At 44.7% G+C, this 139,744-nt stretch overlaps 12 protein-coding genes and 1 long non-coding RNA gene across 34 annotated transcripts; 6 read left to right on the forward strand and 7 right to left on the reverse strand.

Moving 5' to 3' along the window:
• Positions 1–14,254: 14,254 nt before the first annotated feature.
• LOC4326735 (mitochondrial arginine transporter BAC2) lies at positions 14,255–16,909 on the reverse strand. Its single transcript, XM_015774683.3, has 2 exons — positions 16,307–16,909; positions 14,255–15,211 (listed from the first exon to the last, which is right to left on the reverse strand). Exons 1-2 carry the CDS (start codon positions 16,577–16,579, stop codon positions 14,516–14,518), a joined length of 969 nt encoding a protein of 322 aa, XP_015630169.1. The 5' UTR covers positions 16,580–16,909; the 3' UTR covers positions 14,255–14,515.
• Positions 16,910–23,969: 7,060 nt separating this feature from the next.
• LOC4326736 (SMR domain-containing protein At5g58720) lies at positions 23,970–31,003 on the forward strand. The gene is made up of 11 exons (XM_015765954.3): positions 23,970–24,839; positions 26,110–26,135; positions 27,291–27,455; positions 28,027–28,106; positions 28,613–28,833; positions 29,258–29,328; positions 29,420–29,476; positions 29,715–29,782; positions 29,850–29,956; positions 30,087–30,154; positions 30,497–31,003. The coding sequence occupies exons 1-11, from the start codon at positions 24,071–24,073 to the stop codon at positions 30,617–30,619; spliced, it is 1,755 nt and encodes a 584-aa protein (XP_015621440.1). The 5' UTR covers positions 23,970–24,070; the 3' UTR covers positions 30,620–31,003.
• Positions 31,004–32,141: 1,138 nt separating this feature from the next.
• LOC9266550 (uncharacterized) lies at positions 32,142–38,805 on the forward strand. The gene is made up of 9 exons (XM_015773427.3): positions 32,142–32,313; positions 32,398–32,617; positions 33,162–33,386; positions 33,489–33,745; positions 34,208–34,437; positions 34,734–34,859; positions 35,807–35,986; positions 36,691–36,828; positions 38,021–38,805. Exons 1-9 carry the CDS (start codon positions 32,199–32,201, stop codon positions 38,333–38,335), a joined length of 1,806 nt encoding a protein of 601 aa, XP_015628913.1. The 5' UTR covers positions 32,142–32,198; the 3' UTR covers positions 38,336–38,805.
• A 260-nt stretch (positions 38,806–39,065) lies between these two features.
• Positions 39,066–44,158, forward strand: LOC4326738 (uncharacterized). 2 transcript variants are annotated; one of them, XM_015765915.3, is made up of 9 exons: positions 39,066–39,544; positions 40,543–40,634; positions 41,213–41,292; positions 41,497–41,538; positions 41,613–41,740; positions 42,142–42,322; positions 42,413–42,591; positions 43,081–43,329; positions 43,562–44,158. In XM_015765915.3, exons 1-9 carry the CDS (start codon positions 39,147–39,149, stop codon positions 43,803–43,805), a joined length of 1,593 nt encoding a protein of 530 aa, XP_015621401.1. In that variant the 5' UTR covers positions 39,066–39,146; the 3' UTR covers positions 43,806–44,158. The 2 variants fall into 2 exon arrangements, with proteins under 2 accessions (XP_015621401.1, XP_015621409.1); XM_015765923.3 differs by having other exon boundaries at positions 43,102–43,329.
• A 146-nt stretch (positions 44,159–44,304) lies between these two features.
• On the reverse strand, positions 44,305–46,742 carry LOC4326739 (3-methyl-2-oxobutanoate hydroxymethyltransferase 1, mitochondrial-like). Its single transcript, NM_001398291.1, has 5 exons — positions 46,276–46,742; positions 45,448–45,654; positions 45,200–45,346; positions 44,910–44,963; positions 44,305–44,802 (listed from the first exon to the last, which is right to left on the reverse strand). Exons 1-5 carry the CDS (start codon positions 46,708–46,710, stop codon positions 44,551–44,553), a joined length of 1,095 nt encoding a protein of 364 aa, NP_001385220.1. The 5' UTR covers positions 46,711–46,742; the 3' UTR covers positions 44,305–44,550.
• A 598-nt stretch (positions 46,743–47,340) lies between these two features.
• LOC107275880 (3-methyl-2-oxobutanoate hydroxymethyltransferase 2, mitochondrial) lies at positions 47,341–49,769 on the reverse strand. Its single transcript, XM_015790329.3, has 5 exons — positions 49,136–49,769; positions 48,832–49,038; positions 48,591–48,737; positions 48,046–48,096; positions 47,341–47,931 (listed from the first exon to the last, which is right to left on the reverse strand). Exons 1-5 carry the CDS (start codon positions 49,661–49,663, stop codon positions 47,665–47,667), a joined length of 1,200 nt encoding a protein of 399 aa, XP_015645815.1. The 5' UTR covers positions 49,664–49,769; the 3' UTR covers positions 47,341–47,664.
• A 7,032-nt stretch (positions 49,770–56,801) lies between these two features.
• Positions 56,802–58,360, reverse strand: LOC4326740 (late embryogenesis abundant protein Lea14-A). Its single transcript, XM_015769594.3, has one exon. The coding sequence runs from the start codon at positions 57,349–57,351 to the stop codon at positions 56,896–56,898; it is 456 nt and encodes a 151-aa protein (XP_015625080.1). The 5' UTR covers positions 57,352–58,360; the 3' UTR covers positions 56,802–56,895.
• Positions 58,361–60,431: 2,071 nt separating this feature from the next.
• Positions 60,432–75,688, reverse strand: LOC136354937 (uncharacterized). The gene is made up of 3 exons (XR_010738833.1): positions 75,276–75,688; positions 74,628–74,690; positions 60,432–60,663 (listed from the first exon to the last, which is right to left on the reverse strand). It is a non-coding gene; the product is annotated as an uncharacterized lncRNA (long non-coding RNA).
• Positions 75,689–91,661: 15,973 nt separating this feature from the next.
• On the reverse strand, positions 91,662–93,411 carry LOC4326741 (probable membrane-associated kinase regulator 2). Of its 2 annotated transcripts, none has more exons than XM_026024051.2 (2): positions 92,180–93,411; positions 91,662–92,097 (listed from the first exon to the last, which is right to left on the reverse strand). In XM_026024051.2, exons 1-2 carry the CDS (start codon positions 93,315–93,317, stop codon positions 92,003–92,005), a joined length of 1,233 nt encoding a protein of 410 aa, XP_025879836.1. In that variant the 5' UTR covers positions 93,318–93,411; the 3' UTR covers positions 91,662–92,002. The 2 variants fall into 2 exon arrangements, with proteins under 2 accessions (XP_025879836.1, XP_025879832.1); XM_026024047.2 differs by having other exon boundaries at positions 91,662–92,100.
• Positions 93,412–102,287: 8,876 nt separating this feature from the next.
• On the forward strand, positions 102,288–104,750 carry LOC4326742 (reticulon-like protein B1). Its single transcript, XM_015760730.3, has 5 exons — positions 102,288–102,645; positions 103,596–103,776; positions 103,890–104,031; positions 104,114–104,183; positions 104,283–104,750. The coding sequence occupies exons 1-5, from the start codon at positions 102,366–102,368 to the stop codon at positions 104,447–104,449; spliced, it is 840 nt and encodes a 279-aa protein (XP_015616216.1). The 5' UTR covers positions 102,288–102,365; the 3' UTR covers positions 104,450–104,750.
• A 776-nt stretch (positions 104,751–105,526) lies between these two features.
• LOC4326743 (uncharacterized) lies at positions 105,527–111,376 on the reverse strand. Its single transcript, XM_015772039.3, has 15 exons — positions 110,972–111,376; positions 110,126–110,247; positions 109,942–110,030; positions 109,826–109,864; positions 109,511–109,604; positions 108,779–108,821; positions 108,590–108,690; positions 107,926–108,484; positions 107,763–107,850; positions 107,465–107,632; positions 106,630–107,198; positions 106,377–106,515; positions 106,233–106,301; positions 106,023–106,139; positions 105,527–105,891 (listed from the first exon to the last, which is right to left on the reverse strand). The coding sequence occupies exons 1-15, from the start codon at positions 111,181–111,183 to the stop codon at positions 105,778–105,780; spliced, it is 2,523 nt and encodes an 840-aa protein (XP_015627525.1). The 5' UTR covers positions 111,184–111,376; the 3' UTR covers positions 105,527–105,777.
• Positions 111,377–114,281: 2,905 nt separating this feature from the next.
• On the forward strand, positions 114,282–120,396 carry LOC4326744 (U11/U12 small nuclear ribonucleoprotein 59 kDa protein). 9 transcript variants are annotated; one of them, XR_010738130.1, is made up of 10 exons: positions 114,282–114,440; positions 114,515–114,728; positions 114,858–115,233; positions 115,326–115,409; positions 115,513–115,578; positions 116,078–116,150; positions 117,008–117,393; positions 117,789–117,829; positions 118,336–118,491; positions 119,822–120,396. XR_010738130.1 is itself a non-coding variant. In XM_015771334.3 (9 exons), exons 2-9 carry the CDS (start codon positions 114,544–114,546, stop codon positions 118,430–118,432), a joined length of 1,308 nt encoding a protein of 435 aa, XP_015626820.1. In that variant the 5' UTR covers positions 114,282–114,440; positions 114,515–114,543; the 3' UTR covers positions 118,433–118,621. The 9 variants fall into 9 exon arrangements, 3 of the variants coding, with proteins under 3 accessions (XP_015626820.1, XP_015626754.1, XP_066162060.1); XR_010738129.1 differs by having other exon boundaries at positions 120,070–120,396; XR_003241355.2 differs by having other exon boundaries at positions 120,073–120,396.
• A 2,173-nt stretch (positions 120,397–122,569) lies between these two features.
• On the forward strand, positions 122,570–128,356 carry LOC4326745 (S-type anion channel SLAH2). Of its 12 annotated transcripts, none has more exons than XM_066306138.1 (5): positions 122,570–122,703; positions 125,813–125,919; positions 125,999–126,643; positions 126,767–127,546; positions 127,645–128,356. In XM_066306138.1, the coding sequence occupies exons 2-5, from the start codon at positions 125,827–125,829 to the stop codon at positions 128,104–128,106; spliced, it is 1,980 nt and encodes a 659-aa protein (XP_066162235.1). In that variant the 5' UTR covers positions 122,570–122,703; positions 125,813–125,826; the 3' UTR covers positions 128,107–128,356. The 12 variants fall into 12 exon arrangements, with proteins under 12 accessions (XP_066162235.1, XP_066162238.1, XP_015630265.1 ...); XM_066306141.1 differs by having other exon boundaries at positions 126,767–127,537; XM_015774795.3 differs by lacking the exon at positions 122,570–122,703 and adding an exon at positions 123,701–123,880 and having other exon boundaries at positions 126,767–127,537.
• Positions 128,357–139,744: the final 11,388 nt, after the last annotated feature.

Below are 139,744 nucleotides of genomic sequence, written 5' to 3' on the forward strand. Positions count from 1 at the left end.
ATCTGGAGCATCATCAAGATCTTATACATTCTCCAACACAGAGCGCATTTTATGCCGGAGCACTTTTCTCTAGCGAGCAATAATAGTGCAAGTAGTATAAAAAGTTGGGAAACTATTTTAAGCCATCAAGGATGTTTCTTGTATTCAGTATAAATAATTAATAAAAAAACATAAAAAATAATTACTGTAGATAAATCGATAAGTGTGTTAAATGTTCTACACAAACCTGAACTATCAAATTTTATCTACAAATAAAAGGAAAAAACATCACATTTGATTATGAAAAGTAGAGTCTTATTTGCAGTTGCATTTATTATTAGGTTTCTATATGTATTAATTATTAAAAGAATTTTCATAACTATCTAGTGGTTACAGTGGATAGGGGAATGCCATCAGGGGATATGAAGCAGGAGCAACGGCGACGGAGGGGAGAGACACCCAAAATAGGGTGGTTGGTGGATGAGGAAATATAGGTAATCGGTAAAGAAGTGACATAGTTGGAGGACGCAACACCAAATAGATAAACAAAGAGGAACTCTTTCGAGAACAATGTAGCTAGATACTCCTAAACTGTGTTTGGAGGTGGAGGTTAGGAGCTCCACTTCCCTGCACACAAAACAGGGTGATCTGTTAGTGCATGATTAATTGAGTGTTAGTTAAAATAAAATTAAAAAATAGATATAATATGACTTTTTAAAATAAGTTGCTATAGAAACTCTTTTGCAAAAAAAGAGTGTCATTTAGCAGTTCAGTAAATGTGCGCAAGAAAAATAAGGGGGTAGAGGTTGGACAAATAGGAAAATAAAGTGTCGAACACAACCGTAATGTTATTGGAAAACCAGGCAATTAATTAAGCAACATGGGAAAAAATAACCTATACATATAAGACAAGTATGTTTACAAAGAAAAAATCCCACAAAAGTTCAATTACTTATGCCTGTTGGGATACGCGTAGGCTATGATAGCATAAATCAAAATTTTCTATCGCGTAAACCAGGAACCATGCAAGTATTAGATCATAAATCGTTACCACTCGACGCACTGCGCAGTGGAAGAAGACGCTGAGAAGTCGAAGGAACTCTCGCGAAGTAGCGCGCGTCGATGTAGAAGTAGTCGATCGCACCGGCTCGACCTTCTCCTCCTCGTGCGTTCTCCTCGCCGTACTCCCACGCTGATCAGCACCGCAAACCAGCGGCGCCTCTACCGGTATCCACACGTACAGGGACGGAACGCCACGCGCAGATTTGCTAGTGCCCGCGCGCGGCTAGGGTTTTGCTCGGGGAGGGAAGTGACGGCTAGGGTTTCTCACGTGATGTAATGCCTCCGCCGGTCACACCCCTCACGAATATATATGATCCATCACTCGGGCCTCCAAGTCCCGTAGGACTCCTATTCAGATCCCTATCCGAAGTAAGCTCATATTAGATCTCCATCCAATCCCCTTATTTCGGCCCATTAAGCGTGCGACCCTATAGGTTCATGTATACTCGGCTGTAACCCGAAAACTCTTTTTCAGTCCACGCGTCAACAGCGGCTCCTAGCAGAACGTATTGACCCACCGGGCATACATAAATATCATATCGGCTGAACCTCTAGTGTATACTTGTATGAACCCCTTTGCCTCATGATATCGATTAAGCTCAAGGCTAGATATGTGCCATCCTCTAATAGCTCAATCTTCACTCGAACCTGTTGATAGATTATATAACTTGTGATTGACTCCTCAATCACCCTTGGCATGGCCATGCACTTCTATAATCTACAACATCGAGGGACCCAGAGATATCTCTCCATAGAAGGGGCAAATCTCATCTTGATTATTCATATCTCACTACATGTTTCATAACATACCTGAAAACTACTTTTATAACTACCCAATTACGGAGTAGTATTTAGCAGTCCCTAAGTAAGCTACTACACATGTTGAGAACCATAATAATCTCAGGTCTAAGGATTCAACACCAACACTCAATGAGATCACTGATGACACAACACATATGGCTCTTGCAGTGTCTCATGTTGGGTCTATCCAACAACATGTTTACCAACATGTATCCACATTATTAATTTGGTATCACTATACCATGATCCATGAGACATGATCATCAATTAATACATGTGCTGATCATATAAACATATTTGTTCCACATATGATATTTGATCAGGGATCCTTTAGAAATAGTAACAAACAACATAAAGAGTCTCATGAAAGAATCACATATTCATTAACCAATAAGGAGTTATCTATTTCAAGGAACAATGTCGGATAAATATGTAAACATAGTATGTGATACAATCCTCTAGGGTACATCACTAACAGTTTCTAACAACGTAAGCACAGGAAATTGTTACTCCATGATTTTGTCAACAACCATGATAACTACCTATCAACTAAAATCGATGAATTTTGAATAATGTTTACCAAAAAAATAAATTCTAGTATGAAACTTTTTTAACCTGTTCAAAATATCAAAATGTTTTTAAATATGGTGTCCTCTGATATCAACTGTTATGGCGATAACCAAGCGGCTATCCTCGATATTGTAAACCATGAGTAAGTAGCACCAAAAACAATTGCTCTGTTCTGTTCCACGGAAGATCAGAAAACCAGAGTGCAACTAATTTGTCCTACCAATCCAACTACACCCGGAAAAAATATCAAGCCAGCCTTTGAACCGTCGTGGGCGAACTACACACACGCCGTTGCCACTGTACACCAATCGAGCACGTATGCTGCATGATTTACTACCTATGTATCTATCCATTCGCCACCTGCTATGCCTTTTCAGCAAAGAACCCCCGGCTCTCAGATCGGTCTTCATCTTTTCGTTTATGTTTATATTTTTCAGTTAAATTTTAAATTTTTAATCTTAAATTTAAAACTGATTTTGAGTTTTTTTCTCATAAAAGTTTATTTTTTTAGCCTTTACTTTTATATTGTTAAGAACACGTATATAAAAGTTTTATTTATAAATTATTTCTCATTTATAAATATGTGTTTCGCATATTCGCTTTCACTTATTCTGTGAATAAGCGAATCGATGGCTCCGCTAACTTTATCTACCCGATTGAGATCGGCACTACTGACGCCCAAATGGCTTGTAGCTCGCGACTACGAACGGACGCACGCACATTTGCGTGAGAGATCGATTGGTCGACAAGTCCGTCGATTCTGAAGTGACAGCGAGCTGCATATATATCAACCGAATCGAGCGAACTACTACTGCTGCTGCATGTCATACTCATGGTCACTACTGTCAGTAATTCGTGGATAGGCCAGCGATTGCCATTTGCGTGCCAAAGCGATAAGCTGACCTGGTCACTACCACCTGAACATCGCCTTCGCCGCCGCCGGTACTAGCTCGGTCGTCGCAGTCGCGCGGCATGCAGTCACATGCGCTGCGTACATCTGGAGTGGCGGAATCTCTTTGGCCAGAAACGATTGGTTTTGGGAGAGATCGGAAAGCTTAGCTTGCGGGGGTATCGAGCATTCGATCGAGCGTACGTGGTTCCGTTCCGCGCGCGGGCGCGGCAAGTTGGCGCGCGACGGGGGGAAGTGGCGGTCCCCGAGCGTTGCGGGACAAACGCTGACACGCATGAACAGTGGCCGGGAGAGGAGCGAAGAGGCGAAACGGAACTCGCCGCGCCGGGGGTGCGCGCGCGTGCGTGACTGTGCTAGGTAAAGTATTATCGCGACAGCGTGAAGCCGGGAGGTTTAAGACCTTGTTCGGTTAATCACTCGGTTCTTCTTATGAAATAATTGACGAGATTTACAGCGTGTTTATTTAGAGAATGTCTGGACAACGGGGTTCCGTTTCAAAGAGATAAGTGCTGACATCGTCTCCCCCGCGTCTAGCGCTCCGTCGCTCCCAGCTACCATTTCCGAACCCAAGTCGCATATGCCGCTCCACGCCAAACGTGCGATGTTCCGTGTTCCCACTAGTACAAATGTACCAACTTGACCGATCTAAGCATGTGCATATTAATTGGGTCTCAATGACAGGTCTCGAGAGAGCTACTTAGTTGGACACTTTGAGTTGTGGTAAATTAATTGAGCTTGGGCAGGCATGGCCGAATGTCTTAGCAAGGAAATATATATGCCTCCCGAGCCATGGAGCGAGGCTGTGAAAAATAAAAAGACTATTTTAGTCTTGATAATCTTTGATGATACACTATTATGTCTGGTACTAAGATTGACTAGTGCACGTTGGGCTCCTACGATGTCTGATTTATATATGCCTCGCAAGTACCAGGTACCATATAAGTACATGTCTGTATCATACGTGATAGTACTCAGGTATCAGATTGTATCACACATGATACCCAAATACTAGGTAGTAATACATATGAGTACCATGTCAGATATCTATAGATATCAGGTTTGATACTCAGGTACCGGATCTGATATCTATAGGTATCAGTTCTCATACGCAGATACTAGATCTGACATCTATAGGTATCAGCTTTGATACTCAGGTATCGAGTCTGATACTCACGTATCGAATTTGATGCATGTAGGTATCGGGTTAAAAGGGGGGAAATATAATATGTGTTACACACGTATTATTATGCTAATGTAATTTTCTTGGTCAAAATAAACTAAGCTAATCAATGTATATTCACAGTCAAATTTGTTTTTTTCGTTGCGAGACGTAGAAGTTGAATTTGAACTTGCATGTTTGTGGGGTGATATATCACATGTTAATACATCTTCTCAAAAAAATTTCATAACCATTTGAGTGACATGCAAACAACAAAAGGACATCTTCTCGAGGAATCAAAATAGTTTCCCTGCAGCTCCTAGGGTTATTTTGGATCATTAGTTTTGCAGTAAGCATGATTCATAAAAGTAAGGTTAGTAAGTAACATATTCAAGGAATACATTGTCACGTCGCCGTAACAAAATTATGGATAACTAAAATGGGAGCATTAAAGGCAGAGATAAAGCTGCGATTGCTCTTGCTCGACTCTTCATGGCACGGTTGGCCGGGAATGAGAACAAACGCCTGGCAGAAATGTGTGTCCCTATCTAGTGACATCGTTGAGAGGGAGGCAGTGTTCAGCTTCTCACGGGGATAGAAAAGGAGATTGCGTACTCCTTCTAAGACATGAACTCGGAAAAGAGATTGAATGGCAAGTGAACTAATTCCTGAAAGATCGAGTTTCAAGTAGACTGACAAACGTATCTTACTCGTTCCCTCAACTGCTCGACCCAGAAACTTCTAGTTATTCTCCAGTAGGAAAGGTTCTACTGATATTTCTGCTATTGCTAGAAGTCCAATTTCATTTTGGCTGGGAATTCTCTGTCGGCTAGTGGGAGTCCCGCTATTCTCATTGTAGGCGTAGTCGCTTCTTTTATCCAGCCCAGCACGCCATATAATCCCTTTTCCATGCCCGTGCTTTGACTTACGCCTAAGTTCATGTCGATCCAAAGGAAGCCATTTAGATCTGAGTTAAGGAAGGAAGTTAATTTAAGCAAGAGAGTGATAGGATAGATATAAAGCTTAGACCAATTGGCATCTTAGGAAAGCCGATTTGTTTTTAGGGAAAAAAGTATATTAGTATACTACCTAGTGGTTCACAACCTTAAAACCTTGTACTTTTACTGAGAAGAAATAGTGGTTAACCATTACTTCTAATACCATAAAAAATAAGATATTTTTAGGTATTGTGTTCAGATATAGGCATAAGTGTAATAGTGAAATATATCAAGCATAATCTCATTAACAACATTTTGAAGAAAAAAATACTCGAGAGTCCGCCTAAAATTTTGAACTATTAGGTATTGAGCCTTTGAACATGCTAATTGGTCCACATAACCCCTGAATCATACTCCTTCCATCCACAAAAGTTACACCTATTTCACATTTGAGTTTTTCCAAATAAATTGTTTCTATTTGTAGTCTTTATACATTTAAGACTTAAATGAAGAGATAAATTAAATATTTGATTAGAATCCAAGAAGTCTCATGTATTCTCATTGATTGCTTTCACTCTTTGGTTTTGTAACATTCAAGATGATTTAATTTCTTCTTGGTCTTGTGATAAAAGTAATAAATGTAACTTTTGTGGATGGAGGGAGTATAAATTATTGGATGGTTTTTTCCTATGTGGCTCACGAACTCATTAATGGTCCTACTACCATGTTGGCATGTGCACATGATGATTCTACCATGATGTTTTCACCACTAACAGAACAAGAAAAATATATATGAACAATTTTATTACTCTATGTACGTACATGGAGTACTGGTTTATTTTATTACTCCATGTACTGGTTTGACTAGTGTGTTGACATGGTGAAAAAAAAAACGTTGAGTCAGCATGCCCTGCAAGCAAAAGGACAGCTCACAAAAACGCTTAGGGTTATTTACTTCAAACAACAAAGCCTAAGGGGCTAAACCAATACCCAACTTAATAGGCTTTTATATATTTAAGGGGGTAATTAATTGGACCTCCTTTTTCAAATTATCTCTGTAGCTAAACTAGCCGGCACAATGAGCTCATCATCACTTAATCACATCATGGTGTTTTGCCGACGTTGATGGGGATCAGTGCCCGCAGAATGATCGATCGATCGATGGAAAAGGGCACGCGTCAGGCATCGCCCGGACCTACACAGATCGAGGTACTCCTACATCTGGCCGATCGATGGATCCATGTCATGTCGTGTCGTGTGTGCGAAGGGGAGAGCCGACGGGGGCCAACGGGATGCTCTTCTTCGTCGTCATTCCTACACTACTTTTGCTCGGCATTTGGCATATCCAGATAATCATGAGGCCACATATTGGGGGGGTTCCGTCGACTTTAATTATAATTCCTTTTCCTTTCGCTTTGGTTGTTGTTTTTTAGGCCCTGGAAAACGATCTCCATTATTAGGATTAGGACCGAGGTATACTTGTGTAGCTGCTTCCATTCCGTGCCACATGATGCACCCTGACGTGACACATGTATATGCGCGCGACGGCACGGTGTGGGCCGGACCGCAACCTGCAGAGATCGATCCGTCGATGCATCATATGCATCAATGCATGTGTGTAGGGGTGCTTCAGGTTAGTATATGGAATAGTAGTATTTGGCAGCTTTACACATGTATGTTGTTCTGGGGAATTTTCAACCCTGCTTTGCCCTTTTGCGGCTTCTAGAATTAATAATGCAGCTTTTATTCTCTGACTTGTTGCATGTACATCCACTCATGATCTGCTGGGAACAGAGTTATGGAATTTACTCGGATAAACTATGTGGAAACACATTTAGATTTAGTATGGAGTAAAAGGATAGTAGATTCAAAAGTTTTGCCATCCACGATTACCCACAAGTAGGGATGAAAACGGTCACGGAAATTCCTAATCGGCCGCCCACCGTTTCCGTATAAGGGATATCGTTTCCGACCGTACTGTTTTTTTTTTTGCTATTTTTAAATTTTGTTTTTTTTCTAATTTCTTTCTGCATCGTATTAATATTAACACTGAATAGTTTAAATGATAAATATGGTTAATTACCGGCCGATTGAGAATCGTTTCCGAAGAAATGCTACCGATTCTGATCGTTTCCGACCGTTTTTCACCCTGGCCACATGGCAACAACTGGGTGCATTTTGAACAAATTTAGTGTCCATCCCTTCTTGCGTTACAAGGACACACTTAAGATATGTGCAAGAGTGCTGAGCGAGTTCGTTTGACCAATCAGAGCATGTATAGGAGTAGTAATGAATATGGAGAAGCCATACTAGTCCACTACATGTGTATATCCACCGAAATAGTACTCGTACATACTGTAACACAACAAGGACAGTGGTACCAATAATGATGCTGCAGCAACAGGGGCTTTGTCCTAACACACCCATTAACACTCAGATTCCGGCCGGCACGGAAAGATTCCACCCCTTTGTCGAGCCTGAGATCTGTACAGATCCAGCCATGCAGGGGCTCTCTCTACTCTAGTGGCCGGCCGGCTTGCAGCCACCGCGCGCGCGCGAGCGCCGGGGCCGTGGTAACGTAGCCGCCGCGCGCATTGGTCCCGTGTGACCCACACGCCCACACATGTCGGCCCGTTCGGTGTGCCCTGCCCGTGCGCCAACGCACAGGTTTGGTTTGGTTGGATGTTGATGTGGATTGCGCCATCGCAAACCTGAAATGATGGGAAAAGCGAGCCCCCGAAGAGAGACCCTTTTTCTGCTTCCCGGATCGTACGTTTTTCCTCGATCGTGCCCTGCCGTTTTTAGGTTGTTGCCGTGGTGGACGACTGTACGTGTGAATGTGTGTGGGGGGAAGGAGCGGAACGCTAGAGTTTTCGACTCTGAGCTCTCTTCTGTCTTAGTGGTTCTGGAGTCCATTTACTCGAAGGGTCGTATGTGTTTGTTAGCTGGCGTTGCCATTTCTAGGGACTTGTTAGGAGTGTAACGTGGCTCAGCTCCTTCCCGCTATTTGGAGTTTTATTTTAGCCACCGTAGTTTTTTCTAAGCTTTAGTTTTTTATTTTGCTTTTCTCTCTTCCCTTAGCATAAGCCGGTCTGGCTGATTGCGTGGTGTTATTATATTTTTTTAATATATTAACGTGTAATTCTTTACGTGTTCGTGAAAAAAAATTCCATTTCCGGTGCGGGGTCCCGCGCACTGTCGCGTTTTCGCGACCGGCGGCGGCTGCGTCGAGCGCTGTGACAGGGGTGCTCGCGATCAGCCGCCCGTCGTTTCGTTTCAGTCGTTGAAGAACGAGAGATGGATGGACGAAAGGGGCATCTCACATCGTCAGATCACGCGGGGTAGTGGTGGACGACTGTACGTGCGCGTGTGTGTGTGGTGGCGTGTTGGTGGGCAGCGTGTGCTCCAAATATTGTTGCCGCGGTCCCATTCTGTGTCGATCGCCTAGAGTTTATCCGGCAATCCCGGCCAAGAACAAGAGGACAGTGTACAGTAACTTTTTTTTCCTTCCTAAACACGTGAGCTTAAGCGTCACACTCATCCTTTATGAATAAGCATATGCATATCATATTTATATGAGCATTTTTTACACTGGATCTGTATATACAAATGTCTCACTTTCGATATCTACGACGGAAAGAAAATCAACTGTAAACATGAGTCATCGTGTTAAGAATAGGACTTTGAACATAAATGGATAAGTTCCAGCACAGGAAATCAAATTAGATGAGCTCAGTTCATGTGTACAGTACTGTTCTTTTTTTTTAGGGGGGGGAGAGAAATATATTACTCAACCAGCATCCTGGCTTACAAAACGCGAGATAAAGGTACAGCTTTTACAGTTCTGTACTTTAAGCTAGGCAGGAACTTAAAATTCATATATTACAGCTTGTCTGGATGTGCCCAAAAAGTCGATTCGTACCGTGGATCAGGAATTATACTAAAATTATGAATTTGCTAAATGGTACTAGGTATTTCACTTAAAAATCAGCGCAAACCTTACAAAATCATGACCGTCAGGTCAGCTACACGATTTGTGCACCGCGACATCCTTCCCTAGCCGTGGCGAACTTCGGCAGAGCTCCGACGATTTAGCGTCCCATGATGAGCTTTTTTTCCTTCCTAAACACGTGAGCTTAAGCGTCGCACTCACCCTTATGAATAAGCATATGCATATCATATTTCTATAAGCATCTTCGAACACTGGATCGGTGTATACAAATGTCTCGCTTTCGATATCTACGACGGAAAGAAAATCAACTGTAAACGTGAGTGGTCGTGTCAAGAATAGGACTTAGAACATAAATGGATAAGTTTCAGCACAAGAAATCAAATTAGATGAGCTCAGTTCATGTGTACACAGTACGGTTCTTTAAGCTAACCAGGAACTTAAAATCCATATTACAGCTTGTCTAGATGTGCCCAATAGTCGATTGAGGCACATCAATATAATGTGATTGTGATTGTGATTGTGATTGAGGCCTATAATCAACACTTGTTGGGTGTGCAAGATTGCCCTGCATGGATCTAGATCATGTCATGTGCCCGTAATGCATGCTAACTCATCATATTGGCCCCTCTTTTTAGATTATCCACCGATTATTGCTCGAGATTTCTTACTCTACTCTTCTTAAAAACACTATTTCTAAAAAAATCTATTGCGTCTATTATATCGGTTGTTCTATTGTTATGTTCACAACTTATAATATACTTAGTCCTCCACATAATATATACATTCTATACAGTTGTGTTGGAACACAACTCACGAATGCTAAGCAAGTGTTTCTGTGTATGGTTCAATCCCCCTCTTCTGAGCTCTTCTGAGGGTAGCATTTACATATTTATACCCGATAGCATATAAAGGAAGTTACAAAATTGTCCCTATCATCCTAGCTATCCCGAGTTGGCTGACGGGTGGGCCAGCCAACAGGTTGGGGGTCAAATCCACCCGAACGCACGCCGGCTGCGCCCATTAAGAAGGCGGTATGGTGCCATCATGATGCTAGCTTTTACCCGGGTAATAGCGAGCTCCACGTAATAGCTAGCATTGGCCTTCACATCGCCTTCCGTGCCGTGACGTCAGTGGTGGTTGGAGGGTGAGCAATGCCCATGCCCACTTCTGGAGGCCATCCTAGGCTCCGACTCCGGGGTCTCTGGGTCCCTTGACTGGGCTTCGAGACCCTCGGAGCCCTTCAGTTGGTTCCGAGGCCTCCGGAGCCAACTGCCCTCTACGGGCTTGCCAACTTCGCAGGGCTCCATCAAGAGCCCGCCTTGCGGGACTCCGCAAGGCATCGGTGGCGGCCCTGGGAGTGGAGACCCTAGCCTCCTCAGGACCCGGGGGGAGGGGGGCGCTGACGAAAGGGTCACAATCCTTCCCCCAACAGTTGTAACCTACTGAAGTTAAAACTCAACATGCAAACATGCCACCTCATCATGTACCCACTAAGTCTAAAACTTAACATGCAAACATATCACCTCATCATCTACTAGCAATAATTACATACCAAAACTCATGCAAGCATGCAACATCATCTAAAATTTAATGAATTTTACAAATCAATATGCATCACCCCTCACATTATTTTTACAATATTTCAGCATATCTATTTATCATTCTTATAATACTTAATATATATTTATCCATCAAAGAATGGTATATCATTTAGTTTATTTATTGATTATTACTAATAAACTCAGACTTTCTTCATTTTTTTTCCTTATCTCTGCTTGATGCAAATTTCAGCTAGCAATTTAATATTTCATCTGCAATCTCATACAAAGTCTATGAAATGTATTTCTCTTCAAACATGGTTTCATAAATCGGTTTTATTTGTTGTTAATAACTAATATTCTTTTTACTCATAGCTCAATTGTCGACAAAAGAAAACATATAAAAGACTACTTAGTAATTCCCGCAACAACACACAAGAAATCACCTAGTTAAGTAGATAATCCGTGGGCTTTCATCCAGAAACAATCCATTCAGAATGCTCGAGTACGATTCAAGAGTCCATCTATATATACAGTGTTACTTGCAAATGTACATGTGTCGTGTATATTGATTGAGTATTTGACCTTGCGATGCGGTAAGTTCACCATATTTTTCCTTGAAATTATTCCCTTCAAATAGTTCTAGTTTTGTCCCTATATATGACGTTGCATATAGCATTGGAAGCACACATTTTTGCCATGTGTTACATGCTATCCAGCTATGTGCATTCATATTTTATTCTGATAGATTTTTCCTACTACTAACCTGGAAAACTTTGTGTTAATTCTCGGTACTAGCCAAGCCCCTAGAAAAAATAATTTGCTTATTTTGAACTTTGGAAATGTATTCTCCACATGGGCTGTGTGGACCTCTGGTAGCCCAGTTAGAGCAAGATAGGGACCCAGAATAGCTATTTGGGCCACGCTGTATGCACTATGTTGTCTACGGTTTTTTTTTTCTCGTTTTCAACCCTTTTACTATCACACTGGATTTTCTTTTCAAGACTGTCCCTTGTAGTGTTTGTCTACATTCTAAAACATCGCTAGAGAACAAATCCGTTAAATCCTGGAAAAATTCGCTCCCATAGGGAGTCGAACCCAGGACCCAAGGTGCTACTGAGACTTTTGTAACTACTAGGCTACAGGCCCTTTCGCCCTTTGGTGTTTTTTTAACGTGGTTAGCTTATTTTTAACTAACTTGTAAAATCAAAGTGTGTTTGATTGCTATTTTGTGACGAACAATTGGCATATGAGATTATTAGTTTTGATTTTTGTAGATTATTGGCAAGGTGGTTTTAGAGATATTAGTTTTTCAGGTGATGAACAGGGATTATTGCTGACATATTAGGTCTGGTCAGACCGGGTTGTGATAGCCGTTCTGACCAGCCGACGATGTGTCGGTTTCGTTTTCGGATTGCTTATTTGGATACCTATGGATAAATCATGTTTATGATTTCTAGGTGGATATTATGGCGTATGTAATACTTTTGTGTGCTAACAATGAGTCAAATTGGTGAGAACATGTGCTCAGATATGGTTTCTTGATTGATGCATGTGTATGTGAGTCTTGACGCCGGATCGGGAGTCAACTTGGGAGAAGATGATGGCCGGACGATCAAGATATCATGCAGGATGCTTAGGCTAAAGATCCATGCACGTGGTTGGTAAAGATTTCATATGACATACGATCTCGAAACCCTAACTTTTCTCTAAACTTAACTCTCTCAATATCGATAACGGGATGCCACACCCTCCCTTTCTATTTATACCCGAGGTAAGCAGTCTAAAGCTAAGAACCAACCTTTTACAAGAAGTCCTACTCCCCTAGGAAACCTTCTCGTGCAAGAAAAAGAACTTTACAAACTCAATTGTACCAAATTTGGACTCCCTCCAAATTCGACTCCACATCCCACATACACACAATGGGTAGTCGAGATTTTTGTGAGGAGTGTTGTTGCACTTTGTAAACACAGAGAGAAATAATAAAGTTTCAATCTACTTTGAGGTATCTTCAATTTGTGTTTGTTCGGGTGCGGTGGTCCAACCAGCAGGACACCGACGGTCAGACCGGTGGCATCGCTTCGGTCAGACCGGCGACCGCGACAGAAGGCAACGACGCTTCAGGACGGTCAGACCGGGAGATCAACTCCGGTCAGATCACGCTGTTAGAACGGCAGACCTACTTCGGTCAGACCGACATCCGTCGATTACTAAAAGTTTTGGTTTTGGGTATTACAACCATTCAACCTCCCCCCCTCCCCCGCGCGCACGCAAGGGTTGGCTTAGTTATTGTTGTTCGATCCTAGTAACTGACGTTGTATAAAAAGGGATGGAGGTAATTACATAATGTCTTCCCAAGATTATCTCATATGGAGTGTGCTTTACAGACTATGCTGATGTTCGATACACCACTTATTTGTGACATCATACAAGGATATGAGATTTCACAAAGATTATATGATCTAACAACCTCATCTTTTGGCTTATGCTTATGCTTATAAGTCAAAATTTGAATTTTCAACCTTAAATATGGAGTTGATTTTGGAGTTTTTTCATCGTAGTTTATTTTTCAGCTTTTGCTTTTAGATCATTAAGAACACGTATATAAAATTTTTATTTACAAATTATTTTTTCTTTTGCAAATATGCCTCGATGGAGTCCTAAGTCTTGAGAATATGATATAGAATATGATCTTGTCTGATTCTGCGAATCTTCAGAAATAGGTGAATCCATGTTGAAGATATGGACAAGGACAAAATTCCATGACAATTGGCAAAGCAATCAGTTAGCACGGCTGTATCTTTCTCACTTGGCTTAGCTTTCTCCAGGGATCTGGGACCTCAAATCAAATCAAACCAACTGGATTCCTTTTGGAATCAGGATCTAGACCTGGTTGGGTGGAGTAAGATAGCCTGCAATTTCGCCAATCGTAAGCAGAAAAAGATTACACATAAATGGTAATTTCATATCCACGAGTGCTCCCAAGAAAAGAGTCTACCTTTTGCCTTCCTCTTGTTCATTGAGGTAGCTGCTGAAAGCAACCTTTTTCTTGTCTTGATTGAAAACACCTCACAAAGTCACAAGACCATTGTTTTGTATTGGGATTCTCCTCCTTTTCCTGTAGAAGTAAAAAAATCAAACGGGAAACTGAAAATAATGTGCATCTTTGAGCTTTTGGAGATCCACAGAGGATAAAAAAGAAGCATATTTCTAAGGGTTTAGAAATGTGAATTAGCAAAAGGGTATTTGTTTATTTGTCTGAACTGAGAAAAAAAAACTACACAACAGAGTAAACTTTTTTTTTTAGGAAAAACAACAGAGTAAACATGGAATCCCAGCAAGACAAGAAGATTAATTTTAGTCTTTACTGTCTCAAACAATGTTATTATATCTGTAATAGCAGTACACCAGAAAAAGTTTTCCCTAGACAATTGGGGATTGATCATCATCATCATTTGGCAAACCTATAATGCCAATCTACACGAACTCTGCAGCAACGATGCTTTCTCTGAAAATCTCATCTTCTTGCGACGCTACGAGCCTCGGAAATGCTGCCAATGAATACTAGTCTATGTACAACCCCTGCAGTCTCGCCGTCTCGGTGATTCAGTTCTCCTCCATGACCAGCCTCTGGTCGTTGCTGCTGCTAGCCAAGAACCGGAGTGCCAGCTCGTAGGCAGAGAAGATGGCGCCGTTGACGACGAACGCCCGCGCGACGGCGGTGCCGAGGCCGCGCCACAGCACGGGGAGCCCTTCCTCCCTGACGCTCCGCCGGAAGCAGTCGGCGATGCCACGGTACCTCGGCGGGTAGCCCTGCGCCTGCAGCCGCGACTTCACCACGTCGAGCGGGTAGCAGCAGACCCAGCTGGCGACGCCGGCGAGGCCGCCGGAGACGAGCATGGTGGCGAGGCTCTCCTGCTCCCCGCCGTGGCCGCGGCACCCCGGGTGCAGCCGCTCCCGCGCGTACTCGTACGTCCAGAAGTACACGCCGTGCGCCGGCGCGTCCCGGAGCGCGGTCACCGCGAGGCCGCGGTATATGCCGCGGACGCCCTCCTTCCGCAGGATGTCGCGCGCCATGTCCACGGGCCCGTGGTGGTCGCCGGGCCGGCGGTGCTTCTGCCCGGCCGCCTCCAGCTGCAGCCTGATCTTGACGAGCTCGACGGGGGACAGGATCAGCGTCTGCAGCGCCCCGGTGCCGACGCCGGCGAGCGCCACGCTGGTGTACGACGGTGGCTCCGACATGGAGCTCGGTTGATCGATCGACCGCGACAGGATCGCGAAGACTTGGAAGACCATTGCATTCTGCAACAGAAAAATAAAAAGAATTGAGGACATCCTTGAACAACAAAAAACCATCAGGTCAACAAGATTCTCGCTTCACAAAATTTTGGAAAAAAAAATCATAAAAAAGGACTTTGGCCTAATGTTTGGCAACATCAAGAGACACGAAACGTAAGCATTGTCAGCGTACGTTGCTGCCTTTATTGGCTACGCACAGCTGCATAATGCAGAGGCCACACCATGTGAGCAGCCTGAAATGAGGAGGTGGCAACTGGCAAGAGTACTACACAGAACTACTGAAGCAAACATGTGAATATGTTTCTCTCTCCAAAAAAGAAAAAAAAACACGTGAATGATACTTCCTCCGTTTCACAATGTAAATCATTCTAGCATTTTCCACATTCATATTGATATTAACGAATCTAGATAGATATATATGTCTAAATTCATTAAAATCAATATGAATATGGAAAATGCTAGAATGACTTATACTGTGAAACGGAGGGAGTATGTGAGAGGCAGGCCCATCATCTTTTTGCTCAGCTAAGTATCCAGCCAGAAATTAATTCTCTTGGATCTATCTACCCTGATTACACAAATGGGCTGAGCGATCAGTGCAAGCAATCTCACCAAAGCTACCCCTACAAAACTTGCAAGAATTGTGCGTATCCAGCAGAGAAGCTTCTAGTAGTTACATGTTTGATTACTGTGTGTGGTTGTGTTTTGCCATTACTATCCTACAAGAACAGGAGGTGGCAAAAATTGCAACCAGTTTCCGAACGCGACAAGCAAGGGAAATGGCTATGAGGCTATCTAGTCATTTCACCGTCAATGTAGAGCCGTAATTAAATGGCTAGCTCATCAGCTAGTCACAGTTTTTGTCATTGATGGTGATGTCAAGCGTTTGTTTGAACAAAATTTCTCTTCATAAAAGGACTTTTTTATAGTAAAAAAAAGGATAGTAGATTGGAACAGCTGTAGGTAGAAATGTCAGGTTCAAAGAAAGCAAGAAGAAAAGGAGGAAGACGTATCAAAATACTCCTGGGATTCATAACTCCGAACAGGTCGCGTGCGAGCTCATCACGGGGGGTGGGGGGAAAGCGATCTGCTGCTCACCTGGAACGCGACGGAGGCGAGCGGCGCGCCCATGCCACGGTAGAGCGCGGAGGGGCCCTCGGCGCGGAGGATGCCGCGGAGCAGCGAGGCGGCGGACGCGGGGCGCCCCGGCGCGGCGGTGATCCCGGGGCTGGCGGGCGGCGGCGGCTGCTGCAGGCGGATGCGGAGCGTGTCGAGCGGGTGTCCCGCCAGCACCCCGGCCATGCCCCCGACTCCCCCCGCCACGAACTCCTTCCCCCAGCTGCTCGCCAAGAACTCCGGCCAGAACTCCATCGACACCAACCGAAACCAACAACGACCATCCAAGAACGGGAGACCCGCCGCCTTGCCTCTGCACGGGGATATCGAACGGAACAAGAAGAAGAAGAAGGCGTTCTTGACTCGTTTCAACGCCAAAGAAAACCGCGCGCGGGGGATGGGAGGGAGGAGAAGGCGGCGGTGGCACGGACGGCGAGGAGGGGGATCGCCGGATCGGGGGGGGGGGGGGGGGTGGGGGGGGGGGAGGGGCGCGGTATTTGTGGGCGCGCGCGGTGGGATTGGCGCGAAGGAAACGGCCAAGCGCTCTTTTCCCGAGAGCGGCGTGGGGCCCGCGTGGACAGTGCTAGACTGCTGGTAATACGTGAGTACTCCTGCTCCTCCTCCAATCTGTTACGGCTTGCGTAGGATGGAGCTGCTTGTGCTAGCTGTTCGGCAGCAAATTCGGTGACGATGGTCGCATCTCGCATAGTCGCACGTAGTAGCAGGTACTCCCTCCGTAAAAAAACGAAAAAACGCCAACCTTAGTTATGTTCAGATTATTTGTTTTAGAAAATGTCCTATTTATACTAAGGTTAGTTTTTTGACGGAGGAAGTAAGTATTTACGCTCTTGCCAAATCAAGTTTATTGGGGGAGGGGAGATTTTGTTTGCATTGTCAGTACTTCAGTTTATTATCAAACCAACTCGAGCAAATCTGATCAGGTTTACATCATCTATCATAATATGGTACTATTACACACTGGTATATGAGTTAGGCCTGGTTTATATCTTAATTTTTTCTTCAAACTTTTAATTTTTCCATCGCATCAAAACTTTTCTACACACAAACTTCCAACTTATCCGTCACATCGTTCTAATTTCAATCAAACTTACATTTTTGACGTGAACTAAACACACCCATAATGATATTATAATAGAAGATTCTCAGTTCCTCACCCTATCCGATCTCGCGTGATTACTCTAGTAAGGCCATGTTTAGATCCTCCAAAATTTTGTAGCACTTTTTGTCATTTTAGATCTAAACACTTGTAGCAAAAGTTGGCAATTTGGCATTTGGCATTTGCTAGTCCATAGTAGCAAATTGTGCCAAAAAGTGCTTTGGGACCACTCCCTCTCTCTTTCTCTCTCTCACTTTAGTGCTAGAATGGCAAAACTTTAACATGCATCTAAACACCAACTAGTACTTTTGCAATGCTAAAACTTTTGCCACTAAAACTTTTGCCATTTGTCATTTGCCATTCCAAATGGATCTAAACAGGCCCTAACTAACCTTGGCTTCTTCAGGTGCATGATATGCAGGGTTAGAATTTAGTGAGCATTAATGTGGTGTACACGAATTTATAGTGAGCATTAATGGAGTAGCAGATTTACTCCAAACAAATAAACGAGTCGATCATCGGTGCTTTGATCAGCAGAGAGTATATCATCGATCGGCTCTTCGCCCCGGGATTGGGTAGGAAACCGGGCGGCAAAATCACGTGCCAGTTTCGCTACGTCCACGTCTCACGGAGGCACGTGTATCCCGCGGGCCTAACCAACCATCTAATCTACTCCTACACACGCCACAGGTCGTTTCACCGCCACACCCACGACCGCGTGTGGTGCGTGCGAGTTGCGACGCTCCACCGATCGAACGGACGAGAGGGGCAACAAAAGAACGTCGCCGGTTGGTCGTCGTCTCGTCGCGGCCGCGGCCGCGGCCCTCGGCCGGTCTCTCTCGTGGTCTCGTGGAGAACGAACACGATGGAGAAATGTCGTGGAGGGAGGACGTACGGTTCATGGGTACACGTACTGCTCTCTCTGTATGTTTCGTACTTCCGCAAGGACTAGACCGCGAGTGACTTGGCGAGTTGGGCCTCGATCGACATGAAAAGGTCTATGAGGAAGCGGGAACTGCACATGTATTGGCCGGCTAGGTGATGGTGACGCCGCGCGTAGACGGCGTTTTCCGGACGGAGCCATGTTCGATCGATCACGCAAGGGATGTTGAGAGCATGGTTGTGTTTGATCGCCCATGATTGGGGCCCGGTTTCGTGTAGCGTTTGGCCAACCCATCATGTGTTTGCCACGCGTATGCTCCCTCGGGTCGGAAAGAAAGACGTAAATTGTTTTGGATCTCTCGGTATCAACATTATATATCAAGGGCGGAACTGCCCATTGGGCAGCATGGGGGCGGTCGGCCAGCTACGGCCCGCGTCGCCCCAACCCCCCACACCCCCTTGGGCCATATCTATTCACAAATTGCCAAATTGGCCCATAAGTAGAAAGCCCATCAGTGTCCAATTCACCTTCTGTCTCGCTACCCCACGCGCGACGTTTAGTTTCTCCACGCATCGCCCGCTCGCCGAGAGAGACAGAAGCCGAGACGTCGACTTACTCCGTCTCCGCGCCAGGCGCCACGCGCAGCGACACCTGCAGGCCGCCACCGCCGGCCGCCGCACACGGCGCGCACCGCAGAGGACGAGACGACGACGCCTAGCTGCCGCCGCCCGCCGTCCGGCGCCCTAGCGAGCAGCGATGGCCGATGGCCGACGGCCGGCCGCCCGGCCCGATGCCGCTCGCAGCCGGCCAGGCCACCGCCCGCCAGCGCCAAGGTCCACCAGCGCCAAGGCCTCCTCTAGTCCTCCTGACCTCCCCGCGAGTCACGACCTGCCGTCTGCTGACCTCGCCTCCTGCTCGGGCAGCTCGACGCCAGCCGCTGGCGCTAGCGAATCAGGCAAGCAATGTCTCAGGCTCTCACTCCTCTCAGTGAATCAACAAACAAATCACTAAATCAATGTCTCACTCTCACTGTCTCAGCCGGTAGGGGGAGCACAGAGTAGCAAAAGCCATGGGTGACCGGCGAATAGAGTTGCCTAAGCCTTCTAGATAGAAGGGCTTAGTGTTTTATTGCCGGTATGTCTTCTCATATATTTATCTTTTTTAAATATATCTATCAACAATGCTTTATGAGTCTTTTGGTGTATGATGAATATTATTGCTTTGTTTTAAAATTGTTTTGTTTGCCTTAATTATAGTATATAGGTATATAGGTATATAGGATATGGTATTAGTTGCGTTTAGTGTCCTTATGAAACGAATATCTCCGCCCCATCATGCTTTTAATCCTGCGTCCGCCACTGTTATATATACCATTTCATGATATTTGTCATTTTGCGTTCGCGAAAAAAATATGATATTAGTCATTTGACATTTCGGAATTGTAAAACCGAATGAATTATCCTCCGAAAATTTCAAAGACAATATCGATCATATGTGACGCACGCGTGATGATGTTTTAGCCATGTGTTAATCTAGTCATCAAGCTAAGGAGATAATGCTTTTAAAAAGTATAATTGGGCCCACATGTTATCCACTACTTCATCTTTTTCCTCGCCTCTCTTTCGCACGCACGCACTCCGCCTAGAGCTACACCCCTCTTCGCCACGGTTGCGACAACGACAAAGACGGTGGTAAGGCGGCTGCAACAACGAGAGAAGCCCCCCTCTCTCTATGCCGGCACCAAGGAGGCTACATTTGACCGACACAAGCCAGACGTCACTAGACCCTAGGGCAAAGCTGTCAGAGTAGGGAGATGAGGAGGCTCGATAGCCGATGAGGAGGCCTCCATTGGTGATAGGGGGTCGAACTCGCCGCCACCAAGTATGCTAGGAAGGCAAGATTGAAGGAGGCCATGCATGAGCTGGGATCACGAGGGCGGACTGAATGGACGAGGTAGTGGGTCAAACGTACACTAACATGAATATTGTATTCAGTGGTAGAGCCAGAAATTATACAAGACTAGGACTTACTATAGATATAACTCAACTAATGGAGTGTTAGTTTTCTAAAAAAAATACATGGTGAAATAAGAAATTTTAAGCAAGTTTTTGGAGGCAGGCCTAGGGCTCCACCCCTGATAGCATCTGCATATGATGGATTGAGATGGTTCCACTCTTATAAGACAAAAAAAGATATAACTTTCCAATAAAATTATACCTACTACCATAGTTATATGGATGTACAGCTAACGTTATATTCCATCGGTTCTAAAATATAAGCATTTTTCATGAATATAAACAATTAATGCTTAATCCCTCAAGATTAATTGACAAAAATGTTTATATGTCTAGATTATATCAATAATTACTTATATTTTGAAATAGGTATAGTATTAAACTACAGTGTTGATAAAAGATACTCATTTAGAATGCAGGATTCTAAAGACACATGGATAGAAAAAATACAGGATTGAAATGTCATAGTTTAAGGAATCCTCTAGATATATAAAATACACGAATAATTCAAACATGTCATTTGGTTGCTTCAAAGAAAAAGTGCATAGGAATTTCGAGAGAGGTAGACACAACAGATTCCCATAAGGTTGGATTTCATGTTAGAAATTCTTTGAATTTCCTATAAATTGAAAAAATCCATATAAATTTCAAAGAAATTTGGTGGTTCAATATCAATGGAGCGTATAGGAAAAGTCTCGCACATTTAAAATTCATCCAAATATCCTAGTTCCAAATGAGCCCTTATAATTTAAATTTTACTGTAAACAAGTGCCAAGCCCATTATAAAGCCATATATAGATCTCAAAGACCAAATAATTAAATTTTACAGTAATCTTGATCTTAATTAGTCTTGGTGTTTGAAATTAATTAAGATGAAGATTAAGTGGGTGTTTGGTTCATGCCCACATTTTGCCACGCCAAATTTTTGGCTATCATAGTTTTTAGGCATGTGTTTGATTCACTATAACACTTGTGGCTTGCCACAGTTTTTCAATAGCATGTCCCACACGTCGTATACTCAAATTTCTTGTCAACTTTGACACATTTTGTGACTACCACAAGTAGCCTAACCTTAGTTGTGGTGGTAAAGTGTGGCCAACAACCATACACACCATAAGTTGGGTCACGTAAAATGAGAAAACCATTAGCATATGATTAATTAAGATTTAATTATTACAAACTTGACTAATGAATATGTTTGATATTTTAAAGCAATATTTATATAGAAAATTTTCGCACGAAACATACTATTTAATAATTTGAAAAACGCACTAACGGAAACCAAGGTAAAATATGATTCTTAATAAGAAAATAATAGGGGCAGGTGGAACCTGTCTACCTGATTTTAAATCTTACATTTGGTACATGTGCTCGTATTTACGGTTAATTATTTATTCACTGGCAGACGACTTCTCCATTGACAACGAGATATCCATAATGACTTTGTTAATATCAATATATGCTGATTCGATGGCCAAGGTGTATATTTGTGTGTCCATAGGATGATAGGAGTGAGAGAGCGAAATGTTTGAGAGCGTTCGGTTTATATGTTTTTTCTTAAAAAAAAGTCACAAACATTACTTATACCTGCTATACTCTCTCAGATCCCAATCGATCATCACATTACATGAGTACATAAAAAACAAGCAAAACCAACCTGTACAACATGTGCTATGGTAACAATCTCAATACATGCACAATTATCACTATTTTCTAACCAATAACAAGCAAAGATATTACATGTTGGTTTATTACTGGTTGTATGTATGGATGCATGTCCCAATGTCCTTTTACTTTCCATTTCCATATACAGATAATATATGGATTTAGAGAATGTATACTAATATGATAATTATTTGAAAATAAACTTAAAGAAACTATAGGATGATTAATTGAAAATGGATGGACTATGTACTTACCCCCTCCGTTTTATATTATAAGTTGTTTTAACTTTGGTCAAAGTCAAACTACTTCAAATTTAACTAAGTTGACAAATATAGCAATATTTACAACACCAAATTAGTTTTATTAAAAAGTAAATTGCATCCACGGTACAAACAACTTGGCGGGTGGATGCGATATAGTGCAAGATATTGAGAATTGAACGTTCGAGTGCAACAACATAACATATGGGTGTGTTCTAGTACAATAACTTGACAATTTAGTATTTTGGTGCATAAACTTAGCTAAGCATATGCTAGATGAGTTTTTTTTACGATGTCAATATGCCATTACATAGCAATCCTACGGATATTACCTTATAATATTGAATTTAATCTTTAAGAATTATACTGCACATCCAATTACCTTTAAGAATTTTTGTTTTCTTCACCTTCCTAAATCTCAACCGAAATATAATAATTTATATATCCAATTTAATTGACTTTCAATTATTAGTTATTAGGATAAAAATATAAATATGCTTATATAAAAATCCATGCTAGTATACTGTCAAAATAAGTACTTAAAAGTTGAATATGTATAAAAAAGTGCTCCAACTAATTAAGTTGTTGCATAACTTCTTAACTTATTGTATCAAAATCGTACATATCTTGCAAGTTGTTGCATTTATGCAATCACTTATAAAGTTCCTGTACCAAATTACACTTAGGAGTAGTTGTCAAGTTGTTGCATTAGCATACTCATTTCTCAAGTTCTTGCATCAAATTGCACCCACATGCCAAGTTGATATATAGTGGGTGCAAATTACTCTTTATTAAATCTATAATTCAAATTGGTTTAAATTTGACCAAAGTCAAAACAACCTATAATCTGAAACGGAGGGAGTATACTGCATAAGCATATAGGAGCACGAAAATACCAAACTTGTTTAGGGATCCTTTGAATCACAAGAATGACAAAAACGGAGAAATATGAAAAACATATGATTCTGACAGGAATGTAAGTGTAAAACAGAGGATTGCAAAATACAGGAAAAACATATGTATGACCGTTTGATTGAACCACAGGAAAAACACAGGAATTTAAGGAGAGATAAAAACTCCAAGGATTTCTTCCATGAGTTTCTACCTCTTGTTAAAATTCCTCCAAAACTTATATGGAAAGAGGCATTCCATAGGAATTTCATAGGATTCTATAGAGTTCATTCCTTTAATTTAAAGAGCTTTATAGAAAAAATTCCTATAGAAATAAAATCCTCTAAAATTTCTATAGATTTTCTTTGGATCAAACGAGGCTTAGAAACGATCGAGGATCACCTTTTCATTTCCTGAGAGTGAAAAATACCTTCCCCGTGTTTCTAGTGGCCCCCAGGACAGGAAGCCAGGAATCGATATCCACAACCTCCGATTCTTTCGCGGACTTGGCAGGTGGGCCACGATCCCCTCGACGACCCCCACGCCACGATCTCCTCGACCCCACCCGCCAGTCTAATTGGGTAGACCCAGTCCAAAATAGTGTATCCCCCAACCGTCGCCACTCTAGACTCTACCCATTCCCATTACCCACGCCGCTTTAACCAATGACAGGTGGGCCCCACCTCACCTGGAGCCCACCTGCCATTGACTCCGCCGCGCCCGTCTCCGAGTCCCCCTCTACCTCGTGGCCTCGCCTCGCCTCGTCTTCTCTTCTCCCTCTTCTCCTTTGCGGCTTTGCCTCGTCGCCTCCTCTGCAAAAAAATTCCAAAAAAAAAGAGAAAAAAATCGAAAAACCCCTCGAAAAACGGCGAAACGGGTGGAGAGAGTGGAGGAGAGAAAGAGGGAGCTCAAAAGATGAGGCCTTCGAAGAAGAAATCGAAGAAGAAGAAGCCCTCGCCGGCGGCGGCGGCCGGCGCGGCGGCGCCGACGACCCCTCCGGCGGCGGCGGATGGGGGAGCGGGGGGCGAGTCGTGCTCGCCGCGGTCGGAAACCCTAACCCTAGCTGCTGCGGCGGCGGCGGCGGCGGTGGCGTCGGAGACGGAGTCGAGCAGCAGCTGCGAGGCGTCCACGTGCTCGTCGTCGTCGTCGGCTTTCAACCCCGGGTCGTCGGGGGCGGCCTCGACCTCCTCCCTCTCCGCCTTCTCGTCGTCGGCCTCCACCGCGTCGTCGTCGGCCGCCGGCGACGAGCGGCGCGACATGGCGTGGCTGCTGGACGCCTTCGGCACCGCCACGATCGACCAGGTGGACTCCGCCTACCGCGAGGCCGGCGGCGACGCCTTCCTCGCGGCCGGCATCCTTGGCTCCTCGCCCGAAACGCAGCCCTCCCCGCCACCCCGGCCCCCGGATCTCTCGCCGCGGGCCGGATCTGGTGGCAGGAAGGCCAGCAGGAGGCCGAAGAAGGTAGCCGTGGCTGCGACCGGGATGGTTGCGGACGTGATCGGTAAGGCGTACACGCGACCTGCCACTTCGCCCGTAAACAAAACGAACGCGTGGAAGGGCAACGCTTGGAAGGACGGAAGTGGTGGCGACCGCAAGTATAGTGTTGAAGAGGCCGAGCAGTTCCTGTGCTCTATGCTGGGGGATAATTCGGAGCTTGGCATGGGTGTGGTCAGAGACGTGCTCGGTAAGCTGCTTTTGCCTAACAAGCGTACCTGTAAAAAAATGCATTTTTTTTACCGTTGTAAGAGCCCAGCAGAGTTATAATACATCAAAGAATGAAATAAAGATAGAAACACTTACTACACACAACAGGAGAGCATCTACGATTCAAAAGATATATTTTTTCCCCCAAGGAATGGTTGGTTCTTGTTTACAAAAAGAGAATCCAAATGCCATCCATAACATTGCACAGTTCATAAGCCAATCTAGTGAAAGGAGCAAATATATTGTTTGATTGAACTAGAAAATATGATGATTAGTTTTTAGTTTTCTTATTCTGGGTGCGAATCTTGTGTTAACTTCCTGATCTGCTAATATTCTATATGAATTGTTATTATTACTCCCTCCAGTCAATAATATTTGACGTTAGTGCTACTACTACTACTACTAATCTTAGCTATCCCAACACAAAATGTTATTGATTAGTTGGGGTATTATTATTATTTCAAAATGCTTGAAATGAAAGGGCAATAGGCTGTCTATCTCGTTCTCAAATCTGTGGCAATTAGGTTTGACTATGCCTCTTCCAGCACAGATGTGTCTGAGGCTGTGATGGTGGATTTGGGATGAAGTCCTATAGGAAGGTTATTCAGAGGATTGATTTTTTGTTTGAAACATTGTAGAAGCCCTGAATAAATAGAGCAAGATTCTTGTATGATCAGTCACTTGGACTTGTGTTATGCCAACATACATTGTGGTGCACCGTTGTTCTCTTAGGCCAAGCATTGGGATGTGAAGGAGATTGTTGCCTACGGTGATTGTTTTATGCTAAGTTCTTGCATGAACTAAGAATGGAAGCATACTGATTTCCATCATAGATCAACGTTCTACCTTTCAATGTCATGGACATTGGCTGGTTTTCTTACATACATGGGTAGCGTTCTGCAGGTTAAAATCATCTATACATTTAGTTGAATAGCTGCATGTTTGTAAATGTTATTTATATGCGGAACTGCTGCATAATTTACTCACACAACTGCTGAAGTTATGTTTTCGTCATGAAACTAGTCATTGGATGAAATTTGGTGTTTGTGTTTGTGTTGAAAGTTGATCCATTTTTATGGTTTCATTGAATGTAATACCAAATCTTTCACTTTTATGCTTACTAAAACTAGTGGAGGGCAAAAGATTTCTTTTACCTTAACATTTTATTATTTGTGATTGGCCAGTCAGTTGGAAGTGGAAATGAATCTTAGTGGAATGAGTTTCTGATGTTACTTCCCTCTATTGTTCAGGTCAATATGGATGCGATGTTGAGAAGGTAAAGGATTTATCTTATTGGGTCCATTTCTCAGTGACTTCCAGCTATGTTTTTACGTCCTGAATAGAAAAAGTTTGCCTTTTGGTTGGAGTAGAATTTTACTTTTCTTCGCGGGAACTATTTTCAACTTGATTCTTTTCCCAAACTCAAAACAAGCAACTATGCATTTGTGCAAGTTAGCGCACTATTCCGGGAATTTCCACTCATTAATCATGCACATTTGCAAAAATAAGTTGTCATTTTTTTGCACATGAAAACAGCCATGCAAGTAAATGAAATATTTTTATGGTACATGATGTCATGTTGAACACATGCACACATGAAAAATACCTTTGGTAATCATTTGTTACCAATATCCATCATGACTTATGACATTGCGCAGACGATACCAATTTCTTGAATAGCGTTCCAGTTGGTCTACTGTGGCTGCGAAAGAGTGCCTTTCTGCTAGACACAAGATGTGGACAGTAGGAAACACATGCCGTAGTACATGTGGAACATGTCTAGCCTTTGCAGATTGCAGTGTCTTGTGTCTATTGACAAAAAAACAATCGATGGACATCAAATACCATCAACAGTTGCGGTCACTTGTGACATTGATGAGTAAGGTGGTGATGGTACAGCTGTGTTGCACAGTTCTTGTATACTGGATCTAACCTGGCATAATCCTTTTTTAATATTATCACCTTATTCTTATAAGAAAATCTCTCCATCTAATCATATTTGTAGTAGCCAGTGTAGGTAGGTCTTGATATTCTAAACCAGATTGGCTTGTTCTCATGATAAGTTGGTCACATCGATATAAAGTTTTGTCATATCTAGGTAGGGATGCACGTGGGTCAGCCCACAGTTACCCACTGATCCACACCATTTTATTTGATTTCAATTGTCTACCTGATACATACTAGGAAATGGGAGAGATGTTCACTTTCAAGTGATTGGTGTGGGTCAATGAGCACCCATCAGTGGGCAAACTTGATGGTTTGTACCGAATTTTCACATATTAAACCAAAAGGAAGGTTGTAAAGCAAGGATTGTTATCTAGGTTGCATGAAATCTAATCAACTAGCATTTCCTCTTGTTTCCCTGAAAGAATTGCATGCCGTAAGTTTTCAGCTATTTGTTCAGAAGTTTAACAAATTGAAATGCTTTCAGGCTCTGGATGCATTACTTGATATCTCGGGTATGTCTTCCCTTCAAAACATGGAAAGGTGTTTCCCGAATGCTCAAATAAATGGCATGAGCTCTCCAAACATCTTCCTAGGAAATGGACTGTCTGAGGAAGTGTCAACTGCAGGCATTGAAAAAAGTTCATACCAGGTGTTTACTTAGCACTATCTACAATCATATGCAGATATGCCGTACTGAAAATTTAGACTATTCTTAGTTCACTCATGCATATATTAGTGGTTATTATTGAGGTCACAGTAGTTATCTTTTTTACAAATTATATTAGTGTGGGACCTGGATAGACTACCTTATAATTTTGTAGTTATTAGTGCAGGTATTATTGTATCTTCTTGCTTGCTAACATATATGTGTTACAGCCTTCTAAGATAAGAAGGTATCTTTCAAGACACCACTTACTACCACTTGTTTTTAGGAGCTGCTGAGTTGTGGTTTTAGTGCTAACAAGACAAACAAGAATGATATAAATTGTGTTGGTTTTCTTGTTCACTTTTGACACTGATAATGATCCTTGCACAGAGTGTGATATCAAGCATTTGGAATTCAACTTTCTATTTCCTATTGATTGACATGATACATACAGTCTGATAAGCATGCTTGTGATTCCTTCTTGTTCCTTAGTACCTTCTAGATACTTATATTATTTCAACTAGGTTCTTTAAACCCCTGTAAAACTATTATCTAACATTATAGTTTTATTCAGTTTACAGATGAAATGCGAAACATGTCATATAATCGTTCCGATAATGAGCACGGATTCTTTTGGGGCGAGCTTCAGAGAAGGTGGGTAATAATTTGCCAATATATAAGCTGATTTTTGCTAGCTCATGCGTCAAATTGATAATATACGGATATACCTATGCATTATTCTTGCACCCCATCCTGTATAAATATTTTATTTGGATATATGTGTTTGCGAGAAGCACAATAGAAAATCTTTGATCATGGGACATATTCTCAGTCGATCGGATAGAAACTTAAGTTGTCTAGATACATCAGATTGCATGGTGTTAATTACTAAAGTTGCAACTTTCCTAGGAATTCTAAAATATGGTCTTTATAATGGACAAACAAATTATGTGAGCTTATTTTTTGCAGTCAAGGCTTGTATCTCTTGCAATGTTTTGACCTTACCAGTTTAACCTGTAAATTTTATGCTAAGTGTAGGTGCATATACTTTGTTTATTTACTTCAATTGCGCAGATTGTATAACTAGTTAGTTGCTATCTGTAAGTTCAACTCTATTTTTGCACTTATGTGACTGTTTCTATGTTATCCTTGCTCAACAGCTACTTGAAGGTTGCATGTGAGGAGCCCCACTCAACAACATCATCTACAAGATCAACAAGCTCGATATCTAAGACACCACAACAAGTGCTCGATTCACTGTTCAAAATACCTGAACAACGCACATATGAACCAAGTTCCATGGACTGGAAGAAGGTAGTTAAGAGGCTGCAGTCATTCAATTCTCCCATCACATCGAACAATCAAGAAAAACCAAAAAATGGTATGTTGTTTTAGCCACTGTTATTTGTGTCGTTATTTGTTAAGATCATTAATTTCTTTTTGCATCACATTGAACTTTTTTCCTTTACTTCCTTTATTTCTGGCAATTTTTTCTGTATCCATCTTCTAAATCTGTAGCATGTTTTCACATTCTTATTCAATGGCTTCCAAATATCACTTTAGAATGAATTCTGGGAAGTGTAGCTGTTTGAGCTACCATATAATAAGATCAATAATTGTATGACCTTCATTTAAGACTAGTTTATTTATGGACTTGATAATACCTTTAGTTTTGAGCACATGCCTCACCCTATTAATACAGTAAAATTGTTTTCCCCTTCTTGTTTCAACTGTCACTTGTTGTGCTTTGTTATTGTTACATTTGATACTTCTGAAAAGATATAACACCTACTTCTCTCATTAAGGGAATGGGTATCAAGAATTTCGTACTGTCGCTGGAAGGCATTATGATACAATGAAAACATATTATCAGAAAGTAAGAGGGATTTTTTAATCTGAACTACTATTATCATATACCCTCTATCTTTTGTATTTCTTATTGCCTCCTGTCATTTCTTCCTATGCAGGCTGCCATGGCATATTCCAAAGGAGAAAAATCTTATGCCTCCTATCTCGCAGAGGAGGTCTGATATCCCATTTTAATTTGTTAATTCTGAGATGACTATGATGATTCAATAAAAGAAAGAAGGCGGGGTGATAGCAGATAGGTTGTAGGGATTTCTGATGTAGTGCAGCATACAGTTCTTTAGGAACATTTCTTATGCCAATAGACTGCAATTTTCTCAAAGTTTAAAACTTTGCATAGGCTGTTAAATCTCAGTAACTTCCTTATGCCTCAGTATCAAAATTCTGTCTTTTTAGGGGAAGCATTACCGTGAATTAGCTCGCATGGAAGATGAGAGAGCTAGCAGGGAAATATTTGAAGCCAGGTAATTTGCATAACTTTCCCAGCTATTACTTTTAAATCACATCTGCGTGCTAATCTTCTGTTTGCAGAAATAAGCATATAACGAATACAGTGACTATTGACCTGCATGGGCAACATGTTAAACAAGCCATGAGGCTTCTCAAGGTTCACATGATGATTTGTGTGTGCATGCCAAGTGAGTATTCTAGTATGACCCGATTGGGTGCTACACTGATTATCAGTGTTAATATTTTTTATTCAACTTTGATTTGGTCTAATGCTTCATGGTCCTACTGTTGTCTCCTTTCTTGTGCTCTTATAAACAGCCACCTTTCTTAGAGTAATTACTGGTTGTGGTGTAGAAGGCACAGGGAAGGGAAAAATAAAGCGCGCGGTAAGTATTTGCTTAGACAAGCTGGGACCTCACATGTGTGCCTGCTTGTTGTCATGCTTCGTTTCTTCATTAAATTTATAGTATTATCAGCATGTTCTTGAAACTGAGCTGCCCTCATGAAATGTTTGGTTGAATACCTTGATACCTTCCTGTGTTATATTACTTTCTATCTCGTGGTGGCTATATGGCCCCACTATAATAGAATGCTTTTAGCATGCAGCTCTTGACAGTGTCTGTGTTGCTGATCTTTACTCTTTCAATCTGTAGACTAGTACTCTTAATTGGTCAATCTCATTACCTAATGTACCATGCTTTTGAATTCTGTAAAAATGGCTGTGGTAGGTTGCCGAGCTTGTGGAGAAGGAAGGCGTTGAGTGGCATGAGGAAAATGCCGGGACCATAGTACTAAGGCTTGGTGGCCCAAGGGAGTATCGTTTCCTTGAGCATGACAGTGACTCTGATTGAGCCTTGGGTGTCTGTTTTGAGGAGACTTTACATAGATTAACGGCCGTTCTAATCTATGTATCTCCTGTATCTATCTGTATTTACATGTGTTGTAATTATGGATAGGTGACCTAGGTCGTCCTCTGATGTAGGGCTGTAGTTTCTGACATACAGGCTCTGGAATAGCAAGGAGTAGAGAACAGGTGCTGTCTGATGTAATGATCGTTGTAGGCTCTGATGTAATGATCATTGTAGGCTGCTAACCTTGTAATGAACTCTAGCTATGTACCTGTCTAATTGTTTTGATGTGATGCTCAAGATAACTTATGTCTTGAATGTCAACATTGCAACATTCAGACAATTGATCTACTAAAGGAACTATCAGAAACAAAATTAGCTGTGAAATTTAGCATCTGTTGTAACGCATACGCAAGAGCACGATCTTACTTTACAGTTTTCGAGTTTATATGATGGATGCATTTGCCTACAAGCGGATGAATGTGCACCATGTTCGTGATCGTTTGACCAGCCGTAGTCATCTCGTCTCTGAACAGAAATACAATCTGTCAAGATTAAAACATGATTAAAATCAATTGTTCCATTCGGAAATTCTTATCTCCAATCAGAAAAACGAACTGTCAAAACTAAATCACCATCTAAACATGTTTCTTAGACAAGTACTCAACTATATTATTGTTTTCACCATCTAAACATGTTTCTTAGACAAGTACCCAACTATATAATAACAATACTATCTTCATTTTAGAAAATTTAATTTCTAGGTTTAAACTTGGATATATCTTGTGTTCATATTCGTAGCCATAAGTCTTTTTCTATTCTAGGGACAATTGCTTATTTAACTATGTTTCAAACCAAACTACCAACAGAGGTATTATATAATAACAGCATAATATAAGAAAAACAATACAGATGAAGGCGTATGTTGTTTAGGCCTCTATTCGTATATGCACTTCCATTCCAAAATATAATAACTTTTAGCTATCTTTTACTTCTTCATTTCAAAATATAAGAACCGAAAATTAGATGGGACACATCCTATTAGTACAAACTTAAGTTTAGTAGTAGTTGGATGCGTCCCATTTAGTCCTAGGATTCATAGTTTGACAAAGTGAGTATAGCTTAACTGGTTACATTCCGTGTGATGGAACCAGCTCACTCGAGTTCAAGTCGACTTAGCATAAATGCTCGTATTTAGGTCTAATTATTTTTCAGTAATAGCGGGATGTACATGTACACAGCGAGTAAGACGGTTATGATGACTTTGTCAATCTCAAGATATGCTCATAGGGGATAGGATGTGCCGCGAGGCATCCATGATGAATTCCGCGAGTATTACCGTTTGTATTGTGTTTATGAAAAATATTTATAGTTAGAAATATTTATATCTTATGTTGGAGGTAGTACTATGTTATCCCATAAGTTTATACGGTAAATCTTCGTTAGATTACACCAGTTTTACGGCTAAATTGTCTCGGAGGGACGCAAAGCAGTCACGCAGGGGCGCTGGGCGCCTGGGCCTTTCGCACTTGCTTTTTGCAGCGCCCAGCCCAGCTTCGCTTCGCCGTCCCGCTTACCCTCAATGGCCGCCGCCATCCTCCGCGCCGCCCTCCGCCGGAGCCGTCCAGCTGCCGCGGCCCTCCTCCACCACCGTCCCCTCCCGTCCTCTCGAAGCCTCCCGCCTCTTCCTTCTCTCGGTAAGTCCCCCCTCTCCGCTCTCGAACCAAACCCCCTAAACCCTCTCCTCCCTCCTCGTCTCACCGTCCCACTCCCCAACGCAGGCCGGAGTTCTCCTCTCCTCTCCCGATTTCCAGGCTCCGCCGGATTCGTGTACTCCACCGTAGCGGATGAGTCGACCGCTCCCGTGAAGCCCAAGGGCAAGGCCAGGAAGAACCCCATGAAGCAGTCCCGCTTCGACTTCACCAAGGTGGACGCCGCGCTCCTACCCACCGTCATCCTCGTCGGCCGACCCAACGTTGGCAAGTCCGCCCTATTCAACCGGTGAGAGACGCCCCCCTTCGTAGTTTGCTTGTGTATCGTGAGGTCGGCATTTCCACGAACACGTTTTAGGTTACTCCACTTTGTTTTCTTACCGCTTCCTACTAGTAGAAAATTCGCGGTGCAAGATAACCCTTTCTTACAATTGTAACTTATGGTTGCCGCCATCTTAATGATACTGCACATTTAAACCCCTTATCATTTTCTGAATTTACTTAACTTGCATTTTCATACACATTTTAATTTTTATGATAGCATGTATTTACCTTCTCTAATATTTTGCATTTTGCAATAACGCATGCAACCTATTATGTATTTTTTTTATTACATCAAGTATGTTGGTACGTTTCCTTGGAAGCTTTATGTATTTCATCATTTCATGAATCATTCACCACAATTTGGTCTGCGTACATACTGACAAATGTCTCATCATTGTACTACTCTGATCAGTTTATGCGCTTTGGCATTGCAGCGTGCATTGTTTGCCACTATCTTGTTCTCTTGAAATGTTTGCTTCTGACTTAGAGGTTTTGATTATCGAAACTAGATTTATACGAAGGAGGGAGGCATTGGTGTACAATACACCTGGGGACCATGTCACCCGTGACATTCGTGAAGGAGTTGCCAAGCTTGGTGATCTCCGTTTCCGTGTGCTTGACTCGGCTGGACTTGAGACAGCAGCAACATCTGGTAGCATCCTTGCTCGAACAGCTGACATGACTGGGAATGTGTTAGCTAGATCTCAATTTGCTATTTTCTTGATTGATGTCAGGTGAGTAGGCTATGGCTTGATTTCAATTTTCAAGTTCTCATTGTTGAGTCAATTTTAAGTGTTGGCACTTGTTGCCTATTAAAAGAGCAATGCTCTGTTTAGGGATGGTCTGCAGCCACTGGATCTTGAGGTTGGACAATGGCTGCGGAGACATGCATCTGGGATACATACCATTGTAGCAATGAACAAGTCTGAGTCACTTGATGAGCATGGAGTGCTGACTGCGGCTGCTGGAGAAGCCCATAGGTTGGGTTTTGGTGACCCAGTTGCAATATCTGCAGAGACAGGCCTGGGGATGGCAGAGCTTTATGAGACACTAAGGCCATTGTTTGAGGACTACATGTTTCAGCTAACAAACAGTAAGTACTCTTTTGTTATTGATCATTTGTGTTGATGTTTGGTAACATGACTGACTCCATGCTTCCTCCTTGGTCAAGCATCTTTACCTTCTACTGTCATACTGATCGAGAGACATTTAGTACAATATTCACCTCTATGATGAATTCTTCTTAGCAGAATGTTTAGGTATCAAGGCTTCTCTAAACAATATCATATCTTCATCTGGTAAATCTGTCCCTTTTATTCTGCCCAAGTAGAAATGATATCTTGACAGTTGGGACTACCTTATTTTTTTATTTGCATGCACATTACTGGAGGAACTGGTTTGTTTGTTATGGAGGGATCAACAAATGAGTGACCACAACCTATTGAGTTCAAGGCAATAGTCTTTTGTGTTTGCTTATAATGCTATACTTTCTCTCAAGCAAACTGTATTGCCATTTACGAACAAATTATTCATGAATTACACTCAAATATGATAGATGGACTCAACCAAGATGACCCTACCTCTGAGGCTGAGACGGAAGCCCATGAAGGTGATGAAAGCAAGTTACCTTTGCAATTGGCAATTGTTGGGCGTCCTAATGTTGGGAAGTCTACCCTGCTGAATACCTTGTTGCAAGAACAAAGAGTTCTGGTTGGCCCCGAGGCAGGCTTAACAAGGGACTCTATTCGGACTCAGTTTCAGTTTGACAATCGAACTGTATATTTGGTAATTCCTTTTTATGAGTTCAATATTATATTTTTCACTTTTATTTCTTGTATTGGCCATATATATATGTGCTTGTGTTGTGAACTTTAGTGGTCTTACACTATGATGTGTCACACAGCCTTTTTGCGAGAACATAATGATTATTTGTTTAAAAATATTATCTAGTTGGAGTGTGTCAAATTCACTCAAAGTTGCGATTGCATGGTGCAATCTAGGAGCTCATATCATAATGTCCATGCAAGCTACTTATCTGAACGGAGTCATCATTTTCATTTTTCCTTTTTTTCGTGGTGCAGGTGGACACTGCAGGTTGGATGGAAAGGTCAGGAAAGGAGAAAGGTCCAGCATCGTTGAGCGTGGTGCAGTCAAGAAAGAATCTGATGAGAGCTCATATTGTAGCTCTTGTTCTGGATGGAGAAAAGGTACTTAATTTCATCCTGATGTGCTCTGAGCCAATGACCTGCATATTTCTTACTATGCTTCTTTCTATATGGTTAAGGGATAACATTTTCAATGCTCCCCTGTTCTGTAGTTTGTGTCTTTTTTTTTTCATAACGAAGAACTCCAAGTGAATATCTTTTACTACGGGTTTCTGGTGCCATGTTATTAATGTGGCATATATTCATGCCCCTTTGGAATGTGGAAAAAAAAAATCCTGATTTGCACTTGAGCAGGGCGTGCTATTCAACATTTCAACCTCTCAAGCCATGATTTGCTAATGGAGGCATCACTACATGTGTATGACTTTTGTCTGAATATTTGAGGGAATAAACAATAACTCAATTGATTGTGGTGTTCTTCTTTACCAATTGCATTTGCTAGATCACCTGGGTTATCTGCTCTTTAACCTTGATATGCATAAGTTCTATGTCAACTTGCCAAGTACAAAGAGTCAGACAGAGGATGAACAACCTCATCAAGCATGTTAACGTTGTTTATGTACTCTGCTAGAAACTAAGTTGCATTAGTCATGGGGCTGCACTACTAAAGTGCTAGTATTGGATGTGTTGGTGGTTGTAAATCATAGTTGATGTGCTTTTCACATTTATGGCGAGTGCCACCACCTTTTTATGTAAAATACATGTGAAATTTGGTCCAGTGCCAGTAATATTTTGTACAGTCATTTATTTTGTAACAATCGCCTCCTCAATACTATTACTTCTTAACCGTAGTTCTGTTTAATGTACTGAATTTAGTTTTTGTAAGCTTGATGTTGTAATGTCAGTCCTATTTCAAACTAGTAAGCATCAGAAGCATCATAGTCAATGTTTAAATTGAATATACCAGTCTGATACTTTGCATGTCTATGCATTTGCTGTCATTTGATTTTTAACGGCCAATGCCATAACAAATCTTTATTAATTTGTAGATTGCAAAGTCTAAAAGTAGCATGAATCACCCTGAAGTTCTGATAGCACGGCAAGCAATAGAAGAAGGTCGTGGACTTGTTGTGATTGTCAACAAAATGGATCTTCTTAGGGAAAACCGACCATTGTTTGACAAAGTGATAGATGCTGTTCCTAAAGAAATCCAGACAGTTATTCCCCAGGTTTGCTTTCTTGTTGTACTAACCTACAACCTTGACCTATATACTGCTAACATGATTGCACAGACACTGGAAACTTTTGTGTAATTTCTGCTAAGTATTATCTAATTATCTTGGAGACTTTCATTTCCAATTGATTCTGGGAAAGCTTTCTGATTATTTGTTCTTTAGTTGAAACCTTGCCAAGTTTATAATCAGTTTTTTCAGCAACAAGCTTGATGTTTTATTATCAGTTTAGTGCTTTCTGAGTATTACTCATGTAGATGCTTTACTTTGTTTGCCGATGGAGTACGAGAAATGGAAGATTGAAGTTTCTTTGTTTTGGTTGTTATTGCACATGGAGATGTCTTGCTCTGTCTACTGACGGAATGTAGATATTGAGATTCATTTTGATGGATCTTCCATGTTCTTGATTGACAAACCATGATTTCTTTAGTGTCTGCTAATGGCTGGAAATGTGCAATCTAATCTCTGGCTTATTTTTTTGACCTTTCCAGAGCACGTTGCATATCTATTAATGATTTAGTGTAGTAATATCATTATGAAATATGAAGTGTTGCTTTTCCAGTGCATTTCGTATAACTTTTGATTCACTAAAAAGGGAGAATTACAGTGAACCATTTTACCAGAATATATCAGTAGTTTGCTTCATATTTTGACAGGGGACCACGTGACAAAATATACTAATCTTCTCCTATTTCTGGCAGGTTACAGGAATACCAGTTGTGTTTATGTCTGCATTGGAGGGTAGGGGGCGGATTGCTGTCATGCGCCAGGTTATAGATACTTATGAGAAATGGTGTTTAAGGTTGTCGACCTCACGGCTGAACCGTTGGTTGCGTAAGGTAAACATCTTGCTCAAGTGTTCGGTGCTTACATTGGCATTACAGAACTTGCTTTTAGGGTGTGTGACAAGTAGGAATTGCAAGTGACATGGTTGTTGAGGCGTCGCTATAGCGCTAAGGCACTCCCAGGGGTCAAGGCGTCCCTCCGCCTTAAGGGCATAACACAGAGAGGGAGAGAGGGAGAGGTTAAGGCAGCAGCAACTTCCCCTTCTTCCTTGTTCTCTGCTCCATGTCATCCCCCATCTTACTCCCCCTTAGCTCTGGTCTCCACTACCTTTCTTTTCTCTCCCTGTACCAGATTGATTTGAGTCAGGGGAGCAGCCAGATCCATCCAAGTCAGGGAAGGAGCACATGCAGAGTGGAGTGCTGGATTCATTCTGAATCAGCAGGGAAGGAGCGCAGAAAGAGGAGAAGAGCTTGCGCAAGGAAGAAGAAGCGACATCAAGGTGGTGCTGTGAGAGGAGAGACTCGCCTGACACTGTGTTAGGGCTATCTCTTTGAACTTTGGGTGGCATGGGCTTTGTGGGCGACATGAGCTTTCTGGGCTGGTCTGCAGGGCTAATTTTCTCTCTCCCTCTTCTAATCGCTACTAATAGTGTGGATTATAGCAGTAAGGCGAGGATGGATCGCCTCAGGTCGCCTTACGCCTTAACAACCATGGCAAGTGATGTAAATGTAGGATAGCAACAAGCACTCCTTCTGTCCAGAAATACAAGGACATCTAGAGTTTGAAATCTGTCCAATAATTTGAGGACATCCCCATCTACTTCCCCATATCAACCAATCACAACCATCCTTCACCTCAACCTTAATCTCTCTAAAAAACCCCCCTCCAGATATCCTTATATTCTTGGAAGGGAGTAGTAACTTAAATATGTGCTGTTAGATTGAATTTTGATGGTGTATGGCTGCATATTAAAGTGAGTTACCTTCACTAGGTGGGATTTTGTGCTTGCAAAATGGAATAACTAGGGGGTTGTTCAGAAATATCAATTTGTACTGTAGTGGTTGATCTAAGCCATCTGTACTTAGGGATGTCAGATTTCCATAGTTCTTTTTTTTTTCTCAGGACTAGTTCTTATTAGATATCATTGCCATTCTCTACTTTGACCACATGTTTAAATTATTGATCGCCAGTCTTTTATGTCACTTCGACATTTACATTAGTCTTCCTTTGAATTCCCCGTGACAGGTTATGAGCAGACATTCCTGGAAAGACTCAGCTACCCAGCCAAAAGTGAAGTACTTCACTCAGGTGAAAGCACGGCCACCGACGTTCGTTGCCTTTATGAGTGGGAAGGTTCAGCTATCTGATACAGATATAAGGTTCTTGACAAAATCTCTCAAAGAAGATTTCGACATTGGAGGGATACCAATCCGGGTTGTACAGCGCACCATTCCTAGAAAAGAGACTGTAAAAAGCAACAGCAGGAATACCGGTCCTAGGATCAATACCAGGATGAGAACAGATAAAAGGACAACAGTATGTGAACCCACTACGTCATAGAGGATGCTGGCACGACGTACTACGAGCTAACCCTACAGAAGGGCGGCAATCTTCAGTGGTTGCTTTGTTATGAAGGTGACCTAGCTGATGGAAGAGAAACTGCTGCGTTTCAGTCAAAAAATGTAGCCAGTGGTTTAGCTAGCTTTGCTGCCTGCACCGAAGTGATCAAGATGGTAGCCGTTTGCTGATTGTTGAGAAGAAAGGAAAGCAATCTAACCGTGATGTGGTGATACTAATTTCTCCTGAGAACCGTGGAAAGGTGCGTCCTCTGCTTCGATTATCGAAGCCTGAAGGCAACGGCTGTGGTAGTGTTTTCGACAAAGCACAATGGATGGAGTATGACATCGAACTTATTTGTCAGGATGAAATCATGTTCTGTATTGTACAGAGAATAGACAAAAGGTGTTCTGAGTTTCGACCCATTCGGAGCTTCACCTAACAAAATAAAACTAGTGTGTTTGTACGGATAATCTGGATGTTAAGGCATTGACTTGAAACAACGTTTAACCAATTACTGCACTGCAGCTAATTAATCCTAGACGACTCGAAATCAATCAAGTTATCAACCTCCCTAGCCTCTCACACCTCACAGGAGATGAGATTAGGAGAGTAATTAATCAGTAGAGGAGAGAAGGCAACACGAGGTAGAGCCAAAAGCGTGCTAAGCTAATCCCTCGCCGAAGCAACGCACCCACCACCCGCAAATCCCCCAGATTCCAAGCCCAAATCCAACGAAACGCTCTCCCACCCCTCATCGCCACCGTGACTTTTTTAACAGCAGCGCCGCTCTCTCCCGGCGCCATCCACCGCCATGCCGCGCGGCCGCTCCACCACCACCACCACCTCCTCGTCGGCGTCCAACCCCTTCCACGCCTTCGCCTCCACCCTCCCCTTCCTCCCCTCCCCGTCCCCGTCCCCAACCTCCGCCTCGCCCTCGCCCTCGCCCCCGGCTCCCCACCTCGCCGTCCCTCTCATCCTCCCCATCACCTCCTCCTCCTCCGCCTCCGCCGCCGCGGCTTCCCCCGAGTCGAACCGTGGGGCGCGGATGGCCGCGGCGGCGTCAGGCGGCAAGGCGGGGGGTGGAGGTGGTTTGGGGAAGGGCGGGGGCCCCGCGTTCGTGGGGCAGGTGTTCACCATGCTCGACCCCTCCGGGAACGGCCTCATGGCCGTCACCACCCGCTTCGAGCTCCCCCAATTCCTCGCCAGCAGGTACCATTTCCATTTCCTCCCGTGGAGGGTTTGCTTCCTGCGCAGTTTGTTCTTGGCCTTTTTTCTCGCAGCAGTGTATCTGTTGATGTTGCCCTATGTTAGATTGGGGCCTTCGTTACTGCTGAGTGCTGACACGAAATGTTTTTTCACCTGTTTTGACTGAGTGAGAATTATGCGCTAGACGGCTAGACTATGCACTTCTTAGAAGTGGATTACATAATCTAGGAGAAATTCTTACCTGCTTACCGCTACCATGAATTGATTCTCTCATTAGAAGTGGTTTTATTATACTACATTGATTAATCCATCTAACCCAGTGTGCCAATATTGCAACTCGCACCAGACGTTTGGGCATATTGTCCACCTTGACGCCAGCACATAGAATGCCAACATGGCAGGCTCAGGCTGTATTGGTTTTTGTTTTTCTAGAACCTGCTGACCATCAGACCAAAGTGGGATTGAGCCTTGTATGTGATACTCCATAACCTGAAGCACCGTAGATGTGCATACAGTGAAATGCAAATATTAGTTTTTTTTAATCTTGAGATAGTTTTTTTTTTTAAAATCTTCAGATACTGAAATACTACTCCCTCCGGGCTGATAATACTTGTCATTTTAGACAAGGGTGAGGTCAAACTTTAGAATCTTTGATTATGAATCATTTTTAAAATCATTATCTTTCAAATATGGTGATTACATGCATATATTAGTCTTAAAAAGTACTTTAATAAAATCATATATTTGTTAACACTTTTATACATATTATAATGGAAAACAATGGTCAAAGTTGTTTTTTGGAGACCGTGCTCTTGTCCAAAACGACAAATATTATCAACCCGGAGGGAGTATCATTTGCAAGTTTCTACTTTGTTGAATTGGCTTGCCTACTTAGTACTCACACTATCTGATAACAATCCAAATTGTTGATTGTAACATATAATGGCATCATAATGTATTAGTTGTCTACTGAATTGCACTTTTCAAATTTATTTTCTCAGGACTCCTATGTGGTTCAAAAGGATCTTATCGCCATTGAAGAAGAGTGAAAATGGTCCAGTATTTAGGTTCTTTATGGATTTGAATGATGCAGGTATTTTCTGTTATCAAATACTCTGTTTTCTTGTTGCTTGATGCATCATGAACTTATTGGATTATAGAGGTGGTACAGCAGGCACCTTGTAGAACAGCTCTATTAGGGGGTAGATTTGATAGAGGAGATTTTGTGCACTGCATAGAATTTCAGTTCAAAATTTGTAGCAAATATCTCGCAAATCTGTTTGCCTAGAATTTGCTTTCACTCGGGCTTAGAAAACTAACAGAAAACCAATTATAGTTGTGTTTTCTAGCTTCTCCTGAAGCCTAGCCCCACAACCCCACCCACGACCCACCTCTTACACATCTGATACACCAAAAACTTGGTAATCCAGAGTTGCCTATTGGGCAGGCCATTTTCTTCAATCCTTAATTATTCTTCTGGCCTATGTTTTCTGTGTTATATAGTTATTTCAGGTTTGGATCTTGTATTTCTAGAAATAACTTTGCATTCCTGAGCAAATTTTCCTTGCATTATATAGATACATCTGATTACTGGCTTTCACATAACTTAGTATTTCAAACATTTAGTTATTGCAGGGAATAATTTTAGCTAACTTGGTTTAAAATATTCAGTATCTTATGTTAAACGCCTAAATGTGCCAAGTGGTATGGTGGGGGCTTGTCGCCTTGATGTGGCATACGAGCATTTCAAGGTAGGTATGATGATTTTTTTAATATGAGGTTTTGCCTGAATATTTATGTTATTTTTTGTAGTATGTATTTTTACTCTGGATCTTGTAGTATATTTATTTATCACCCATCACACACACATACACTATGCTAGTCATTTTCATATCTGCGTATCAAACATTTAGCATCTTGTATTCATCATATTCCCTGTAATTGTTATTTTTCAGGAAAAACCTCAAATGTTCCAGTTTGTTCCAAGTGAAAAGCAGGTTTGTGCTGAAATATTTCAGTTTTGCATAAATTTGAACGTGCCATTTAGAGGCTATTACCTTTTCCATTATAGGTTAAGGCTGCCAATAAGCTCTTAAAGTCTCTTCCTCAAAGGAGAAGAAGGAAAAAACTTGATGGTGTCCCCGTCTTTAGTGCTCAAAACTTAAATATTGCCGTGGCAACGAATGATGGAATTAGATGGTATGGATTGAATTCTTGATATTTTTTACTGTTTCTTTGAGAAGAATAAGCAATTATATATTTTTCCACAGATGTTCATTATAAGCTTCATTTTCCTATGAACTGACAGCATTGTGAACCAAACAACATTGATTTATTCTTTATTCTTAAACGTTACTCAACATTAGGTGCTGATTTCTGTCAAATGCCAAAATGTTTGGATTACTTATACTTGATCAACTAAAATGTTATCTTGTATTCGTGGATTCTTCAGTGAAGTTCCATTTGCCATCTATAGCAGTTCTTGTTCGGAGTGGATGCTTCTATTTGGTGATAGGAAAGAAAGCATAGGAGATCCTTTAGGTGTATTCAGTATTTGTTTGAAAGCACAATATGAATTCTTCTGCTGATCACAATTTCAGGTATACACCATATTTTTTTGATAAAAACTTGTTGGACAATATTCTTGAAGCTTCAATGGATCAACATTTTCACTCAATGGTCCAAAATCGCCACACACGGCGTAGGAGAGATATTGTTGATGATAGTTTGACATCTGAAATGATGGAAGAAAGTGCAGACAGTTTCCTTGAGCCCCCAGAGGTAATATGATCATTAGCTATGCACGAGATGTCTCCAATCTCTTCTACAATTTTTTTGGTCCCCTCAAATTGCTAGGAAATGTTGATGTAGGTACAAGAGTTGATGAATGAGATTGGTCCAGTTGGGATACCGCTAAATGTTGTAACAAAAGCAGCGGAGATTCAATTTCTTGATGTTGTTGATAAAATGCTTCTAGGAAATAAGTGGTTGAGAAAAGCTACTGGCATACAGCCACAATTCCCCTATGTCGTTGATTCATTTGAAGAAAGGTGCATCCTCAATGCATGTTTAAATTATTTAACGCCTCTTACATTTTTTAATATAGAAGTGCTTCGCTGATTGCTATTAACTTGAGGGAGATTAACGGCCAAGCTGATTTAGATTGGTCATGAAATACTTCTATGATTTTTTTAACATGTTTGAATTTAGTTTTAACTACACGTACCCTGGTTATCACATATTTAAAAAAAGCTGCTTCTAGTAGCTCAGTAGCTTGATGACCTTGTTTAGTGTACAGAGAAGGTTGTTGAAAAACTGAGATCTGACCTTGAGAAGAGGAGAGAAAAAATGGTTAACTTGATTATTGGAGGCCTAAAAAATAATCAAACTTCCTGAGATACTGAAACAAATTATTTAACCTGTTATTTTCTTGTGTGAATACTCATTGATAGCCTACACTAATTTAACTAGTTCATCAGTATCTGTTAGTTCTACCTTTTGCTTCATCCATGCCTTTCTCTTGTTTTATTCACTCTCAGGACTGCTGCTGCAATTGACAGGGCTGCTACTGCCAGTAGTAGTTTTACTGCTTCAAAGGATGCTGATTGCTTCCAAATTAGTAAACAACCAGAAACTTTGGAGTCAGACGTTGATAACAGCAACCGTGGAAAACATGAAAACTCAAATAATGGCCAATCTCACTTCCCATTTAGCAACCTGCTTCCTAATATATGGCCAGGTCATGATAGAAGTTTCAAAGCACAAGGAAGAGACAGAGCATTCAGAAGGTCTGTTCTTCCTCATCTTTCCCTTCCCTCTTGCTGTCATGCACATGAAGTGTACACTCTATGAATCATGTTTCTATACAATAGCCTCAATTTTGGTTTTGTGCTTTGGTTGTACTTTGTTTGTTTAATGTTTATCATAATCTATTTAATAAGTCGCTTTGTTTATTTGTATAATCTTTCTTATGGTTATATTTATGCACAAATTTTCAAATCATCTTTGTTTGATGAACAGATGTGATGCCAGCATCAACAATGATTTACAAGCCAACCCACTTCTCCCCAAAATCACGATGGTTGGTATCTCAATGGGCGAAGGTGGACAGATGAGCAAAGCCAACTTGAAGAAAACAATGGAAGACTTGACTAAAGAGTTAGAACAAGCAGGCGAGAAGACTATCTTTAGCGACGAGAAAGACCCACTCTTTGTTGCCAACGTTGGCGATTACTCAAGGATAACTAAGATTAGCTCTACATGAGACTGATGAAGTGCTCCTGGTCCACATTTCAGCTTATGCACTTCGCACATACTGAATTTCTAACAAAACCAGCCATGATAGTCAATGTTACAATGCTAATCTGGAAGAACAGGTTATAGTTCTGTAAATGTATATTACCACTTCCTAGGATTTCCAGGTCTGGTAAATCTGTATATTGCCACTTCTAGGATTTCCGGATATACTTTGGTGTCATATGGTGGCTGTGTGCATAGAATTTTTTATCAATGTATGTAGAGCAGAGTCCAGAAAGCAAGAAAATATGTTTTGTTTTCTGAATTAGTTATGTACTAGATGGCGAGTGAATATATAGCATTGGAACAGCATATTCTTTAGTTCTGTTCTTAGCTTGGCTGGAGAAATGCATTAAGGTGCTTCCTTTCAGTAGCTGGATAGCATCTGTGTGTGTATTATGTGCTTCCTTTCAGAGCGTGTGCATCCCATGATGGGTGGTGTCGAGATAGATGCGAAATCGTCACTCAGAGCAAGAATACGTTGAGATGTGCAATTCGCTCCCAAACATCCAGTTTATAATTGCCCGGACAGGGGATCGATGTCATCGTCTTTTTTTTTTTAAGACTCACGTTAGGGCATAGGAAAGATTACCCAAACACTGTGCAGGCGTTTCCGACAACAGTTACCCCTGCAGCCTTGGCAGGATTGCATTGAGAGATGTGGCGACATTGTGGCAGGCTCTGATGCTCGAAGCCACCAACAGAAAAAAAAATCATTTGTTCTCGGGTAGTTCTCCATCTTTCTCTGCGTTTTCAGCTGCGGCAGCTGCAGCATTTGCAGCCTCGTCCAAGCCCATCTTCTGCAGTGCATTCGCGAAGCCATCCACATCCGCGGCAGCTATCTTGTACGGCGTATGGCTGGGACCTGGGAAACTCCGGGTTTCCACTTCCTGCTTGTACTCCGATAGAGCCTTGTTGATGACATGACCGACATTTCCAAATTGTTTGCAGAATTTCGGTGTGACCTGCAGTAGAGCAGTAAGCGATTATACAAATTGTTCAGCTCGGCACAACTCACATCAAAGCAAAGCTGCTTACTGACATTGAAAGGATGGTGTCAAGTGTCATTTACCTTGGCATGGTGTGGATGTTGCATCATCCCTAACAAGTCATGGTAAACTAAGACCTGCATTACAAATATTTCGGCATGAGGGCTTCATAAAATTTGTATACTCGACAAGGTCTCGTAGCAGATTTTATTGAAGTTATTTATTCAAGGAAGCTAAAGGACAAAATTACACATGCATTGACAGAAATGATGCAAGAATCAGAATAGATACAACTGGCTTAATCTAAACTGTTGAGGAAAATGAACATATATCTGTAGAAGTGTGAACTGTGAAGTATACTGAATAACTGAACCTGTCCACTGCAGAATGGTCCAGCACCAATTCCAATGGTTGGGATTTGCAATGCTGATGTTGCAGCAGCTGCCACAGGAGCTGGCACACACTCCAACACAACCGAGAAGCAGCCAGCCTCCTGCAAGGCAAGTGCTGTCTCCACAACCTACACAAACAAGCAGAACAGCATGGGGCAAATCTATACATGAAGAAAGAACATGAATCAGGCTAAGAGCCAAGTAACCAACAAAATCAAGAGAACCACACCTTCACAGCACTATCAACCGTCTTTCCTTGTGGTCGAAATCCACCAAGCACGCTAATAGCCTGCGGCGTGAGCCCAACATGCCCCATTACAGCGATTCCAGCCTCCACAATAGCCTTAGCCGCACTGATTCTCGAGGGTGCACCTCCTTCCAGCTTGATTGCGTCCATTCCACCTTCTTTTAGCACCCTCACCGCAGAGTCAACAGCCTATTACGAATAAAGCATACACCACGAAAATCTCAATGTCTCATATGTATGCATATGCATACATGTGAAATACTTAAAAAGTATTTGGCAAGCTGATCTTTTGGGTTATTTTATACTGTTTTGAGCTGAAATTTCAGCATATGCTAGTGTTCTGAACGTAAGAAACAGAGCTCTACTGACAGTTCAAGTCTCGACTTCTCATGTGTCATCGAAAGGTGAACAAAATAACACAAGTACTACATATATTGTGTATAAAATAAACTTCATCTGATAGCAGAAACTTTGTGATAAGAATAACCAATATCAATCAAATTCCTTAGAACACATAAGATGCTAGCATCGCCAACCAAACACTATCTGCTTTTGTAATCACAAGGGGGTAAATTTGTGCCTTTATTGACATCCCCATTGTACCAAACAGAAATAACATTGCAAGACAACCAAAATTTATTCATCCTGCATGAACTCGCATAGCTATTTTCCTAGTAGTAAACACGAATATAGAAAAAAAAAAGAGTTAAAATAACGTCTATCAGATCAAAATTCAGATGTGGAACAAAATCAATCGGCAACGCGGCGGCATAGCATCGATGGGGTGAATGATGAGAGAGGCGCGTGTACCCGCGTGGAGGAGGACTCATAGCAACCGAAGGGGAGGTCGCCGACGAGGAGCGGCCTGGTGGCGCCGCGGGCGACGGCGCGGCAGTGCTCGAGCATGACGTCGAGCGAGATGGGGAGCGTGGTGTCGTGGCCGTGCACCACCATGGCCGCCGAGTCCCCGACGAGGCAGACGTCGATCCCGGCCGAGTCGACGTGCACCGCGGACGGGTAGTCGTAGGCCGTGACGACGGTGATGGGCTCCCCGCGTCGGTGCTTCCCGCGGAGCGTCGTCACCGTCACCCGCCGCGTCGCCCCCGCCCCCGCCCCCGCTCCCGCCGCCGCCCCCACATCCTGCGGCCGCGGCCCGCCGTAGACGGCCGACTCCGGCACGTGGCTCAGCGGCCGCCGCTGCTGCCGCGCCAGGTGCCGGAACGCCCGCCGCATCATCATCATCATCGCCGCGTGAGGCGGCGCCGCGCCGCGCCGCGCGGCGAGTGAGTGCGCGGTGCGCGTGTGGTGATTGGTGCGAGGCGAGGCGAGGCGGCGAGAGAGAGAGAGAGCGACGGGGACAAGTGGGATGCCGAGAGGTTTTGGGTGGGGGTTTGGATTGGGACGGGTGACGACGAGTCACGAGTGAATATGTAGTTTCATTGGGCTGGTATTTGGTTTCAGGATATTTGGATTTTCAGCCCACCTAAACCTAACCGATGTGGATGGTTTGGAAATAAGTTCACTTGAGGTCCCTCAGGTTGAGGCTGAGTTTGGGGCGGAAAAAAAAGATGTCCTCGAACCTCAATATGCAGTTTGATAAATATGTTGTTTTTAATACATTTAGCACTAAATATGTATTTTTATGATATAATGTATCAAATCTAACGTTTTATGATAGTTTGATAAAAGAACATTTGTAGTTTAGTGAAATTTACTTATGTAGTTAACATGGTCTAGGCCATCAAAGTGAACATTCATTAAAGTCATTTTTTCTAATATCTTTTTTTTTTGCGGGATCTAATATAATTTTATAAACATGCGACTATCTTATAAAAAAGTAGGAGTACTACTTTGCTACAAATTTTGCTGAACACATTCCAAAACCACAACAATAGCATACGATGAACTTATTACAGAATACATAATTATAACTTTGTCACCAATGGAATCTACTATCTGATAGGTTTGAGTGCACTCCCCATACATACTTCATGCATACAACACTCACGTTATACTTCACAAAAAATAAGAAATCCCCATGCATCCATGGTCAAATACACCTAAAGAAGATCATAACACTTGATGGGTCTTCACTCTTCAGATTCAGATTCAGCTTCATTCAGCAACCAAATCATTTATTTATTTTGCGATAAATCAAACCATATTGCTATTCATCCATTGCTAGCTAGCTAGGAACAATCAAGCATAGACCTTGAGCTGCGGCGTTCCATTTATCTCTTTCTCATCTGTATATTCAACAGCATCGGCTGCAGCATCAGCAGCCACATTCAGGCCCTTCATCTTCAGCGCATTCAGAAAGGCATCAACATCTGTGGCAGCTAGTTTGTAGGGCGTGTGACTAGGACCCGGAAAAGACTGGGTTTCCACCTCTTGCTTGTACTTTGATAGAGCTCTGTTAATCACGTCCCCAATGTTACCATACTGTTTACAGAATTTTGGCGAGACCTGCAGATGTAGTCAGGTATAGAGTAAGAAGTTCAGTACTATGAGCTCAAAGAGCAAAATCGTAACGGGTAAAAAATGGTTTAGGTCGGATCAGTAAAAGAAGGTGGCATTTACCTTGGCATGACTTGTTTGGAACGTCCCTAACAAGTCGTGGTAGACTAAGACCTGCGGTAGAAATTCAAATATGTTGATATGAGACTTAATGTTTTTCTTTTTACTTTTATATTAAAACGAAACTTTGTACTGGGTGTTTAAAAAAAATGTTGATATAAGTGTCTGAATTATAGTTTTCGTTGGGCCCTGTTCAGCAACACGACGCTGCAGCCGGCTATGGCGGTAGCTGTGCTGTAGCAGTAGCAACCGTATAAGCAGTGTGATTTTGTTTATAAAAAAAAGCAGTGTGATTTGTGCTGTTGATACTGTAGTTGCTACAGCTGTGCAACCGTATCAATGTCCTCCGAAGATGTCCATTATGCATAACCACGTAAGTGATTATTGGTAGATGTAGATTCTTTTTTAATAAAAAAAATTGTGATATTTTGTTAGTTGTTGTGCACCGAGAATATATACAAAGCTTGTGTACATATAATACGTTCCTCTTTTCGAAAACTTGAGAAAGTAAAGAATGGCAACCGGCTCTGCTCGAATAATGGACGAACCTGCCCGCTGCAGAATGGCCCGGCGCCGATGCCAATGGTCGGGATTGTCAGTGCCGAAGTCGCCGCCGCCGCCACCGGAGCCGGCACGCACTCCAGCACGACGGCGAAGCAGCCGGCCTCCTGCAACGCGAGCGCCGCCTCCACGACCTGCGTGTGCGCAATCAACCAGATCGATGATCAGTAGCTAGCACACGCTCGCCGCCGCGCCGTGCCCCGCCGCGCGCGACGCGTTCACACGCACCTTGACGGCGCTCTCGACCGTCTTCCCCTGTGGCCGGAACCCGCCGAGCGCGCTGACGGACTGCGGCGTGAGCCCGATGTGCCCCATCACGGCGATCCCGGCGTCCACGATGGCCCTCGCCGCGCTGATCCTCGACGGCGCGCTCCCTTCCAGCTTGATTGAATTCACGCCGCCTTCCTTCATCACCCTCACCGCCGAGCCGACAGCCTACGATACGTACGTGTCAGTTAATTTCAGTACATGTGTGCTGCTCGTCGTCGAGCTAATCAATGGCGTGGCGTCCGCGTCTAGAATCTAGATTTACCTGTGCGGTGGAGGCCTCGTAGCTGCCGAACGGGAGGTCGCCGACGAGGAACGTCCTGGCCGCGCCGCGCGCCACGGCGCGGCAGTGCTCGATCATGAGGTCGAGGGAGATGGGGAGGGTGTTGTCGTGGCCGTGCGCGACCATGGCGGCGGAGTCGCCGACGAGGCAGATGTCGAACCCGGCGGCGTCGACGTGCACCCCGGACGGGTAGTCGTAGGCGGTCACCATGCTGATCGGCTCCCCGCGCCGGTGCTTCCCGCGGAGCGTCGCCAGCGTCACGCGCCGCGCCGCAGCAGACGACGCCGCCTGTTGTGCGCCGCCGCCGCCGCCGTAGATGGCCGGCTCCGCCGCCCCGTTGCTCATCGCCCGCCGCGCCACGAGCCTATGCGGCGGCGCCGGCGGCGACCCACCCGTGCGCGTGCACCGCAGTTGGCGGGAGAGCGACGGGGCGACGACGCTGCTGCTTGGCGGGAACACGGCGGTGGTGTCCAGGAGAATTCTTGGGGTTAGGAGGCGGGAGAAAGACATGTCGGCTATTCGGGAGCCCGGATGCCTAGTGGGCTACTGGTAAGCTTAGGTCTTTGGATTTCAGCTGCAGTTTGGTGACCTTGATTTGCAAAGGCACACGAATATATATATATATATATATATATATATATATATATATATATATATATATATATATATATATATATATATATATATATATATATATATATATATATATATATATAGCAAAAGTACTCCTGGTCTAGAATGTGTCAATAATTTGAGCTCGCGTGATCCACGTCAAGAAAACTAAAATTTTATAGAGGCGTGGGAAGTGCTGGGGTTATATGATGTCGAGGCCGTTCATTTTGCTGCTCCCTCCGTTTTATATTATAAGTCGTTTGAATTTTTTTCTAGTCAAACTTCTTTAAGTTTGATCAAATTTATAGAAAAATATAGTATTATTTTCAACATAAAATAAACATATTACCAAACTATATTCAATATTAGATTTAATGAAACAGTTTTTATATTTTAAATGTTGTTAAGTTTTTCTATAAACTTGATAAAACTTAAAAAAAATTGGCTAGAAAAAAGTCAAACGAGTTATAATATGAAACAGAGTGAGTATTTACCAATCGACTAAAAGTTTCTGAAAAGTTAAATCGACTTTTAACCCTAGTGGAGGCATTGAGCCATCGTGCATGGTGTGCAGCTGAGGGGGAAGGAAAATGGAAGACACTACTACAAAATGGACTTTTTCTGACATACATTTTAAGTTTTCTTAAACAGCCAATGCTACCGCCAACGATCAATGGCCAGTGAAAATATACCATTTTCGCTTATGGCCCTAGATACCATTATGATTTGAAAATGATGATAGCTGGATGTGTTTGATCATTTAAATCGGGTCGGCATCAACAAAAGAGAAATATGGATGTGCCTTCATCCCATATAATTTCAAAAATTAAGTGGAATCATCAAGATTGGTATGAAAATACAATCCCTAAGAGTAAGGGTCACTTATGTGCTTACCTAGGTTTTATCTTATGGAAAAATAGTCACTCCTAGATTTTCCTACCAAATGCTGCATAGTTATTTTGCTTTTAACAAGATGCTTGTATTTGGCAAATTATTAGATCTTTTGCCCCTAAGGATTTCTTAGGTATGCCATCATCATGTTCCCCTTTCAAATCCTCTTCGACTTGACATGATGAGAATTGTCCTCACCGTTAGCTCTACTCTATGTTGTTTTCCAACAAAGAGAAATTTATGATGATTGGATCTAGTTGTCCAGAGGTTAAGGGAAAGGCAAAAGGGGTAAGGTCAAGGGAGAAGAAAAAGAAGTTGTGGGCATAGGTCAAGTGGGGAAACTCTAATCATCCCTTAAGAGGATATCCTCTCATTTTTACATATCTCTTAAAAAGTCATCAAAAAATTTGAAAAAAAAGTAAGATAGATCAGTATGTGATATATCACTCCATAAACATACATGTTCAAATTCAACTTATACAAGTAGAAACAAAAATATCAAATTTGACTATGAAATACGTAATTCATGGTCAAATTTGTTATTTTTGTTTCAAATTTTATAGGTCAAAATTTAACTTGCATGTTTGTGCAAAGATATATCATATAATGATCTATATTAACAATTATTGACAAATTTTTTTGATGATATTTTAAACGTTATGTACAAAACGAGTGGATGTCCCCTCGAGGGAAAAAAAAGTCCATCTCCGGTCAAGTGTGAAGAAAAGTTGGGCAAAAGGGGACATGGCGAGGCAACGAAGACTAACTAATATTATAGGTCAGGAGAGAAGAAAAGGAAGCGAGGGTAAAAGGTTATCTCACAAAGCGGTGGTAATGAGGCTTTGGCTTAGCGAATTGACCAATGAAAGAGAAGATTCGCCGCTTGAAAAGAGCAGTGACGTTCTTAGGGCAAGTATTATAAGCCTCTACACACTTGTCCTCAGGTTCCATGTAAGCTCACGTGATGACGTGGAAGAGATATATGAAAGGTGTGAGAGAAGGTGCCACCTCTCATGCAAGGGGCAATCTCTACACAAACTCCAAGAGAGATGAGAACAAGAGACCAATGAATTGATAGGAAACAAATAAAGTAAATTAATATGATGTATTGGGGCAAATGTGTTAGAGGTAATTTGTTTTATATATATTGTCTCTTATAATTAATGAGTTGATGATGTGAACTAAATTTCACATCCACTATAAAACTTCCCCTTACTGGTTATCGATGAGGTTGGGATGCTCAGTGGTGCCACCTTCCATGCAAAGGTGGACAGTTACTCGTACTTCACGCGCTCGATCCATCACCCTTAAAAGTTAAAGCTTGTAATATTATAGGCTTTGTTCATTGGTTGTGAGCTAGTTTAGAAGCATAACTAGGTTATCTTACGAATAAAATGTAGTGGCATCAACGACGCAATTAGATTTCATATGGATAATTTCTAGGTGTCCAAACAATCATCAGACAAATAATCAATTTAGCTTTTTTTTAAAAAAAGATCGTTTTTCTCTTATTGTTGAGTACTACTTTCTCTATTCTAAAATAAATAAGTGTAGATTTGTATTGTTTGTGTTTAACGTTTGAACGTTCTGCACCTACGGCTCTACTTATTTTGGGATGGGACGGAGGCAGTATTTGGTTGGTGACATGGTTGGAGCCCGTAGCCCAAGCTGTGATCGCATCGATCACTGTTCTAGCAAATAATGGAGCGCCAGCTGAGACTCATATCGTCCCATTCCAGGAAAAAAATAGTGGTAGCAGGCCAGTTCCCATCGTTTTGTTCGAAAAGAAGAGTTCACATCAGATCTGATCTTCACTTGTCCGGGAATAATCCATGAGACCATGCTGACTCGACATCTCCAAATCAAGCAAGGCAATCAGATTCCAGGTCATTACTATACTTGCTTCCCTTTCCATCTTTAACAAGAAATATTTTTTTAATGATCAGTCGGGACGCGTGCAAACATGGACAGCTAACTAACCCCTCGTGGTGATAACTGACAGGACTCTGAAACTTTGAGATTGAGCTCGATGCATTATAGCAACAAGCCAAAATGTTTTTACTTAATTACTCCAAATTTCGCCGTAAAAATCGCAGACGCTTGTTTAGTTTAGCGTGACATGGACAAATTAATTAGATCGTGTCAGCAATGACATATATATTTGACATGCAGTGGGAAACCTACCCCTACAACTGGTAAATATTTGGAGCGAAGATTAATACGGATCCGACCTGACCTGTCGATCGTCATGAGAGATCCCGGGTAGCTGGCCTGTTCACGTCACGCGTTTCATGCAGCGCAACGTGGAGATCAGGCGCATGCAGATACCGATCGGATTACTTAAGTGCAAATTAGATGCGTGTCTAGTGTGTGTTGATTCGAGTTGGTGAATGATACTATATGGTGCAAATGTATCCTAGTCGAACTCAGGCGAAGGCAGCTATGGACAGTGGAGAGTGGACTCTGTCGGGTGGCGGAGAGATACTGAAGGCACGTGGGTTTCGTGTGGGGTACTGGGGTTATTTTTGCTCTCATAGATGGCCACTAGCTATATAGTCTTGTTCTTTTATTTATGGACATGATTAAGATGGTGTTGTATGTTAGATTGTCATAACCAGCGATCAGGTTACTACTAGTACACTTAACAGTGTATGTTTATTTTTCATCTTATAAAGTTTTCTCTTAAATTACTCATCTGATTTACGATCCGATTACATCATTGTGTTCGTAACAATTAAATTTTTATAACAAGATCTTACATTATTATATTTTTTATGAAAAGTTACAAATTACTTTTATAATATATCTAAATAACTTTTAGATTTTATTAAATTACTTCTTGGTCATATAAAATTAAATTCAATAAAACCTAAAAATAATTTACATATATTATAAAAAATTTACATATATTATAAAAGTAACTTGTCACGACATCAAAAGTAAATCTATTATGGGGGATAAAAACATAAGTCTATCTAGAAATTAAATTTAATCAACATATTATAAAACTAACCTATAAAGTACACTGATCATGCACTGAATATCTAAAAAGTAGTTTAATAAAATATAATATATATATATATATATATATATATATATATATATATATATATATATGATAAAAATAACTAATATATATAATAATAGTAATTTACAACATAAATATTTTTCATCATAATATAGTCTTGTAAGATTTTGTTATAAAGATTTAATTGCAATGAATATAATAGTGTAATCGAATTATAGATCGGATAAGTAATTTAAAAGAGAATTCTATAAGAAGAAAGAAAGGCATGCATTGTTGGGTGTACTGGTAGCAACTAGACATGATAGACGTGTATTAGTAGTTCTCTTACGTATGTGTCCGTCGCTCTTTAATTAAGACTAAACCGAAAGTGTTATCGGTTTAGATTTTACCTTTGCTTATCATAGTTGTTGCCTGGTAATTTAACTATTTAACATTTTTACGTTTGATGATTAGTTAAATATCTTTTTTAGGTTTGCACTTAAGAATTTACCATTGGAGAGAGAAGATTTTGTAATATTTTACCACTTTCTGCACTGTGTAGCACCACACATGCATGCCAGCATGGACAGGCACATGAAATGACCAATCTACCCTGCTAGCAATTGGTTGTGGTATAGGCTGAATCAGGAACGGTATTAGGATAAAATTGCTTTCGCAAAATCTATGGCAGAGGTATGGATGTTGTTCACTGTTTATGAGGTGGCCATTGAAGATTCGAGCGACAACCTGCTCAATTGGTGGTCCTTGTATGAAAGATCAAGTACCTCCAAGTCGGACAACGAATCAATATTTGAAGAAATAGATCCACTGGATGGTTGTGACTAAGATTAAGAGCGGTATTTAATTTGGCTGGCATTGTTGGCATGGTGCTACAGAGATTTAGCTTGATTAAAAAAGTTAATGAACTGATGTAACCGGAATGGTGCCATTGATCTTGTCGCCTTGCAAATTTAAAATGGGAAGATTGGACAGGTTGCCGATTTCTCTCGTTATTTCTCCAGTTAATGAATTATGACTAAGATGCACATGTTTGCTAGCTAGCATGGGTAGATTAGTCATTTTTTTGCGTAGGTTCCATGTTGGCATGCACATGTACCGGCCGTGGCACTCTACAGTGAAAAAAAGTGAAAAAAAATTACAAAAGCTTCTCTCTCCAATGGTAAATTCATAAGTGTAAACCTAAAAAGGTATTTGGCTAATTACCAAACGGAAAAGTAGCAAATAATTAAATTTTCCGCTGCCTCTCTAGTTTTGCTCTGCGGACATGATTAGTAAAAAAACTAATGAAACGATAAAGATGTGTGAGTTCTTTTACAGTGCTATAAAAGTGCTCCCAGCCCCACCGTTTCGCGTATTACTAGTACCTACGGAGACTATCAACGCAACCGAAACTTTTGGTTTCAAATTCCAACTGATTATAATTTGAAATGAGTATAAACATGCAACAAAGTAAGTTTTCTGTACTTGAAAGAGAAAAAATAGATTTTAAGGTTATTGGGTGCCCTTGCATGAAACGCAAAGCGTGCAAATATACTTAGAAAGTTCAAATTATTTTCGAACTTCCATTATGACCGGAAAGTAAAATGCCAGATAAATTTGAAATTTTACAATTAGTTTTCTTATTATATTACGAAATTTCAATGCTCAGGTTAGGAACATACTTCTCTTTTTTTTAGTGCAATATTTACCATCAATAGACAATAATAAACACTAATTAATAAATGTTCATCCTACTACCCTCCGGTTCCGTACTTGTAACGCTTAGTACGAGTTTGAGATTAATTAAATAATTAAACTTCTGACCATCCGTAATTTCTAAAATACTTCAAACTTAAATATCAACTACTCTAATCTCACATTAAGTTTATTTTTACAAAAGGTGAATTTATTTTATTTTAGAGTAAAAGTTTTACTTTTTATATATTATAATCGAGCGTAACTCAAGTGCTTAAATGGTTAGATTTCTTATGATAGAACTTGCTCAGTGATTGGTCGGATTTAACATGAGCCCCTATTTAATAATATGAGTGTTCCTATTTACGATTAGTTATTTTTTTAACAGTCGATTGTGATAACTTTGTCTATGTTCGTTAATCTTAAAATAGGATTGTCTAATCTTTCGAAAGTGCACATAGCGATATGATGTGCATTTATAAACATAAGTGCGCGAGCGTGTGTGTTGTAAGCGTTTATTTTTCTACTTTGTTTGCAGAAAAAATATTTGGAATTTCGAAAACATATGGCATATTTAGAGGAGCTCCTGTCAGTTGAGAAGCGACAGTTATAAAATGTAGAATTAAAAGACAAAAGCTGAAAAAGTTTAGTTAATACTTACTCCGTCCAAAACGATCATCATATATATTTATTCACTAAGACCAATAATAATTTAAATCGCATTAACTAAGACACCATACACACATTCTCCTAAAAAAATCGATAAAACACCATGCCAATTATACATCCTAAAAAAATCGATAAAACACCATGCCAATTATACATCCTAGCACATATATATATATTCTCCTATGATGTATTAATTGTATTACAATAAAATTCGTGTCCATTAATTATATTTCGATAAAATCCGTTTTCAATATGGTTACATGATGATCAATTTAAAAAAATTTAAATTCTATCATATAATGATTAATCTGTGAAAAAATTTAAATTCTATCATATAATGATCAATCTGTGAAGAAGGAAGTACAATCCGGCTTTTCCAGATCCTCTTAAAACTAGAGGCTAACAGCTTCTCAAATAACAGCTTTTCTCATAATATTGAGCTCCTCTAAATAACTCCGAACCTCTCTCAAATCCCAATCGCATGAGCGGCATGGGTACACCGCAGCACGGCAGGGCGAGCGCGCTCATGGGCGATCGTGCCGTTGCCGGGCGCGTCGTTTGCTCGTGAGCCTCGTGGCCTGGTGGAACGCATGTGGGCAATATGGCGCGAGCCTTTAAGGAGCGATCTCACCAAATCGCCGCGGTTGACTAATTACTTGATTTAGCCGCCTATGGCCCCCGGCCCGCGCGTCGGCACGCATATGGACATATGGCGCCGTAGCATAACGTCCACACATAAACGTACGTTACAGACACCGCGCATACGATTCGCGATTAACCAACCACTCGTGTTCTTTATTATTACTCCAGAAGTCTGGAAATACACAAGTTCTCGTACACTCGGCCCGTACGTGTGCACGATGCCGATTTAGAAGACGTCGGAGAGGGTGGGGAGCTTGAGCTCGCCGGACTTGGTGAGCGGCAGGGTGAAGTTGCCGAGGATGGGGAGGTCGACGGTGAGGCCGACCCTCATCTCGTAGTCGATGTCCCAGTCCCTGCCGGCGTCCCTGGCGAGGCTCACCAGGAAGTCGTACGGCACCTTCACCGGGATGTCCAGCCGCGTGGTGTCGCCGGCGGTGAGCGACCCCGGGTCGGGCATCGTCCCCGACGCCACCTCCCTCCCGGCGCTCTTCAGCGAGTAGCTCACCTCGCAGATCGGGATGGAGTGGGAGTAGGGGTTGCGCACGTCCACGCGCCCCGCGAGGGTGGCGCCGCCGCGGCCCACGCTCTGGAACGACAGCTCGGCCAGCTCCGCCTCCGGCTTCTCCACCCGCGCCACCTTGTCCGCCACGAACCCCTTCGCCTTGTCCACCAGCTGCGCCATTGTTTCTTGCCCTGATTCTGATTTGGTTGATCGATCGCTCTCGGTTAATCTGTCGTCGTCGCTGTACTGTGTTAGGAGTGGGATCGCTCGTCGTCGTACGTGCTAAATACAGGCGAGCCGGAGCTTCTGGCGGCCGACACGTCCGTGGGGTGCGTGGTGGAACGCGTGTCGACGCTGCAGGGCTCCGTCGCTAACCGCTCGACGAGTGTACTCGCGTCATCAGTTTTTCAGTGTTTTTCTCGCGAGAAGACGACTTCTGCTTGGACAGTTGGAGCGTCTCGTGGAAGAAAATTACATAGGACTGAAGTCCTACACTCATCTAAAGGACTTCGTCCCCTTACGTGACAAGTGTCCATTACGAATCTCAAAGAGACAACCTCTCTCCCCTCTAATCCCCATTCTTCTTCCTCCGCTCGGTGAGGCATCCCTCGAACCCGACCAAAGCGGGCGCGACGGCGAGTGGCTTCGGGCTCATGGATGACTGTCGGGAGAGTGCGACGATGACATCGTGCTCAACTGCCGCTGCCAGTCGGCTTGCATCATGTTTGCTGTAGCGTGTGAACTCCGTTGGTCCGCTCCACAATATGTATTCGGGAGTTGATGTACACCAAGCCTCTTGATGAGAAAGCAGACAACGATGTGATTTTCCAAGGTTCACTGTCCAAAAGAATCATCAAATGCTCGGATAAATTCAATCACCATTAATAATTAGCACTTAGCAGTAATGGAGATTGAAAGCAACGAGCAAAATCTAAGTGTTCACCATTAGTCACCATCGAATTGTCAATTGGCTGGGTGAGTGTTGCCGCTCGACACCGGCGGCCGCCACCGCGTGCGTTGGTCGTGCGTAAGCTCTACTTGGTCGTGTTGAGGAAGAACGGCAGAACACAGGAGATTGGGGAGATAGGAAGAAGACAGAGGCTGCCTACTTTGAGATTCGTAGTGGACAGGTGTCATATGTAGAGGGACGAGGTCTTTCGGAGGACTGTAGGACCTCAGTCTTGTGTAATTTTCTTCCGCGTCTCGTACCTGCTAGTACTAGTATGACTATGCTCGTGTGCTAATGTGCTATGCTTTCTGGGCTAGGCTTAAACACGTGCCTAGTTTTGTGCCATGGGCTCCGGCCCGGTAGCTTAGATGGTGACTAGGCTGGAAATAAAAAGTTGTGACTAGCACGCTTGGCTCGTTTTTTAAAATGGAATAAGTTCACATTTGGTCCCTCTATTTGTCGTCCAGTCCGATTTTCATCCCTCGGTCGCAAAACCAGGTATGACGGGTCCCTCAACTTACAAAACCGTGCAAAAGAGGTCTCTCAGCAGTATTGTGCCCGGTTTTGGATGACGTGGCGCCTACGTGGCTCCCTTTGTCTTGGTCCTCGTCCCACGTGGCATTGACGTGGCGCTTACGTGGCAATTGGATCTCAGGAAATAATAAAAAATGTGGGACCCACAAGTCAGCTACACAAAAATAATAAGAAAAGGTGGGGCATATGTGGTCCCACATGTCAGCCCCCTCTACTCTCGAATTAAATTTGAAAGTATATTATTTATTTATTTATTTTATAAATATTCGAGATGTAAAATTTTTAGCACAAATATATCGTCGTCGCTGATTGAAAGAGCGAAATCGAAACGATATATCGCTAATATATCGCTAAGCCGTTAAGCGAAAATGACGACAACGGGACACTTCGTCACGGTCTCGCAGAATCATGGCGCGATTCCGCCGCATCCGCCACGGTATCGCAACAGCAGGTCGCGAGACCGGCGGTCTCGCTTCATCACCTTGCGAGATGGCCTGATATGACTCATGATCAGTGGACGATTAACGGGTGATTAACGATTAATTAATTACTAATGATGTTAGTTAAAGGAGTAATTGTAATTAATTAATTGCTAATTACACTAATTAATTTATTGATAGCGAGAGTACGCGGGTTAGGTAAGCGAAGTCGCGGTGCGAGACCGAGCGGTTTCGCGCACACCTCGCGCGACATCGTGCAGTAACGCACGATTTCGCGCTTTCATTTCACGACAATGGTATATTTCTGTAAATATTTTCTAAATGAGCGTATTTGTACAAAACCAATGAAAAAGAGGTATATTTTCAATTTTTTTTCCTCTACTCTCTATCCCCCCTCTCTCTCCCTTACAGAACGGTGAGCGGCGGCGCAGCGGGGGGCGGTGGGCAGAGAGGCACGCGACGGCCAGGCGAGGACGGGTAGCTTGCGGTGGCCAGGAGAGGAGGGAGGCGGCGCGCGGCGGCCGGGCGAGAGGAGGGGCCGCTCGAGGCGGCCGGGCGAGCAGGGAGGCGGCGCGCGGCGGCCGGGCAAGGAGGGAGGCAGCGCTCGTCGACCGGGCGAGGAGGGAGGCGGCACTCGTCGACCGGGCGAGGAGGGAGGCGGCGCTCATCGACCGGGCGAGGAGGGAGGGCTCCGACCCGGATGTGACCATCGAGGACGTCGGCGGTGGCGGCCAGGCGAGGAGGAAGGCGCACTCGGCGACCGGGAAAGGAGGGAGGGCTCCAACCCGGATGTGACCATCGAGGACGTCGGTGGCCGGGCGAGGAGGGAGGCGGCGCTCGGCGACCGAGCGAGGAGGGGCGGCGCCGTTCTGCTGGGCATCGCGGGTGGAGCGGCTGACGGCGTGGAGCCCGCGCTCGCCGGCGACCTCCTCCTCTGCCTCTTCCTCCTCCGGCCACCTCCGCCGGGCGTTGACCCCTACGCACCACCGACTCCCGCCGGCTACTGACCCCCGCTCCTCTCCCTCCCTCCCATCGGCCGGCGCGCGCTGCCTCTTCTCCCGCCGGCCGCCCCGACGAGCTCGCCTCCTCCCTCGCAGCGCTCTCGCCACGCCACCCGCCGCCCGTCGTCGCTTCGCCAACCGCCCCTCTGCTCCGCCCTCCGTCCTCCGCCCGCCACTCGTCGCCGTTGCTCCGCCCACCGCTCCACGACGGACTTGGCCGGCTGGGCGTTGAGCCAGCGGACGGTGTGTGAGGACCCAAAATAGGACCTCCTGTGTATAAGTGCTAGTCCAGGATCAAGCTAGCACACACAGACACAAAGATAATATCACAGCCAATATCACAAAGGAAACCTAATATTTAATATTAATAATGACTGTGATAAACCTTATGGCTAAAGTTTACATTTATTCTGCCACGAAGGGCCTAAGGAAAATATTAAAGTAGCAGCGGAAATAAGATAAATGCGTAGTAGCTCCATTCAACTTGCCACAGGCAGTCAACTAGGACTCACGACCTATTCCTCGTCTTCAGCAACAAACTCCTCAGGAAACAGCGGGAACCTTTCTTCTGGAATTGGGGGAAATTGCAAGGTGAGTACATGGAATACTCAGCAAGCACACAGAAATATGCATATGCAAGCTGACAACAAAGAAAATGGCTATTTTGCATAACACAACAATTTGCAGTTATAAACAATTTATAAACAGGTTTAAAACAATAGTTGTAAATAACAGTATTACCAACTATCCATTCACACAGGATTCGTCCACACAGGACCACATAGCTATATTCATTAACCTGCACACAGTTCATTCCCAGTTTTCACAAACTACCCCTCATGAGATATCACCGAGCATGTCCATGACCGCGGACGCGACTATTCGAATAGATTAATTAACACTCTGCAAAGGTTGTGCAGCTTGACCCACAAGATACATCGTCCTTTTAACGGCCATGCGCAAGTGTCACACTTCAGGTTGTGTGTGGCCAAGGAGTCTGTAACAAGGCTTTTTAGAAACTTCGTCCCAACACTGCCTTCCCCCATGAGACACCTTTCCCTCACACAGACAAGAAAGTCCCCATGGCGAACCTAAACTCCTATCATCTAGCCACCTGGGCCGACAGTGCCAAGACTCGGAATCCTACTGGGCCAGGTTCTTCCCATGAGAACATGTGGTTGCACGTTAGGCTCAGATCCATGACTTATGAAGTGAAGTCCTTAATTGACCAAGACAACTTGCCAAACTACAATAGCACACAGCTCAACAGTAGGCTCACACAGAGACCGTACCCGGCAACGATCACACAGATACATTACCACCTAACCAGGTTCACACAGAACCACCCATCACCCCGGTCAAAAAGGTTTTATCCGCCTGTTTGTCGGTGACATGGGACCGGGAGTATCATGACTTAGAGACTTGAGGCAGACACGATCACCCACGTGGCCTAACCCCCTCGGGGGGGGGGGTCGGGCCCGAGGGTGATACGACCGCCCTTCTCTTTATCTCCCCGAGGGGTTGGACCGCTCCCGTCTCGGCCCCGAGGGCCGAGGCGCCCCGACCCCTTGTGGGTTTTGCGCCGCGTATATGGGGTAGGTGAGCATAGCGGGGCTCACCTAACCACATTTATTGCGGTTTGGACGAGCGCGTCACGCCGCATGTAACGCAGTGCAACGCGCTCGTTTATCCGGTCAGTGACCAGTCACAGACCGATCAGATCGTGGGTTAGGTGGCGACAGGCGGTCTGACGCACGCCTCGCCCCATCCCGTCAGGATGAGAGCCTCCAAGCACTCGTCCCTACCCGGAGCCGGCGTGTTAGCTCCTGGAGATGGCACGTTGGTTCCGGTCAGATATATGCCAGGCTTCATCCTAACCATTACAGGCAAGATATTGAATGAAGAAGGGCGAACATGCAGATTTATAGACTGACGCGTGGTGGACAAGAATGACCGATTTGTGACCGGTCTGACACTGGTCATGTCGTCAGCAGACAGCCATTTTCCCACGTCGCGCCTGCTTCCGGCGGAAGTGGAGGTAGGTATGGGCTGTCCCATCAGAAGGTCATTCGGACGACAACCATACAAGTCTCCGTCTGTTTATGAAAAGATAGGATAAGTCCCCACAAAAAAGAGAGAGATGGTGCATGTGGTATCCCCTTGAGGTATAAAAGGAGGACCTTGCCCACTTAGAAGGGGGGATTTTCGGATCCAGAAAGATCAGAGAGGGAGAAAGTAAGAGCTCTCTGGTTCTCCAGCTCTTTTGTAGCTTCTTCATACACAGATCCACCTAAACACAGAAGTAGGGTATTACGCTTCTCAGCGGCCCGAACCTGTATACATCGCCCGTGTCTTGTGTGTTTCCACTCTCGCGAACCTTCCACACTCAGACCAGGAGCTTAGAATCTCACCCAGGGCCCCCGGCCGAACCGGCAAAGGGGGGCCTGTGCGGTCTCCCGGTGAGGAGCCCCACGCTCCGTCATCTGGCGCGCCAGGTAGGGGGCTTTGCGTGTGTTTTTCTAAGCTCTCGCATTCTTTCGTGTGCGCCAAGCTTTTCCTGTTCAGCCCAATGGCCGAACAAGCAAAGGCGCACAACCTCTCTCCGAGTGTTAGCGGTGACGACGGGGAGCAGAACCCACGCCGTCGAGCTCGTACTCCACCGCCCCCTCCACGCCAAAGTCCTAGGCGGGAGGAGGCGCTCGAGAGGGTCGAAGGATCCGCGACTTCGACATCCACGGGTGATAGGGAAGGGCGGCGAGATGGGGAGCGTCGCCTCCTCGTCTACGGCGACGGCAGCACGCCCCAGGGCGCACTCCAAGCTGCGGGCGCGCTCCTACGTCACCCGCCCATTGTCCCTGACCCGGAGTCTCCAGCCCAACGTTGGCTGGACGACGTGGCCAACTTGGTCATGACGGCACGGCAGCGCCTAGGTGCTGGTGGGCGGTCCTCCGCCACCAAGACCTCTGGCACTGCTACCACCGGCTCCGTGTCGTCAAGGCGGAGGGCGCGGCGAGCGGCGGCTGTTGCTCGCCATTCAGCCGCCACTCCTTCGTCAGCGCCTCCGACCCAGGAAGATCTGCGTGGGGGGCCGGATGCCCGCATCAGTATCGAGCGCCGGCGTAATGGCCGGCGTGCTGCCCACGCAACGGAGGGCGCCTCCTCGTCCAGAGTGTCACATCAACACGGACGCGGGGATCAGCCCTCCGTGCCCCCGGTTGGTGGTGTCGGCTGTAGAGCCTTCGTGGCGAGCCTTCGGAACGTCCGTTGGCCCCCAAGGTTCCGGCCCACCATCACCGAAAAATATGACGGGAGCGTCAACCCCGCCGAGTTTCTCCAGGTCTACACGACCGGGATCGAGGCCGCCGGGGGTGACGACAGGGTCATGGCAAATTTTTTTCCCATGGCCCTGAAGGGACAGGCACGGGGTTGGCTAATGAACTTGCCACCCGCGTCCGTCCACTCTTGGGAGGATTTGTGCCAACAGTTCACCATGAACTTTCAAGGCACATATCCGCGCCCAGGTGAAGAAGCGGACTTACATGCAGTCCAGCGAAGGGATGATGAGTCACTTCGCTCATACATTCAGCGGTTCTGTCAAGTCCGCAACACCATACTATGCATCCCTGCACACGCGGTGATCTACGCGTTCAGGGGGGGTGTGCGGCACAACCGCATGCTCGAAAAGATCGCCTCCAAAGAGCCCCAGACTACCGCGGAGCTTTTTCAGCTCGCGGACCGAGTGGCTCGTAAGGAAGAGGCATGGACCTGGAACCCCTCCGGTTCCGGTGTGGCAGCTTCGGCCGCCCCCGGATCCGCTGCTCGGACAGGGCGGCGTGACAGGAGGAGGAAGAAGAGGTCAGCCCATTCCGACGACGAGGGTCATGTCCTCGCCGTCGAGGGCGCTTCGCGGGCCACCCGAAAGGGGAGGCCTGCGAGCGACAAAAAGAAGGAGGCCGGCGCTCCCAGTAGGGAGCGCCCAACCGGCAAGTGGTGCATCGTCCACAACACCTCCCTTCACGACCTCGCGGACTGCCGCGCAGTCAAAAGTTTGGCTGAGCGGACGAGGAAGTGGGAGGAGGAGAGGAGGCAGGAGCGCCAAGAGGGCAAGTCCCCGGCGGTTCCTTCCGGCAATCGGCGAAGTGAGGCCAAGCAGAAGGCCCCCGCCGAGGACATCGATGACGGCGATGATGACCTAGGCTTCCAAGAGCCTGGGGCCACCATTGCCACTGTCGATGGGGGAGCGTGTGCTCACGTTTCTCGCCGGAGCCTCAAGGCCATGAAGCGAGAGCTTCTGGCCGCGGCCCCTACTCATGAGGCGACGCGCCGGGCGCGGTGGTCGGAGGTTGCCCTCACCTTCGACCAGACCGACCACCCACCGTGCGTTGCCCGGGGAGGACAGATCGCAATGGTGGTTTCCCCCACTGTTTGCAACGTGAAGCTGGGGCGTGTCCTCATTGATGGGGGAGCAGCCCTCAACATCCTTTCCCCCGCAGCCTTTGACGCTATCAAGGCCCCAGGGATGGTGCTCCGGCCGTCCCAGCCGATTATCGGTGTGACGCCGGGTCACACTTGGCCGCTAGGTCATATCGACCTCCCGGTCACCTTCGGTGGATCCGCCAACTTCCGCACGGAGCGGGTGAACTTTGATGTGGCGGACCTCAGTCTGCCCTACAACGCGGTCCTAGGGAGGCCCGCGTTGGTGAAGTTCATGGCGGCAGTCCACTACGCCTACCTCCAGATGAAGATGCCGGGCCCCGGTGGCCCCAACTCTGTCCATGGCGACCTCAAAGTCGCGCTTGCTTGTATGGAGCAGCGCGCGGACCACCTCACCGCCGCGTCCAAGCCCGAGGGAGGCGACGAGAGGCTTGGCACCTCCGCCCCCGCTGCCCCGAGGCAGCGGATAGTCACATGCGACGAGGTCCCGGTCAAGGAGGTTGCCCTGGGCGACGGCCCGTCCAAGACCACACGGATCGGTGGTCTTCTGGACGACAAATAGGAAGACGCGCGTCTCTTTCCTGCGGGCAAACGCTGACGTCTTCGCATGGAGACCGACGGATATGCCCGGGGTCCCCAGGGAGGTGATTGAGCACCGTCTCGCCGTGCGGTCGGGCGCAAGGCCGGTCCGGCAGAAAGTACGGCGGCAGGCCCCGGAACGTCAAGCCTTCATCCGCGAGGAGGTGGCGCGACTTCTGGAAGCCGGATTCATCCGCGAGGTCATCCATCCGGAGTGGCTGGTGAACCCGGTGGTCGTTCCCAAGGCGAACGGCAAGCTTCGGATGTGCATCGACTACACCGACCTTAACAAGGCATGTCCTAAGGACCCTTACCCCCTGCCTCGCATAGATCAGATTGTCGACTCCACAGCGGGGTGCGACCTTTTGTGTTTTCTAGATGCATACTCTGGTTACCATCAGATTCGCATGGCTAGGGAGGATGAGGAAAAAACTGCATTCATTACCCCCATAGGAACTTATTGTTATACGACAATGCCCTTCGGGTTAAAGAATGCAGGTCCTACTTTTCAACGCACTACTCGAATTTCTTTGGGTAGCCAAATAGGACGTAATGTTGAGGCTTATGTCGATGACTTGGTTGTAAAGACGCGCAACCAAGAGACCTTACTCTCGGATCTAGCGGAAACTTTTGAGAGTCTCCGCTCCGCCCGCATAAAACTGAACCCCGATAAGTGCGTGTTCGGTGTACCTGCGGGCAAGCTTCTCGGGTTTTTGGTCTCTGCCCGAAGCATCGAGGCCAACCTTGAGAAGATACGAACTATAGAGCGGATGCGCCCCCCCAACAAGCGTAGGGATGTGCAATGCGTCACCGGTTGCATGGCCGCCCTAAGTCGGTTCATATCGAGGCTGGGAGAGAAGGCGCTACCCTTATTTAAGCTCCTCAAACGCTCCGGGCCGTTTACTTGGACGGAGGAAGCTGAACGTGCCCTCACTCAGTTGAAGGCGTATCTCAGCTCTCCCCCAGTTCTGGTCGCCCCGGAGCCAAATGAACCCTTGCTACTCTACTTAGCGGCGACCCCGCAAGTGGTTAGTGCGGCGTTGGTTGTGGAGCGCGATGAGGACAATCCTCATTCCGCGCACCCCCACCCTGTGCTGGCTTGGCCCAGGAGAGAGCAGGGAGGAGAGGCCCCCGAGCCGAACGGTGGCCCAAGGCCCCCGACGACCGGAGCAGGCCCTCTGCCCGCTTGTCAGACGGTGCCAGGTGCCCCCGACCCCCAGGATGGCCCGAGGGCCACTGCGGGAAGGCCGCACCTATCGCCCTCTGACCCCGAGGCTAACCCTGTGCCGACTCGACCCGGGAGAGAGCAGGGAGAAGAGGCCCCCGAGCCGAACGGTGGCCTAAGGCCCCTGACGACCGGAGTTGGCCCTTTGCCCGCTTGTCCGACGACGCCAAGAGCCCCCGACCCCCAGGACGGCCTCGAGGCCACTGTGGGAAGGCCGCCCCTGTCGTCCTCCGGCCCCGAGGTCGTCGGCACAGAAGACGAGTGCACCCCGCGAGGCCGCTTGGACAAAGAGCACCCCAGGGATGTGGCCCCTAGCGAAGAGGATCGGCCCCACCGAAAGGTGCAGCGGCCCGTCTACTTTGTTAGTGAGGCCCTCCGGGACGCCAAGACCCGATACCCTCAGGCCCAGAAGATGCTTTACGCTATTCTGATGGCTTCGAGGAAACTGCGCCATTATTTCCAGGCGCATCGGGTCACGGTGGTTACGTCTTACCCCCTCGGCCAAATCCTGCATAATCGAGAGGGTACTGGACGGGTGGTGAAATGGGCAATCGAACTTTCTGAGTTTGATTTGCACTTTGAACCACGTCACGCTATCAAGAGCCAGGCCCTCGCCGATTTTGTGGCAGAGTGGACCCCAGCTCCCGAGCCCGTCTCAGTCCCCGAGGTCAGCTCGGGCCCCTCACAGCTGCCTCACACCGCCCACTGGGTGATGCAGTTCGACGGCTCCCTGTCTCTTCAGGGCGCCGGTGCGGGGGTCACGTTGACCTCGCCGAGCGGAGACGTCCTCAGATATTTAGTTCGCCTTGACTTTCGGGCGACCAATAATATGGCAGAGTACGAGGGACTCCTTGCGGGACTCAGGGTGGCTGCTGGACTGGGGATCCGCCGCCTCCTGGTGTTAGGCGACTCCCAGCTGGTCGTTAACCAGGTCTGTAAGGAGTACCGGTGCTCTGACCCGCAGATGGACGCTTACGTGCGCCAAGTACGGCGTATGGAGCGCCATTTTGACGGGATAGAGCTTCGGCACGTGCCCAGACGGGATAACACGGTTGCCGACGAACTCTCACGGCTCGCTTCCTCGCGAGCCCAGACCCCACCGGGCGCCTTTGAAGAAAGGCTTGCCCAGCCGTCGGCGCGACCCGACCCCTTAGGGGAGACGGACGCGCCTGACAGGCCCCCGAAGCCCGTCGGAGTCCAGGCCTCGGGACCCGAGGGGAGCGCTCCCAGCTCCCTTAGATTGATTGCTTGGATCGCTGAGATCCAAGCATACCTCACAGATAAGACTCTACCCGAGGACCGCGAAGGGAGTGAACGCGTCCAACGCATCTCCAAACGCTATGTGCTGGTAGAAGGGACCCTCTATCGGCGCGCGGCTAACGGAATCCTCCTGAAATGCATTCCTCGGGAACAAGGCGTCGAGCTTCTTGCTGATATCCATGAAGGCGAATGCGGATCCCACTCCGCCTCGCGCACCTTGGTTGGCAAAGCCTTTCGACAAGGTTTCTATTGGCCGACAGCTCTCAATGATGCGGTCGACCTGGTCCGGCGATGCAGAGCGTGTCAATTCCACGCCAAGCAAATCCATCAGCCGGCCCAGGCCCTGCAGATCATACCACTTTCATGGCCATTTGCTGTCTGGGGGCTCGATATCCTGGGACCGTTTAGGCGGGCCCCGGGCGGGTTTGAGTATCTGTATGTCGCGATCGACAGGTTCACTAAGTGGCCCGAGGCTTATCCGGTCGTCAAGATCGATAAGCACTCCGCACTTAAATTCATTAAGGGCATCACAGCCCGGTTTGGAGTGCCTAACCGTATTATTACGGATAACGGCACCCAATTCACTAGTGAACTTTTCGGCGATTACTGCGAAGACATGGGCATCAAGCTCTGCTTCGCCTCACCTGCCCACCCCAGAAGCAACGGCCAAGTAGAGCGCGCCAATGCGGAAATCCTCAGAGGCCTTAAAACCAAGACCTTCAACATCCTCAAGAAGCACGGCGATTCGTGGATCGAGGAGTTGCCAGCGGTGCTCTGGGCGAACCGAACCACGCCAAGCCGAGCAACCGGGGAAACGCCTTTCTTCCTCGTCTACGGCGCGGAAGCGGTTCTCCCATCCGAGCTCACCCTGAGGTCCCCTCGGGCCACCATGTACTGCGAGGCTGATCAAGATCAGCTTCGCAGAGATGACCTCGACTACTTGGAAGAGCGAAGGTGGCGCGCGGCCCTCCGAGCCGCGCGCTACCAGCAGAGCCTGCGGCGCTACCATCAGCGCCACGTCCGGGCCCGATCACTCTGCGTCGACGACCTCGTCCTACGCCGCGTCCAAACGCGTGCTGGATTGAGCAAGCTCTCACCAATGTGGGAGGGTCCGTATCGAGTGATCGGCGTCCCCCGGCCGGGCTCCGTTCGGCTGGCCACGGGCGACGGCACAGAGTTGCCTAACCCGTGGAACATCGAACACCTTCGTCGCTTCTACCCCTAAAAGGGGATCGGGTGTCAGGTTTCGGGCTCGGGCCAACCCCGCACCCCCCTCGGGCGTGCAAGGTTGGCCGGGGGCTACCACATATGCATATTCTTATTTCTCTTATATCTGTATTTCAATAAAAGCATTTTCGATTTCCTAAAGGTTGTATCTGTGCTGTTGTTTCCTTTTGAAGGATCTTGACTTGAAGTAGGTCACTCGTGTTCAATCCTGCCCTCGGGGGCTCGGGTCGGCTAAAATCGCCAAACGGGGCCCAGAACCGAGCCGTGCCCCGGGGCGTGGTGAACTCCGGGGGGGAATCGGCAAAAACCCACAATCGGGTCACCCATAACCCTCGGTCACCACGCTCCCGGCCTGGCCAGTCTCGACATGTGGATCTCCCCAGGCACTAGCCCCGACCCGAGCCATTTGAGGACTAGGACCTGGGCACGAGCCCTTGTTCAAGCCAAGACACAAAAGGACCGCGGCACAGACATCCTCGTCTCATACACACAACAAATAGAATTGACACAAAAAATTTTCTCTTTATTTGATTGCAGATTAAATTAGTCTATACAAGAAGGGGGCCCGAAGGCCTCGGAAGAAGAAAAGAAGAAACTATTTAAAGATTGGCGGGGGCCTGGGGGCTCACTCCGATGCACCCGGGTCGCCAGCCTCGTCGCCACTGTCGCCCACTCCGCCGTCATCGTCCTCCTCGTCGAAGTTGAGGGCAAACGCGAGCCGAGGGGCCGAACCCTCGAAGCTGTGGACAATATGGTCGGCGGCGTCCCGGACCTGCGTGCGCGCGCCATCCTCGGTCCCGGGAGGGAACTCGTCCAGCGCCGTCCATGGGGAGAAGTCGGGATCCCTGGCTTGGTAACTCGCCAGTACGAGCTCCACCGCTCCTCGGGCGAGATCCCTCGAGGATGACTTAATCGTCCTCTCGAGCTCCTCGGGGAGCCGTTGGAGAGTCCCGGCTATCTCCGAGAGGCGCTGGGCGAGGCCCCCCTGGTTGGCGGCGTACTTCGCAGTCCGCCCGCCCCAGAGGCCCGCCTGCCGGCCGGCGCGGTCTAGACGGGAGACGGCGTCCCGAAGCATGCCGGGCCCTACCTCGCCTGCCAAGCGGAGGGCCTCAACCTCCCCGGCGGACGAGTCTAGCGCGCCCTGCAAATCGGCGATGGTGTGTTCGGCAGCTGCGAGGCGGGCGGTTAAGTCGCTTTCGCCCGCGGCCGCCCCGCAGCTGCGCGCCCTCGCGTCCAGCTCCTCCCGCGCCTCGAGCTCAGCGGCCCGCTGGTTCAGCGCGGCCCTCTCGGCGCGGGCACCTTCCAGATTACGGCGCGCTTGTTCCTCTTGCGCAGCCTCGCGGAGGGACAGGCTGTCCACCAGCCGTTGCGACGCGGCCTCGGCCTCCTCGAGAGCTCGCTCCCGCTCGGTGAGCGCGTCCTCGCGGAGGCGGAGCGCGGACTCTTCTTCGGCACAGGCGGCTTCGTGCACCGCCAGTGTGACCTCCCGAATAGCAACGACGGCCTCGCGATCCGCCAGGTCCCTCTCCACGGCGCAGGCACGCTCTTCTAGCGCCATGGCACGGGCCTCAAGGGCTTCTTCGCGCCGCCGGGATGCCACCTCGGTCTCCGCCGCCCGCCGTTCTCGGGCAGCGGCAGCGTCAAGGACCCCCCGGGCGGCGTCGAGCTTTTTCCCTAACTCCGCCTCCCAGCTCCCGTATTGAAGGCGGAGGGTGTCCTGCGCCTCGTTCATCATGGTGGTGGCGATGAGGGCAGCCCCCCGCTCCTCCTCCACCTCCTTGGCGATCTCCCCCAGCACCTTCTGACGAACTTCGAGCTCTGAGACGTGCCGGCGGTGTGCCTTGCGGCCCACCTCCACCATGGCCTCCACCGAGCGGCGCCCCTCTTCGACACGTGCCCATGCGGCGTCGAGCTCCACCCGCTCTGCTTGCAAGGCCTCCATCTGGGCACTTAACCCGTCCAACACCGTGGTGTTAGCGACGGCCAAGGCCTGCAGAAGAGGTTCTGCGCTCAGTGGAGCAACGGAAGGCGTGGGGAAGAGCCGCCTCGAAGAGGATGCCGCGCGGCTTGGCCCGCCGATGGACGTGCCGGACTCGGGGATGTCCCCCGGACCTGGTTTGTCCTGAGCGTCGCACGAGGGAGTGGGCCCGAGCGATGCGCCCGCGGCCTCGTCGCGAGCTGCTTCGGAAGTCGTCGTCGCCTCGGCCTGGCGAAGTCTGGCCTCCTCCCGAGCGGCTTCTTCAGCTTGGCCAGCTCGGACGACCACCTGAGCAGCTTCCTCGGCTTCTCGAAGGCGATCCGCGGCCTCTTGCCGGTCAGTTTCACGGGTCGCCTCGGAGGATGTCGTCTCCTCGGCCTGGCGAAGTCTGGCCTCCTCCCGAGTGGCTTCTTCAGCTTGGCGAGCTCGGACGGCCACCTGGGCGGCCTCCTCGGCTTCCCGTAGGCGATCCGCGGCTTCTCGCCGGTCAGATTCCCGCCTCCGAGCCTCTGTGGTCGCAGACTGGCCGGACTTGGGATGGCGGGAGGGACGCGACGGGATCTCGCTGAAACAGAAGAAAGACCAGAAGACAAACAAGATGGATGAGTGAAAACTCGCGTTGAGGGAATGAATACGGCCACGATGGGCGTGGGACGAACCTGCGAGGAGGTCGGTTAAACGACCACCTTGGAGGGGAAATAAGGTTTCCCCGAGATGGTTCTGTCCCCCCCATCTTGCGGGGCCGTTTCTTCTTCCGCTCCCCCTCGGGCTGCGACGTCGGCGTGGCCCCTCCGGGCGCCTGCTGCTGGCACGTGCCGCCCCGCCCCCTCGGGGAGGAGATGGGGGAGGGGTTCCTTCCTGCTTCCTCTTCCCCCGGGCGTCGGCAGGGCGGCCGCTCCCCGGGCCCCTGTCGCGGGGCCCAGAAGCACGACCCCCTCCCGGGGTAGATTGTTCCCCCCTGCGGCTCCCGCCCGCGCCATCGTGGCCTCGAGGAGCCCGCTCCTCCGACGCCCCGACCGCCTGCATAATGGTCAGGATGAAGGCGCGGTCTGGATCGCTGCAGAGGGGGAGGACTCCTTGAGGAATGAGGGATGCCTCCACGGAGCTGAGATTCAGCACCCGTTGGACCACTATCTTGAAGTCCTCAGGAGCCCAGTCCCATCTGACTCCCTGGTGAGTCCTCATACAGTCCTCGGACCCGGTGTACTCCCAGGCACCCCGGGTGCGCCGCTGGAGTGGCGCGATCCGGCGACGAAGATAGTCGCCGTACACCATGGCCCCTGTGAGCCCCAGGGATCGCAGGCCCGCCAGGCGGTCGAGGACGGCGTCATAGCCATCTCCCAGATCTACCGGCGCCCGCCAGCTGGAGGCCTGCGCCGGGGGCTGGCTCGGAAGTCGGAGGCGCGCTTCGTCGGCGAGGGGGGTGTAGAACCAGTCGCTCTTCCAGTCATCCCACTTCTTGCGGAGGACGCAGGGAATGTAGCGGTTCAACACCGGCCCCCGCGGTTGGAAGTAGCAGCCACCAACCACCGACGGCGGCGACACCGACTGTACGGTGAAGAACCACCGGAACAGCAAGGGATGGGCGCACCCCGATGAACATCTCGCACAGGTGCGCGAAGATGGCCAATGTCATTACCGCGTTGGGGGTGAGGTGCGCCATCTGGAGATCGTAAAACTCCAGAACATCCATGAAGAAAGAAGAAAATGGCGGAACCAGCCCTGCCATTGCAAAAGGGAGGAAGAAGACGGACCGCCCCGGGTAGCATGGCGCTGGGCGTCCCTCGCCCAGCGTAACTATCTCCCGGCCGGTGGCAGATTCCGGCATGAAGCGGCGCGGCAGCCCGGCCTGCCTCTCGCTCACGATGCGGGAAGGCGGCAGCACGCTACCATCAAGCAAAGCGGAGCCCCGTGCCATGACGCCGGAGGAAGAGATGTTTAAGAGTGAGCGCGTGTGGCGAAGGTAGGGCACAGGAAACAAGGAGTTAGGGCGCAAGCGGCGAAGACAAGGGGAATAATGGCGAGAGGAAGGAAGCAAATCTCTTCCTCGGCGACTTTATACCCTTGCCAACGCTGTGCCCGGCTCCTCGTTTCTCGCGCCCACTATCTTGCCCCCTCGTTTCTCGCGCCCACGCTTCCACTAATCCCATTCGCCCGTTTGCGGTGCATGAGGTGGACATGCGGCTGTGGCAGTCGAGATGGAACATCTCGTGCGCGCGTTAATTACGCTCGCCAACCAAAGCGCCATCACCATATCTCCAGGAAAAATGAACCGGATTGTCCCGATTTTTAGACCGGCCCCACCATGTCACCAGGCCTTAGGAAGTGGCGTCACACCCGACCGCTTCCCTCGAGGAGGGCGATCGCCCTGGCATAACGCCGGGGGCTACTGTCGGTGACATGGGACCGGGAGTATCATGACTTAGAGACTTGAGGCAGACACGATCACCCACGTGGCCTAACCCCCTCGGGGGGGTCGGGCCCGAGGGTGATACGACCGCCCTTCTCTTTGTCTCCCCGAGGGGTTGGACCGCTCCCGTCTCGGCCCCGAGGGCCGAGGCGCCCCGACCCCTTGTGGGTTTTGCGCCGCGTATATGGGGTAGGTGAGCATAGCGGGGCTCACCTAACCACATTTATTGCGATTTGGACGAGCGCGTCACGCCGCATGTAACGCAGTGCAGCGCGCTCGTTTATCCGGTCAGTGACCAGTCACAGACCGATCAGATCGTGGGTTAGGTGGCGACAGGCGGTCTGACGCACGCCTCGCCCCATCCCGTCAGGATGAGAGCCTCCAAGCACTCGTCCCTAGCCGGAGCCGGCGTGTTAGCTCCTGGAGATGGCACGTTGGTTCCGGTCAGATATATGCCAGGCTTCATCCTAACCATTACAAGCAAGATATTGAATGAAGAAGGGCGAACATGCAGATTTATAGACTGACGCGTGGTGGACAAGAATGACCGATTTGTGACCGGTCTGACACTGGTCATGTCGTCAGCAGACAGCCATTTTCCCACGTCGCGCCTGATTCCGGCGGAAGTGGAGGTAGGTATGGGCTGTCCCATCAGAAGGTCATTCGGACGACAACCATACAAGTCTCCGTCTGTTTATGAAAAGATAGGATAAGTCCCCACAAAAAAGAGAGAGATGGTGCATGTGGTATCCCCTTGAGGTATAAAAGGAGGACCTTGCCCACTTAGAAGGGGGGGATTTTCGGATCCAGAAAGATCAGAGAGGGAGAAAGTAAGAGCTCTCTGGTTCTCCAGCTCTTTTGTAGCTTCTTCATACACAGATCCACCTAAACACAGGAGTAGGGTATTACGCTTCTCAGCGGCCCGAACCTGTATACATCGCCCGTGTCTTGTGTGTTTCACTCTCGCGAACCTTCCACACTCAGACCAGGAGCTTAGAATCTCACCCAGGGCCCCCGGCCGAACCGGCAAAGGGGGGCCTGTGCGGTCTCCCGGTGAGGAGCCCCACGCTCCGTCACTGTTGTTTTACACGGTGCAACACATACTACCGAAAAGATAGCACACAGCCACACAATTCATATAAAAATGATTATAAATATATGATTAATCAAAATTATATTTTGCTTGTAAAACAACCTTGAGCGGGCTAAGCATAACTACTCTACCATGAGTTGAGCCCAATGTTCAACTCACAAAGACTAGGGTGACAAGGTATTATGGGCAATCAATAATTATCAAAGGTAGGATAATATTAACAATTAGGTCACGCTACCCATCGATAGTTTATAAACAAAACAATGCATGTATTCAAAACAAAACATTTCACAAATGGGTTCAATATATTCAAAGAGTGCACTTGCCTTGTTCCCAGTATTGTCCTTGCACAGCGTCTTCTGAAGCAAACTGCTCTTCCGCTCCAACGTCTACACGATTGCACACGAAAACAAATAAACACAAAGAAAAACTAACTAAATAACATCAAATGAAATAACCAATTAAACCAGAAGGTAGAGCTCGATTTTAGAAGAATTTAGGAAGAAGAATGGATCGAATCGGAGTTCAAACGGAAAAGTTATGGCCTCCGGAAGTTTGAATTCAGGGAAAATCCGAGGGTAAAAGAAAAAGGAATATTCCGAGAATATTCTCTGGATATTTAATTTCGGAAATTGAATTAATTTTGGATAGGAAAATATATGTGGGCCCACTGTCAGTGGCATAGAGAAAAGGACAAGGAGCAGCTGCTCCATCACACGGCATGGCGTGCTCTGGCCATGGCGCCATGGCGGCTCCAGCGCGGCGGCGTCGGCGGCGTTCGTCGGCGACGGCGCACGGCGGCTGCGGCAAACAGCGGCGGAGGCAGAGGAGGTCGAGGCCAACGCGGTGGCGCAGCACCGAGCTCCGGGACGGCGTGGAGATGGCGCACGGCGACGAGAGGCGGACGCCGGAGTTGAGGTGGAGAGAGAAACGGCGGCGCGAAAGGGAGAGAGGGCTCAGCCTCGGGGCTTTACCAGCGGCGGCGGCACGGGAAGGAGATGGCGGCGACGACGGCGCGGCTCCCGGCGGCGGCACAGAACAGCAGCGGCGATGGCGGCTGCTCACGGTGGAGATGGCGGCGGCGGCTTTGGACGAAGGAGGGGAAAAAGAGGGCGGCGACCAGCGCTATTTATAGAGGAGGGAGTAGCTAGGGTTAGGGCGACGCACGGCTTCGATTTATGGAAGGGCGGCGCCGGTTCTTGCGGGGTTTAGCGGCGGCCGATTGGGCTTGTGGCGCGGCCGGCGCGGGCTCGGTCGGCGGCGGCTTGGGCCGGCGATGCAGAGAGGAGGAGGAGGCCGGGCCGAGGCGGCACGTGGGCTCGGGGCTTGGTCTCCCCGGGCCTGCGGCTCAAGAAGGAGAGAGAGAGCTGGAGGTAGAAGGTGGGGAAAAAGGAAAAAGAGAGAAGAATAAGGGCTAAACTGAAAAAGGGCAGAATAGAGAAAGAGAGAAAGGAAAAAGGGAAAAAAAACAGGGACTTCTCTGGAAAATTCCAATTATAAAGTATTTGGAATTTTTGGAAAGGATTTAGGATTTGAATTAGAATATTGGATTTGGATGGAATTTGAATTAGGGATTGAGCTCCACTTCCGAAATACGAATTAAATCCAACTAACTCCAATTAAGAACCACAAAGCAAACAACGTATTAATTAATTAATCACATTAAAACCCTTTTGATTTAACGAAATTTTCATTAAGCTATTTTAGACGAATAAACCAAATGTGAATTTTCGCAAATAGGCGAGCAGAACAGAAAGCGAAAAATCAGGACGTGACATGGTGGCATCCTCGCCGTCCTCGCAGTACCCAAGAACTCCGAGAAGGGCGCGGCGAGCCCATCGAAGGACCTCCGATGATCATGGAACCCGAACAAGCCGGGCATCATGTCGTCCCCGCTGCCCTACCCCGCCCCGCCCCACCGGCTTCGCATCGCTGTGCACCGGAAGAAGATGACGACGAGGCTGGCGCCCCTTCGGCTTCGCGCTGCCGCCCTATTCATCTGCCCGCCTAGCGCTCCCGCCGTCAGCCGCCGCCGTCGCCGGAGCTCGCCTGCTCCGCCACCCACCCGCTCCGTCCCCTGCCTGGGAAGGAGAGAGAGAGGGAGAGGGGAAAGGGAAGAAGAGATGAGTGAGGCTGACATGTGGGGCCCACGTGGGCCCCACCATTTAAAAACTATTTTTGTTTGTGCAGCTGACATGTGAGGCCACGCTTTTTATTATTTTTCCGAGATATAATTGCCATGTAAACACCACGTCAATGCCACGTGGGACGAAGACCAAGACAAACAAGCCACGTAGGCGCAACGTAAGCCAAAACCGTCTTCAAAACAGCCGAGGGACCACGTTTACCCGGTTTTCGTAAGTTGGGGGACGGGTCATACCCAGTTTTGCGGTTAAGGGACGAAAATCGGACTAGGCGACAAATAGAGGGACCCAAAGTGAACTTATTCCTTTTAAAATTGTTAACGTGCTAAGACAAGATTTTATCTCGTTATAGATATTCCCTCCTTCCCAAATTGATCATCATATAATGAAATTCAAAATTTCTCAAATCGATCGTCATATAACCACATGGACACAGATTCATCAGAATACAATTGATACAGCATGGGAGAATGTGTGCATGCTAAGGTGTGATTGGCATGGTGTTTTAATCGATGTATGCATTATAGTAGAATGTGTGCATGTTGTCTTAATTGATGTGATTTAAATTATTTTTGGTTTTGGTGCATAAACATATATGATGGTCAATTTGGGAAGAAAGGAGTATAACGAGCCACCTAACTCACAAGCTAAATATGCCAATGTAATTGGTTGCGTGAGCAAACCTTGAGTCTAGGACGACAGTAGGGGTGGCAATATAGTATTATCGATAGGGGCGGATCCAGAACAAGATTTAAGGATTTATCTCTTTCTTCTTTAGTCCTCCCTACTCTTCATTTTTTCACTATTCTTTCCCTTTTATATTCCCTTCTATCAATGGTTGATCCAGTGGGGTAGAGGGGACTCGAGTCCCCCCAGCACCCACGCTGGATCCGCCCCTGATTATCGAGTTGTAGAGCCAACACATCGTGTTCGTACGTTAGTGACGAGGAGCACGTCTCCTCCCAGCTGGTGGAGTTGAAGTCCCGGCCACCTGCCACTTCCGGCTGCGCGTCATTGATGTACGGGGTCGAAAGGGGACACCACCGTCGTCAGCAGCCGTGCTCCGCCGCCACAGACCACTGACACCTCCCTCGTCATCGACCTCCAACCGCCGTTATCGTCTCCCGCAGACGCGCTCACTGGTCGTGCCCCTCTTCCTATCTGGTCAGCTCAGGAGGAAGAGAGGGGATATGTGGGAGAGGTGGAAGTCCACCTACTTGCGTACATATGGATCTCATATGTTTTTTTTACTAGGTTGCCATGTTGGCCAAAATAGTCATCTATACTATCTTAGGATATTATTTAATCTTGTTTCAAAAGATGGGGTTCAATGTTTTTATATTGCAGTTTAAGGATGTCATTCAAACGTCACATTAAGATGAGATACAATGTGAACTTATTCCTCTATGCTTAGATGTGTGGGGTGGGGTAGAGCCTGGAGGGGTAGGCCGGTGCAGTGCAGCAGTGAAAGGAATAAGTTCACCGGAGGTCCCTCAACTTAACAGCGAGATTTTTTAGGTCCCTCAACCACAAAACCAGAAATGTTCGCCCCTAAACTCATTCAAACCGTTCACAGGAGGTCCCTTGGCAGTATAGGTGGGTGGTTTCGCTGGCGTGGCATCCTAGTCAGCAAAAAAAAATAAAGTACGTGGGGACCACATGTAAGTGAGAGAAAACGGTGCGGGCCCCACATCCCTTCCTTTTTTTTCCCTTTCTTCTCTTCTCTCGTCTTCTTCGACGAGTTGAGACGGGCGGGGCAACGGCCGGCAAGAGCGGCGGCGGCGGCGGAGGGCGAGCGCGGCCGCGGCAGGCGAAGCAGGCAGGAGCGGGGCGATGGCCGGCGAGAGCGGCGACGGACTGCGGGCGACCTCGGCAGGAGGTTGGGGCGGGATCCGGGAGGTGGAGGCGGAACCGCGGCGCGTTGGGGTCCCCGAACACGAGGTCATCCTTGAGCAGCGCTGTCCACCGAGCGCGGCCTGTGGGCAGAACGGAGGCGGGCGGCATGGCGGCACGCGGAGCGGCGTTGGACGGCGGCGGGCGAGCGGAAGGCAAGCGCGGCGAGCTGCGGGCAGAGCGGACGGCGGGCGTCGGGCGAGCCGATGAGCACTGCAGGCGGATGAGGGGGCCGCAACGGCGGAGGTGGCCGAAGGAGGAGCGTGGCGGCCTACTCCGCTAGTCGCCTCGGCGGCGGCGGCGAGAGCGGCGCGCAAAGCGGACAGAGCGAACGAGCACGTCGTTCTTGCCGCTGGTTCCCGCCGCCGCCGTCGCACTCATCGAAGGAGCCCAGCGTGGTGGCGCGCCGCAGCAGCGGGAGCGGACGGAGTTGGGGAAGATGAGGCTGGTGGGAGAGGGGGAAAGAGGCGACGCCTCGCCGCCGCTCGCCCGCCGCGCCCCCTGCCCCTCTGCTCCGCCCGCGCCCGGAGACGCCGCCGCTCCACCTGCTCCGGCCGCGCACCGCCCACACTCGGAGCTGCCGCTTGCCTGCCGTCACGCTCGCCCGCCGCTTGCCGTCGCCGCAGCCGCGCTCACCCGGAGACACCGCCGCTCCGCCTGCTCGAGCGCACTGACGCCGCCCCTCCACCTACTCCAGTCGCACGCTCGCCCATCGCCACCCGCCGCCGGCAAAGAGAGAGGAGAAGAAAGAGAAGAGGAGATAAAAGAGAAGAAAAAAATAAAGTGCAACTGACATATGGGCCCCACGAATTTTTTTTAATTTTTTTTTGCTGACTAGGATGCCACGTAAGCGAAGCCACCCACCTATACTGCCAAGGGACCTCCTGTGAACGGTTTGAATGAGTTTAGGGTCAAACATTTTTGGTTTTGTGGTTGAGAGACCTCAAAAAAATCTCGCTGTTAAGTTGAGGGACTTCCGGTGAACTTACTCCGCAGTGAAATCGTGTGCTCTGCTTTCTAGACTGGGCCTAAATGCAGGCCCATGCTTTTGCCATGGGCACCGGCCTGGTAACTTCAAGGCCCATGAACTATTCACCTTCTCCCCGCTGCTTAGATGGGGTGACTCACTCTTGCAGTCTTGCTATGTTTATTCATCCCTGCAAGCCGCATGCTGCCTCAAGATTATGAACGAAGAACAGAGAGTTGATAAAGATAATTGTTCTTCGTGTGCTTCCCTGTGGTTATTATATATCTTATCCTTCTTTCGAAACTAGTCGTGTGGGGTGAACTTCAACACGTCCACTACATTGTTTACCAATGAACAACTTACCATATAGCAGTATTTAACTGCACACATGCATGTACTGCGAGCCGAAAGAACAAAACGTGGACAGACACCTATCCCTCTGATACAGGAGCAAATCTGTTGCAATGCGGTCACCAATGTTAGCAGAAGACAGACGGGACCCCGTCAGATTTTGAAACCGGGAGCGCCCCTCCAATTCAAATTGCCCACTTCCCTTTGTTAACGCGTCAGTTAGCGTGGATCGCAAGAGATTTAGCGACAAGATCTACTGCTGAATCTTTCCCCCTGCTAGATATATATACACCCGGATATAAAATTTGATTCATTCCCTGTATCGTCTTCCTCGTGCTCTGCTCTACAGCATCATATCATGCACTCGTGCATGCATGGATGGATGGCTATAGCTTCGTTGTCCAGGTACAGTGATCTTCTCTTCCTCTCCACCAAGCTCTGTTGATTGCAACCTCAGCTCCATGGATAAGATTTTTCAGAGCTTTTCCGGCTATCAAGATTGCCACTGTTGGTGCCCCGTGAAGCGCCCACGTACGGCGCGCTGTCCGAGCTAGATCCATGGCGTTTCCGGACACCGGACAGAACATGTCTCCTGCAGAGATCGGTCAGTGCGAGCAAGCAGCTAGCCGAGAACAGGGCGCCGGGCGAGACAGCCTCTGCCGCTGCGTGCAGAATGGCAGCAGCGGCCTTCGAAAAAGGGTGCCTCGCACATGGCTCCCCGACTCCGATCCGGGACGAGTCACTGCTGCCCATTCACGGCGTAGTACGTGCGTGTGCACTGAACTTTCACCGGATCTGATCGATCCACTCGAAAATGTCGCTACCACTTACCAGATGGAGGAGAAGCTGGGCAGGCAGTGTAATTAACATCTTCCTGTAAAAACGTATCAAGATATCTGACAGATCGAGTCACCCAACAGTTACCATATACTACTCGTATCGGTATAGTAAATTGATTGATTAGAAGAGTTCAGAATAGAGAAGAGTAAGGAGCTTTGCTTGTTCATGGTAGTCGTAGCACTGTTGTCTTCATCTGAAGTGGAGTACTTGCTAAATTGCTCAACTTGAGCCTGCACGTGATACGATCGAGCACACCAACGTACAAAGCGAAGAAAGGTTAGTTAATTACTTACTGTTCTGGAAGTGGATTGATGCCAACGCCAAACAGGAATCCGAAGTGATCGAGTACGTGAAGCTCCCCCAAGGTAGGTGGCAAGATCTGAACCCAAAAAAATACTACTCCCTTCTTCCCTAAATGTTTGACACCGTTGATTTTTTTTTAAATATGTTTAACCATTTGTCTTATTCAAAATTTTTTGTGAAATGTGTAAAACTATATGTATACATAAAAGTATATTTAACAATAAATCAAATGATAGAAAAAGAATTAATAATTACTTAATTTTTTAAAATAAGACGAACGGTCAAATATTTTTAAAAAAATTAATGGCGTCAAATATTTTGGGATGGAGCGAGTAAGTTTCAACTCAAGCAGAGTTCAACTTACACCGGTTGGTACTTGATAGTATTGCACTCTTGCTACTACGTAGTACGTACTACTCCATCTCCAATAAACATGGTTTAAGTTCTCGTCTGCTGTTCTCTCCATGCAAATGGCCGTAATAACTTTATTAACAAGTGCTAGTGAAAGGGGGAAAGAAAAGGGTATAGTATCTTTTTTTTTCAACAGCGCGGTATCATGTGGCTGTCGAGTACTCGCTCCGTCCTTAAAAAAAACTAAATTTAGAACCGGATTTGGTCCTTCCTAAAACAACAAATATAGATAAAGTATAGTTTAGATTCACTGTATTAGGAGTGGTCATACCGTCTTCTAGGGCCAAGTTTAGTTTCAAAATTTTTCTTCAAACTTTTAACTTTTCCATCACATCGTTCCAATTTTAACTAAACTTCTAATTTTGACGTGAACTAAATATACCCTAGGTTGATTTTTTTTTGGACGGAGAGTATCGTTGTGTGCATGACGGCGTCGCGTTGCAATGGTGGTGAATCCGTGAGACGCATGCCGCGACGCTGTACCTGTGCTCACTTGCGTGTAGTGTAAGAGCAGAGCAGCAAGCTGAGCTGAGCTGACCAGAGAGATTCCCGCGCCATCCATGTGCAGTCGCTGAAACCGGCGAGAGACCTCACGTGTGACGCCAGTACTACTGCTACTGTAGGAGTACTACTGTTGCATCTTGCATGGCTCCTTAGTACCTGGTGCAAGTACTCACGTACGCTCCGGTCCCCGGTTTACCCGCGCATGCACAATACTTGTCTCCTCCACATAGACTTTTGAAGTCTCCTCCGCCTCTCACGCATATAAGCACAAAATCCGCCTGATGAGAAAAGGTTTTTACATATCGGTGTGTGCTGGGCATTCTTCCTCACAGATTCGGCCTTCAGGATTTTGAGTCAAGTCTATTTTTAGGGTGTGTTCGTTACATGGACAATAAGTGAGATAGCATATCGTTTTCCGCGCGCACGCTTCCCAAACTATTAAACGGTGTGTTTTTTCAAAAAAAAATTCTATAGGAAAGTTGCTTTAAAAAATCATATTAATCCATTTTTACAATTTAAAATAGTTAATACTCAATTAATCACATGCTAATGACTCACCTCGTTTTGCGTATCTTCTCAATCTTCTCAATCCCCTATTCCTCAAACTCACCCATTAATGTTGTCTATATATACTTAGGATGTGTTCGTTTGGGTGATAGGGAGTAAGAATGCACATCGTTTTCCGCGCGCACGCTTCCCAAACTACTAAACGGTGTGTTTTTTGCAAAAAAAATTCTATATGAAAGTTGTTTTAAAAAATCATATTAATCCATTTTTGAAATTTAAAATAGTTAATACTCAATTAATCATGAGTTAATGGCTCACCTCGTTCTGCGTATCTTCCCAATCTCCTCAATCCCCTTCTCCTCAAACACACCCTTAGTTTCATCATGCCTTTTGTTATCCAAGTTAGCTTTAGGTATGATATTTGGCAAGTGATCTAAATTAAAGTCAAGATTGGCAGCACAAGTAAGCTAGCACACATAAATATTGTATTCTTGTGGGATATAAGGGCATCCACAATGTACTACAAAAGTAGTCCATAGGAAATAAACTATTCCATTCAGCCATCTAGTAACATTGTGCAACTAGTCCATATAAAGAAAATAGCAAAAGGTATCTATATGCATATGGACTACCCATATAACATAAATAATATTATCTATCTCTACTTCTCTCTCTTCTCCTAATGTCACATTGTATCCATATACATTGTGAGGATTGCTATAGGTAAAGTTTATTTATGTGGATCCTATCTATATAGACCACTTTTGCCATATACATTGATGATGCCCTAAACCAAGATACCAAACAATCTTACCTTAACTATGATTTATCCCACACATATATACGTGCATGACGGTTGAAATGGCTACATGAAGCAATTTTTTTTAGATAATGAATTCATTTCGGCATTTGCTTAAAGAAAGTTATATCAATTATTAGAGAGGTTGTAAGATGAATGGCAACGAATTACAAAATCACAAAGATGATGTGGACTAAGATGCTATAATAGTACTTGTAAAATCACATACTTAGCAACTCCATGACACTAAATAGCCGAAATGTTTTATATATGCCGGGTCGAGAGCAGCGTTGACAGCAATATGACAATGTTTGCATATAGCTAGCCACAAGCTAGAGGAGGACCATGGATGTAGGTGTGATCGAGGACATCGTATTTAGAGTGGTTAGGAGGCAATGGGCACATCCAACGCAAACAAGCAAGAAAAGGCAAAATGAAGGATCAATTTAAGTAGTAGGGTTGGAGGAAGAGTGGATTGAAAGAGGCATGTGGTATAGTACTTGCCGGTGCTAGTGGTAAGGTGGGATATATAAGTGCATCGTATAATGTTAGCCATAATGTATATGTGTCTCTTTATAGAGAGATAAGATATTTGTACCTATTAAATCACAAAAGAATATTGATGTTTCTTACTCTCTGGGGTAGAAAAAAAACAACTTTTATATCTAGACTTAGGTCATGATCAAATTTGTGTATAAAAGTTGTTTTTTTTTCTAAAATAGAAGGATCGGAGTAAGTGATAAAAGCAAGGTCTATACTCTTCCCATGTGTTTGGTAAACAGAGAGAGTAAGAGTTGGCTATAAGCTAGCTATAAACATATTTTAAAGAGATAAAATAAAGAGAGAGAAGAGCAGCGGACTACAGATCTGTAGCCAGCTGCAGCACAGACTACAAGACGTAATGTGTGTATGACAGGTGAGACCAGATATTAATAGTATAGTAAGCAACTATTGTATGAATTAGCTATTACATTGGCTATATATGATTTGGAGCTAGTAGTGGGCTATACTATTAAACTTGCTCATTTCTTGATCTGATCTTAATGGCTAAAACAATTATGTACAACAGTCCAAGATCGGTATAGGCCGTGTTTAGATTCTAACTTTTTTTCTTCGAACTTCTAACTTTTCCGTCACATTAAATGTTTAGACACATGTATGGAGCATCAAATGTGGAGGAAAAAACCAATTGCACAGTCCGATTGTAAATTGCGAGATGAATCTTTTGAGCCTAATTGCGCCATGATTTGACAATGTGGTGCTACAGTAAACATTTGCTAATGATAAATTAATTAGGTTTAAAAGATTCGTCTCGCAGTTTACAAGCAGAATCTGTAATTTATTTTATTATTAGTCTACATTTAATACTTCAAATATGTGTTCGTATATAAAAAAAAATCAGCACACAAACTAAACACAGCCATAGCCACTCCATATGCCATCTGTCCTTAAGGTTACTCTAACTCGTTGAGGTGTGTACTGCGTCCATGTATCTTTGTCAATCTCAGTGCAACTCGGCTGATCATTCCCAGATCAAAGTAAACAATGCACATGCATGCAAATCAGAATCCCATCATCTGATAGAGCAAGTTCATCTGTTCTCTGTTCCTGCCAGTTAGCACATGTCGTCCGAGCACACACGTACTGTACGCTAGTACAGTAGCATTACAAAGCTGCAGGGCAGAGCAGGCACAGTGCTCGTTAACTAGGAGGAGGTTTAGGTGATAGCACATCAGAACTTAATGTGAATGAAAGTTATGGGTCCCATAGGGGGGACTGTACATTTTTAATGGCCTAATATTACTACTGTGTTTCCTACTGTTGTAATCTCCTCTGACGCCTGAGCACAGCGTTACTAATAGTAGCATGATATTGCACCTTCAGGAGCAACAATTAAAATCTGTACCGGATACTGTATTCTGAAACAGGAAGGAGACTCTTGACTATTGAGCAGCTACTACTACCTCGTTCCAAAATATAACAATTTTTAGTTATAAATCTAAACATACAGTTATTTATAGCTAAAAATGCTTATATTTTGATACGGAGTAAGTAGTAAGAGATAAAGGCTGAGAATTTTATAACCTCTTAGAGACAAATCCAGCATCCTGGGACCCTTTTTGTTTCTCTGAAATCATTAGCAGTTTGGAGCAAGGCGGCAGAGTCACCATCAAATCATCAATCAGAGCCGAGCCCCCACCTTATATTAGTATACATTTAGTAGCCACCAGGAGCATTCCATCCCTGAAAATAGCTTATCATGATCGATCAAGCTCTCTCATGAAGCGGCCACCAAACAGTGGCAGTAACTCTCATGCCGTTCAGTATGTGACCGCAGTTTTGCCACCAGTGGCAGTTTTGCAAGCCCTCAATTCTCATAAACGATGACTCTGTGAGCTGATCTGACCCGCATGGTACGTTGACAGCGAGGAGAGATATGATTTGATTTCCTCCCGCCTCCTTGTCATCAGCGCCACGCCAATCAAGTAATCTATCTATTATATTATTAAAATAGCCTTAAAAATAGGCACCACGTTCGCCGTGGAGACTAGAAATTCCTACAAGAAAAAAAAGAAAAAGAGAGTACAAGTAGAAGTACAATCTAAAAATAGCTAAAATTCGGAATTAAAAATAAGCAATATGGAAAGAGGAGTTCATGTAGGAACCCAATACGTGGTTAATTAAAATTCAGAATAATAATAAAATAAAATCTAAAACTAGAAAAGGAAGGAGAGTCCAAGTAGAAATACAATTTAAAAATAGCTGAAATTTGGAATTAAAAATAAGCAATATTGAAAGAAGTTTCCATATAAAAACCCAATACGAGATTAATCAAAATTCAAAATAAAAATAAAATAAAATCTAAAATTAGAAAAGGAAATGAGAGTCCAAGTAGGAATACAATTTAAAAATAGCTGAAATTCGAAATTAAAAATAAGAAATATTAAAAGAAGAGTCCATATAAGAACCAAATACGAGATTAATTAAAATTCAGAATAAAAATAAATAAATCTGAAATTAGCAAAAGAAAATAAAAGAAGAGTTCAAGTAGAAATACAATTTAAAATTAGATAAAATTCGAAATTAAAAATAAGCAATATTGAAAGAAGAATCCATATAAGAACCCAATACGAGATTAATTAAAATTTAGAATAAAAAATAAAATAATATCTAAAATTAGAAAAACTAAAAGAGAGTTCAAGTAGGAATACAATTTTGAAACAACTGAAATTGAAAATAAAAAATAAAAACAATAAAAGAACACAATACAGTATTAACTTTTTTTTTTCAAAAAAATTCTGAAATTAGAAAAAGAAAAATAAAATTTCAATTAGGAATACAATTTATAAATAACTAAAATTTGGGATAAAAATAAATACAATTTATCGAATATTTTTATAACCCAATACGTGATTAATTAAAATTCGGAATAATAATAAATAAATTTCAAAATTATAAAAAGGAAAAAAGAAGATTTCGAGTAGGAATAAAATTTATAAATAGCTGAAATTCGGAATTAGAAATAAGGAATATTGAAAGAAGAGTCCATACAAGAATCCAATACCAAATTAATTAAAATTCACAATAAAAAAATAAAAAAATCGAAATTAGAAAAAATAAAAGAAAATAAGAGCTCAAGTAGAAATACAATTTAAAATTAACTTAAATTCAGAATTAAATATAAGAAATATTGAAATGAGAGTACATATAAGAACCCAATAATAGATTAATTAAAATTCGGAATAAAAATAAAATAAAATCCGAAATTAGGCAAATTAAAAAGAGAGTTAAAGTAGGAATACAATTTTGAAACAATTAAATAAAAAATAAAAAATAAGAATATCAAAAGAACATAATAATAAATAAAATAAATTCTGAAATTAGAAAAAAAAAGATTTCAACTAGGAATACAATTTATAAATAACTAAAATCGGTGATAAAAAATAAGACAAATGAAAGAAAAGACCATCTAAAACACATGACGAGATTAATTAAATAACAGGCCTATAAAGGAGCAGAGAGGTGGCGGTTGATGAGACATCTAAAAAACTATTAATAAATGACCAAATAGAATTCTAATGACGATTAAAAGGAAGGACGACGGGTAGGTCGTGAAGCTATCTGTCAAGGCGGTTGGCGGGGACTTCTAGAAAGTAAAAAAATAAACTCTAATGATAATCATATTTGATTTTTAAAATCTCAATTACGGTAAAAATGAGACGCAGCGGGCGGGTCGTATAGGAGTATAATGGTAGACCGCTGATGGTTGGTGGGTCTTCTAGAGGAGTAAAGTGGCAGCGTTTGACGGGATTTCTAAAAATTATAAAAAACATAAAACCCAACAAGACAATAAAACTCTAAAAACTATAAGGTTCAATTTTTAAAAGTTCAGGCTTCTAAAAAGTAAAAAAAATCCCCAACGATAATGATGTTTGATTTTAAAATCTCAATGACATTAAAGAAAGGCGGCAGCGAGCGAGCTGTAGAGGAGTAGATAGACAAAGTCGCTAACATTTTGGCGGAACTTCTAGAAAGTAAAAAAATGAAGCTAAACAATAATTATGTTCGATTTTTAAAATAACAATAACAATAAAGAGAAGATACAGTGGACGGTTGTAGAGGAGTATAATAGCAGCGTTTGACGAGACTTCTAAAAATTATAAAAAAGAATCCCAACAGGACAATAAACTCTAAAAAATATAAGTTTTTAGATGAAGGTTATAAGGAGAATGGTAGATCGAGAAAGCTAATAGAAAATAATATAACAGAAGCAAGGGTAGCAACTGATGTGTCTTTTAAAAACTACAAAATTAGAACCACGAGGATAATAAGGTTTGGTATTTTAAAATCTTAAGACAACGAGAGAACTATTTAATAAATTTTAAGTAAAATCATATTAAAAATATATATAATTTTATATGGGTGCTAGCCGCGTAATTACTCGGGCCACCCAGCTAGTTATAATCAAACCATCCCGTCACGGCATTCCCGGCATGCTTTCCAACGCGTCGTCGTGTCGTCGTTGCCGTCTTGGCTTTAGCCTTCGTACGCGTCCCTCCCTCCCTCCCTCGGTCCCTCCCCGCGGCGCGCGCGTACTGCACGCGCGCACACACACACACACCGTGCCGTAACCACCCATCGCGCGCGCGCGCGCCATGCATGCCAACCAAGGAGCTCGACGCGGCGAACACATCACATGCCAAGAGGGGCACACACGACGACTACCGGTCGATCGCCTATTCGCCTGTAGTAGCAAATGATTCAGGCGGGTACGTACGCGCCTCCGGCCTTGGCACCAGCAGGCACGCGCGCTATCAGCTGGTCCAGCCGCGGCGGCGAGCCACCACCAGGCCGTCGGGTCTCCCTCACGTACGTACCGTGCTCGTCTCATCTGTGTGCCTACCTTGGCCGTATGCATCGCCCGCTAATAATATTCTCCCGCTGGGACCGACGCGGCGCTTGTCTACTAACAGTGTTTATTAGGCGCTTGATTGGTGCAATGCAAGAGGGATGGAATAAAATCACGCGTCCTCTGAGCGAGACGGGTGGATGGTGGATGCACGGAGCCCACGGCCATGGCGACGGAATGAATTGCGGTGGACGTGCTGTGGTAAATGCTCAACTGGCCGGTGCTGCAGCAGCTTTAACTTCGGCTCGGATCGGACGAGCGGTGAAACAGATAACCACTCCATCATCGGTGGACACGGACTAGGAAGGCTAGCGCTTGCGTTGCTCGCGGCATTGGATTCCCCGACTCGTGGATCGGTGGATACGGTTCACGTTTATGCTATTCTGACATTATCTAAAGTGCAGTGATTAGTCTATGCTTCACTCATCTACTAGAGATCTAAGAAAGTCAATGCGGTTAATGAGCGAGTGGATGCCTGCGTCAGGCTGACGGACATGGCCCACGGCAACGAATGTGCAAGCTTCCGAGGGAGGGTGAAGACGTATGGTACGTCCAAAAAGGCTTAAGAGCAAGTTTAATAGTATAGCTCACTAGGTTCTAATTCATCTATAGCTAATTTTGTCGGTGACATGGGACCGGGGGTATCTTGACTAGAGGTTTGGGGCAGCTGCAGTCACCCACGTGGCCTGACCCCCTCGGGGGGGGGGGGGGGTCGGGCCCAAGGGTGGTGTGGCCGCCCCTCCCTCTGTCTCCCCGAGGGGTCGGGCCGCTCCCGTTTCGGCCCCGAGGACTGGGGCGCCCCGACCCCCTGTGGGTTTGGCGCCACGTGTGTGGGTTAGGTGAGCACAACGGCGCTCACCTAACCGCGTTTATTGCGGGTTGGACGAGCGCCCCACGCCGCATTTAATGCAGCACAGCACACTCGTTCGGTCCGTGACAGGTCACAGTGTGTGACCGGTCACAGACCGGTCAGATCACGGGTTAGGTGGCAACATGCGGCCTGACACACGCCTCGCCCCGTCCCGTCGGAATGATGAGAGCCTCCAGGCACTCGTCCCTAGCCAGAGCCGGTGTGCTAACTCCTGGAGTTGGTATGTCAGTCCCGGCCAGATTCATTCCAGGCTTCATCGCAACCATGGCAAGGAAGTCATTGTATGAAGAAGGGTAGACGTGCGGCATGCTAAACTGACATGCGGTGGACAAGAATGACCGGTCTGTGACTGGTCTGACGCCGGTCACGTCATCGGCAGACAACCGTGCTCCCACGTTGCATCTGCTTCCGGCGGAGTGGAGGTAGGTATGACCCATCCCATCGGAGGGTCATTCGGACAGCGGCCATTGCAAATCTCCACCCATTAATGAAGGAATGACAGGGTTATCCCCTGTGTCAGGCGAGTGATGGCGCTGGGCCTCACTCAAGGACAAGCTGTGATTTAGCTTCCAGGCGAAGGCGCGAGCCAAGTTTTGGTCAAGATAGGGTAGGTCCCCACCCAAAAGAAAAGTAGGTAGAAGTGGTGCATGTGGTATCCCTTTGAGATATAAAAGGAGGACCTTGCCCACCAAAAGGGGAGAGAAAAAAAAAGAAAAAAGGAGGCTAGAGGGGTTCTGGAGCCTGAACTCTCTGGCTCTCCGGCTCTTTGTAACTCCTTCACACACATATCCACCAGAACACAGGAGTAGGGTATTACGCTTCTCAGCGGCCCGAACCTGTCTACATCGCCCGTGTCTTGTGATCGATCGAGGGCGAAGAACCTCACTTAGCGCCCCCGGCCGAACCGGCAAAGGGGGGCCTGCGCGGTCTCCCGGTGAGGAGCTCCACGCTCCGTCAAATTTACACAATATTTGCTTACTATATTATTAATATATAGTCCTACCTGTTATACGCACATTAGGTCTTAGAGTCCGTGCTGCAGCTGGCTACAGATCTATAGTCCGCTGCTTTTCTCTCTTATCTTTTATCTTATTAAAATATATTTGCAGCTGGTTAATAAGTATACTATTGTACATGCTCTAACAGCCGGCGCCGTAGATCCACTTCCCGAATCAATGCCGACGCAGGCCGCAGTAACTCCGGGGCGTGTCGACGCCACGTCGTAGTAGGCTGGTACGTAGTGTAGCTTCTGTCACGTACCGCCCGTGTTGTACGTATGTGCGTATACAGTGTGTGCATACACTCCCATGCTGCAGTGCAGTGGCTGTATTTACACGGGCGGTAGTAGTGTACTCCAGTACGCTAGTGAGTCGTAGTAGTAGCAATATGCCCAGCTACGCGTCGCGCCAACCCGCAAGCGTACGTGCGCGCGCACCGAAGCACCCATGCCACCGGCCGGGCAGAGGCCGGCCACCCGTCACGCACCGCCGCCCGCGGCGTCGTCGCCTCGCGCCCGCCGTGACGAGATGGCACCGACGCTATCCACGCGCGTACGTTCGTGGGTGGGGTGGCCTCGGCGCTGTCGCCTTTCGCGGCGACCGAGGCGAGAGACGGGAGAGACCCCGCGGGCGCGAGCACCGGCAGACGCGACGGCACGGCACGCCGAGGCTGAGACCTGTTTAGATCTAGTTTGGACATTAATTATAAATATTAAACATAAACTATTAATAAAAATTCATCCATAATCTTAGACTAATTTATGAGACAAATCTATTGAGCCTAATTAATCCATAATTAGCCTAATTAGCCTATGTGATGCTAAAGTAGACATTCTCTAATTATAAATTAATTAGGCTTAAAAAATTTGTCTCGCAAATTAGTTTTTATTACATAGACTACAGTTAAAGTCCGAGCTGCGCCGCGGTGGCCGCCTGTGCCTCGTGCCGCGACGGACTTGACAGAAAGACGATGGATGTTTTTTGAGGGAGGGTGGGGGGGGGGGGGGGGGGGGGGGCGCGGCGGATCGCGACGTGTTGGTCGCGGCTGTCGCTGGGGCGGGGCGCGGGCGCCTTTTCTCGAACGGAAACAGAGATTCGGGCGTGCAAACCGGACGGGGAAAGCACCGGTGCAAAATCAGCTTTTCTTTTGTCTCTCGGGGCTTGGTTTTATCCCCCGAGTTCCACACACGGCAGGCATAGTGGTAAAGCTGCCCGTCCCCGACACAGCCGTCTTTTCTCAGCAACACGATATATTGACACAAGACAACCAAAGTCACACGGTATGCCTACCTACACCCCCCACATGACCCCATCGCATGCACAAATTCTGATGGGAAAAAAAACGAGCAAGAAAGTGAGAGATGTAACAACACTCCCGAGATTACGAGAAAGGGAGCAATTTACTAGAGAGCGACTTCACATGGGAGATGGAAATATTTTACATATGCATACTGCTAAGCTAGCACTACCAGATTATTGAGCTAAGACGGCGGCGAGCAAATTACAGATAGGAACAAGATGGGAGTTCATCGCGGCCAAAAAGACAATCTTTTGCCACGTTGAGACAAGCCGCACACATGCACGTTTTTTTATCACGGCATCATGTGTTCGATATCAACAACTAATTATACTACTAGCGTCTAAGCTACGGTTTGAGCACGGCGATCACCGTTTGTCCGTAGCGGCGAATCGGCCGGTCCGAGTCAAGCGCCGCCGTCACCGCCGCCGCCGTCCTTGGTGTCGGCCCTTCCGCCGTCCCTCGTGTCGCTCATGGACCGCAGCAATGGCGACTCCGACCCTACTACAGAGAGAGATGTCACTACGTTGCGTGATAGTGTCACTGGGAGGTGGGCCATGGAGGGGGGTGTGGTGATGGCTACCTTTGGAGGCGTTGAAGGAGCGCTTGCAGTGAGCAATGGCGCTCTGGATGCCGTCCTGCAGCTGCAGCAGCGAGTCGTCGCGGCGCTGCGGCTGCTGCCCGGCGGTGGATGGCGGCGGCGGCAGCGACGGGGACGGCGCGGCGGCCACTGCGGAGGACGCGGACCGGCTCTTGCCGAGGCGCTTGCACACCTGCTTCAGCCCGGCTGGCACGCTGGCGCGGGGCGCGCGCACGCCGCAGGCGACGACGACCGGCTGCGGCGGCGCTGGGGCCACCGCCGCCGCCGCCGCCGCGGTAGGAGGCTGGGTGGGCGCCGGGGAGGGGGAAGGGGAAGGTGACGGCGAGGGGTCGGGCTCCAGGTCCGTCTCCTCGCCCTCGCTGGCGCTGGCGAAGCGGAGGCGCTCGCCGTAGCGGCGGGAGACCTTGACGTAAAGCGGTTTGATCTTGTTCAGGTACTTGAGCAGCATCTCCTTCGCGAACCGCCGTTCCTCGGCGGTGATGGCCGCCGCCTCGGGAGTCTGCAGCGCCTGCACAGCCGGCCTGGCTGCGCCGGCGCCGGCGCCGGCGTCGGAGGTGCGAGAGCTGTTGTCGCGCGTGAAGAGCGAGACGAAGGGCGCGTCGTCCACTCGGAACTTGATCAAGAAACGGTTCGTCTTCGGCGCCGGGGAGCCGCCGCCGCCGTTACATTCCGCCGGGACAGGGACCTTCGGCTTCCTGAGCTTCAGCAGCAGCACGCGGAACTTAGTCGCCGGCCGGAGGAACGACGCCGGCGGTGCCGCCGCCTCCGAGACCAGCTCCACCACCTTCGCCTCTCCGCACTCGCCACCCGGCGCCACCGCCACCGCGTCGTCCACGGTCACCACCTCGCCGCCGGACGCGACATCCCCCGCGACAGAGAAGTTGAACTCGACCCTCTCCTCCTCCGCGTCCGACGCGGCACTCTCGTCGCCGGGCACCGCGAACTCCAGGTCAAAGAACGACGCGTCGTCATCCACCTCCCCTCCTCCACCTCCACCCCCACCCCCACCTCCGCCGTCCTCGCACGCCGACGCGGCTATGGTGGTGGCCGCCACGGCGCCGCCCTTGTTGCCGGCAACCGCGCCGCCGCGCAAGAACTTGAGGAAGGTGAACGTCTCCATGCCACACAACACAACACAACACAAGACAGCAGCTAGCCGCAGTGAGCTTCACTCGTTTCTAGCTCCTACTCCTACCTCCTACTGCCTCAGCACTGAGAAAAGGACTCTTTTGGGGAGCCTTTTGAGGGTGGAAAGAGAGAGGTCGGAGAAGGTGGTGCATCAAGGACTAAACGGTGAGATCGTGAGATAGTTTGTTCCGTTTTCAACGTGCGCTCTTCCCGAACTAATAAACGGGTGTGTTTCTTTGTAAAAATTTTCTATAGAAAAGTTGTTTTAAAAAATCATATTAATCTATTTTTGAAATTTAAAATAATTAATACTCAACTAATCATATATTAATTACTCATCTCGTTTTGCGTATCTTCCCAATCTTCTCTATCTTCCCTTTTTCAAACTCAGCCTATATAGATGAGAGAAGAGAGAGCGGGTCAGTGAGGTAGTGAGGTGCTCGGCTCGCGCCATCCTGTCCGTTCATCGCCGACTCGACGGTGATGGGCGAGTCGGGGTCAAACGATATGGGAGGGAGTAACTGAAACATTTGGGACGAGTGTCCCAAGTGTCCACTAAAAAGCTAAACTGGTTTGGTTTTTCGGTTTCGATCCTTTTGGAATTTTGCTGGCCTTTCTCACCGTAGCAATCCTCTGTATTTGAAAGAGTCGTTTTGAATTAGAATTTTGTACCCCCTCCTCATCAAATGCATGCTTACAGTACACCTATAGTTCGTTTTGGACCACTTCATGTTTTCTTCCTAATTTGTGTGTACATCTCTCTGGTCAAAATACAACAGGCATCTTGATAGAAAAGCAATGTATCCATTTTCTGTTTCTATCTTGGTCACTTGATAGTTGAGAAGGATAAATGGCCTTGTTTGGTTAGCCTAACACTGTAATGTTTTATGTCTAATAAAGGCATAACTAAGGGCCCCTTTCAAACACAGGATAGGAAAAACACAGGAATAGAAAAAATATAGGAATTGAAGTGGTATGTTTTACTAATCCTACATGAATGAAAAACACAGGAAATATAAAGAGGGTCCCTTTGATAGCACCATAGGAAATAAACAAAGCAAATGATAGTTTCCAAGAGGTTGAACCTCTTGCTTATTTTCCTATGAAATTGAGCTATAGGAATACAATCTTAAGGAAAATTTCCTATACTTTCCTATGAATCAAGGGTTTCATAGGAAAAATTCCTTAGGAAATTAAATCCTCCAAAATTCCTATAACAATCCTCCAATTCAAAGGGGCCCTAAACTTAGTTATTTCAGAAGGGGTTTGGCCAAGAAAGTTGAAGGGATTTAGCATAACTAGCTAGAGAGGATTTGGAAGAAGGTGCATCGTGAACATTTTATCGGGTGGGTGCGCGGAACATAGCTTATATTTGCTTAGAGTGATGATTATATATCATGTTGTTTGAGTCATGCATATGTTTTCTGATGGCAACATCTTGCTAGCCGTGTTAAGAAAACTATCTTTAGATCAAACATGATAGAGCTACCTAAGGTTTCTTTTGCAGTAAGCGATAATAAAGGATCTTTTGGGATTTTGAACCTATAGTGTTTTTTTTTCCTAGCCATTTGGAACGAAGGAGATTGGACACTATTGAATAAATGGAAAATCCTATGGAATACATCAATCCATGAGAGTTTCAGATAAAACATAACATGTGGTTCAACCTTACGTAAATTATATATCCTCCTTTTTTCACATGGTTTATCCAACTAATCATTTTTTTTTAATTTTCTTTTTTTGTCAATTTTTTGAGTTTATTTTCCCTACTCCTATGTTTTCTCAACCTTACGTTATACAAAAGATCCCTAACTTATTTTGGGATATGACCATACGAGAGTATCACCCGAACGATATCTCTTTGGCTTGGTCTAGCCAGAGACAATGGTTAGAGACCAGTAAACCAAAACCAAACACTACACTCTACTCCCTCCGTTCAGGAGTATATACAGATTCGTTGTATTATAATATGTCATTAGTTTTATATTTATTTATTTATGGAGGGAGCTTATATATATGCTGAAATTTCCATGCCCATCATTTCCATAAACCATGATACCAGGAATGATTGCGTCCAACCAGAAGCATGCAGTCATTGGCAAACGATGACAGTGACACAAAAGAGAACGCTGCAGTATTACCATCGCAATGATATTTACTCGTTTCTTTGGAGATGGAAGGCCATGATGGAATCATCCAAGCCTGACACGAAAATGATGACTCTTGAGATACAGTATCACTTCTACAGATGTGAGACACAGTTGGGACTTGGGAGGCTTGATCAGTCGTCAATCATTTGGAGAATGGATGCTGAACATTGGAGTTTGAGCGAGAGCCAGTAGTTGCAATGTGCAATGCAAATTTGGACGTATAATTTGGCCTCGCCACCGGTCTGGACTCCTACTATGTCAGTCCTTTTAATCTGAGACACTACCGTCCATTTGTGAGGGGGGCACTTCCACATTTCTCCTAGGAGTACTTCATTCTCACCAAAATATAAAAATCTAGTTGTACGAATTTAAACAGAGACTGTTCAGTTTTATGGTACTAAGATATATCACTGTCCAGATTCACAGTAGTAGTACTATGACATGTCATATCCAATATACTCCATCCGTCATATAAAATACCAATCTAATACTCCCTCCGTCCCATAATATAAGAGATTTTGAGTTTTTGTTTGCACTTTTTGGACACTCGTCTTATTAAAAAAATTTTGGAATTATTATATACTTTTTTGTGACTTACTTTATTATCCAAAGTACTTTAAGTGTAACTTTTCATTTTTTATATTTGCACAAATTTTTTGAATAAGACGAGTGATCAAACAGTACAAGCAAAAACTCAAAATCCATTATATTATGGGACGGAGGGAGTACAGGATATGGCATATCCTAATACTACGAATCATATGCCACTTCCAGTTTTAGATTTTTGTTTTTTTGGGATAGATGAAGTAGGTTCTTATGTTTTGGGATAAATAGAGTAGCTAGTATCTTTCTTTTCTTTTTTTTTCTTTGTTTCTGTTGTTGCAACAATATTACTGTTAGTTGACTTAATTGGCATTTTGGCAATATGCAACGTTGCCCTGCGCTAGAGTGAAGCTCAAATAGAGAAAATTTACCTTGTTTTTTCACGTACATATATACTTTTCGAACGGTTAAATAATGTATTTTGTTAATTCATTTTTTAAGTTTAAAATAATTTATATTTAATTGATTATACGTTAATGGTTTACGTATCTTCTTCTTCCTCTCTTTTCACTATCAACCAAAACACGCTTGAGAATGTATAGTCACTGGTATTAGGTTCGAAGATGAGAAGAGTAGTAGGCAAGTAGCTCGAGATAGTTTAGCTCTCTGGTGTCTAATCCAGGCCTTTTGGATCATGGCCCGTCCACGTGGGCTGGGGTCGGTTAGGCAAGACGCGGCCCAAAGTCGCTACTTGCGTGGGCCTTGCGGTTGTGAATGTGCGTGATCGTGTGAGCTCAAAGACCAACAGTTTCCTTATCTATTTCGCTTTAATTTGAACAGAATAGCCCCCATTTTGTTTTTCTCAACTCAAAGGCAGGACGCAAACCGAATTTGCGAGATGCTCTACTCTTGCTGCAGTCTGCACTCGCGCTAGTTTGTTCATGATTTCTCGACACGGAAATATGAATAAACCCTAAACCCTATACCCTAAACCCTATAATCCCAGCGTAGCATTCAAGACAATTGTTCCTTCTTCTCGTGACAAGAAGCAAGCTAGGTACGCTCGCTAGCTGAAAAGGCAGCCTTAGCTAGCTGGACTACGTCTCTCTCAGAGCAAGTTTAATTAATAGTATTTGGCTTCAATTTATCTGCAGTCAATCTAATAACTTATTTATACAATAGTTACATATTATAGGCAAACTTTTATATATATATTCTGAGCGACTTAAAATTAAATAAAAACAACATTGAAAAAATAAAAATTAACTTTTAAAATTTAAATTTAGTAACAGCTTATAATTCGTAACTCATAGCGCAAGGGATGAGACCTTAAGGAGCCCTTTGCTAGCGATTCAACCTGTAACACCAGCCTTATTTTGCTTCGTCAGTATTAAGGCCATAGACATTGAGTCATTGACGCGACATCCTCTTTGCAATGCGATTATTCCTTTTCCACATGAATAGTACTTCTCCCTCTATTTCATATTATATAACACTTTGATTTTTTTTTAGGTTTCTTTAAGTTAGATCAATTGTTCTTTAAAAAACAGCAATATTTACAACACCAAGTTAATTTTATTAAACATAGCATTGAATATATTTTGATATGTTTGTTTTGTTTTGAAAATATCATTACTTTTATATAAACTTGATCGAACTTAAAAAATTTGATCAAAGTGTATTATAATATGAAATGACGGGAGTTTCTTTTTTGGTTAAAATAGTACTACCTCATTTTTTATATACGATGTCATTTTTCACATAACGTTCGATCATTCGTCTTATTCAAAAATATATTGTAAATATGTAAAAAAAATATAAGTTAAGGCTGGAGTTTTTTTTATAATAATACAAGTTGTCAGGGTTATGGATACCATATACCTAATAGTAGTTGACTAAATCTCGGCAGGACCCACCACATACCATATCCTATACGGAAACAACCTGCGAATATAGAAGGAGTTCCGGATAAGGGAAGACAATCAGAGTTCTACATGGAAACGACAAGTACTACTCAGATTGTATCCATATTGGTTTCCCTAATTCTACTTGGACAGGGGATACCTATGGGTATAAATACAATGCCCCCTAGGAGGAGAGGGGACACAACCACCTCAATCGACACCACAATCAACAGACACGGGCAACATAGACACCACAAAGCCAATACAAGCCAACATACGCCAAGACAAGACGCCGGATATCGGCTTCAGGGATAAGCACGGCTAGTCCCCTACGGTGTCTCCGGATACTGTCAAGAGAAACGAAAGCGCTATCTCTGATCTCGCCGGGCACAGATTCGAGGAGGAAGACTACCCTGTTGTCGACTACGAGTCAGACCTTCAGACCGCCATGTCGACAACAGTTAGATAGGCTACCCCAAATATTGTACTGGTATGATTATGGTGAATAAGATCAATACCGGCTTCGGCCAACAGGATGTAGGGCTATTAGCTGACAATTCAGGGGCCCGAACCTGTATAAAAATCCTCGTCTCTATCTCTTTTACCTCAGTCTCGCGTATACCCTAGTACCAACGATCCCCATACCATGCAAATACCGGAATCGCGACATCAAACTTCGACACAAGTCACAATAAAAACAAATAGCATTTTTATAATTTTCTTAATAAGATAAATAGTCAAATATCATCATAAAAATTAGCGACGATATATATTTAAAAACGGAAGTGGTACACCATGGGCTACGGCCCTATTCTTTTCTCCAACAAAAGTTGGATAAACTTTTAGATAAAAGTGACATGCTTTTCAAACTGCTAAACGGTGCATTTTGTGCGAAAACTTTCTATATAAAAGTTGTTCTAAAGTATCAGATTAATACAAATTTCAAGTTTGTAATAATTAAAACTCAATTAATCACACGTAATTACCACCTCGTTTTGCATGAAACACTTTATCTTCATATTCATCTTCAGGAGATTCAAACACCATCTAATAGTAGCTCCGGGGAGAAGTGGCGGAAACAAAACTAAAATGATCAGCTTCAATTTGAATCTGTAGTTCGACGAGTTTCAAAAGATTTAACTCATTAAAGTGCGTCACAATCTACTACTACTCTGTCAAAAAAAAAGCCAACCCTAGCAATGAACATGTGTCTAGGTTCGTTGGTAGGATTGGGTTTTTTATAGGATAGAGGGGATAGGTCTGTACATTTGGTCGGATAATCGGATCACACAATGCACCGATCGAGGGGGGGATAAGGCCTGGTTTAGTTCCCCAATTTTTTTTTCTAAAAAAACAGCACATCGAATCTCTAGACATATGCATGGAGCATTAAATATAAATTAAAAAAACTAATTGCACAATTAGTAGAGAAATCGCGAGACGAATCTTTTGAGCCTAATTATTCCATGATTAGCCATAAGTGCTACAGTAACCCACATATGCTAACGACAGATTAATTAGACTAAAAGATTTATCTTGTGGTTTCCAGAGTTATAAAATTAGTTTTTCTATTCGTATGAAAAACCTTTCCGACATTCGGTTAAATATCTAATTACATTTAGCGAAATAAACAGGCCATAAGTTTGAAGTTGTGTGCACAAAAATGTCCGGATTCTCCACGCGGACGCAGAGACATTTGGACACACCGTACGTACCCGTGTGGTGGGCCCATGCCACGTCGGCCATTTTGGGATACTAGTAGGCCGGATACTCTACAAATCAAAAATGACGCAGAGATTCCGAATTCAAGCAGATCGTGGGGCCCGGTCCAGCAGAAAAGCTGGCCGTCCGCCGCAGCGGTAGGGTAGTGCCCGCCACGTTGATTCCGGGGCCCTTTTTGACATCACCCGCTACTCTCCTCCCGGTCCTCCTTTCTTTGCTAGATGCACCCATAATGTTACCCCCAACAGTTTATAGGGTCAATTAATTAGCACGCACCCATAAATCCATCTACTATCATTATAATTATATTTCCTTCTTTATCACTTTATACACCCAAAATAACGGGTCAGGATTAAGTTTCACAGATCAAGATTGATATAACCTGTCATTACACAGCGAGAGAGAGAAAGGTGGAAAGGAGCATCCGACACTATAGTGGAGATGGCTATTCACGGTGCAATATAATTGTTTGTGGAAATAGGCTATCATATAGCACGAGGATGTGAGAATTGACATAACACGGTCATATTCGCACAATCATGCACTACTGTAGTAGACTGCAAACAATGATCGTCTCATACTCCTTAGCACACCACTTATATTATATCGAGTTTGGCAAGTTTATTTGAGTTAGATTAATAATGCTGCATCCGATAGTGTGGGTTGGCTTAGCTAGTTAGTGCACGGAAATCAAAACACATGATTAGCGAATGATTATTTAAATATTAACTATCATAAACTTCACAGATTATATTCATTTGATTTGTAGGAAATATCTATATTTTTTTTAAAACATATCGTTTAACAGTTCGAGAAATGTACTCACTATAAATGAGAAAGTAGATCAGCTCATTAGAGCAAGTTTAACAGTATAGCCTACTACTAGCTCCAAATCATTTATAGCTAATGTAATAACCAATTCATACAATAGTTGCTTACTATACCATTAATACCTGGTCCCACCTGTCATACACACATTATATCTTGAAGTCCATACTACAGCTGGCTACAAATTTGTAGTCCGCTGCTCTTCTCTCTCTTTTTTATCTTTTTAAAATATGTTTATAGCTGGCTTGTAGCCTGCTATTGTACCTGCTCTTAGCTGATAAGAACCCAACCTTAGACTCATATTGGTGTAGCCATAATGGTGGCTGTTGTTTTTTAATGCAATTTTCACGCCCCGAGAACTATTAGGGTAAAACAGGATTATCTTTTGTCACTGAACAATTTTGATGGTATAACCTCAAACAAGTTTTTTTGTTCTAAAGAGAGAAGTTCATTGTGACAATCTAGTATTCTACTATAATCGATAGCAAAGTTTAAATAAATACTCCTCCATATCTAAAAGATTGTCTTTTTATTGTGAATCTAGAGTCCTCAATAGTGATGTCCAGGTTTATAGCTAAAAAGCTATCCAAATTCATAGCCAAAATGATACTATCTTCGTCCCAAAATAAGTTTACTTTTGACACAACCCACACATACCAAACAAAACCAGAAAGACAAGAATATCCATACTATCAAATCTCAATACAAGTATTCCTTACTTTATCTTCTTCCAATACATCAATTTTGTACTTTCACAAACTTTGATGCAATGATAGCTTTAAAAATGAACTTATTTTGGTACAAATGGAAGAAACTAAAAATATGGGACGGAGGAAGTACTCATTTAGGAGTAACATTCAAGTTCATAGCTTTTTTTTTTGAGACGGAGCTAGTTGTACTCAATATAGAGAAAATATATTTGATTTTGAGAAAATGTCTTTCAACGTTAAACAAATTTGAGATAAGGGAGCATGTGGAAAACCCAAATCGTCACTAACATGATCTTAACCAACTTTATAACCTCAAACAAGTTCTTTTTTTTAAAAAAAAAGGAAAAAACATTGTAACAATATACTAGCATTCTACTATAATTGATAGCATAGTTTAAAAAGGTACTCCCTCCGCCCTAAAAGAATGTTTTTTTTACTATGAATAGTGTCTAGGTTCAAACAAGATATAATTAGGTATCTAGGTTCAAACAAGTAGATAGAAAATACTATTTTAGCTATGAATTTGGATAATATTCATTATCTAGGTTCTATTGTCCATGTTAATTGCTAAAAATACATTCTTTTGGGGATGGATAGTGTTATACTCACTATAGAGAAAAATAGTCGACGTCGAGAAAATTGAACTCGGATAATCAACCTCAAATAAATTTGACAGAAGGGAGTACCTGAAAAAAAAACCCAAATCAGCTCCGCTCGGCGTCAGCTGATTTGGAGGAAAATCTCTACGCTCAAGCTTCCTAAAGTACTAAATGTTGCTCTTTTTTTTAAAAAAAAGAAAAATCACTTAAAAAATCAAATCAAATCATTTTTTAATTTAAAATAATTAATAATTAATTAATCATGTGTTTATCTTTTTTTCCCTCCTTCCAAACACACTCGAGTACCCCAAGCATTTCCCCATTCCAACCCTGCGTAGCCAGTAGGACATGCGTATTGTGGTCCACTCCTCCGCAAAAAGCGCCCCCCACCGTCCACCCCCATCGCTTTCCACCGTCCAATCCAAATCCAACGTCCACGATTCCCCCATCTGCCCTAAACCCCCACCCCCACTATAAAACCCCCATCCCCTTCCACACCGTTCCACGTCTCCTCAACTCAGATCTCCCCCATTTCAACTCCCTCCTCCTCCACTTTCCCCCCCGCATCGAGCAGCGAAGCGGCGATGGCGGAGGAGCAGCCGCGCGCGGCGGCGGAGGGCGGCGGCGAGACGCTGATGGAGAAGATCGCCGACAAGCTCCACATCGGTGGGGACGGGTCGTCGTCCGACTCCGACGCTGACGAGCGCAAGCAGCCGAAGCCCTCGGCGCCGCCGGCCCCGGCCGAGGTCGCAACGGAGTCGTTTGTTGATTCGGCTGCTGCTGCCGCGGCCGAGGCCAAGGCCAAGGTGTTCCGCCTCTTCGGGCGCGAGGAGCCCATCCACAAGGTCCTCGGTGGAGGCAAACGTATGGCTGCTCTCTCTCTGCTGATGATCTCTCTCTCTCTCTGTTTCAAAGCTGATTTGGTTTGAATTTGTTAGAGCGGGTGGGGATGGGCTGGATCTGGATTGATTGGGAGTGTTGGGTTTCGGGCTAGATCTGGTAGATTAGCACTTGGCCAATGGGAGTAGGGTTTTAGCCTTTTGCTATGTGTGACCATCTATTCAGATCTGTGGGTATTTGGGGATGAGTTTAGATATCTTTGACAAATCGGAACAACTAATGTGATCCTCGCTGTGCTAGTTAATTCAAATTTCGGCAATGCAGGTTGCGTGCGTCTCGTATACTCGTATACAATCTGATCTATGTGATTTCATTTTATCCGTATCTTTTTGAGTAAGTAGTGGACATGTTTAGCTTTGATGAATCATAAGCGATTGTGGCAAAGAGAAAAAGATATGCTTGTATGTGTCAGGATCCATGTGAAGCGGGGTTTTGATTGACATGTAAAAAGTAATGGAATAATTGAATTCATGATTTCCTTGGTTGGTCTGTCACATTATTGTCTGCTGGTGTGCTAGTACTGGTCCCTTTAGAGTGACAATGAGCAAGAATTGAACTGTTTGTAAACAGTATGTGTTTGAAGGTTAGTGATTAGCAATAGTGTACTCCGCCTCGTCACACAGTTAAGCCGTAGCTAACACAATCATATTGAATGAGGATGTACCTCATTCTGGTGAATCCTTATCAATAGCTACAAAGGATTACTATAAGCCACATATGCTGTTGATTATTGCTATATTTGTCTGGGATTGTTAGTCTTCTGCTGTCCTGCCTTCAAAACAAACACCTTTGCTCTCTCCATAGGGGTGGTCATATTTTGTGGTTGAGGTGAAATTTCCATTATGTGCTCATGTTATATAGCCTGATTATCCATTGTTCATCCTGCCATATTGATTTCAGTTCTCTATTTGCAGCCGCTGATGTGTTCCTATGGAGGAACAGGAACATCTCTGCCGGTGTACTAGGCGGTGCCACTGCGATCTGGATCCTTTTTGAATTGCTTGGCTACCACCTCCTGACTTTCGTTTGCCATGGGCTCATATTCTCTTTGGGTCTTCTCTTTCTCTGGTCTAATGCCTCATCATTTATTAACAAGTAAGATTGTTTTTCATCTCTATCACAACTTGTTCAAGTTTTGGCAAAGCATAATCATGTTCCACAGGTAGATAATTACATAAAAGGTCTCTAAACTGTGCCCTTTCTTTCAGGTCTCCCCCGCGGATCCCAGAGGTGATTATTCCAGAAGATTTGGTTGTCAACATTGCTCTATCTACACGTTATGAGATCAACAGGGCCTTTGCCAATCTTCGTCAGATTGCTCTTGGCCGGGACATCAAGAAGTTCCTTATTGTATGTCTGTGATGCTTTTGTGTTTGTATAATTATTGTTCCCATAGCAAACTGAATATTTATGATCTATACCACACTTTTAGGTGATTGCTGGCCTTTGGTTGCTTTCTGTTCTTGGAAGCTGCTGCAACTTCTTGACCTTGGTTTATATTGGTAAGTGGTTTGGGCTACTTTGGACAGAATTATTCTTTATTACCTCTTCAAACTATAGATTTGACTAATGTTAGATCTTTTGCTTCTTATGCCAAACAGTGTTTGTGGTGCTGCACACAGTCCCAATTCTGTATGAGAAGTATGAAGATCAGATTGACTCATATGGTGAGAAGGGGTGGGTTGAGATTAAGAAACAGTATGCTGTGCTCGATGCTAAGGTCCTGAGTAAAGTACCAAGGGGCCCCTTGAAAGACAAGAAGCACTAGGAAGAGGTGATGCAGTGCCTCGTGGCAGGTGATAGTAGTGGTTGGGTTGTGGTTCTTGAGATGCACTGCTGTCACCTATTGCCTTGTGTTGTGTATGGCTCTTTTGTTGTCTGATCTTGATGGGAGTAGCTGAGTAGCTTGCGCTACGACAGTATGCAGCTGCAGCGCATGCTTTGCTCCATCGCTGTTTGATTTTTGATCTGTAAGATGTCGCATGCATATTGTTTATGCGATATTGTTTTGTTACTAAGATTGCTGCATTTTGGAATTTGGTGATATTTATGAACCAATGTTGAGACTAGATGTCATCTACCCGTCATTTTTGTTGTTGACGTTGGTGAAAAATCTTGTTATGATTGCGCTATTAAAGATTCAGCCTGCGATGTGCACATTTATTTTTTCAGTTTGAAGATGCACATAATCTTGGACATATACCGAAATTTTGAAGCTATTCCAAACTTTGGCTTTAGGACTTGGAAAAATTTGTGGTGTTGCGTCACTCGACGAGTCATTTGGGGAATGCAGCATCATTTTCTATCCATAATGAAGTTTTAATATTGAAACATCATCTGATGCTGCTTTGTAAAGGCTTATAAGGAACCAAACTTGGTCCCTTCGACTCCTTGAGTCCTTGATCCTTGAAAGCAAAGGTAACACTTGGGCTTCTGATGTTCACTTTTGCTCTTCTTCCAGGCTAATCTATGAGCTGCCACAGCTTTCTCACATGCCAATGTGTTGAGTAACCATGGTCTCATCATGGGCAGCACTACCGGTCTACCTTTGCTTTTTTGCTTCCTCATAAGCCATTTGATTGCATTAAACTCTCAATCTGGCTAATATAACAAGCTACACTTTCGCTCTCAAAAGATGATTCTTCCGCGTCATGGTTCGTGCGATGCGCTTAGATTCTTGCTGCAGCAGTGCAGCTAGCCGGCATCGCTGGAACTCGTGGCGTAATGGCATGTTTGGCTGGTGCCAGCCACACTTTGTCATGCCATACTTTCTTATTTTTGGTTATTTTGGCACGGAGGAGTATGCAAAAAGAGCACAGGGATGGAAATAAAAAAAGAGACAAAAGAAAACAAACGTCCGCTCCGGATTCATTATTCTGAAGCACAACAACCGGAGGCAGGCAAAACATAGTCCCTGTGTATGGAAGTTCTCTATCAAGTTTTACAACAAAAAAAAACCGGTTTCATAACCAGGCTCCTTTGGTCCCAAACATTCTTAACTGGTGGAACTTAAAACACTGGACTATTTTCACATGGTTGTTTTCCGTCTATTCTAGTTTTCAAATTATGTTCATACACTCTGGATATTTAGATAGTTCAGAGAAAGTATGTCAACTGTTGTTTCTTTCTGGAGCCTCCTTCACCGTACAACTCATTCCATTGCTTCAGCTCACCCATTATTGTTCCTTCAGCAGCAAAGCTTGCCGCCACCTGCATTTCAAAGTTTCCACAAATTGTTAACAAGCAAGTATAATGCTAACAGTTTTTCAGTTTTATATTAGCAAGAATTACGTTCTGTGCATGTTTCAGAATTCTAAATTCAACTGTAACAAAAGATTCACCTGGTTTTTTGCTTCTTTCAAATCTTTCATGTTTAGTGGCCTTAGTATGATCGTCTCGTCCTTCTCTTTCATCTTCGAAGCATCTGAAGCATTGCCTCCTTGTTCCCGCTTCTTCTCCTGAAGATATTAGGCATATATATTTTACTTTTAGTATAAAATTTCACAAAATTGTCTCCAGTGAATGCTTAAGTATCGCAGTGACTAGATTACCAGTTCCTTCTTTCTTTCCTTTTGGATCAGTTCCCTCACTGGACGATACGCTGCTGTTGTGCACAGGTTCTGTCACACAGCAGACTACTGAGTTAACCAAAGAGTTCTTTGGGTTGACATAGATTCATGTCTTATGATACTGACCTTTAGATCACTGCCACTATATCCTTCAGTCATGGTGGCTAGTTCCTTATAGTCTAGACCGCCATCAACTTTCTCCTTCGACAGAAGGCTCCTCAAAATCAATTCCCGACTTTCCAATGATGGCAGGCCGACCATGATCCTAAAGAAGCAAGGCAATACACTCAGGCATGGAACTTGGAACAATCGAAAGGGGCTAAAAAAAAGTTTAGATACAGATGAGAGAACTAGCATCTAGCAAGGAAGAGATGCAAACCTGCGCTCAAACCTTCGAATGATAGCTTCATCAAGATCAAAGGGTCGGTTGGTCGCAGCAAGGACAAGAATTTTTTGATCTGGTCTTGACAAGAGGCCATCCCAGTGTGTCATGAACTCATTTTTTATCTTCCTCATTGCCTCGTGCTCTCCAGCTCTGTTCCGCTGACCAAGCATGCTGTCGACCTCATCGACAAAAATGATCGTCGGTGATACTTTGGCAGCTAATGTGAACAATGCTCTAACATTCTTTTCATCTTCACCAAACCATTTCGATGTGATAGTCGACATTGAAACATTTATGAAACTCGCTTGAGCTTCATTTGCAATAGCCTTGGCTAGCATCGTCTTGCCAGTTCCAGGAGGACCAAAAAGTAATATACCTCTGCAAGGTTTAAGAAGACCCCCTTTGAAGAGATCTGGTCTTCTGAGAGGGAGCATGACAAGTTCTTGAAGGGATTCTTTGATATCACTTAATGCACCGATATCATCAAATGTGACACCGATTTCATTAGCAGGTATCACTTCAGGTCTGATGCGCTTTTCAAACTCATTGTCTGGCGGCATTTCCTGAATACACGAAAAGGATGCAATTACACATTATCAAAATTAGATTCATGGGGCTTGTGAAAGTAACATAAAACGACACAAGATATTTTTTAAGAACTACGTATGATATATCAAAGTCATAAAAAAACCTTTCAATAATTGATTTCAAGGAACTACGCTTTACTCTGCACAGCATTCAACAGAACGACACTTCCATAATAACCAACGGTTCTGTAATAGTTTTGCTGGTGCACGTGTGCTTTTAGACTTTTAATTAATGCTCTTACAGGTGCTTTTGCAGCTGGAGATGGATTATCCTTCTTCTCGAATTTCTCTGGTTCTGCTTTGCTCTCAACAGGAGGGGCAGCAGCAGCTGTAGGAGGTACTGGTGGTAGCAAAGTTGCAGGTTTTGTTTCTGATTTTGCAGCAAATGGAGCAATTCCCCTGTCAGCCACCTGTATGTGAGGCATAATACATGAATAACGGTTCGTTAAAAAAAAACATGAATAACTACAAATCAACAGAATATTCGGAATTTCCTGAAGCGTATGAAGTTAATCCAAAAGCAGTAGAAATAAAACAAACCTTTGAAGCATCACGCTTTGCTTCCAACTTCATGCTATCCTTATCATACATCTTGTTCTCTTGAAAAATTTCCAGTGCATGGGACAAGCTGTGTCATGAGAGAGTCATAAAGCGGAGAAGAGATGAAGAAACCAACAGACAACTATACAAAAATGCTAAGTACCTCTTTGCAGATAGAAGTAATTTTCCGTTTCGGTACTCCGGATCTTTCTTATTCATCAGGTGATAAGAAACTGCTGAAACCACAATCTCCTCAATGTACCTACCTAGAACCATAGTATCAGATAGGCATATCGAGCCTAAATCATCACACTCAAGGTCGTTTTCGGCAAGGACTTCCGTAATATGGTTCCGGTTATCCTGGAACTGAATCATCTTCATATCTTCTTCTAATTGGGAGTTCCAGCTCACAAGGTGGTTCTCATTTTCTGGTGGCTTGATTTCGATGTTGTATGGAAATAAAGCAGTTAGTCTTTCATCCAACTCTTCATCAAAGTCCATATCCACAATTCTTGAGCCAAGGACTAGCACTGGCCCTTCAAGTTTATTCAGTAGTTTTTCAAACATGACATACATTTTTTTGGACTTGTGAAGAAACTTCTCAACATCTCTTATGTAGAGAACAATTGGGTTCTTCTTAGATACTGAATGCAGTACCTTGTATACTGCTTGCACCAAAATCTTCTCATCAAAAGTCCAGCTGCTAGCACGTCTGAGAGAAGCTGCAGTGTTTAACCAAATACAACATGACTCATGAGAAACAGATATAGGTGCAAAATACCAGAAGCCTCAGGACAAATTTTGTGTGCAAGAGATTTTAATATGACCTGGATTATTTGGAGGGCCTTGTGATGCCAGACTACTCATATCAGATGAAGTTGAGGCATTCCTTTTAAGCTTCGGGAAGCTGCTCGTACTTTCAGAGCTCCTGCAAAATACATAAAGAAAGCATATCAACAGCAGCCAATGATTTGCAGTTTCTGTAACAGGTTCACAGAAGCACAATTTTCCAGTACCTTAATTTCATGTCCGTCATGCTGCTTTGTCTACGAATAGTTCCTGTGATAAAAAATAAACCAAACTAAGATAACAAATATACAGCTGCAAAACTTCCTGAGGTAGAATGAAATACATAATTCAGTTATTCTCTATGGTCATTCAGCTGCAAAACTTCTGAGGTAGAACGAAATACAATTAAGTTATGCTCTACATTCTGCAAATGCAAGCAAATTCAATTTTTTTTAAGGTAAGCACTATTACATTCGTTCACAGCATCAGAATTTCAGACCAAATTGAGGCTAAATTATGTGAAGTCAAGAACAGTTGTTTTGCGCTTTGCTGGCAGTAAGTGTACTTATTCATTCTCTCAGTTCAGCAGGAATTGTAGTTTTCTGAAACTCTGTTTGAATACCGATGCCATTCATCCATATAAATAACAGCATATACAGATGGAATCGCTAGACATTTTTGTTTCAGATAACTGAGAATGACAGCAACATGGTTGTATTCAAGATCTCAACTGTGGTGTGCAAAAGTGTGAATTTCACATGAAAATACATGTTCCATCTAGTTTGTTCTAATAGAAATGAAACCAGAAAAGTTCATGTCGTCTGCTAATGACTGAGCAGAGTTGCAAAAATTCCATGCAAGAACTGAAGCAGACTACTGACAAGCAAACATAATTATTCTGCCCTACTTCAGAATAAGGAACAGTTGAACATTTCTTATTGTGAAGTCGATCATGTCACCTTTGGGTTTCTCCTTTTGTGGTAGAATCGAAAGAGATCCAAGTAATCCAGACACCTTTTCAAGGGTCGTCTCAGATATGGATCTTTTGAAAGACTGATAAGGAGAAAGTGCTCACAAGTTAATAGTTAATTTAAACTGGCCACTACTTGGGCAGTTGATAAAAATTCTAAATTTCGCAACAATGTAGGGAAAAAAAAGCACTACAATGTCAAGAATAAGCAAAACAGGACACACACATTTATATTCTCCAAGGTTCGGAAATCAGAAGAATGGTGACCTTACAACAAATACGACAAAGCGTGTTGAGTTCTTACCGAGTCTGTGCTGCTACCACCACCATATTTGCTATGGATCTGTGAGGAAGAAAAGTCTGTATCACAAACATACTTAAAAATGTACATGAAAGGAAATCTGTGCCAGCCAAACTCACCTTTATGAGAAAATCTGTAGGATCTAGCAACAGCAATTTTGCTTCAAAATAGTGGGCAAGCGCTTTGGCAAGCATTTGCTGGTAAAGTTCTTCAAGATAGGAACTTAATTAGCCTTAACTTAGTCAGGGCCAGAAGAAGAGTGATTCAGCAACTCCTTAACCTGTGCAATGGAATATGATTTACCTGCAGGGCCTGACAATAGAATCGCACGGCTAGCTGGTGCAAGATTCCTGGTGTATTGTGAGATGTCTGCTTGCTTCAAGTGAACATACGCCGCGCTTGTCAGCAATACACGCGTTTGCTCGCTGCAAATCATAGTTTGGGGAAAAAGAGAAACAAAGGATGATGACATGGAGGGTGGAAAAGGAAATGAACGTGTACATTAAAAAAGAGAACAGAGCTAGAAATCTATCGTTCATCTAGCATCTTCCTTGTCCTGCTGGGTGATCATTAAAATTGAATTCCAGCTAATATTTTGATCTTGAAAGTGAACAAACAGACGTTTGACGTCTCATCGATGTTGTTCTGTATGTGTTCTATCGTCCCCTCATTTTTTTTCTTTAACCAATTCTACCAGCACTACCTTTCAAGGCTGCCATTTTTCAATCACAAAGAGGAACATTTCAGAAAAGCAGGGTTGTCTCTCTTCGCCTCCCACGCAAAATTATGAACAAGCTAATCTACAGAAATATAGCAGTGCCACTGTCTTCAATCAGAGCGTTCATTTTGTGATCTCCGAGCCAAAAGATTGTTGAAACCTTTCAAAACATTTCTCTCTCTCTCTCTCTCTCTTTTTCTAATTTGCCAAACTACACAGTTCATCTGTAAATCTGTTGCTTGCATATCACAGACTCAGAATTATTTGTGCATGATAAGATCATAAGAACGGAGGGAAAAACATATCCCCTATACAGGACAGAACAAAGGGGAAAAAATCCTAAAAAAAAAAATCTGACGATGCAAGGTGACGGAACAGTTGCATAGCTCGATGAACGGGAGGAAAAAAAAGACGTTGTTGATGTTAATCACCTGAGGTAGTAGGGGAACCCGTCGAAGGTGACCCTGCTGTCGGCGCCGTCGACGACGAGGCGGCGGAGCTCCTGCTCCACCCTCTCCACCGTAACCCCGACCCTCGCCCCCTGCCCGCCGCCGCCTGCCCACGGCGCGGACGCCAGCCCCAGCCCCACCCCGACGCCTATCCCGATCCCCACCGCCGACATCACCACGTGCTTCCCCTCCATCCCCTCCCCGCCGCCGGCGTTCGTCCTCCTAGCAAGGTGGTGAGACGCACGGAGCGCAGCGATCGATCGGTGGCGCGGCGCGGCGAGCGGAGGAGGAGGGTTAATGCGGGGGAGGGGTGGAGGTGGCGGAATGGGTGGCTCGGCGAGAATGGATGGGAAGGAGGGAGGGAACAACCAACAACAGCTACTGCTCGATCGATCGATCGATCGCCGCGGGTTTCTCGGTGCTTCTGCTGCTCCGGGCTGCGCGCGTCGCGGCGGGGGGGGGGGGGGGGGGGGGGGGGGGGGGGGGCAATCCGGGGCGGCCACGCGGGGCGCATACGTGGGCTATTTCACGGGGAGAGGTGGCGCACTGTGGCGCTGTCCAAACCGGGGGGAGGTTTTGCGTATGGGGCCACAAGTTTCTCTGTAATTGCGTGATGGTTCCTTCCCCTGTTTTCTGTCTCTCACATGGATGTTGGGATATTCCCAGAGCCGATACAATAGTAGACTACAAGCCAGCTATAAACATATTTTAAAGAGATAAAGTAAAAGAGAAGAGCAGCGGGCTATAAATTTATAGCCAGCTGTAGCACGGACTCCAAGACGTAATATGTGTATGACAGGTGGGACCATATATTAATAGTATAGTAAGCAACTATGGTATGAATTGGTTACTACATTGGCTATAGATGATTTGGAGTCAGTAGTAGGCTATACTATTAAACTTGCTCTTAGGGCCTGTTTGGTAGGCTCCAACTCCTAAATTTAGCTCCAGGAGTTGGGTCTGGAGTGGAGTTGTGGAGCTGCCTAAACCCAGCTCCACCTCTCTAGTTCATTTTGGTGAGAGAGCTCCACCTAGCTCCATTCACATTTATAGTAGAACTGAAACTGTTTGGTTGAGCTCTAGCTCCAGGAGATGCCCTGGATTCTTATATTGTGAGTTAGAGAATTTATTTTGAAACAGAGAGGATACTGAATTCGATACATCATATTATTGTAAAGTAAAGGAAAAATTTAGAAAATACCATCGTATGTGAGAATGACATATGGGGCCGAACCCACATGTCAATGACACATACTATAGTATTTTTCAACTCCGTGATTTTTGTGATGGTACTAGACAAATTAGGCCTATTGTAAATCTGGATATATCTATGTTTGAATTTATACTCCCTCCATACTCATAAAGGAAGTCGTCTAGGATAATGTTTAAGTCAAACCTTGGTAATATAAATCATGAATAACTCTCAAGTTATTGAGTTTGAAAATATAAAAATTATATATATATAGATTTGTCTTGAAAAATACTTTCATAAAAGTATACATATATCACTTTTCAATAAATATTTTTTTATAGAAATAAGAAGTCAAAGTTGTGTTTTGGAGACTGTGTCGCTGTCCTAAACGACTTCCTTTACGAGTATGGAGGGATTATTTTAATGAGATAAAAGATGAGAAAGAAGAGCAGCGAGCTACAGATTTGTAGCTAGCTGTAGCATGGACTCTAAGACACAATATATGTATGATAGGTGGGACCGTATACTAATAGCATAGTAAGCAACTATTGTATAAATTAGCTATTAGATTGACTATAGATAAATTGGAGCTAACAGTGTGCTATATTATTAACCTTCCTCTCCTGCGGTGGAATCACCAATCCCCGGATTTTACCGGCCGGGGCGACCTGAACATGGCCATGCCCATACCCATGCCCCATGCAGATGCACCGATATGATCCAACGCACCTCCGCTTGAGATATGATCAAACTGTTTTGAATCATTGGCATCCCCCAACTTGCTGTACTACTTACCGCCCCGCCCGGTGTCCCCGTGCAACGCATCTCGCCGCAAAAATCTACACCGGTTCCTGTACAGTTCTTAGCCTGGACTGCAACTTAGACAGTCATATTATGGCTATCCATTAATTATTATAACAAAACAGCACAAAATTATTATAACAATGTTACTGTAGCATTAATTTAGACCTTCCATTGAAAAATTGAATGAACAAGATCTTGTGTAAGCTCCTAACGAGAGCCCGATCCCAATGTCGCGTTAGGGCACCCGCAATAGTTATTTATAGGCTCTCTACAAGAAATCCATGTCAGCATATTTTCCTACTTGGAAGAGATTAAATGAAGAGGGAGAGGAAAGCTATCTACTAACCTGGAGATAGTCTATAGAGAAAAACGAGGCAATAGATTAGAGAGCTATAGATACCCATGTAGACATACCATTGAAGTGGTTTACTATTAATCTAGTCTATTGCTGAGATGTACATGTTTTATAGATAGCACCTTACTTTACCATTGTGGGTGCTCTTAGGAGCAGCTGTAGTTGAGAATGCACCTGATCCCAATGTCGCGCGCTCCATGCGCTGGGCGCACGGGTTAACTGCCGTTGGGTTGCACAGAGACAGAGGCCGCGGACTTCAGCTGCGGGTGAAGCCGCCACCCGGCACGTCGGGTCGGGACTCCGGGAGCGAGTACGCGCTCTCTCAGGTGTCTTCGGTGGTCGCATCGAAAGCCCTGTTTAGTTTCAAAGTTTTTTCCTAAATTTTTAACTTTCCATCCATCAAATCTTTCATACACAACTTTTCAGCACATCATTCCAATTTCAATCATATTTCCAAACTTTCAAATATCAGTGTAAACTAAACACAAACATAAAGTGGATTTTTTCTTTCATCTCTCTCGTTTGCCACACGTCCTCTCTCGCCGGAGCACGCGGTGACGAGACTCATCGCTGGATAAAATGCCCAAAGCCTCAGATGCAGAATTGAGAAAGAAGAAGAACGCTCTAGTAACCGCCAGTCCTTCATTAGTTCATGTGCTTCAAAACCAAGCTATAAAAGATAAATATTTTTTTCTGTGCTTTGGACGATGACAACCTAGCGCGACGTGGCAGCGCGCCACTGGCTCGGAGAGGATACGTGGCACGCATGCACACGCCTCGGGACGCGAGCGAGACGCAGAAAGAAAAATATCTCTCACCCGGCGGCACGCGTCCTCGCGGCACGGGCCTTCTTCTTGCGGCCCACCAAGGGGAGGAGGCGAAACGTACGTGGGCCACTGGGCCGTGCGTTTCGTTTCCTGGACTCCACCGAGCGAGCCCGCGGCTTCCTCCTCCTCCTCCCCTCTCCCTCCGCTCCGGCGGAGCGCCGCGAAACGCCCGCCGCAACCGAGCCCACCGTCGAGGCGATCGGCGGCGGAGGCGAGGGCCGCCGCCTTCCGTCGCAGGGGTCACCTTCTTCGTCCTCCCCCGGTCTCCCCCTGGTAAGACTCGATTTCCCCTGAGCCTGATTCCGCCCGTTCCTCGCCTCAACTGCAGCGTGGTGAACTGACCTAAGGGAGGGGATTTTGAGGGAAGCTGCCCGCCATGTTCCGACCACCGGGTGCTTTCGGGGTCGCACCCCCGCCGCCGCCGCCGCAGCAGCAGCAGCATCAGCCATGGCAGTGGCAGCCGCCTTTCCAGCCGCCGGCCGCTACATCCTTTTGGCAGCGGGACAATGTGCGGGAGCATGTGGGGAGGCTGCAGGAAACCATCGAATTAGCCACTGCAGTGTGAGTTCCTGAACCGCCTAAAGCTAGCGATAATCATGCAACTTTGTCTCAAAACCGAAGGCATTTCCTTTATTGCTAATTTATTAGACCTTTTTTTTTTGTGGACTGAAAATGGAATTGAATTGGCAGGATAAATGAGCTCGAGGAAATTGCGCAGGCTAGAAACTCGGTCGATGCTAGCACGCAAGGACCTGACTCGTCTTCAGCAAAATTGTCATCAGAGCCTGATGGTTCTTCTGCAGATAGGCCCCGGCATTTCGTTGAGCTTGCTAGAGCTATGAAGATTAGTCAAGACACTCATGAGTCTCTGGCCACAGATGCTGCTAATTATCTTTGTTCTCAGATTCAGAACCTTCTTGCACCTATTTATCCTGCTGTGAACCAAGGGGGTCCTTGGGAAGAGAGGTATGCAATGATTAGGTTAGCTCAGAAGCTGCAGAAATCCAAGAGAAATAAGCGATGGAGAAAGAGAAAAAGAAAGCATGTTGCAGAGCTTTTCCAGAAGGTGCGCTCATCAATACGTTTTTCTGTTTATATTGTGATCAAATCAAAGTGACAACTGACCATAATGACATCAATTGTCTTGATGTTTCACAGGAGCATGCAGATTATGACAGAATTGATCAGGAAGCTGATGAATGGAGGGCTAGGCAAATAGCCAAGGACATGGCGCAGCGCAAGGTTCTTTCTCATTTTTGAATTTGTCATTTTGTTAGTGGGGTTGTTTTGGGTAAGATACACTGTTGCTCCACAGATGATCAATTCATTGATACTGTGAAATCAGGTGGAAAACATGAAGCAGATTGCCAAGAAAAAAGCAAATGAGGAAAGAAAGCGTCTAGAATCTGAGGTAAAGTTAATGCTTACATTGTGGTGTGGAAATCCTGCTTGTCTGTGGACATCTGCGTGGAAATTGTGAGCGCTATGTTTCATTAATTCATTTTCATACACTGCTGAATTACTATACATTGTGATACCTTGAGTTATGAATTTTGTTAAGTTGTAGTAAGCATTAAGTTACACCATTTTTTATCTTTGACCTTATCTGATTTTCTACGAATTTAGGAAACTCTATAAGCTTGCTTCTAAAATTTCTTAAAGTCTTGTATATTTGTGTTTGATATGCTGCAACCCAACATCTTCAATTACACCACCTACCTACCTGTTTTCTTTCATTCAGAATTATTGTGCAATCAGTTTGTGAATTCTTGAGTGGTTATTTCAGTATGTTATATTTAGATTCCAAACTATTAATATTCTCTGTAGAAATTGTAAATTCAAGAGCGGCAAATACAATAGTCTTGTTTTCTAGAAAACTAATTTTCTCAATACAAATCTTCTATTTTCAGCTTGAGCTTGCCCTAATGGTCGAGAAACTACAGGAGCTTCGCTCTATGAGAGTTCAAAAAATGAAGAAACAAGGCAGGATATATTCATCTACCCATTATTTTTAAGAATTTCCTTCTTTTTATTTATTTCAATATATGAGTCCGTCAAACCTATAGTCATAATCTAAAGAGGTGCAAAATGTGGGAAATGGTTAATACATGGGGGTCAATCTTACTGTAATGGGTCAATCACATTGTAATGCTTCAAGAATTTGTCCCTTGTTTAAATGATTGCCAAATTTTGGCATTCCCATTCTTCTCTGTCATATCTAATGCATTTCTTGCCAATCTGTTGTCCAAATGGGTGGTGTCTGAAAACTTCACAAAAATATTTGCTATAAAATTATGGTAGGCTCGCGCGAACACACTAAGGCCCTGTTTGTTTCAGCTTATGATTATTATAATCTAGATTATTAAGCCAGATTACTATAAGCTGGATTATAATAAGCTGGCATAGAATAAGCTGTGAGTTGTTTGTTTGTCTGGATTATTGAAGGCATGGATTATTGGGTTTGAAAGGCTAAAGTCTATAATGCCCTCAGCTATCTGTTCGGTTGATGGCATAGGTGAGTAATTTTTCTCAAGTATGTAGGGGTAGTGGGTCTTTAGCCACTCAATAATCTGAAAAAAGCTCCTCTAGAGCAGCTTATCAGATTATAATAATCTGGCTTATAGATTATAATAATCTGCTATAATTATCTACTTGTTTGTTTCAGCTTACTCCTAATAAGCTAGATTATAATAATCCTAAGCTGAATCAAACAGGGCCTAAAATCACCTGCAAACTTTGCCTTTTCCTTGTTAATAGTTATTTTTTTCCCCTGTTTTAGTACAGTTGATCAACCTAAACACATGGAACTGATGCATGAGTTACCATGTAATATATTTCAGGTCATTTTCTGCCAGAAGAAGATGATAAATATCTTGAGCGTGTTAAGGCTGCAGTTGAGGAAGAGGAGCGCCAAGCTGCAAGTGCTGCTCGGACTGATGCTGCCAAGGATGCTATTCTGACCGCGGAAGAGTCGAGGAAGGCTGTGCAGTGTTCAAATTCAAGAGAAGATGATTCTGATCAAGCCAAAAGTGCACCAACACTGGAACAAAACCAGAGAGATCCAGGAATAAGCGGCAGAAATCATCATGCAAGCCAAAAAACAGAGCATGAACTTCATAAAGATGACAGCAAAGGGCATGGGCATTATGATTCTGTTTCCAGTCTGCCTTTTGAGTTCTACCATTATTATCATGGAAGCAGCTACGACATGGGAACACTCATTGAGGTAACTTATGCTGGCTTTTCAACTTCATGCTACCATTAAGGTTTTGTGGAGTGTATAAGAATAATACAGTGTAAATTTGAACTAGGCTTTGCACTATCAGTCTATCACAGCCAAAATTCTGAACTAGGCTTTACATATCAATCTATCAGAGTCATAGATATGGCATGGCGGGTTTCACACTTCCATTGAATACCATAATTGGCTCATCTGGGAGTTTTGCGAATGCTTTATGTGTTAATCAGTTAATGTGATTTCTACCAAGTGAATGTTTTAGGATGATCCTATCGATGGTCTCATATCAATGCAAATGTGCAATTACTCAATATGTTTTTTGATTGGGAATTACTCAATAGATTCACTCAGCCATCATGTATGTATTCCACCTTTGATTGCAGGTCCGCAGGATGTGGGATTCCTTTATTAGAGCTGGAGGAAGGTATGACTTTCACTCTGCTAAATATAATATGCAAACTAAATTCGCTCAACAAGCATCTTTGCCATACAACAAAAAACAATGGAAATATATTTTGCTGATTCTCTGAAGAACTAATACCAAGATGAGAAAAAAAGAACTCATGAGAATATATAATGTTCTATTGATTTGGGTTATATATGAGGTTTATGCCATAGGAAAGTGCAATCTCTTTTAGTAAACAGAATGATGGTTGTTGGATACATTCGAAGTTTGTTGGGCTACTTGTATAGTACTCTGGAACGCTTTCTTGTAATTTCAGTACTGGGATAGCATTATAGTGCTGAATGTCCTGTGGTTCTTTCAAGCCATCTACTAATAACTTATGGTAGCATTCATGTTATTTTATTGAAGTGCTCTGATGATAGGATTTAGTACATTGTGCTCTCGATTGTAGTGCTTTACCATGTGAAACGAATTCTATGTAGCATTCTCTTATTTAACAATGCAATTGTCTCACCTGCCTGCAGCCGAATACCTGGGCACTGGGTTCAGCCACCCCCTCCAGCTGATGAAGTATGGGCATCCTATTTAGTGCAGCCCAACTGTCCAAGTAACTCCACTTAGCTGTAATGAATTTAATCTTCTTCTGCCTAACCACTGGAAGTTTTCAAGGTTATCACAAGGCAAGTAGGTGTTTGAGTTGCTACTTTTTCCCCTTCATGTCAACTATTAATGCAGAAATTTGATTTAATATGTAGCCAATTGCATTGATGAAAATTAAATTGACTAAGCAAAGTTCAATTGCTTGCACTATGAACCCTCAGTTAAACACTTAATTATCTTATGGTTTCACATGAGTTATCCAATATAAGGCCCTGTGAGTTTCTTCACCAGCATAAACACTAAAAAAAATATTACGAAGAAATTGTGTTCCGGTCTATGCTTTTTCCAGGATGTCTTTTTGCACATCCATGATACGCTCCACTTATGGTCTGAAAATTTTAATCAATTTTGTTGACTGTGGGGCAAGATTGATACTGTCAGTGACCCAGTCCTGAACTTCTGATAAGTGATAACCACTTCTGCAGTCTTGAGTCACCATTGTAGTTCAAATGTGTTGCTTTGTAAGTTCTATGTAATCAAGTACTAAACATTGGAAACACCATTAAACTTCTTTGCCTTCTCTAAAGAGAACTTATTGTAGTTCATGCCAAGGACCAAATTGGATGTATACAATTCAGCCTTGCGAACTCGTTTTATATTCGGAATCAAGAAAAAATGAAGAAAAATGCTAGAATGGGCATCCCTTTTCTGATAATGGTATGCAGACATGGTGGAGGCTTTTCTATGTGATGATTACTGGCCACAGGTCCTTTTCTGATCTGTTGAGTAGTTCATGACAACTACCAGATCGTGACTCAAAATCAATGGGATTTTACATATTAGATCAACCAGTGTTGTTCCTATCCACTGCTCTAATTGTTACGAATGCATGGAGACATCATGTTATACTTATGTACCCATCTGTTCTTATGGTGTTGAACTGAACGTACAAAACTATTGTAGGCTGTTGCTTAGACTGTAAGCTATATATTCAACAGGCTGGTGATATACCTTGAATAAATGTTAGGAATCGTTTGCCCCCTTCCTAATGATATTCCATAGTAACCTGCATCATGAATCACCACCTGAGAAATGAATAGCTTAGCATATGAGCTATAATGTTTCAGCATTTGATCAAACTCCCAGTTCAGCCCAAGATTATCTTGAAATCTAAAACACTGTTGTATGAAAATTACATATTCATAACATAACCTTAGTATTAATTATAGTTATAGTGTTTATTCAGTTAGTACCACAATACCAGTTAAATTTTACCCTATATATCTCTTTAATATGAGGTTTTCATTGAATATTTATCTACGATGCAATCGGTCCTGAGAGCACTTTAAAAAAATATATATGTTCTACTTTGTTTAAAGTTTCTGAGAAGCTTTGTGTTTGTTGGATCAGATACCCTGGTGAAGATTTAAACCGAGGAATGTTTTGGATTCAATTTTCTGAGTAAGATAGGACTAAGAAGTGGACCGGCAAATCTAGACTTGGAACTGTATCTAGCAATAGTCAACAGATACGAGCAAATAACTTCATAACATGATAGCTTAGATGAATAGCGGATTTGTTCTTTAGCTTATCATTTCAATACATTTTATTCATACTGAGTGCTTGACCATTTCTATCTCCATGCATTACTTTTCCAGCAGCTGCATTTTGGGACTATTGGTTAGGACTTCAGCTTTTCCCCTATGATGAGCCATATAGATGGCCCCGAGAAAAAGATGGCCAACGAAAAAATCGTGGACACCATTAGGAGAAAACAAGAGGTTAGTGAATTGGATGGCATTAGCACCCAGTACTATATATCTCTATAATAGAGTAATAAGGACACGGCATAATGCCTGCTGCCTTTCTTGTTGTGCTTGCTTGCTCCTCCCATTTTCTTATCTCTTTGAGGTGATTAGTGATTACACAGACCAACAACTGAATCCTAAAGCTCGTAATGACAAATTTGATGATACTTGCAATTATGGAAAGATATCTTATTGCTTTCATGAAAAAATAATGCCGCTTTAGTCATTGAAGAATTATTGGGTGCACTTGGTTTTTGGGCCTAATAGGAAACGAAGCATTCTATTATGATGAAAGAATGTTGATTCTTCCTGGATTTCGAGAAAACTGTGCTTATCAAGTAACCCTCTGACTTTGCTGGGACGGTTTCTTTTCTGCATTTGGGCATGACGGGTTAGAAAGCAGGTCAATGAAGCAAAGCAAAGGTCGCATGCAAAAAAACGTGCTCCTCCCTGCGGGTGACAAGAATTTTGAACATAGACATGTTCTTTAAAATGCGGCTGACCACTAATTTCTGCCAAAAAGAAAAATAAAAAGCAATACAAGTATAGTATTATTAAAGTTATTTTCAAGGCGATTTTAAACATACGATTTTCATACATCCAACATAAGCATTTAAAAAGATATTTATGCTCAAGGTTTGTAAGGTTTAACTTAAAACATGTCCGGAAAATGATATGTTATCGCAACAAGGTAGTTTCTTAGTTTGTCGCCAGAAACTCAATTTACAAAAAAAGAAAGAAATAAATAAAATTGATCTCTCACACAAGGGGCGCTCGCACTCAAAATTTATAAACAAATCAATATCCCAAGTTTTTTCCATCTGAACTCTATTATTGGTTTAAGCTATTTTGAATGTAATTCAGATTGCTAAAGGTTAAAAACGACTTAATCGTGCTCTCTCTTTTTTTTTTTTCAAAAAAGTAACCAAGCTTGACTATTCCCCTTTTGTTTTCACCTTTTAGATTGTACTCCCTCTGTTTTTTAATAAATGATGCCGTTGACTTTTTCTCATATGTTTGACCATTCGTCTTATTCAAAAATTTTATGCAAATGTATAAGATATAAATCACACTTAAAATACTATGAGTGATAAAACAATTCATAACAAAATAAATTATAATTACGTAAATTTTTTTGAATAAGACGAATGATCAAACATATGAGAAAAAGTTAACGGCGTCATCTATTAAAAAACGGAGATAGTAATAATTTATACAGAATTTGTCCTTTCGTTTAAATTAAAGCGTGGCACCTTTGGCTCTTTTGCGCTTTTCTTCCCCTCATCTTTCTTGCAAAAATGACCTTGATTTTGACATCCCCTTTTCCACATAGTCTGGTGTGACACTCTCCTTAGCTAGGCTGTATGTATACCTGCCTGGTCATGCACTCATGTCAAGTGCTAATGATGCTTTAAAGAAAAACCTAGGATATGTTTATTTCGCAACCTTACTTTACTATGTCTAACCACCTTAGACATGCCGCAATAATCAGTCAGGTTTGTATTAATCGCAGGAGTCATGGCAAGCATATGTATATAGCTTCTCTGGGTATATGTCAGGTTCTGTTTTACCTTGTTTTAAATTTTGTTTTACTTGTGGCTAACAAATTTGTTGGTCGTAATGTATTTAATCTATAATATTATTAAAATAATTTTGAAATGAGATATCACGTTCGCTGTGGATGCTATTCTCACGTTAATCGAAGAAAAAGAGAAAGAGAGCTCATGTAGGAATACAGTTTAGAAATAACTAAAATTCTAAATTAAAAATAAACAATATTGAAAAAAGAGTCCATATAAAAACAAAAACAAGAGTTCATATCGAACAAACAAATAAAGAAATAGGTGATAGAAATAAGGGGTAATAACTGGTGTGACTTTTAAAAACTATAAAAGTAGAATCATGGAGATGATAAGTTTTGGTTTCAAAGTATTACGACAACGAGATAGTTGTTTAGTAAATTTTAAGTAAAAATCATATTAAAAATATATAATTTTGTACGTATGCTAACCGTGTAATTGAGCGGACCACCTGTTAGTTTTGGTAAAGATCATATTGGCAACTTGCAATTTACGAAAACATATTAATTCAGTTAAGCATGTGCACACTGGGGTTATTTTTACAACGAAACCGAGTGGAAGGTGGATAACTGGATATTTACAACAAAATAACTTATGAGGTGAAATATTAAACTTCAAATAACTTTTAGAAATGGTTTTTGTAATTTTCCCTACTACTACTAGACTGGAGAGGGTAGTTCGTTACTGTAAGGATGTTACTCCGCATAACTGGAGAATGGAGACCAGAGGTGGTGTAAACTTCCGTATATAAATTGGACGTGCGAGGCTGAGAGAGAGACGCACACATGACACACCGGCGGACAAGGCGAGCGAAGCTGCGAAAGAGCTGCCTCTGCAACCCACGTCAAGAGCTCCCCACATCACAATGTGTGCTGTGTATGCCTGATCTGTCAAAACTCTCGAGGTCAGTTCACTTGGTGTCTCTAGAATCTCCAAAAATCTTTCGTTTTCTACACGTGCTTCCTCCGTAAAACAAACAAACCTCAAACTGAATGTCCTACTACAATAAATTTGGACTTTTGACAGATTTTAAGTTAATTTTTTACGGAGAAACCGAGAGAGTACACTACTAAGAGCAGGTATAATAGTAAACTGTAAGCCAGCTATACACATATTTTAAAAAGATAAAAGAGAAGAGATAAGAGTAGCGGGCTACATATTTGTAGCCAGCTATAGGACGGACTCCAAGATACGTATGTGTATGACAGGTGGTACCAAACATTAATGATGTAGTACATGTTTATAGGTAACTATTGTATGAATTGGCTATTAAATTGACTATATATGATTTGGAGCCGATAGTTGGCTATATTAAACTTGCTCTAACACTGAGTGATAAGTTCTACTACCTCCGTTCCAAAATACTTGTCTCTTTAAGATTTTAATTTTGTCCCCAAATACTTATCACTATGGAGTACTTGTTGTCCTATCAATCACTTTCTATTCAAAAGTTTTCCTATTTTACCCTCAATAACCATTCCACTTCTCATCATACATTATTTAATAAGGGGTATTATAAACTTTTATATTAAACTTTAATCTATTCTAGACAATCTAGAATCATAACTATTGTGGGACGGAGGAAGTAGTACGAAGTAGGAGCATCAGAACTATTGTTCCTAACTGCACGAATCACGATGCATCGGTAATTCTATTTGCGCCCAGAGTCACTCACCGCAGGTCATCACGGCTTGGACCCCACATGTCATGCTAACGCAGCCTCTCACGTACCCGGGGTGTGGGGGCCCACATGGACCAGCCCCGAGAGAAGGCTCCCGGCTAAGCTGAGCCGTTGATTCCTCGCGCTGGGATCCCAGATCGACGGCCACGATTACCACGAAGGACACCCCCCCCCCCCCCCCAACACCTCGAGTCCGACACTCCAGCCCCACAAGCAGCCACACAGAGAGAAGAACACCCGCCACCTTCGCGGCCACCCACCACCGATCGCCGCCGCTCCGGCGGCTCCCAGCTCGCGCGCCGCGCCCCCACGACCACCGCCGCCTCCACCTCGCCGGCCGCCGCCGACATGACCGGACTCCTCCTGCATTCTTCCCTTCCCCCACGTGCATCCCGCCCGGGTAATCATCCTTCCACCATGCCGATGGAAAATGCTTTTCTTTCTCTCTCTTTTTTTTGGTGAGATCGATTTTGCTGAACCTGAAAAATTTCCAGCCTCACGCGGACCGCATAGCCCACACGCCTTCGTCTTCCTCTCGACACGCTTCTCGGCCATCACGATGCCCTGCCAGTTAGGGATGCTCTTGTTTTCGCTCGCTCCAGAATTCTTCTCTGAAAGCGACGAGAGGCCATGTCTCTGGCGTGGTTTACTTTCAGACCTCGATGGCCTGCTGTTCTTGAGTTCGGTAGGAGGGGTAGTGAGACGCTGTCAGTGATGGGAGGGAAAACCTTGAGCTCGATCGCGTTGTCTGCCAGATCGTGCAGGCAGTTCGTTTTCAGTTCAGAAAGCTTGCTGTTGGCCTAGTTCATTTGTAGGTGTCGCTGATCATAGAAAGATACGCGTTTACATGCAAGAATGGGGCAGGGTAGAGGAAATTCGGAGAGGATTTTCGGTTTCTGTTCCATCTTGGTTGATGGTGATTGCTGAAAGAGTTATATAACAGCACAATAACAGGTGTCCTTATGCATGCATCCGTTCATGAAATTTGGTAATGATTTAGTATGATATTATGACCAGATAAATTTATCATATAAAGATCATATGCCAAGATTAAAACTTAGGTGCCTATCTGAAGAAGATACATTACAAAAAAAAAACCTTTAGAACTGCTTCCTTTTGTCCCTGATGGGTGAGAATCCTCTACTATAATATTACTATCATTACAGTTACTGTTATGTTTGTCCCACCCTCTATTGTCCCACACGTCAGTGCCTGTAATGGTAGTGCCATATTGCCAGTATGGTAGAGGATGTGAACCCCATATATGACCGGCGGGGTATGCAGTTATTAACCGGAGAAGTAGTAGCATAACTGCATAACCAAGTTTTCACACCATACTTTTCACATACTTTTTTCTTGTTTGTAGAGATGCGTCCAAATAAGAGGACAGTGTATGTATGATAAGCGAATCGAGCACATTCTGTCGTGTCATCGACGACTCCCAAAAACACTATGATTTAGTGGTCAATTTCATGCTGTTGAGATTTTTACTGAGACCGGCCGAAGATTAGCAGTCAGACAGAGAACTGGTAGAAACATTCAGAGCTTTCCTGCACTGCATGCGTGCCCTGCCCTGCCCTGCCTGATGGGCAGCATTTCATCTTGCCTATACCGAGCCTGTTTTTGCAGTAGATGCCATCATCGATGTATCTGACTTACTGTTATCTTACCCAGATTTGCTCACACTCTTCACAACCATGAGCTGATGAGTGATGAGACTAGACTACTAGAGTCTAGAGACCAATGTTGGTTGCCAATTGCGAGGGTTACCAGCCATCCAGGACAGATTCTGCCATTTATGTCTCTGGAATTCCCTGCCTAACATTGCTAAACCTGCAGCCAGAAGCCCAGAACCAAAACTTGAGTGCCACAAGTGCCAAGGTTTGCTTTGATGTCCTGCACGAACGCCACACATTTGTACGGCCCAGAATGCATCTGCATTTGATTGCAATCTCTGCCTAATCAAGCTGCCCCGTGAGTTATACGACTGTTGCTGGTTTGAAGTTGCATTCAATGCTGCCGTATAAATGCACTCACTGATCAAGCTAGTAGCAGAAAACATTGGCGAGACTTGTGTAGAGTTCAGATAAGCGGACAGAATCTTCTTCTGATTCTGATAAGACAAGCAGAAAGTTCGAAGCTTGGTTTGGTCTCACGGTGAACTCAATGTCGTTGCCTAAGCCGCATTGCAAAGTGTGCCCTCGTAAGACACATCTCATGGCTGAAATATCATTAGTTGTATCTGTTCTTGGACACTAAAACAATGTGATCTCAACTATCCATTCTTGATTCTTCTTCTTCTTATGATGATGATGGTTTACATGTGTTGCAGGTTTCCCGAGGTTGATGGAAGCTGACGAATCCGGTGTACCGCCGCGGCCGGTCGCCGGAGATGTTCACATCCCGGCGAGCCGCTCTGCCAAGGAGCCAATCTTCATGGTAAGTTTCGGGCCGTCTTCATGGTTAACGCAGATCACCTGATCGGAGCACGAGTATGAACAGTCGCGTGCCGGTGTAGGAGCGGCACGGCGGCGACCTGCTCACCGCCATGGCGTCCTCCCCGGACACCACGCTGGCGTTCCACGCGGCTCGCCCGGTGTCCATCAGCCTGCCGGCGTCGCCGACCGGGTTCGACGTCGCCAGGTCCGGGGTGGAGCTCCAGCGTCACGCCATGACGGACGCCCCGTGCATGCTGCCGCTGCCCGGGTGGCCGGCGATGATGGCCGTCGCGCAGCCCGACAGGATGATCTTCCGCTCACAGCCGATCGCCGTCCTCGGCGGCGCGGCCGCTCTGCCCCAGCAGAGCAGAAGCTCCCAGGTGCACGACGGCACGAGCCGCGATGGCGCGCCGCGCGCGGCGGCGGCGGCGGCGACGACGACGGGCAAGGCGCGCGGGCGCAGGGACACGAGCTACGACTCGTTCAAGACGTGGTCAGGGAAGCTGGAGAAGCAGATCACCACCCACCTGAGAGGCGGCCGGCAACAGCAGCAGCAGCAACAGCCAGAGCAGCGGCGGCAGGATGAGGAACCCGAGGACGACGACGCGGCGGCGGCGGCGGCGGCGGCGGCGACGACGGCGAGCAGCAGCCGGTCGTACTCGTCGATGCCGAGAGTACAGCGCTTCTTCGCGGCGCTGGAAGGCCCCGAGCTTGACAAACTACGGGTACACCATGAGCAACCCTCTCCCTGTCGTCTCGCATTGGTCGAACAGTTGGCATGCACCCTAGTACGTAGTCGCTCACAACGCGCCGCCGTGGTGGTGGTGTTGGTGTCGTGTCGTCGGCAGTCGTCGGAGGCGCTGGTCCTGCCGTCGGACAAGACGTGGCCGTTCCTGCTCCGGTTCCCGGTGTCGGCGTTCGGCATGTGCATGGGCATGAGCAGCCAGGCGATCCTGTGGAAGAACATCGCCATCTCGACGTCGACGAGGTTCCTGCACATCACCGTCAAGATCAACCTCGTGCTCTGGTGCGTCTCCGTGGCGCTCATGTGCGCCGTGTCGGCGCTGTACGCGTGCAAGGTCGCCTTCTACTTCGAGGCCGTCCGGCGGGAGTACTACCACCCGGTGCGCGTCAACTTCTTCTTCGCGCCGTGGATCGCCTGCCTCTTCCTCGCCATCGGCGTGCCGCCGATGGTGGCGGCGAGCCTCCCGCACTGGCTGTGGTACCTGCTCATGGCGCCGATCGTGTGCCTGGAGCTCAAGATCTACGGGCAGTGGATCTCCGGTGGCCAGCGGCGGCTGTCGAGGGTGGCGAACCCGTCCAACCACCTGTCCATCGTCGGCAACTTCGTCGGCGCGCTGCTCGGCGCTACCATGGGCCTCCGCGAGGGCCCCATCTTCTTCTTCGCCGTCGGGCTCGCCCACTACATCGTGCTGTTCGTCACGCTGTACCAGCGGCTCCCCACCAGCGAGACGCTCCCGCGCGACCTCCACCCCGTCTTCTTCCTCTTCGTCGCCGCCCCCAGCGTCGCCTGCCTCGCCTGGGCCAGGATCACCGGCGAGTTCGGCTACGGCTCCCGCGTCGCCTACTTCATCGCCATGTTCCTCTACGCCTCGCTGGTACGCTACGTACGCACGCGCACACTGACACTGCCTAGCTAGCTTTCTACGCCGCGCGCCATTGCAGCGAGCAGCTGATGCGATCGATGTTGGGTGTGCTTGTGCAGGCGGTGAGGATCAACCTGTTCAGGGGGTTCAGGTTCTCGCTGGCGTGGTGGGCGTACACGTTCCCGATGACGAGCGCGGCGATCGCGTCGATCCGGTACTCGTCGGAGGTGAAGAACGCGTTCACGCAGTCGCTCTGCATCGCGCTGTCCGTGCTGGCGACGCTCACGGTCACGGCGCTGTTCCTCACCACGCTGCTGCACGCCGCCGTCCACCGCGACCTCTTCCCCAACGACATCTCCATCGCCATCACCGAGCGCAAGCTCAAGCCCATCGCCGAGATCCACGAGCAGCAGCAGCAGCAGCGCGACAAGAACGCCACCACCGCCGCCGACATCCACCCCGACTCAGCCTGCATTAAGGACCTCGAAGCCGGCGTGCCGCCGCCGCCGTCGTACGCCGGCGATCGATCGACGACGACGACGTCGACGGACCCGTGCCCGCTCGGCGCCGGGCAGTTCTGACCGTGCGATCGATCGATGGTTCTTCAGACAGCGACGTGGACGTGCATGTCAGTGTAATTAATTAGCTTAATTAATTTGCTGTAGCTACTCGTATCGTATGCGTACGTGGCGATGTAGATAGGAGATTGAGTCGTTGACGACTTGGGATAAGGCTAAGCTAGCGCCAGTAATAAGTCCATCTGTCTCAGCCTCTCAGAAGCATATGCACCATGCAGTGTACAATGGTTCGATATTGTGGTCATCCCCGGTAGATCGTGGCGTACTGGCGTGAGTATGATGAAGTACTACCAACGTCTCCCATTGTTGTAGACTTGTAGTACAGTACACTTGCGACTTTGCCAAAAAGACAGGCCGACTCATCCAGCTCGGCCCAATACCAAAGGACGGTTGGGTGGAATAAGTTCACTTTAGGTCTCTCAATTTATAAAACTGGATCACAAGAAGGAAAAGGTCCATTTCGCATCCCTTAGCTATGGACCGAGTTTTGATTCGCGTCCCTCCATCACAAAAGACTCTTTTAACTATTAAAACCGGGTATTGACATCCTTGACTCTTTTTTAAAACGGTTTTAGCTGATATGATGTCTACATGATATGTTCACTTGCTCTTCATCCTAGATGACGCTTGCATGGCACTTACATGAAAAATTATAGTTAAAAACAATTTTTTTTTAAAAAAAGTGGCACCCACATGCATGGAAGTGGATTTTGATCCCTCTAGAGGATATCCCCTCGTTGCTTGTATGTCACTCAAATGGTTATGAAAAAATATGAAAAAATTTGAGAAGATGTATTAACATGCGATATATCACTCCATAAACATGTAAGTAAAAAATTCAACTTCTACATCTCGCAACGAAAAAACAAATTTGACTCTGAATATACGTTAACTATGTACGGTTTAATTCATTTTTTTTACGAGATGTAGAAGTTGAATTTGAACTTACATGTTTGTGGAGTGTTATATCACATGTTAATACACCTTCTCAATTTTTTTTAAATTTTTTTAATAATCATTTGAGTGACAAAAAAATGAGGGGATATTCTCTCGAGAGATTAAAATAGTTTGTCCACATGTAAGTGACAACCCTTTCCTCTTTCTCAACCTAAAGAATGGTACCGCAGTACTGCGGTTTGGACGACTATGCATGGCGCGAGCCCACAACAATGGCTACCCAACTTATGGAAGATAATGATTTCCGTTGCAGGAGTTGCACCAAATATTTATGGAACTTTGCTAGGCATGTGACTTCCTCTGTGTGTAGAACAAACTAATGGGTCTCACCGGCTGTGTAAGTGAAGAAAATTTCCAACGGTTCATAGTTTCATACGAGAAAACAACAATAATGGAAAAAAAAGCGTTTGCATCTAACAAGAGATTTTTTCCCTCAAAAATACAGGAGGACGCTGCATTTCATTTTAGCCTTTTAGGCCTGTTGGGAAGAAAAGCTTTGGCTGTATATATAGTAACAGCAGCAGAAGTCACACTGCTTATACTGTTGAGGCAGTGCAGCTATCGCCGCAACTGCCTCCACTGTAAGAACGCTGGTAGCTGGGATAATGGAAGGACACGGTGCGATCAGGCAGGTGGTTTTCCTCCATTTTCTTCGTACCTTGATCTCCTGATGATCCATTGATCGGTCTTGACGACGATGGATAGAAAGGAAGCTCGAGGCGTTGATGCTGTGCAGCGAGTAGGGGCAGGGATGGTTGCCGAAGCTTTTGACCAACACGTGAAGAAACCGGCGGTTCATCGTCGCCGGAAATAATTCCGGCCGGCGGCGGTAGCAGATCGCCGGACGGAGAGAGATCGATCGGCGCAGCTAGCGCAGGCGGCGGCTGGCTGCGCGGACTCGACGCACTCTAGGGTTTTGCCAATGGACAGGCCGAATCGTCTGGGCCGGCCCAATTGGCCGAAAACTGCATGTTGGTCGGCCTGCGGTTGAGTCACTCCTGCCGTGTGTGCCCCCCAACGTTTATCCCCACATGGGCCGGCCCATATTGCAAGAAAATATGTAGCGTAAATCACGACTATAGAAAATGTGAAAATTACCGTTGGTTAAAAAATAGACGTCTCATATTTATCCATGTACTGCCTGTAAAATTTTTACTAATAATTTAATATAGTAGTAAAAGTTTTACTGATGTGAACAGCCTTAGACACCTATTTTAATCCAATGATAGTTTAGCATTACATATATAGTTTGTATCACATATAGGGCAGGTTCACTTTGATGTCATTTTCGACCATACCTTCTTTTTTTTTGCAAAGTTGTCAAAAAAATGTTACCGTTTAGTTTGTTGCTAAATTTGATCAATACATAAGAAATCCTGCCAAAATTTGGTAAGGTTTATTTTGGCTATAATCTGAACATGCTCATATTCTCATATATCTCTACTAATTATAAAAGCACAGTTTTACTGACAAAGGCAGGAGGTGGTCGGCTCCTTTTGTGTGTACGTAACCATCGTAGAATCCTGTTCTTGTTCTCAGTTCATCCACCCACCTAGTCAATCAATTACTCCCTCCGTTTCACAATGTAAGTCATTCTAGCATTTTTCACATTCATATTGATATTAATAAATCATCAATATGAATATAGGAAATACTAGAATGACTTACATTGCGAAACAGAGGAAGTATTATATAGGTCTGACTCGTTGTAAAGCAAGAACATATTACTAATTGAGGGAAAAGGCCAAATCGTTTCCCTGTTCAGGTGAGGTTAACTTAAAGGTAGCAATTAGGATGCGTGCATCATCAGGTGCATGTGCGATTGTGCATGCACGGAACGTTGGGTACAGCGAATCGAGCCCCTGCACGCGGCGTACGTACGCAGGCGAGTCCATTGCATGCACATGCATGCATGCATGAACAACAATGGATTATGGATCAAAGCGATCGAATATATGGCCGGCCATGGTCCCGATCAAGAGAGCGCCGACGCGCCCGATCGTGCTGCTCATGCATCGATCTACTGCTATATATAGTACGTACACCAGGACCAGTACTCCAGTAGCATATGTTTCTTTTTTCCGTGCACGGCCTTTTTCCTCGACGGGGAGCTACCCGTGCATGCTGAAACAGTAAATCGACCATGCATAATAAATGAAACGCAACGCTATTGTAGGTTGAAAAAAAAGGACAAAATCATATACTCCCTTTGCCCTACAATAAGTCATTGTAGCATTGGATATTACACTATCTAGCTGTATAACGAATATAGACAGCTTTCTGTACAGATTCATTGTAGTATGTCAGATCCAATTTTAGATTGTTAGATTTCCCTAGTAGCTGTCAATTAACACATGTTTGTAATTAAACTAGTAATGTATCCATACTCTGCAACGTGTCAGATCTATATAACTAAAAGTTGACTAGGATGTTAGATTGAGGATAAGGCAGGAGCTAAGCCTTATATAACTGGGATTGTTGGGTGAGTGAATTAAGAAGAAAGTGCTGGATACTATAATGGTTACGCGACCTCCATGGTGAGAAAGGAATAGGAGGATGAAGAATGTGCTTTTAAAGGAGCATTGATGTTAATACTATACTACATCTTCATGGAGCACAACTTTCGTTTTAACTTGTGATGATGTGCAACTAGCAAGTAGCTAGAAACATACTATGACTTGTGTAAAGAAACAGCTGTGGACAAAACCAACACTAGTAGATGGATCAGCTATCTCCGTTCTCATCCGGCTCCACCACACTAGTACGTGGCTGATCCCCCTGTTTTACACTCCAACAAGGCAATAATGCGTCATCCGTGGACCATCTGGTACACGCCAAGTCTCTTCTGGTCCACGCCAAAGTAAAGTCTCTTCGCTCAACATATATACGTGAACCATGCATCAGAGCCGAATGCTTCTTGTGGGGGATCGATCGATATGATCAGGCCGGCCGGCCGGCGCTAATCCATCAATCACGACTCATCATCAATCAGTTACAGCTGCTGCTGCTGCTGCTGCTGCTTCGCACGTCACCCTGGCCTCTCGGCCTACTGCTACATATGAGTGGATCGAGTACCAATCACACGCATGCATGCATCGATCTGATCTGATCTGGCGATGATGATCTCTACCTGGTTCGCTCCTGTTCCGTGCACTTGCCTCCCTCCCCCCTCGACCCCCCTTGATATCGGCTTCCCAGGGGTGTTAGATTCACATGTATAAAGTTTTAGCGTATCACATTAGATATTATATAAAGTGTCGCATGAAGTGTTTGGGCACTAATAAAAAAATTATTTACAGAATCCGTCAGTAAACCGCGAGACGAATTTATTAAACCTAATTAATCCGTTATTGGCAAATGTTTACTGTAGCGCCACGTTATCAAATTAATCACAATCTATATAATTAATTATTTTTAGTATATATTTAATACTTTATACAGGTGTTCAAATGTTGTAAAATTTTTATGTGGGAAAGCCTCACTTCTCATCAGTTTCTCACCAGGCGGCCGGGCGGGACGAGCGAGGGGACCCAGGCGACGCGACACGGGCACGAGCGCGCGACAAGGGTAGTAGGACAAGAGGCGACACGTCAGTCGCACGTACATCTGCCTCCCCCTGCGTGGCCCGGCCCTCTCTTGCACAGTTCCATATGCTAAACTCTTTTAGTTCTAAAATAATTCTTTAAACTTTCAACTTTTTTATCACATATTAAAACTTTTCTACACACATAAATTTCTAACTTTTCCGTCATATCATTCTAATTTTTACCAAACTTTTAATTTTGGTGTAAATTAAACGCAGCCTTTAAGTCTCCTTTGGACGACTTCGCTGCTTGATTCATGCATGCCGTCCCCCCTGGCCTCTCGAGACCTCTTGGCTCTTTTGCTCTTGCATGCATGTACAGCGTGTACAGTGTACGCATACACACGCAATACGCGTGCATATATACGTGATGAGACTAGGTACAGGTAATGTATATGTACAATTAATGTGTATGCAATGCGACAGTGTACATGTCGTTTGTGCCAACCATACACTGTAATGTGGCGCTTAATTCACTCTTTGAGAGATACGGAGTACAGCTCATTGATATATATATATATATATATATATATATATATATATATATATATATATATATATATATATATATATATATATATATATATATATATATATATATATATATATATATATATATATATATACATGTTTGATCACAGTTTTATATCAGAATATATATCTTCATGAAGTAATAAATTTGTACAATTAAAAAGTGTGTAGTTTTTCAAGATAAATATACATGTACCATGCATCTTTTATGTTTTTAAACTATATAAGGCCCCCGTTCGATAGGGAGGATAGGCCGGGGTGAGCTTATTATAAGCTACACATAAAACGAAGTGAGTGATTAGGGTATAATTAATTGAGTATTAACTATTATAAGATTAAAAATAAATTTATTTGATTTTCTAAAGAAACTTTGACATGAAGAGTTTTTGAAAACTGTATCATTGAGCGGTTCAGTAAGTGTGCTTAAGATATACAGTATAAACGAGAAAGTAGTCCCCTAGAGTAGATTAATTAATTAGAACGGGGCAAAGTAATTTATAGCCGTACAAATCAACGATATTTAAATCTTATATATATCCAAACCGTAATGATTTGTGACCGAAACGAGTACTACCTCCGTCCTAAATTAGTGATCACTTTAACATTTTTCTTGTAACGTTTGACCATTTATTTTATTTGAAAATTTTATGTAAATATAAAAAATAATAAGCCATACATTAAATTACTTTTGATAATAAAACAAATCATAAACAAAATAAATAATAATTTTATAATTTTTAGAATACGACGAATAATAAAAATTACAAATAAAAACTTAAAAAGATAGATATTTTGGGACGGAGGAAGTACATGTTGGTTGAAACGGAGCTTTCTTGGCTAGCTGCAGGCCAAGAGCTTGCGTCTAACCGCATATGTCCCCGGCTCGAATGGCTAGCTAAACTAGCTAGCTGCTTCCAGCAATCCGACACAACCAACTCCAAGCAATCGATCACGAGGTCCCTGCTGATCTCGTTGGCGCGATCTCCGAGGCAAGTGTATATGGTTGTGTTTAGATCTAAAGTTTGGATTCAAACTTCAGTCCTTTTACATCACATCATCTTCAATTTCAACCAAAATTTAAACTTTGTGCTGAACTAAAGACAGCCTACGTCATCAGCTCCGTTCAAAGAAACCCATGCAGCTGTTCCAGAGGAAGATATTCGTAGTCGTAGTAGCAGCAACAGCAATTTTTACAGCAAAATTAATGATACAGTATGATTCGATTCGGTACGAACAGAGAAACCATTTCCCCATGTTTCAAACGGGCAACAGTGTACGTACGTCATCCCGGTAGATCGATGATATCATATCCATGCTTGCACATGCATGTTAAAAAAAACTGATACTACAGACTTATTATTCTATCCATTTGCATGCGTTTGATTCAAGATGTGGGATGGGTTGGTTTGGATCAAACTATTTTTCATTTTATTTGGTTTGAGAATAAGGGAATTAATTGGATGATTCTTGAGATCATGAGGCCTGGTGGGGATTGGAGGGGAATTAAGGGGGAATAACTCACACCAAAATAATTGTGGAATAATTTTCCTCCAATCCCTTCTTCTCAAGGATTAATTAAACATGACCTAAAAGAGAATATTTTCATAAAGTCTGGGTTGCCCTTTATCCTTAAAAAAAAACTAACGGACTAATTCAACTTACTTTTTTTTCCTCTTGATAACATGCTGGACATCTTTAAAAAAATAGAACTATTCCATTTCTTATGCCAAACGAATCCAAAAACAAGGATGAGTACGTTCAACTTTATCTCACCTCGTCACAAACCAAAACACATGAGATTATTCTATTTATCTACTGTTCCGGCAAAAACGATAATGTATTGTATACTAGCTAGTACGTTCACGCATGCACTGATATGCACACAACTCCAACTCCTGTAGTGTGGTAGCTAGGAGGAATCGTTCACTGTTTCGTACATTTGTTATTTGCGCGCACACACTGTTCTTACGGTGCACTGCACATACGCACGCATGGGGGCGAGCAACCCTTGTCGGTCGATCGACGAACAAAAACTGTTCGTCATCACTAGTACGAGTCCAGCCTGCCAACATGCAGGCATGCAGCTGCCGCCATGGCGTTGATACGATGATGACGACGACGACGACGACATATGTTGTCACGTTGAAGGCCACTACAACAAAACAGTTTATTTTTCGAGATTTAGAGGGAGAGATGCTGCTCCAACAATACTTTAAGAAAAAAAATGAGCATGTTGAGGATTGAACACGGACCGGACCTTGGTTGAAACTATAAACCCTTTATTAAATCGCTATCAAGTACATCTTTACAATAAAACGGTAAATAAGGGATGATCCTATAGATACCTGAAACTTTAGACCTGGGGTTTATCAAACCGCCGGGGCTGGGGTTAGCAAACAGTATGAAACAGTGTAAAATTTATCAAAATTTTAAATTATTTTTAAAATTTACTTAAATTTAAGGAGGTTTGTGTAGTTTTCTTTTTACCGTGCCCCACGGTAAATGTGGTTACCGGCGGCTGTGTAAACCTTGATGCCAATAGAGCTTTACGTGGTAGAGCTGCTCTCCGTTCACCTTTGTGAACTACTCCAACAAAGGACGACGTACGCTTGGATTTGGATGCATGTATATACTTGATCCACAGCGACGTGTACTATACTACAGAAGCATGCATGCATGCTGTTGCACGTACGTATACTGTCGGCTCAATCTTGCGTCAAGTCGATCAGCATGCAGCTGTTGATTGATCACAGGTGCTGGCTGGCTAGCTTGTCACGTCAAGCACAAATGTTGAGCTGCTATAGCTGGTGTACGTGGTGCGTTTCATCGATCGACACAAAACTTAATATGCGTTCATGAACGCACGCATGGTTGTACATCTTCCATTCAGCTCATATATTACTGATCTCTCTGTTTCTAACATATACTAGCATTAATTGTTAAGTTCTTTGAAAAAAAAACTAAGGTAACAGGAAATATTATTTTTTTTCACTTCGGTAGTCGAATTTCGAATTTCAAATTACTTAGATTTTCTTCTGAAGCATCTCATTGGCTAAAAATATATAGATTTCCGTGCATTTTAAAATCAGTGCTAAGAAATCCTTTGTACATCAAGATGAAGAAGGCATACTTTATTCGTTTCAAAATAAACCAACCTCGTATTACAATGTGTCACATGCCAACAGCGGTGAACTTAGAAAAAAATAAGGGTGCCTAGTACATATATACTAATAAGCTAGTAAGTACTTGAATAACACTACAATTAACGTAGCCTAATACAAATAAAAATGGACAAGTTATATATCCAGTGTCTGATGCATGCACCGGGGACGAGGTAGCCGCCGTGTTTTTTTTAATAAATTGGTCATTTTTAAAAACTTATTTCGAAACTAGTCCCTATAAAAAACTTCAACCAAAAATAGACCGTAGACTCGGCGCTGTGGACCTTAGTGCTGAGCTATAACGTCTTAGCGCCAGGCGCTAAGCTCTAATCCGAGGTGGCATGAATTTTCTGAGTCATCGAAGCTTAGCACTAAGTAACTTGGTGCTGAGGTCTCTACAATTTAAATTAATGCGGAGGCATTTCAAGTAACATCTCCCTGATAGCCCAATGGGAGTAGATTTCTTCTATAACCGTGGGGAGCAGGTTTCGATCCCCATCTCTCCTAATTTTTTTTCTTTTTTAGTTTTCCCTTTTTCTTTTCTCTCTCACACTTTTTTTTAGTTTTCCCTTTTTCTTTTCTCTCTCACTCTTTATTAATATGTTTTTTCTTTTTTTTCTCTCGTTTTATTTTTCTATCTTTATTTATTTTTAGTTTTCCCTTTTTCTTCTCTCTCTCATTCTTTATTAATATGCTTTTTCTTTTTTTTCTCACGTTTTCTTTTTCTATCTTTATTTATTTTTTCCTTTTTTCTCGTAATACTATCTTCAAAATATATGTTTAATACACAACTTTTTTTGAATTTGAAAAAAAATATTAAAGTGGTACTACTATATTATATGGCAAATGAGAATTTAAACTGAAATTTTAAATCAAATTTAAAATAAAACAAATTATAGAAATTCGAAAGGAGCATAAGAGTGACTAGTCAAGAGAACAAAAGGAGGGATATCAGGATTCAAACCCAGCACCCTACGACTCACAGCCTAAGACATCAACCACCACGCTATCACAGCCTTGCTTCTATATGTTGCTTGCGCGTTATTTAAATCGTAGGGACCTTAGTGCCAAATAACTTGGCGCTGAGCTCTGATGAGTCAGCAAATTTATGCCACCTCAGATTAGAGCTTAGCACCAATGACGTTGGTGCTGAGACATTATAACCCAGCGCCAAGGTTCATGGCGCTGAGTCTACGGCCTATTTTTAGTTGATGTTTTTTTGCAGGGACTAGTTACGAAATAAATTTTTGAAAATGATCAATTTGTTAAAAAAACGGCTGCCGTATTTTTTTTAATAAATTGGTCCTTTTCAAAAACTTTGCAGAAACGCCCCTACGATCGAGCCAGTGGATTTCTATACTAGTGGATCAGTTGACTGGTATAGAATGGAACCAATTAATATAATCCTAGCTAGTCGAATGTAGGAACATCCTTTTCTTCCTTCCAAAATTGTGATGTGCAAAGCTTTTACACATTCGAAAAAAAAAAGGGAACATGATCGCCAAAGCTGTGTATACACACACAGTATAGTAAATAACCTTAAGAGGGGTATCAGGCTAAGGGTACAGACGTAGAGTAGCATGTAACATACTCGTATATATATGGTACAACCATAGTACCATACCCTTTTCCTTTCTTTTGCTAGGAGTACATGGAATAAGGCCTGGTTAGACGGCACTACAGTTGCAGGCTATTCAGGATAAGAAGGGTGAGGAGACTATAGAGGCAAAAGGGCCCAACAGGGTTGCAGGTGATTTGATGTTGGGGAGAAATGCGTTTTCAAATCGAGGCTGTACGCTTGCCACTGCCACAGTACCTAGTCTCCTTTTTTGAAACTCAATGTTGATCAACAGAAAATTTTCCAGAAATTCTACGGGCAATGCCTTCCAAACAAGCCGGCCTCAAAAACCCTGCATGCAGCGACACACTGTTCAGAGAAGCCCTGTTGGAAGTGGAGTGTGCTCTCTTAACTTCGTTTTGTTTTTTCAACTGTTACAAAACTGTCACAAAGGTACACATTTTATACTATGTGTCAAGCTACAAGAAAACCTACATTCTGTCCTGGTAAAAAAACATACTCCTAACATTGTTGAGCATCTGATCAAATTATGCAGTACATTACTGAATTTGCTTCCCTGAAGAATTGCAGTGGCCAGTGTGTATGTGTTTTCAGATTTGGTTTGATTTCTCTGTTCTTGAGCTAGAGCTAAACTAGTTGAGTCAGTAGAGGCATGGTGCCTCTGCCCCAGCCTTAGACAGGAAAGCATATGAATGAATGGAGTAGTAATGGCCATTGGAATGTTGCCTATGGATGCGAAAAGCAGAGGCTAGTTATTGGAGGATAAGGACATGCATCTGCTCAAAGTAATGCTAGGTCAAGGACTCCTGCCACGCCTACATGGGAGAGTTGTTGAATGCAGCGTCTATGATTGATGCTCAATGCATAGGAGTATCAAATTTATGCACCATACACTGCAATTTATACAAAGATACACTTTTTTCATGGTTGGTTTGGTTCATCTCCTTATCGGCATGTTTTGGTAGCAAAATAAGGATCCGAAAAAACGCATTCATACTGCTGGATTTTACTGAGTCAAGAAAAAAAATCACTTCCGAGAGTCGGTTATTGTGTCAATGGTTTAACTACTCCGTTCGTTTCATAATATATGGTGTTTTTGCTTTGTTTGACCAAGTTTACATTCTTATAATATATTTTGAAGAAGTTTTCGACTTAGATTAAAACCAAAACATCTGACATTCTGAAAAACGGAAGGATTACGTAATATTCTTGTTCTTCTTGATATATAGATCAGAGATAGTATATACTCGCTCCCTCCCGAAAAAAAACTAATCTAGGATGGGATTTAACCTCTCCTAGTTATCTAGATTAATTGTACTAAGAGGAGTCATATCTTCTTCTAGGTTGGGTTTTTTTTGGGACCGAGAGAGTATGTACTAGAAAAATAGGAGTATATGATTTTATAAATGCAGGGTATATATAGGAGTATGTATTTGTGGATTGTGAGATGCGTTCTTTGGCTGAAAGCATCAGAATTCAGAAGCTGCAGAGGGAGTAAAGGGAAGGTGGTGGATGCAGAGGGGAGGGCGTTGGAAACATCCTCTTTGCCAGGCGAAATAATGAGGCCATCCATTTCAAATGTTGCATTGGCTAGCTGCCTAGTAGCACACAGAAGAGAAGAAGATGCCACCGTTGGGTAGAGTACTCTCCCCCTACCCTGCGGCGCGAGACGCAATATAAAAAATACTGACCCCGGTTCCTTCGGATCTGAGCGCAGCATTCATGGCGATCGATCGATCCATGCACACCGGTGTGGATGGAATGTGTATCAGAGGAGGAGACCACGCATGTCTGCACATCGTTTTGTGTGCTTCGTCGTACTGTACCACT

The sequence above is a fragment of the Oryza sativa genome, chromosome 1, assembly GCF_034140825.1.
Source record: "Oryza sativa Japonica Group chromosome 1, ASM3414082v1".
Classification (NCBI taxonomy): domain Eukaryota; kingdom Viridiplantae; phylum Streptophyta; class Magnoliopsida; order Poales; family Poaceae; genus Oryza; species Oryza sativa.

Bases quoted from the DNA above. Each gene is read 5' to 3' on its own strand.
- LOC4326735 (XM_015774683.3), bottom strand. From the start codon at position 16,579: ATGGAGTTCTGGCCGGAGTTCTTGGCGAGCAGCTGGGGGAAGGAGTTC. The intron at 15,212-16,306 runs GTGAGCAGCAGA...TTTCTGTTGCAG, and splicing joins TCGCCTCCGTCGCGTTCCAG to AATGCAATGGTCTTCCAAGT.
- LOC4326736 (XM_015765954.3), top strand. From the start codon at position 24,071: ATGAGGCCTTCGAAGAAGAAATCGAAGAAGAAGAAGCCCTCGCCGGCG. The intron at 27,456-28,026 runs GTGTTTACTTAG...AGTTTTATTCAG, and splicing joins TTGAAAAAAGTTCATACCAG to TTTACAGATGAAATGCGAAA. The intron at 29,477-29,714 runs GTCTGATATCCC...CTGTCTTTTTAG, and splicing joins CCTCCTATCTCGCAGAGGAG to GGGAAGCATTACCGTGAATT.
- LOC9266550 (XM_015773427.3), top strand. From the start codon at position 32,199: ATGGCCGCCGCCATCCTCCGCGCCGCCCTCCGCCGGAGCCGTCCAGCT. The intron at 34,860-35,806 runs GTACTTAATTTC...ATTAATTTGTAG, and splicing joins TTGTTCTGGATGGAGAAAAG to ATTGCAAAGTCTAAAAGTAG. The intron at 36,829-38,020 runs GTAAACATCTTG...TCCCCGTGACAG, and splicing joins TGAACCGTTGGTTGCGTAAG to GTTATGAGCAGACATTCCTG.
- LOC4326738 (XM_015765915.3), top strand. From the start codon at position 39,147: ATGCCGCGCGGCCGCTCCACCACCACCACCACCTCCTCGTCGGCGTCC. The intron at 40,635-41,212 runs GTATTTTCTGTT...TAAAATATTCAG, and splicing joins TATGGATTTGAATGATGCAG to TATCTTATGTTAAACGCCTA. The intron at 42,592-43,080 runs GTGCATCCTCAA...ATTCACTCTCAG, and splicing joins GTTGATTCATTTGAAGAAAG to GACTGCTGCTGCAATTGACA.
- LOC4326739 (NM_001398291.1), bottom strand. From the start codon at position 46,710: ATGATGATGATGATGCGGCGGGCGTTCCGGCACCTGGCGCGGCAGCAG. The intron at 45,347-45,447 runs GTGTGGTTCTCT...TTGTTTGTGTAG, and splicing joins CGGTTGATAGTGCTGTGAAG to GTTGTGGAGACAGCACTTGC. The intron at 44,803-44,909 runs GTAAATGACACT...GCTCTACTGCAG, and splicing joins AACATCCACACCATGCCAAG to GTCACACCGAAATTCTGCAA.
- LOC107275880 (XM_015790329.3), bottom strand. From the start codon at position 49,663: ATGTCTTTCTCCCGCCTCCTAACCCCAAGAATTCTCCTGGACACCACC. The intron at 48,738-48,831 runs GTGCGTGTGAAC...GCGCACACGCAG, and splicing joins CGGTCGAGAGCGCCGTCAAG to GTCGTGGAGGCGGCGCTCGC. The intron at 47,932-48,045 runs GTAAATGCCACC...CTACATCTGCAG, and splicing joins TCCAAACAAGTCATGCCAAG to GTCTCGCCAAAATTCTGTAA.
- LOC4326740 (XM_015769594.3), bottom strand. From the start codon at position 57,351: ATGGCGCAGCTGGTGGACAAGGCGAAGGGGTTCGTGGCGGACAAGGTG.
- LOC4326741 (XM_026024047.2), bottom strand. From the start codon at position 93,317: ATGGAGACGTTCACCTTCCTCAAGTTCTTGCGCGGCGGCGCGGTTGCC. The intron at 92,101-92,179 runs GTAGCCATCACC...CTCTCTCTGTAG, and splicing joins CTCCTTCAACGCCTCCAAAG to TAGGGTCGGAGTCGCCATTG.
- LOC4326742 (XM_015760730.3), top strand. From the start codon at position 102,366: ATGGCGGAGGAGCAGCCGCGCGCGGCGGCGGAGGGCGGCGGCGAGACG. The intron at 104,032-104,113 runs GTATGTCTGTGA...CCACACTTTTAG, and splicing joins ACATCAAGAAGTTCCTTATT to GTGATTGCTGGCCTTTGGTT. The intron at 104,184-104,282 runs GTAAGTGGTTTG...TATGCCAAACAG, and splicing joins CTTGACCTTGGTTTATATTG to TGTTTGTGGTGCTGCACACA.
- LOC4326743 (XM_015772039.3), bottom strand. From the start codon at position 111,183: ATGGAGGGGAAGCACGTGGTGATGTCGGCGGTGGGGATCGGGATAGGC. The intron at 110,248-110,971 runs GTGATTAACATC...TATGATTTGCAG, and splicing joins GGGTTCCCCTACTACCTCAG to CGAGCAAACGCGTGTATTGC. The intron at 106,516-106,629 runs GTTTGCATCTCT...TTGCTTCTTTAG, and splicing joins ATTCGAAGGTTTGAGCGCAG to GATCATGGTCGGCCTGCCAT.
- LOC4326744 (XM_015771334.3), top strand. From the start codon at position 114,544: ATGTTCCGACCACCGGGTGCTTTCGGGGTCGCACCCCCGCCGCCGCCG. The intron at 117,394-117,788 runs GTAACTTATGCT...CTTTGATTGCAG, and splicing joins ACATGGGAACACTCATTGAG to GTCCGCAGGATGTGGGATTC. The intron at 117,830-118,335 runs GTATGACTTTCA...ACCTGCCTGCAG, and splicing joins TTTATTAGAGCTGGAGGAAG to CCGAATACCTGGGCACTGGG.
- LOC4326745 (XM_015774757.3), top strand. From the start codon at position 123,829: ATGACCGGACTCCTCCTGCATTCTTCCCTTCCCCCACGTGCATCCCGC. The intron at 123,881-125,812 runs GTAATCATCCTT...CATGTGTTGCAG, and splicing joins CCCACGTGCATCCCGCCCGG to GTTTCCCGAGGTTGATGGAA. The intron at 125,920-125,998 runs GTAAGTTTCGGG...GTGCCGGTGTAG, and splicing joins CCAAGGAGCCAATCTTCATG to GAGCGGCACGGCGGCGACCT.